The sequence below is a fragment of the Helianthus annuus genome, chromosome 8, assembly GCF_002127325.2.
Source record: "Helianthus annuus cultivar XRQ/B chromosome 8, HanXRQr2.0-SUNRISE, whole genome shotgun sequence".
Taxonomy (NCBI): domain Eukaryota; kingdom Viridiplantae; phylum Streptophyta; class Magnoliopsida; order Asterales; family Asteraceae; genus Helianthus; species Helianthus annuus.
Window position 1 is genome coordinate 38,842,299 of NC_035440.2, and position 144,179 is coordinate 38,986,477.

General features: G+C 37.9%; 3 protein-coding genes and 1 long non-coding RNA gene across 8 annotated transcripts; 1 reads left to right on the top strand and 3 right to left on the bottom strand.

The window, feature by feature from the left end:
* Positions 1–5,783: 5,783 nt before the first annotated feature.
* On the bottom strand, positions 5,784–25,657 carry LOC110872731 (auxin response factor 2A). Of its 2 annotated transcripts, none has more exons than XM_022121594.2 (13): positions 25,343–25,657; positions 13,080–13,201; positions 11,210–11,305; positions 11,039–11,089; positions 10,396–10,545; positions 9,522–9,606; positions 8,849–8,945; positions 8,624–8,779; positions 8,085–8,201; positions 7,170–7,245; positions 6,380–6,554; positions 6,172–6,278; positions 5,784–6,032 (listed from the first exon to the last, which is right to left on the bottom strand). In XM_022121594.2, exons 3-13 carry the CDS (start codon positions 11,291–11,293, stop codon positions 5,946–5,948), a joined length of 1,185 nt encoding a protein of 394 aa, XP_021977286.1. In that variant the 5' UTR covers positions 11,294–11,305; positions 13,080–13,201; positions 25,343–25,657; the 3' UTR covers positions 5,784–5,945. The 2 variants fall into 2 exon arrangements, with proteins under 2 accessions (XP_021977286.1, XP_021977285.1); XM_022121593.2 differs by having other exon boundaries at positions 11,000–11,089.
* A 4,249-nt stretch (positions 25,658–29,906) lies between these two features.
* Positions 29,907–56,567, bottom strand: LOC110872732 (auxin response factor 4). Of its 4 annotated transcripts, none has more exons than XM_022121596.2 (15): positions 56,381–56,567; positions 55,105–55,136; positions 54,953–55,013; positions 35,223–35,338; positions 35,019–35,114; positions 34,255–34,305; positions 34,005–34,154; positions 33,182–33,266; positions 32,982–33,078; positions 32,225–32,380; positions 32,014–32,142; positions 31,314–31,389; positions 30,535–30,709; positions 30,314–30,424; positions 29,907–30,157 (listed from the first exon to the last, which is right to left on the bottom strand). In XM_022121596.2, exons 5-14 carry the CDS (start codon positions 35,100–35,102, stop codon positions 30,318–30,320), a joined length of 1,110 nt encoding a protein of 369 aa, XP_021977288.1. In that variant the 5' UTR covers positions 35,103–35,114; positions 35,223–35,338; positions 54,953–55,013; positions 55,105–55,136; positions 56,381–56,567; the 3' UTR covers positions 29,907–30,157; positions 30,314–30,317. The 4 variants fall into 4 exon arrangements, with proteins under 4 accessions (XP_021977288.1, XP_021977287.1, XP_021977290.1 ...); XM_022121595.2 differs by having other exon boundaries at positions 29,907–30,161; positions 56,381–56,514; XM_022121598.2 differs by lacking the exon at positions 56,381–56,567 and adding an exon at positions 37,270–37,347 and having other exon boundaries at positions 29,907–30,161; positions 55,105–55,138.
* A 3,583-nt stretch (positions 56,568–60,150) lies between these two features.
* LOC110869916 lies at positions 60,151–60,921 on the top strand. Its single transcript, XM_022119119.1, has one exon. The coding sequence runs from the start codon at positions 60,151–60,153 to the stop codon at positions 60,919–60,921; it is 771 nt and encodes a 256-aa protein (XP_021974811.1).
* Positions 60,922–68,192: 7,271 nt separating this feature from the next.
* On the bottom strand, positions 68,193–70,781 carry LOC118481075. Its single transcript, XR_004864315.1, has 2 exons — positions 70,635–70,781; positions 68,193–69,293 (listed from the first exon to the last, which is right to left on the bottom strand). It is a non-coding gene; the product is annotated as an uncharacterized LOC118481075 (long non-coding RNA).
* Between the last annotated feature and the right edge of the window lie 73,398 nt (positions 70,782–144,179).

Sequence of the window (144,179 nt, forward strand, 5' to 3'; positions counted from 1 at the left end):
ACATAGTTGTTTGAATAAAATAGATTATAATTCGTAATTTATGTAAGATTAAAATAAGTATAAAATAGATTATAATTCGTAATTTATGTAAGATTTAAATAAGTAAAAAATATGATAATGGCGTAGGTATATAGATTAGACATTTAGGATGCATTTGGATTCTTGTTTTATACATTTTTATGCTAACTTTTTTTTTTGTTTTTTGTTTTTTTTGTTTTTTTTGTTTTTTTTGTTTTTTTTTTTTTTTTTTTTTTTTTTTTTTTTTGCAAAAGCTACGAGTGAGATTACTCAATGAAGCATCTAATTATAATGTTGAAGTTAGCAATCGAGTTAAAGTCTAGCCTGTTGAAATTAGTCAGTGAAGCATCTTGTGAAGTTTATTTATTTTTTTATTAAATAACTGAGTAATGAGTAAATTACATATTGTTCATGTCGTGAGTCAAAATTTTACTTTTGGATATCTTTTTTTAAAGATTACATTATATATGGTTTCTAAAGATTTGCTCAATCGTAAAATATTTAGTATTTTTTTAATAAACGGCAGTGTGAGGGGCATGGTTAGGTCATCAATCGACACGTAGGACCATTAATGGATTGCCACATCACCCCTTTGTCTCATCTACCATGATTCTCATGGATTAAATCATGGCAACCATGGTCCTCATTTACTTATTTAATATTTCCTTTTTTTTCACAAAAATAAATTAAAATAAGATAATAGTGGTTTGAGTCATGACCATACCCTTAGGGTAGTGGTTTTGGATGATAGATTAGAAGTAGGTGACATGACACTCATATGATCATGAGGGTCATGACCATACCCTATAGCCTTAGAAAATCAATTCAATTGTTGAAAATGACCATATCTATTGTTACCGAGAAATAAGTTGGGGGGTTGAGATCCTGTACAAACAATGCTAATTATAAGAACCGTAAGAACATATCTGAACCATTGATAATTTAATTCAAGGGTTGATATTGATTATAAATAAAACCCTTATAATTAAAAATTACTACTAACAAATTAGGGGTAATTTTGTAAAATTGCTAGTCATTTGACCATTTTCCATTAAATACAAATTCCACCAAGGTTTTTTAAACTAAAATAACTTTTATATACTTCATTATTTTTTTAAAAAAAAATATACCATAAAATCAAGTATTTTTTTATCTTTAATATGAGTACCATATTGCTATACCTTTTATGTATTTATAAAAGTGATTTTTATAAAAAGTTAACAAAAGGTGTTTTATAATTGTGTTGATAACGTGCTGATTATGTGTTAACTACAAAATAATACAAACAAACATCAAAAGTAGATATAATCAGCACATCTGGTGTGCTGATAATGGAGAACGATTGAGGATGTTGTGCTAATGTCGTTTATGTTGATAATGGAGAACGATTGAGGACGATGTGCTGATAATGAAGAACGATTAAGGATGTTATGCTAATTATATAGTGTTATGCTGATTATATTTTTTGTAATTATTTTTAATTAGTTATAAATAAATATGATCAAAAGGTCTAAATTACCCATAAACTAATTTTTTATTGATGGACACTTGTCAATTATGTGTTGGTTCTTATGGTTCTTACAAACTTAAGTGTTTGTATTTGATCCCATTCCATAAGTTGGGGTCATATGTATGATTTTCTAAAAGAATGACTATAAGTAAAATTCGACTTACAAATGTGTTATTAAATTCATGCATCCATTAAAAATTCTCTATAATATATTCAAAATCAATCATTGTTGTAAAATGTATAGTTTTTGGTAATATATAAATTAATCATTCATATCCATAAATTAATTAATATTACTAACGACAAACTCATGGTATATAAATTTAGAAAAGGTTGGATAACCTAATAACACCAGACTTATTAAAAATTAAAATTTAACCACTTATATATAAAGCTAAATGCCAAAATACTCCTTAACCACTAGAAAAAGTTGGCATAAATTAAGTTGGGTGTAGGGTTAAACATGCACACTCTTGCTTTTTTGAAGTATAATAATGTTATGTTGATGAAATTAGAATCTTATCATTTATAAGATAGGGTAGGGAAGGGAAGGGTGGGGGTGGGTTATGTCTTTAAGGGACACTTATAGGACATTTAGCCCCTTACGGGGTGTTTTTTTTGTGTCAAATGGAAGGTATTGGGGTGCAAAATAAAGTTAGTAGTTGACTTAAATCTGGGATCTTTGCCTTCAAAAATAAGGAATATGGTACATGGGGTGGTGCCTTGGTTAAATATAGTAAAACTAATTTTTATAAAAAAAGTAACTTATATTAGTTTTTTTCTTTATCTTTATTATGTTGATATGATAAAAAGTAATATTAGTTTTTTCTTTGTCTTTATTATGTTGATTTTTCTCATATTCTTAGCATTTTTTGTATTATTCATCCTATCCTAGTTTTAGTAAACAATTTCAAAGAATGATATGTGTTAACATTATAGCATTCCTAAAAAAATAGTTTTAATCAAAATTGACATGTTATTATTTTTTAAATGGGTTAATATCATAGAATAACGACATTGTTTATTTAACATTCTTGCCTTAATATCCGCTTTTACTTCAAATATATCTTTAAGATGACCAATATTTTTGGTTAGATGAGATCCGCTTAACCTTCACATACTGCCCCTACTTTAAATATATCTTTAACTTGTAATATAATATAAAATATAATAATGATGAATTTTTAATTAAACCTTAACAAAATAGATTTTTATGAACTTATTTATATTATATTTAGAGTAAAATGCCAAAATTGTCACTGATGTTTGGTCTGATTTGTCTGTTACATCCAAAATAACCTTTTTTTTTTTTTTTGTATATGGACATTTTAAGTTTTAATTTTGTTGTCATTTTCATCCAAATCACAAACCCAAATAAAGTGTATCGTTAACTCAGGGATGATTTTGACAATTTAGCTATTTATTTTTTACCATTATATAAAAAACAATAAAAATGATTATAACTATAATATATTCTACATATACACACACATTTATATATATACACACTGTGACACCCAATAATTCACGTTAACACGGTTAACACAACTCCGTTATCTCAATCATTATCTTAAACATTCACTTATGCATTGCACTTGATTAGGATTAATTAAGTGTGTCAGTTATTACACAAACACTCACATAATGGTAATTCGGAGAATTACCGAACCAAACACGAGTTTGTTCCCGAACGTTGGTGATTAAGTGAAATTATAATTCCGGAATAATTATATAAATATAAATATTGTGAATTATATGTCATTTGATACTTACGTGCATTATGGGAACTTTTATGAAATCGCGTGCTTTTACGCTTGATTACTTGGTTTCGTGTTTTATTATATTGTGAACATTTTTAGAAAAAAACAACGAATTTCGTGTTAGGTTCGTGTCGTGTCAAAAAATCACACCCCTAATCTTGATGTGTAAACGAACTGATACCGACTAGATTTCCACAGCAAAGCGCGGTGAGAAATCCACTAGTATATATTAAAAGGTGTGGCTTAATGAATGATGCAACACGTTTTAATTTTCTCCCTTCAGCTTTTAATATTTGTTAACTTACTAGGTTAGAAACCCGTATATTACACGGGGTTGTACATTAAAAACACTATAATTTAATTTTTTTTACCAAATATCTCATCACCGAAATTACATATTGTTACATGTAATAATGGTAAAATAAAAGGTATAATAATATATCATAAAATTTAAATGCCTATTTATATAGCTAGCTAAACTCATCAAGAAGCAATCTTTTATAACCCCCATGTAAAGAAAACTTTTTTATTTATAAAGTATGTTTCTAAAAGTATATCTTTAAAAAACAATTAAATAAAATTAAAAAAAGTGTAACAGTATACCTCCACGTATTTTTCAAGCACCACAATTTCATTTTTTTTAATTATTTTAGTAGTCTCAAGTATACCTATAATATTACCGAGTTAAACTATACAACTTTTGGTGTACATTTGACGAGGTTTTGTTTTTTTAAAAGGGTGTAGTTGACAAAATTATTTACCAAAATGACTTGTTTCAAAAGTATTTATCAAAATGGGTTCTTTTATAAAAAAATAAAGAAATACTAAAAAAATCCTCTAACCATCCTATCTTCTTCCTTGTTAAATCTGGGGACTCCATAGTTATCGCCACCAAATCACTACATCCTTTTGAAAAAAAAAAAAACTCTACATATGTTGTTTTTTAACAACGAATATCATGTTTATCGTAAGACTTGAACCCAAGATGTCACATTTAAGTTATCAAGATTGTAATGAACTAATGATTTTTCAACTAAGAATGTTACTACAATATTTGCATGCATCATAATACCTTGAGATACGCCTTTAAAGATATGCATAATTGAATTTAGGTAATTACAACTGATTTATTTACTTGCAGTAAATGCATTAATTAAATCTAAATGTTGACCACGTTTACAAAATACCTAAATTTTTTTGAAGAGAAAACATTTCTTACTAAAAAATTAAAAGCAATTAAATCAATCAATCAACCATCAAGTATTAATTATTAATTATTAATTATTATTATTAATCAAGAATAAATAAAAGGGTTAATAAAATGTAGGAATACTCACAACATGACACGTGACAAAAATAGTCCTAATAAATGACAAGTGACAAAAATTAAAGAAGGAAGCCTAAAAATCATCCATATGTACTTTATTCTTATTTATTAGTATAGAGATACACCTCTTGCACTTTACTTAATTTATTTCTTTTCTTTTTCTTTTACTATTTTACATTCTTACACTTTATACTTTAATAAACTTATCACGCAGCTTCTAGATTTTAATAAAGTTCACTTTTTGGATTTTCTTCTTCAGTTATACCAAGTGCCGGTATCGTATCGATGTTGATTGAATTCCCACGCAGCGCACGGGTAATTTTAGTAGTTTAAAATAAAGTGAGTTGGGTATAAACAGAGTGGATTTAAGACACCTATAAAGAGGTTCTGTTACACAAATTAATCTCGCCCGCTAAGAAGCTCGAAGAGTGGGCTTGATTCATAGAATGAACAAAAAAGGCCATACAGAGGAGAGATCAGAGATTTGAAGATGAAAACTAGCAAGCTACAAAGCCATCGTAACAACCCTCTTGCCTACGTAATCCTTACCTCCCATGGAAGCTTAGGAAATTTATCCTTTGATCAGTAACAAAACCATACCAACCATTACAGTGGCGAATCTTGAGATTTCCGACCGAGGGACGAAAGTCACCGGACCTAAAAATTTCTATAAAACCGGAGGGTTGAAAACGTATATACAAAAAAATTTATATACGAAAACTACATACTCTCCATTACTGAGCGAAAAGTTTGGGGCGTCGACCACCCCCTCCGGCTCCCACTATGTTGCGCCCATATTAACCAATAAAATCACAGATACCCTACTAACCAATAAGATCTTGCAAAATGTATTCCGCGTGAAAAATGTGTAGGTGGGTCCCCCCCCCCCCCCCCCTCTGTTTTTTTGCTTCGTAGTGTTAATTATACTAAAAAATTTTGAATTTTTTGAACTAAAAATCGGTATATGAGCCTAAACCAGTTTGAGTTGAACCCTGGTCCGGTTCAGCCAAAGAAAGTCAAACCTGGTTTCGCCCAAACTATTCGATTGAAACCAGTTTTTGAAGGGGAAACAATCGGGTTTGCCCATGCACGCACACATCTTGCACACGGTCAACATGTTTTCGATGAACCGAGTCATAAAATATCAACAAAACAAAAATGAACAAACTTCCAAGAAAACAAAGACCGATCGTTTAAAAATCCATCAAAAGCATTCTCCAAGCCATGGTCCATGAGCCATTTTATTACAAACCATAAAACAGAAGTTCACTACTTTATTAACGGAAAGAAGCCACAATGCAGAAAAGCAGCCAATCGGGTTGGATAGCGGCTAGGCGTTCTGGTTCCCTCCACAAACCTCTTTCCCCTTTGACTTGTTGGAAACCATGGTTCGATTCACAGACTTATCTTCGCCCACCTAACGCATAGAGATTGCCAAATGGACGGGTCGGTTAATGGATGCAAACAGGTTAGATGATGGAGTTGATGGATCCATCCAAAAGCAATGACAAGATTCACAAATTATATAACAATATTAACAAGCAGAGTAACAATACCTTTACATCTTCAGCCAAGTTTGTCTCATTCTGGCGCGAGGAACCACCAATGCCGCCAACAGAAAGAGTCAAGGCTAGACTTAGCGAACCATCCGATTGATTATTTTCTGTCACAACGTTTTATTAGAGTATTGTATAGAACAGAATATGAAAGGTGGTTTTATAACAAAGAACTATTTTATTCTTTGTGACAAATAGGAATGCTAACCATTGGTTCTAGACAGTGGGTTACTACGGATAACGGGCTCAAAAGGCATCGACCGCTTTCGGTTAACGGAAATAGACGATGGCATATGTGGCACATCTAAAGCTCGAGGTTGAATGTCCCACGGGCAAACTCTACGAGGAGCCAGATGACTGAATGGTGCGACATCCCATTGAACCTGCAAGATTTTTAAAATAAAATTACATATACCAGTTATTATGCGTTACTGACTTTTAAGTAATACGGAACATGTAGAACTTTTACATTTGATTCTCTGATTCTATTTTCATAAGATATTAGCATCACGAAGATTTAGATACTTCAACTAAGAACTCCAAAAAGATATGAAATTAATATACTACGGTTTAAACATAGTTGTCAATAGTGAATAGTGGACGATTGCGACAGGCTACCTATATGTTGTGTAGCGATTGCGACGAATTAGCGCCCACTATTTCATGTTTAGCGATAAAGGGTAGAAAATTGTAAAAATTAAAAACTATATTTAACACACCAATTATGTATAGAAGTGCTAAAAATACGCTTAAATAGCTAAAATACGCCATCACTAATCATCTAAATAAATTAAAATAAGTAAATAAATAAAAACATCCGCTATTAATCGCTATAGGGTTTGTAGCGACCCTTCACCTATACGCTACGCTATTCGCTATAGAGGGCGCTTCGAGTGCTATTGACAACTACGGGTTTAAAATTGTGAATTAATCTTCAACAATTGAAACATATTTCATTAATAGTTTAATACTCAAATCTGATTAGAACAATGAATTACCTTAAGGCATCGCCATTCAGAATTTGGCCACCTAGCAGGGTCAACATCTTCATTTGCAGTTATTATCCCATAAAATCTGGTGACAGTATTCACTTTAGTTTGTTAAACATTAAAAAAATGGTAAATAATATTCTCACAGATAAGAGTTGGCAATTTCGAATTTTGATCCATCTATTCTAAAGGAGTCTATAAATGGAAACGCGTCAAACGGGTTGAATAGTTGAGAATTGCCCAAACTCAATTTTGTTTGCATTTTTTTATTTCAAGGATTCATATTAGGGGCAATTTCATATACACCCCTACAAACTTGTAAAATATCATATATACCCTTGCAAAATTATAAATATCATATATACCCTTACAAAGTAGTTGAAATATGATATACACCGAATTTATTAAAAACAATTTAATAAAAGACAATTTTACCCTTTTTTTTCTATAACTTTGAAATCTCATAGATGACATTTAACTTCAAATATTATATTTACTCTTTTCTAGCTTAATTATTTAGTTTAAATATTATATATATGGAGAATACTATTGTTTACAGAAAAAATAAAAAAATAAATAAAAAAAAAATAGGTAAAAATAAATTTAAGCTTAAAATGTGTTATTATATAAAAATATGAAGTTAAAAGATGAGCATATATGAAAACTTAGAAATTAAAAAAATAAGTGTAAAATGATTATTTGTTAAATTGTTTTTAATAAATTGGGTATATTTGATATTTAACTATTTTGTAAGAGCATATATGATATTTTTCGTTTATGTTGGGTATATAAGAAAATTTTCAAGTTTGTAAGGGTATATATGAAATTAATCCTTCATATTATTATCTTTTTTTGTAACAATATTGTTTTGATTCGTCACCTACAACCCGTTTGACCCCCATACTTGAAGCAAGAAGTACCAACTTTCTCGACATATCTTCAGGGTCATCAAGCGTTTCAAAACGCATTCCGGCAGAATAGTTGACGCTTAGTGCTTCCATAACAACATGATACGGAACTATAAAAGCAGAACAACACATCCTGCAGTAAATCCATAGATTTAATAACCAATTAACCATTTGGAGCAAAGTACACGGATGGTTCCTCTGGTATACAAAAATTTTGGATTTGGTCCCTAGCCTTTCAAAAGCACACAGATGGTCCCTGTTGTTGGCACTTTGTAACGCAATTAGTCCCCAGCCAATAAATCTAAAGGTTTCGGTAGGTCCAAGTTAGGGGCTATATGCGTTACAAAATCAAACAATAGGGGCCATCCATGTACTTTTGGCAAAGTTGGGGACTAAATGCGTTACAAAGTGCAAACCATAGGGACTATTCGTGTACTTTTGGAAAGCTAGGGACCAAATTCAATATTTTGGTAAACCACTGGGACCATCCGTGTATTTTAACCATTTGTATTTTCACTGAGAAAAGTGAAACGGTGTCAGGTTAGAGAAGGTTACCTAGGATGATAGATTACGGTGAAGTAAGTTTTTGTGGTCATGGAAACAGAGGCATCAACTAGCACGCCACGTCGCATAGCAGATCCCGTTAAATCTTTAGATGCTTTTTGCATACTAACAGCTCGTTGAATGCCGATATAAATTTCGTTTCGCTCTCTGCCACAAGGAAATAAATGAAACGTTTTACGAAAACAAAGACCTTTATTAGTAGAAACACACACTTACAGTCCTCTCATGAAGATGCAAGTGTCACCCGCTTTAAGCCTTTTTGCACTTGCGAATTTATTCCAACCATTCACTAGCATATGTCTCTTTGGACTGCCTGTACTTGCAAACAGAAATGGTATTCAATTTTGGAAGCATTTAAGCTTGATGTTACAAGTCCTGAACATCTCTCCTTAGCTTGGTTTAAAAAGCGAGAGGCGCACAAAAGCGACTTGGTCTAAAACCGAGGCACGAAGCGGCGGGCTTTACGTACCCGAGGCGCAAGCTAATTATATATATTTTTTATATATCTCATAGGTTTTTAGCTTTCCCTACCCAAAATATAGATATAAGTAAGGTTTTCGTATGATTTTAGCTGCATGTACAAGCCAAAAAAACCCAAGGTACAACAGTTAGATGCATAAAAACGCCTCGGGTACGAGAGGCGTGTGCCTCAGGCCAAAAAAGACCAGAAAAATCCCAAAAAAGAGCGCCTTTTTGGCGCTTCTTGTAATTACTCTAGGTGCTAAGCGAAAAAGCCCAAGGGTGTGCGCCTTGCGCTTTTTAAAACCAAGCTCATTAGAAAGGTACTCTAGATTCTAGAACATTACTTGCAATTAAAAACCATAGATTATAACCGGATTATATAAAAAATGCTTTTTATTCACATGAATTATATAACAAAAGGCGTTACCACGATAAACATGTTGGAAACCCCATTCTGCCCCATGTAGATCCTTGGCCACCAAAGGTTGGGATGCTTGATCCTGACTCGCATCCTGCAAACATCCGTTAAAATAATGAACGATCATGGTCTTCAAAGATTACTAACGTCATTTAAAGTATTATGACAAACAGCTAGGGCTGTAAACGAACCGAACGAACACGTTAATGAACGGGTCACGAACGCTTACTGATTTCTTGTTCGTGTCATTAAGGAACATGTTCATGAACTATTCATGAACTATTCATGAAAACTTACCGAATGTAGATGAACGCAAACGAACACAAACAAATGTTCATTAACATAAATGAACACAAACGTTATATATTCATTTAAAATACAGTCTGCATTTTTCATCAGAAAGATTATGAAGAATGCGTAAAAATAAATAAATACTTAACATATATTCACTAAGAAGTTTGTCAAGCTTTAACACAAACGGAAATTGAAATGATCAAACAAGGGATGTTGGCGAAGGCGTGTAGTATAACTATGGTTTCAAATTTTAAAAACTAAAACCAAAAAAAGACAAATATAAATTAAAAAAAAAAAACTTTAAATGAACAAACACAAATGAACATAAATGAGCGAACATAGATGAACGCATTACCGAACGTTCACGAACATAAACGAATGAATCGGTCTTTGTTCATGTTCATTTGTTTAACTTATCGAACGAAATTTCTTGTTCATGTTTGTTCATTTATTAAACGAGTGAACATAAACGAACTTCCCGCCAAACGGTTCACGAACTGTTCACTGAACGTTCGGTTCGTTTACAACCCTAGACAGAGTTGTAATAGTCACAACCATTAAAGTAAGGAAATGTGACGTTAAGCCATACCAAAGGAGGAAATGTTTTTTCAACACCTAACTTGGGTAAGACACATCCCCCATGTGTGCTTGCATCTGAAACGCTCAGAATCTTCCGGAAAGAACTTGCGGGAATCTTTTGAGGAACACTTCTAACAGTTGATCCATCACCTTCTCCATTCTAGATAATCCATATTACATTGTCAATCCACAATAAAAAAATATATCCAAAAGTATGTTCCAAAATAAAATAGTAAAGTACACGGATGGTCCTTGTGGCTAACCAAAATTTTGGATTTGGTCACTAGCTTTTCAAAAGTACACGGATGGTCCTTGTGGTTTGCACTTTGTAACACATTTAGTCCCCTGCTAACAAATCTAAAGGTTTTGGTAGGTCCAAGTTAGGGACTAAATGCGTTATAAAGTGCAAACCACAGGGACCATCCATGTATTTTTCACAAAAGTTTGGGACTAAATGCGTTACAAAATGCAAACCACGAGGACCATCCGTGTACTTTTCGAAAGCTAGGGACCAAATCCAAAAATATGGTCAACCACAGGGACCATTTGTGTACTTTTCAAAAGCTAGGGACCAAATCCAAAATTTTGGTCAACCACAGAGACCATCCACGTACTTCACTCGATAAAAATACGGGGTGACGTAAATGCCTTACATCTGGAAGCAACAGAAACTTAGCATACACCTCATCTGAGTCCGGGTATGCCTGCAAAAGTTACAACTGAAAATAAGAAGACCGGTGAAGATATTACCAGATATACAAGATTAAAAAACCTAAAGTCAAAGATTAGTCAAATACAATGCATTGGTCAAAGTCAAAACATACCTTTAGCTCAACATTAACAACCTTGAAAAGAATCTTTGGAGGTAAATCATAGTTATGTATGGTTATGTCATCTTCATCCTCCATGCATGCCTCAATCTAGCAGATTATAAAAGCAACAGGCTTATTCAATAGCATTCAAAGGGCTCTGTAAACGAACCAAACGTTCAGCAAACAGTTCGTGAACCATTCAGTGGGAAGTTCGTTTGTGCTCGTTCGTTTAATATAAGAACGAAGACTCGTTTAGTTTAATGAACAAACATGAGCATCATTCATTTATGTTCGTGAATGTTCAGTGACGTGTTCGTTTATGTTCAATAGTTCATTAGTGTTTTTAGTTTTTATATTTTATTTAAATTAAATACTTCAAAATTCCGAAATATAAAATATTTAATATGCATAAGTGTTCGTTTTTCATGAACATTAGTTTGTGTTCATTTATGTTCACGCTCATGAACGTTCGTTACCTAAAATTAACAAACGAACACAAACACATTCATTTCCTTAACGAACGAACACGGACATAAAATTTCGTTGGTAAGTGTTCATGAACAGTTAGTGAACATATATATTTCCTTAACAAACGAACACGAACACGTTCGGTTCGTTTGCAGCCCTAGCCATTCATAAAAGCAACAGGTTTATTCAATAGCATATCATAGCATAATAAAGTAATTTGATGTGATGCAGAACAAAAACTAGGCGGGTCCTTTAAAAATGTTAATTATATTCACTTCAATAAGGAATTTATAGAAATTACTTCCTTCCTGCACAAATTTTATATATGATTAGAACATATTATTTTCAGAACTCCAATTACAGCAGAATTCCTCAGTTATGCAACTTTTAGAGAAATTAAAAATCAAGAGTAATAATTAAAAGTTTTAACCATTTATTGACACAATTCAGTGAAGCTTGTACATAACTACATATCAGTGGCGGGTCCAAAAATATTATTTATGGGGACAAAAAATTGGGCTGGGTAAAAATGAGGGCTGTAATCGAGCCGAGCCAGGTTGAGCTTGAACTTAAACGAGCCGCCGAGCAGGTTGAGCTTGAAAAAAATATATGTATTATTTAAAAAATATATATATATAACATAAGAACAAGAAAAAAATTACGCATACATCTATATGTATTATTTTTATTTTCTAATGTTTTAAAGGCTGAAAGACATTAAAAGTATTATATGTAAAGTTTTTGTTTATTATCTCATATTTTAATATGTTACTAATTAATTAAACTTAAAAATAAAATGTTAACACTTCAACCCCCTCCCACATACTTTTTATTTTAATACATTTAAAGTTGATATTAATCTATGTAAAATAAAATGATTCGAGTAGGCTCGCGAGCGGAGCCAGGCCTTGAGCTCGGCTCGTTTACAAATCCAACCGAGCCGAGCCGATCCGACTAGTTTACAACCGAGCTTTTTTCGAGCAAGCTTGCGAGCTTTTTGAACACCCGTAGTAAAAATTGGGTGGAGTAAAAAATAAGTTGGTCAAAAACAATCAGCAAATGGCGGATAAAATAACATGCACGTATAATGTAACAAGTGCTTCAGATGTATTTCGACTTTTCTTTTTCAACAAAACTTCCATAACTCCTAATTGAACTATAATAATAAATAAATAATAAGCATTAGACAAAGTTATTTCAACAATTTCAATAATCATTTTAACTTTGCTTAACAAACAAAACTAAACACTAAGAAACAAAAATATATAAGAAGTTGTGCAAGCTATTAAAGTGTATCGAATGTTGTCAAACACTCGAACTATAAGATTACAAATAAATTGAATAATTACACAATCCAACTATTAAATGTGTTAAATATAAAAATTATTGTGCAGATCAACAAAGAAAAACAAACCTGCTCATGGTGGCCTTGAGGGAAATAGAAAACCCTTTCACCTATCTGAGGAACTTTAACGGTGAGGCCCGCGCATTCATGCCATAGTTGATTCCAAAGATCCGCATGATCATTACCTAAAACTAAAACAAAAAATATAGTGTTAACATAGCAAATTAAATATTTATTTCTGTGTTTATGATGACGGAAGCAAAAAAGAAAAAAATGAAATTTTAATCAGAGATGACGGCCATGAACGGAAAAATCCAAGACAATATATTTCATAGTTATTTCATGAATTATTTATTTATGGTGTGATAAAAAAGAAGAAATAAGATTTTAATTTAAGATGGTGGTAGTAAATGAAAAACAAAACAAAACAAGATAGTTCATAGTTTTCTCGGGACCTGCATATATTGCTTTAGAGTTACGCACTTACACGTCAAGAAAAAATCACGAATTTAAATTCAAAGTTCAAACACATTAAAAGTACGAACACCCTCGATTACTTCAAGAAATTCACTTTATAGAACTCAGTTCGTTATGTGTTAAGCCTTAAAATGTCCTTTTCGGTTACAGATGTTTATAGAAATATATAAACAAACTGAATAAAAAATTTATGAAGAACATTGTACTAAAAAAAATGGATTCTTCAGATCTTGATACCTAGAACCAAAAAGAGAATAAAATCAATCAAACAAAAACACGAAGGACCATTGTGTCTTCCAAAAGTTTCAAACCAACAAATTTGATCAAACGATAACTTCTTTAAACATTGAAAAAGAAGCCGCAAAGAACACACACTATACCATATCAAGAAACTAGCAAAAAGAATTAAAGATAAAAAGAAAATGTTGATAAGAAAAAACGATTCACCTATGTTTTCACTCGAAGAAGCCATCTTTCTTGATGCTATGAAAATGAAAAGAAAAAATAATACGAACTCTTTCTTTACAATGTGCCTTATATATAGCCCACTACCAACTCTTTATGATGAAGTTATTACTCTCTCATCAAAGTTTGCAACAAAGTTTACGCCGGATGTCATTTTTTATTTATTGATAATTAAGATAAAAACAAATTAATGAACACGCCAATGCCCTCTCATAAAGAACTACAATATTTCATGACAAAAGTGTAAAATGTGAAACGTAATGCGGTTTAAGTGCCTCAAATCACGCATTCATCTCAAAGTGATACATGCTTTACACCATTGGCTTAAAATACATGTATTCACATGGTCCAAGATAGGACTTCGTGGAGGCGTAGGATTAGGGTTAAGGACTTTTAGAGGATATTCCAGTAAGGTCTTAGGGGTATTTTAGGGACGTAGGTTTTTTCTTATTCTTTAAGTGACTTTACCGGTGATTGACCTCTTGTGTATATGCCAGAATGAGGTTGTATGCTATTAAACATGATTTACATTATACTGTGTCACTCTGATCACTTTCTTGGTATAGGTGACTTCTTTTATCTATATTATATTTGTCTATATTCTTTGACTTGATGTGTTGGTATGCTGTTCATTTTGGAGCCGAGGGTCTCTTCTGGAAGCAGCCTCTCTATCCCCAGGGATAGAGGCAAGGTCTGTCTACATCCCACCCTCCCCAGACCCTATAAGTAGCTTTGCTATTTGTGGGATTTACTGGGTATGGTTGTTTTTTTATTACGTGAATCTAAAATAAATATATATATTTTTTAACTTTGTCATCAAATCAATAACTTTATTGTATATGTGTGTGTGAGTGCGTGTGCATACACCCGCACGCACTTTGTGTGTGCACGCAAGGTTTAAAAAAACGGAAACGAGTTTTGAGGCGTTTTCCATTCGCCTCACGAAGCCTCGAGGCGAACCGAGGCGTAAGCCCGAGGCATAATTAAAAAATAAATATAAAATTATATATCTTATAAAAATAATAATACCAACTAAATTCATCATAAAAAACACACATAAAAAGACAAATTGCTTGAAATTGACACAAAAAGTCAAAACATCAAAAACAAATATCAAAAACCCTTGAGGCGCACGTACAATATAAACCCCCTGAGGCCTCAACCGTTTTTTAAAACCATGTGTGCACGTGTAGGGTTGGGTACAAATAAGAACCACTAAAATTCTGAAAACATTTGAAGACTAAGAACCACTTCTTATCCATCGGACTACGTGAAGATTTCAATACGCCATGGCAATTTCGTAATTAACGTGAAAACACATCATGTCACAATTTAAGCATTTGATTTACTCAATTGTCAATTAATCCAATGGTGAATAATATTTCTAACGGTGTATTACCTGTGAATACAGACACTATGATTTCTAATGGTGCATCTATGGTATATTCACAATTCAATTCACTATGATTTTAATCATAGTTGTCAAAGGCAATCACGTAGGCGACCAAATAGCGCTTTCTAATCCTAGGTAAAAAAACCACGATTTTGAAATTGGAAACCATAATATACTTACTAATATTATAGAGATATATTTAGCTATATGTCTCGAAATTAAGAAAATATACTTACCGAAGTTAAACTTGTAATCAGAATTCTATTAGATTGTAATTGTGTGATTAGGGTTATATGACGTGGGTGTTTATATAGAACACCATATTACACATCTAGTCCCTACACTATAATACTTTGTCTAATACTCCCCCGCAAACTAAGCGTGGAAACGACTTTGTTTGAAAAATAAAAGCATAAAATATAAAGATAGGTCTTCATTCTTCTCCGCCTTGTTTCCGCCCGTCACACGCCACTATCACCTGTTTTTTTGTCTTGTGCAGAACTTTTCAACACTTCCCTCTGCCTCGTTACTGAGGTTTGTTCCCCTTCTTTAAAAAGCGAATATTCATGTGATTGTTCCCCTTGCCGTTCTTCTCTTGCGTTATTAAAGGAAACAACCACCGTTGTATGGTGGCGGCGGTGTTTTAGGGTTTTGTAGCAGGCTGTTTTTGCAACCCTAAACGTAGGGAGGTAAAAGTTGTGGTTGTGTAATTGTTGTTTGTTGTTGTAGATGTGAGGGCTAGGGTTTATGGTGATGGTTCTACGACGGCTAGGGTTTGGGGTGGTGGTTGTAGGTGCGGCAGCGGCTAGGGTTTGGGTTATGGCTATTGTAGGTGGTGTTTGGTGGTGGTCACAGGCAGTAGTAGAAAGGAAGAAGAAGAGAAAACTGAACGTTTGTTGTTTGTGGTGGTGGTGGTAAGGCGGCGGCGATGGCCGGTCGGCCGCCCCTCCGATGAGTTTTTTGGTGGTTGTACGCCTAAGCTCTGATACCAAGTTAAACTTGTAATTAGAATCGTATTAGATTGTAATTGTGTGATTAGGGTTATATGAGGTGGGTGTTTATATAGAACACCATATTACACATCTAGTCCCTATACTATAATACTATATCCATGGGATTTTGTTCCCTTCGCCCTTCTTCTCTCTTGTCCTCACACCAGTGAACAAATGGTGTGGTCGAAAGACGTCACCGTCACACTAATGGCACAATCCCACGTTCCTCAACGTTTTTGGCATTTTGCCTTTGAAACCACAGTTTACCTAATCAATTGAACGCTCTCTCGTACAAACTCCGTCATCTCTCCTTTTGAACACTTATTCAACCGTCAACCTGATTTCTCCTTTCTTCGCGTCTTTGGGTGTCGTTGTTTTCCTCATCTTCGTCCTTATAATCCAAACAAAATGGATTCCAGATCTACTCTGTGTATTTTTCTTGGATACAGCAAATCTCATCAGGGATATCGATGTTTCGACCCCGTCTCCGAGCGCATTTACATCGTCCGTCATGTTCGGTTCCACGAAAGCACGTTTCCGTTCTTGCCTAAGCCTATCGAACCCTCACCCGAAGCCGCCCCCAATCCTTATTTTTCCACTTACCCCACCGATTCCAACCCTCTACCAACTAAGGTGGAGCCATCACCTCAAACACCGTCACAACCAGCCTTCCCCACTAATACTACTCAACCAGCCCACACCTACTCTCGTCGGTCCACTACAAACCCAACTTCTGCTTTTGACCGTTACCATCAGTCTCCACCCACCCAAACACCCACACCAAATAACCAGACACCAACTACCAGCTCACATCCTGATCCGCCACTCACCACAACTAACCAGACGACATCTTCACAATCGCCGACCTCACAACCTGACCAGTCACTTCTTTCTGTCCACCCACCAACCCAAACTCCACCACCACCGCCTCGACCATGGCCAGCTAACCTACGACATGCACCTAAACAAACCAGACCTTACAATCTCTCTTCGTTTCACGTCTCCACCGACATTGAACCTACCTCCTTTGCCATTGCCAACCATAGTTATCAAAAGCGTGCGCTTTTGGCGCCTAGGCGTTTTTTCTGGGCGATTCCCAGTAATTGCGCTTTTGCTTCCAACCTAATTATAGCGCAGCCTAAATCCTAATGATATTTAATATTTTTCTTTATTAATTCGTAATATCCCATTTTTCTGCAGTATTTATAGGGATTTTACTAACAAATAATATCACTAAAAATCAAAATCTCGTTTAGTAATATTCAGTTTGTATTAATTCGTAAATTCCACTTTTTCTGCAGTATTTATAGGGCTTTTACTGCAGTATTTTTTTGCTTACTCTTTTATTACTTTAATGAACTATTTGTTTTCGAATATTAACATGTTGGTTTTGAGTATTTTGTTATCCGAGACTTTTTAAATGCGAGTATGAACATTTTTTGTTTTGGTTTTGAGTACTTTATTGCTTTAATGAACTTTTTTATTTTTTTATTTAAGTGCGCTTTTTTTTTCTCAGGCCCACGCTTTTTTTGCGCCTATCGCCTAGGCCCTAAGCGGAGCCTAAGCGCCTTGAGTGCGCTTCGCGCCTTTGATAACTATGTTGCCAACAACGATTCTCACTGGCATAAAGCTATGGCGGATGAATACTCGGCCCTTATCCGTAATGGTACTTGGCCTTTAGGACTTTACATGAGGTGGTGCTACAGGGGCAGAGGTGTGAGGCGCCTTGAGGCGGCAATTCTTGCACTTGGTCGGAGTTTTTAAACCATGAAACAATAGTTTTGGGTCCGGTGGGAGATGGGCAGATGGCGGAGACTCTTTTTGCAGACTTGCCGAAGTATAACATAGAATGAGAGAGTTTGTGTACCTTAAACGTATTTAAATGATAGAGGCAGAAGCAAATCACAGTTGTCAATAGCGGTCGCTATGGTCGCTATAGCGAATAGAGTAGGGTATAGGTCGAAGGTCGCTACAGGGTATGTAGCCATAAATAACGCGATTTCAGATTTTATATATATATATATATATATATATATATATATATATATATATATATATATAAATAGCGGTTAAATATAGCTATAAAATAGTTGGATTTTAGGGTTTTTTTAATATCCATGTAAACTAGCGTATATACCAGGAATATTGATATAATATACATATAAAAAAAAATTAAATTTTTTATAGCGTGTCGCTATTTATAAAATAGCGCCCGCTATTCGCTATGTAGCATATAGATAGGTACCTTGTCGCAAAATTCATTCCTAAATTAAGAAATAAAGATATTGATTAGATAATTTACCAAATTTTTCCTAATTTGGTAGTTGTTTCCTAACTGAAAACTCGAATCACATAAATCAATCTTAATTGTCATTTGCTTTTTAAATTAAACGCTATTACTTGAAATCAAAATTTAGTGATCTCCTAATTGTCAGATCAAGTCAAATTACGCAGGGGTTTAAGGTTCGAACTAAACACATTTTTTATTTCTTCTGTTTTTTTATAGAATGATAATACTTAAAATGGGTTTTATTTCAATAAGTTACGTGTATATTCTTGGGTGCTTAAGATTAACAAGTACAAAACTTTATGTAAGAATTAATTTATAAACGTTATACGAATAGGTGACGCCTCATATACGTGAAGCCCTCGCCTCGCGCCTAGCACTTCACGCTTCGGCTTTTAGGACCAAATCGCCTCTGAGAGCCTCGTGCTTTTTAAAAACAAGATGTGGTCTATTATCCAATATCATTGAATGAGATTGATGATAGTAACGAGTGGTTAACTGCTAGGATAGATGAAGAACATGTTTTTGACGATGAGGATTCGACATGAACAGTTGTAGGAGAGGCAAGTGGGGAGGGAGAGGATAGAACTTAGACGAACAAGATCTTCACAGCCTTCATCTTCAAAACGCCTTCATCTTCGAAAACTTGATTGATGAAGATTAAGAGGAATGGATGAAGCTAAAGAAGATTATGCAATTGAAGTTGACGACACCTCGAGTGCGCCTAGCGTCGTTAGATAAATATGGTGTAACCGTTGATGTAGGTCAGTTTAGACCGAACCACGTAGATTCTTGTGTCATTATTTCAGTTTTTGAGGGTCTTTGCGTGATTTGTGTTTGTGGTGTCAAGGATCATCAACAGCTGCTGTAATCAGTTTACAGCCCACTACGCCGCCGGTTAAAGTTGTTGGGTTCGTAGGCTTTATGGTAGCCGGCCCTAATTAGGGTTAGCCGGCCCTAGTTATTAGGCCCACTTAGTTAACTTGTTGACCAAGTATGAAACCCTAATCTTGTATTCTTGTTCTACAAATACCTATGATGTAATTGTAGTCTGTGTCATTCTGAAAACAGTTGTGAGCATCTAATAAAAGTAAAACCCTAGTTGCAACCCGTGGACGTAGGTCACCTTGACCGAACCACATAAATTCTCGTGTTCTTTATTTTCTGCTAGTGTGTGTGTGTGTTTGTTCCGCTTCCGCTCGAACCTACTCTGATCCGATACCCCTAACAAGTGGTATCAGAGCCAAAGGTTCAGTAAAATACACGGTTCACACGGTTATCGCAGGAGAAGGAGAGAGTTGGACGAGAGATCTTGATCTGATGTTGCTGCCGTTGCCACTGACTTGTTTACGGCCCGTACCTATTCTCTGGTTACGGTTCGTAAGGTCTAGGGTTTGCGCCGTAGGGTTTGTTGTTGCAAATTTGGTGGTTTTGGGGTGTTTGGCGATTGGGGTTTCGGTTCTTGAACCCTGGTTATTCGCTGATTTTACGCTCGGGTTTGCAAGAGAAGTCGCTGGTTCGTGTACTTCGGGTTTCTGGTTTATTGAAAGTTGCTCGGGTTTCGGTTGCTTGATTCCTTGTGGTTTTTTCTGGTTTTTCTCGTTTGCTATGGCGGAAGACGGGAAGTTCCGAATCGAGAAGTTCAACGGTACTGATTTTGCTTGGTGGAGAATGCAAATAGAGGCGTTGCTTGGTGAATGCGATTTGGATGTGGTACTGGAAGAAAAACCTGCTAGAATGGATAAAGCTGCCGAGGCAATTTGGAACTCAAAGGACAAAAAGGCAAGAGGTAAAATTACATTGGCTTTGACGAGGAGCGTTGCATTTAATATCATGAAAGAAACAACTGCTCGTGATATGTTAGAAGCGCTGTCAAATATGTATGAGAAGCCGTCTGCCGGTAATAGGGTGTTCTTGATGAGGGAACTGTTTAATATGAGAATGAACAAAGGCAGTTCAGTTGCTGATCACATTAACTAGGTCAATTCAATTTTGTCCAGGTTAGCAACTGTGGGCATGAAGTTGGATGATGACACTCAGGCTGTGGTTTTGTTATCTTCCTTACCTGATAGTTGGTCAGGATTTGTGACAACGGTCACTGAAACTGCTGGAACTGGAAATTTGAAGTTTGATCGGGTCCGGGATAGTGTTTTGGGTGAAGACGTTCGCCGGAGGAACACTAGTGGAGGATCTACTTCTGGTATGCTCAGTGTTAGCAAGGGAAGAGGTAAAAACAGAAGCAGTGGGAGTCGTGGGAAAAGCTTGTCTAAAGCTGGGACGAATGTGAGGTGCTGGAACTGTGGTGAAAAGGGGCATGTTAAAAACGAGTGTCCTGATCCTAAGAAAGAGGATGGTAAACAGCATGTAAACAGTGTTGTGTCAGATGAATCTGACGGTGACGTACTAGTTTGCTGTGAAGAGTCTATAGATTCTTGGGCTATGGATTCTGGTTCTTCGTTTCACGCCATCGTGAATCTGAAAAAAGGAGACTTTGGAAAGGTACGATTAGCTAACGGTCATGTTCTTAATGTTACGGGTATGGGAGATGTCAATCTGAAGACTCCACTGGGCACTACATGGAACTTAAAGAACGTCAGGGTAATTCCAGGTTTAACGAAGACACTTATTTCTGTTAGTCAACTGGATAAACAGGGACTAGATGTTAAGTTTGGTGGTGGGAAGTGGAAGGTGATTGATGGAAATCTTGTTGTTGCCTGTGGGAGGAGACGAGGATCGTTGTATCTAGTTGAGATACCTGTTGAGGGAGTAGCCGTCCCTGTACAACATAAAGTCTGGTTCACTGAATCTAGTAAGCGGAAGAGGGTTCAATTTGCGAACTTGAATCCTGGTGCTTTTGGGATGTCAGTTGAATATGGTCGGGGGTCTAAGTTTAAGCCAGTCAGGGGATTTGGTGATAGTGGGAGCACGGGTCGTGTTCCGGGTACAATCACAAAGAACCGTTGGGTTTTGAAGACAAAGGTTCCGACTGAAGAAAAAAGCTCTCCTGGAAATAGTTTGCAAAATGTGGAGAGTGGTATTAATTCTCGGTGTATCTCTGGAGCTGGTGGATCGTGCAAGCCGGTTGAGATAGAGAATGGGTCTAATAAGAGTGTTGGGTTAGAGCTTGTGGGAGCTTCAACTGGTCTCTCAGTTACTTGATGAGAGGTGTGGTTGCAAACTAGGTGGCTTGGATGTGACTGAAGTCTTAGCTTGTTCTTGGAACTGGAGGCTGGGAAGACTTGAACGTAAAGATTACTTAAGTTACTGGTGATGGGTTTCTTGGATGCACTTTGTGGACTATGCAAAGCCTCCGAGTGGGAGATTGTTGGGTTCGTAGGCTTTAGGGTAGCCGGCCCTAGTTAGGGGTTAGCCGGCCCTAGTTATTAGGCCCACTTAGTTAACTTGTTGATCAAGTAGGAAACCTTAATCTTGTTCTATAAATACCTATGATGTAATTGTAGTCTGTGTCATTCTGAAAACAGTTGTGAACATCTAATAAAAGTAAAACCCTAGTTGCAACCCGTGGACGTAGGTCACCTTGACCGAACCACGTAAATTCTCGTGTTCTTTATTTTCTGCTAGTGTGTGTGTGTGTGTTTGTTCCGCTTCCGCTCGAGCCTACTCTGATCCGATACCCCTAACAAAAGTTGACCAGGTCAACCTACTGTTCAACAAAAGTCAACAGCAGCCACTGTTTGACCAGAAGCCGATTACAGTGGTACCCGATCCTAACAGTATTGACTCAACTAGACACTTTTAAGGGATATGGACTTTGGGTGTATTTATGTACAAGACACCGCTAACAATAGAAATCAAAGAAAACAAGAAATTACGTTCTCATTTGCCGAAGAAGCGTTGCAGAGGGGTGGTCTTAGTGTCTAACCGACAGTAAGATACAGAGAAACCGTGTGATAGGCGAGGTGTAGTGGCGGCAATAGTTCCATAAGGTGAACGACACAACGGCTACAGTTCTTGAACAGAAGGGAACGGTGGAACTAGTTATTCTATCCTTAGGGCAAAATACAAATAGATATACATAATAGGCGAAGTTTCCTTGAGACCACTCGCTTGGGCAAAAGAAAAATGGTAAAAAAAACCACCAATTCCTTCTAAACAGCCGAAGTAAAAAAAAAACGATACACATTCCCCTAGATCTTTCTAGCACACTAGCCGGATGTCAAAGCCTAAATTGTAAACAGGCATAAGGTATGTTAAGATAACTAATTACTCATTGGCAAGTTTTCCTTTTCTAGCACATAGACAGTTGTAGAGAAAACAAATGAACTTTATAATAATAAACAAAAATGTTCATGGTATCTCAAGATTATCACTATGTGCAACCAACTACTTAGCCATAGGAACAACTTCATTCTAGCACCCTGTTGTCAACATCCCGACTACTACGACTCCTCCGGTAAACTACAACACATGCACATATTATAAACATCTGTTCAATAAACAATGTCATATTATAGTTCCAGAAGTAGTTAAATCACAACAATCTTAACTCGATTATTAATAACTTTTGAATAGAAATGCTTGATTACTAGATAAAGCATTGCCTAGCTATTACAAGGAAAGTAAATCATGTACAATCAATGAAATAAATCAATGGTAAATAATATATGATCATGTAAATCTCTGCCTTTAATTCTGTCTAATATTCCCCCGCAAGTTAAGGGCGGGGAGCGACCTGCAACTTGGATCGTAGAAAGATGAATCTTTGTGAGGATAGCGGCTTGGTAAAGACATCAGCAATCTGGTCATTGGTGGAGATAAACTTTACATTGAGCTGTCCTTGAGTTACCTGTTCACGAACAAAATGATAGTCGACTTCAACATGCTTTGTACGAGCATGAAACACAGGATTAGCTGAGAGGTAGGTGGCTCCAAGATTATCACACCACAGTGTGGGTGAGATTTTTGAGGAAGTCCCGAGCTCATGTAAAAGTGCCTTCAGCCAGAGTAGTTCTGCAACAGTATCAGCAAGAGCTTTATATTCTGATTCGGTTGAAGACCTGGACACAGTTCTTTGTTTGCGAGCGGTCCAGGAAATGAGATTCGAGCCCAGATAAACTGCAAATCCCCCCGTCGACCGACGATCGACAGGACATCCAGCCCAGTCAGAGTCAGAAAATGCGTTGATGACAGTATCCTGCCAGTGTGCATCGGTGAAGGCATGGAGTAAAGAGCTTGAGTTGTGACGAATAAGAAGACCGAGATCAGACGTGCCTTTCAGGTAACGAAGAATTCGTTTGACAGCAGACCAGTGATTCTCGGTGGGCGCATGCATGAACTGACACACTTTGTTTACCGCAAAGGCAATGTCAGGTCGGGAGAGAGTAGAGTATTGTAAGGCGCCCACGATTTGACGATACTTTGTTGGATCTGATAAAAGGGGACTGTCATCAAGTGTTAATACCTGAGAGGTGCTCATAGGAGAATTCACTGGTTTGCAGTCTGAAAGGCCAGCACGTTGTAGAATATCCAAGATGTACTTTCGTTGCGACAACAAAACATTTTTCTGATGGTGGAGAACTTCAATTCCCAAGAAGTAGTGAAGTTGGCCCAAGTCTTTTATAGCAAAAGAGGCATTTAATTGCTTAATGATACCTGAGATAGCCGAGTTGTTGCCAGTGATGATAATATCATCGACATAAACCAGAATGTAAACCAAGGTTGCACCGTGTTTGAGAATAAAGAGGGAGGGATCCGTTTTGGACCCTCGAAAACCCAGCTGCTGTAGAACAGTGGAAAGCCGATGGTATTCCTCCCTGAGGCCCGATATAACGAGCATAACAAGGTCTTTGTCCTTCATAGGTTCACCAATGTTTGCAAGAGCAGAGGCGTATTCCTGTGCTCGAGTGAGGTATTCGGTTGGTTTTTCATCTCCCTTCATCATTATTCTAAGAAGTTGGGTTTTTAAAGTGTACTCACGTGAAGAGGTGTTTGGAGCATAAGCACGTTCCAGAGAGAGCCAGACTTCTCTGGAGGTTTGACCTTGAACATGCTGGAAGGCGGCTTCAGAAATGGTGGAGGTGAGGATCATGCGGATGTGGGCATCATTCGTTATCCAGTGGGGATAACTAGGGTTGTCAGATGTGGTGGAGCCTGATGTAACAGTTTTGGCTGGGCAGGGTATGGTTCCATCTATGTAACCGTATAGGTTGTTGCAGATGAAGAAGGGTTCGATCATGGCTTTCCAATGACCATAGTTTGTGGGTGTTAGGCTGAATGCGAATTTATGGGAGTTCAAGGTTGTTTTCTCTGTTGCAGTTAGGACGGTGATGGCTGCCATGGGTGGAGTAAGGGCTGAAGAGAAGGCCGAAGGTTGGTCGGCTGCCGAATGTTGGTCGGCTGTTTAGATTAGGGTTTACTTGGCTCTGATACCAAGATAAACCGTGTATTGTTATAGATATTATTTGTGATACAAAGAAGACCTATAAATAGGAGCATTGCCTAGCTATTACAAGGAAAGTAAATCATGTACAATCAATGAAATAAATCAATGGTAAATAATATATGATCATGTAAATCTCTGCCTTTAATTCTGTCTAATATTACTAATCAAATGCATTGAATTAAACATAAATTGTTTCAATTTTAGTTGGATTTACAGTGAACAACAACTATAAGATTCATAAAGATAAAAATTAACCACTAAAACCCTAGCTGAATAATGAATTGTGGAAAAGCAATTCATGTAATCGTTGGTTACCTTGTTGTGATAAGCATGAATGGAGCGAGAATGATTTCCGGAGATGAATAGCAGGCGGACGAAAGAGGAGTACACAACTCTGGCACCATCGTTACTTTTGCAAATTCGAAGGTCAAAGGAAATTAGGGTTTAGGGTTCTTCTGCACTCGATTAATAACAGAATATGGGAAAAAGTTGACAAAAAAAAATTAACAAAACTAGAGTGGTACTGCGGTGTGGGGGACGGCCTACGGCCGGCTCGGTGCGGCGCCGTCCCATTCTTTCCGTCCTCGTTGTGACGCCCAAGCCGGGCCAAATTTCAAACAAAATGTTGTTGTAACAGTTGGTTTTCTAAAAGAATATATTTACTTTCTTTATATAAATAGTTACAATTCACCCCATTTTTCAAACCAATCCAACCCAGTCTCTCTTTTTTATAAAATTCGTCAATCTTTTTATAAAAATTTAGCCATGATGAATCCATATAATCAAAACAACCCGAACCCAGATGTCTTCTTGGTACCTGGCTACTATCCAACGATGGATCCGAGTTGGTTGGCATCGCAATTCTCTTTTCGGGTTTCCAGCAAAGCCCCAACTCAAATGAACCAAATGCGGAAGAAGATAATGACAACCGATACCACAGAAGAAGACCGTCACGTTTTGCGTAAAATGAAAGAAAATGTCTCAAAAATGAAATTCTTAGGATTTTTTTTAAGTTAAGGTTTTTTTTAAGTTATGTAATTTTTTAAGCTATCTAATGTTTCTCTTAAATTATGTAATGATTTTTTTTAAGTTAAGGATTTTTTTAAGTTAAGGCCCATCCTCCACACCCTTGGTCCATCCTTTGGAGGGGCATCCTTTTTGTGTGTTGATGTGGCAGGTGACGTGGAGGTCCATCCTTAAAGGATGGAGCTCCTCCACACCCCCATAGCCAGTGTGTGCTTTGCGACAGGTAGCAATTTTTTTTTTTTTTTTTTTTTTGCATTTCTTTGCGTAGTGCGATAGTAATTCGCGTTGGGGTATAGATGCAATGGAAAATATGTAAGACTTGGTTTCGACCACTTGTAGATTAGTATCATCTTGTAAAAAATTAATGTAGATAAGACGATAAAAAAGTAAGCAAGTTCACATCAAAATGACGATAAAAATAAGCATTAAAAGAGTTCAAGGATAGAAAAATGTAAATTGGTTAAAGAAAAAAAAATAACTTGAGTAAAGAACAGGGGGTAAAAATTAACTCTGATACTCCAACACTTTATTGCCCACACTCACATAAAGTAGCTCTTCCATACCCTACACTTTGTTAATCCGACACCTTTATAGGCCACACTCATATAAAGCCAGCGCCTTCATAGCTGACACACGTGAAAGTCAATACCTATTTGAAAAAATATTTAAGTCAATGCCAATTTTATTAATTTTCATGATCTTATCCAGTTTTTGATGATTTTCTAAAAGAGCATAAGAAAGAAGTTGGGTTGAAATGAAGATTAAGGTAGTTTCATGTAGTTAAAATGAAAACGCATTGTGTGTAATTTGTAGTTAAAAACTGTGTGAGTTGAAAAAGAAAATAAGAAAAAAAGGGTTTTGTGTTCACAAGTTGAATCGTTAAGCCCAAATAAGTCTCTTATTAAATATACCAATTCTAACCAAAATACATTCAAAATTGTATAACTTAATTGGGTTCGGAGGTTGTAAAACATATGTACAACTTAATATAACCTTTTATTGAAACAACATTGGGTTTGGAGGTTGTAAAACATATTAATGTATTTGTAAATGAGTTGCAATGACGTTGTAAATCTGTTAAATGAGTCGACATGATCGAATAAATGGATCAAACGGAAGGGATGGCTGGTCGACAATGTTAAATAGGCCAACCTAACACCTCATGTTTAGTTAAAAAAGTTAAATAGGTCAATGGAATAATATGTGTTCAACTTGAACATGTTTAGTTAAACAAGTTAAATGGGTCTTGCTAGAACACATTTTGCACAAGTTAGAATTCCGTAAAGAACAAGTAAAAATACACAAGGGACATGCTCAATCTATACCGCCAACGCAAGAAGCAATCAAGGATTTTGCCAACTCCATTAATGATCAATATAGTCGAACAACTAGTACCATATTTACTAATTACTAGCAACACAATACACAAGATATTATGGAAGGAGGATCAAGCTAGAATTAATCTTCTCAATTCACTAAAATAGTATTTTCAAAATCAGAGGATATGATCTTTCTGCTTGGCTATACAAAACTAGGCAATTCGTTTGGCATCTATTCATTTTTTAGGATAAGACACTTCAGTGGTACCAGATGTACCAGATGAAACAGAGGAAGATGTAACCTTTTTATTACATTCCATCTACTCTATCTGTGTAATACAGAAGATTCTAACCCCGTATAATAATAATAATAATAATAATAATAATAATAATAATAATAATAATAATAATCACACCAAACCTAAGAGGTCTTAGGTAACTCCCCTTTGGATCCTTCAGCAATATCCAGCACAACCTGGTTTCGTTTCCTACCTCCGGTGTACGGTAAAAAGAGACGGTTTGTGATTGGAGATTTTTTCTTTTTAATAGAAAAATATCTAAAAATAAAAGAACACTCAAAAAGATTTTATAAGGAAAAGGTAAAGCTTTTATTTCATATTGCCCTTGAGGAGTAGAAAAAGCTGTGTATCCAATACTATCAGGATGCATTTTTATTTGCCAAAATCCACTTTTACAATCAAACTTAGAAAATATCTTCTTATTTCTTGTCCAATTTATTAGACTTTCTTTATGAGGTAAAAAATATCCATCAAAAACAGTATTATCATTTAATTTTTTATAATTTATTACCATCCTAGGCTTACCTCTCTTAATTTCTGCATGTTTTCTTACCATGAATGCAGGAGAACTATGAGGGCTATGACTAGCTTTGATTAATTTTAAATCCAAGAGCTCTTTTATCTGGGAGCTAAACTCTTTCCGGTCTTCTGGATTATATCTCATAGGCTTTACTCTAATTTCTTTATCTTTGTCTTTCATTTCTAATTTTGCCTCTCTTAATTTCTGCATGTTTTCTTACCATGAATGCAGGAGAACTATGAGGGCTATGACTAGCTTTGATTAATTTTAAATCCAAGAGCTCTTTTATCTGGGAGCTAAACTCTTTCAGGTCTTCTGGATTATATCTCATAGGCTTTACTCTAATTTCTTTATCTTTGTCTTTCATTTCTAATTTTGCCATTATTTGATTTTTATTCCAAAATTGTTGAATATTCAGGAAAGAGCTTTAGATATTAATATAACATCTAACAAAGTAATGATACCATTATTGTCTAAAAAAGATATTCAAGAAAAACTACAAAAGATAAAGCCTGAAATAAGAAATACTTTAGGATGGGTACATGTTGGAGCTATCCAAATAATAATAAAATCCACATTTAAAGAAGGTATAGATACTCCTATAGAATTAGCAGTTATGGATAAGATTTGATTAATTTTAAATCCAAGAGCTCTTTTATCTGGGAGCTAAACTCTTTCCGGTCTTCTGGATTATATCTCATAGGCTTTACTCTAATTTCTTTATCTTTGTCTTTCATTTCTAATTTTGCCATTATTTGATTTTTATTCCAAAATTGTAATGGATTATCTGTATAACATTGTCTTAACTTATATTTTATATTTTCTATGTGATTATCTAGGTTTCTTAAATTTACTTGGTAATCTAATGGTTCTTCTGGATAATATTCCAAAATTGTTATACCTTTTTAATAATAATAATAATAATAATAATAATAATAATAATAATAATAATAATAATAATAATAATCATAATAATAATAATCATAATAATAATAATAATAATAATAATAATAATCATAATCATAATCATAATCATAATCATAATCATAATCATAATCATAATCATAATCATAATAATCATAATAATAATCATAATCATAATAATAATCATAATAATAATCATAATAATCATAATCATAATCATAATCATAATCATAATCATAATCATAATCATAATCATAATCATAATCATAATAATAATAATAATCATAATCATAATAATAATAATAATAATAATAATAATAATAATAATAATAATAATAATAATAATAATAATAATAATAATAATAATAATAATAATAATAATAATAATAATAATAATAATAATAATAATAATAAACATGACTCAGATTAGGTCAAACACGGATCTATCTTTATTAGAATATTTCATTAATCTACACATAGTAATGAATATATTTTGATCCTTTCATTTTAACCATTTTATTTTGCTTAGTGATAAAAAGTATATTAGAAATGGGTGACCCCGTGGGAAGTCCTCGTGTTGCAACCCCTTTTAATATATTACAAAACCATTTCATTTTTACAAGATGTAGATCCTATACAAGATCCTATGCGTAAGACGTATCAGCCATAAGAGATCAACAAAACAAGATCATTTCAAACCGATCTCAGGTCAAGATGAAATGGTTTTGTAATATTTTATTTTGCTTTTGATCAGGATCCTATACTAATCCATTACGCGTAGGAATCTTGCATAGAGTCAACGCGTTTCCCATGAACACAATCATAAAAGATCAACAAAACACGAATGTGCAAACATTCAAATCTGATAACATGTTTAAAGAAAACAAAACCAAATTGTACGAAACCATCACGAACATTTTCCAAACCATAAAACAAGAGGTACACTACTATATTAACATAAACGGGCCTAGATGCAGAAACGCCTATGAATTGCCAGAAACCCCGGATCAAACCACAAACGCATCTTGGCTCCAATGCTTGCCTGCCTACCAATAGAGGTTGCCAAATGAACGGGTCAGATAATGGGTTGAAACTGGTTCGGGTCAAAAAGGGTAACTTTTTCGATAGAAAAGGAACACAATACATGTGACAATCAGACAAGATATACAAATCATATGATTAAGTAGAGTACCAATACCTTTTTATTCATCTTCATCCACATCCATCGCATCTTGGCGCGAAGAACTACCAACTTCGGAAGTAGAGAGAGTCAACCATTGACTTTGCAAGCCACCCCATTGATTATTTTCTGTTACAAGTTTTTTTTTTTATTTTTTTTTTATTAAGAGTGTTGTATAGAACAGAAAATGATAAAGAACTATTTTACTCTTTATGACAGACTAAAATAGGAACGCTAACCACTGGTTCTTGAAAACGGGTTATTGCGGATCATGAGCTCAGAAGCCATTGACCTGTTTCGGTCAATGGAAATAGATGATTGCCTATGTGGCACAGCCAAACCTAGAGGTTGAATTTCCCACGGGGAAACCCTAGGAGGAAGCACACGACAGGATGATGAGACATCCCATTTAACCTGCAAGGTGTTTAGAAAAGTAATATAAGACTTTTTAAGTAATATAGAACATACAGAACTTTAACATTTTATTCGCCAACTAATGACTACATGTCATCTTAAAAAGATGAAATTCATATATCTATATGTCTTATTTATATTTTTTTTAATATTTTAAAGACAAAAGACAGATTAAAAGTATTATATGTATTATTTTTGTTTATTTTCCCATATTTTTATATATTAGTCTAATATTTTAAAGACCGAAAGGCATATTAAAAGTATTATACAATTTTTGTTTATTTTCCCATATTTTTATATGTTGATAATTAATTAAACTTAAAAATGTTAACACTTCAATCCCCTCCCACATTTTTATTATTTTAGTACTTCTAAAATTTTTAATCTAAATAAAACAATTTGAGCCGGCTCGCAAGCTCACGAGCCGAGCCAGACCTAGCTCGGGCTTGACTCGTTTACAAATCGAACCGAGCCGGATTGTTTACAACCGAGCTTCTTTCGAGCCAAGCTTTTTTCGTGATTTTCCGAGTGAGCTTTGAGCGAGCCGCAAACCTTTTGAACACTCCTACTTCAAACATGATTAGAACTTTGAACAATGAATTACCTTGAGGCATCGCCATTCAGAATTTGGCCACCTAGCAGGATCAATATCATCCTCTGCAGTTATCATCCCTGAAAATCTGGTGACGACATTCTTTTTAGTTTTTAGAACAGTTAAAATTCATAAATAACACTCTGATTGTTAGAGTTGGCAATTTTGATCCATTTATTTCTGAATGGGTCTATTTGGGTTATATTAAACTTAATAAAACGGGTATGGGTCAAATAGTTGAGAATTGCCCAAACTCTATTTTGTTTGCATACAACATAACCTCCTAAACCATAACATTTTATTTAAAAGCTTCAAGTTATTAATATTAGGGTAAATTACTTTTTGAGTCCCTGTGTTTTAGTGGTTTTAACTAGTTGAGCCCAAAAGCAAAAAGTTTAACGACCTGAGTCCCTATAAGCATTTTCTTTAACCATTTGAGTCCTTTTGAGTCCAAATTTTAACCTTTCGAGTCCAATTTTTTGGACTCAAATCGTTATAAAATGAACAAATTGGATTCAAATGGTTAAAGAAAATGCTTATAGGGACTCAGGTCGTTAAACTTTTTGATTTTGGACTCAAATGGTTAAAACCACTAAAACACACGGATCATATCACAATGTACACCTCAACTGGTAATATGATCCGTTACCCACGACCCGTTTGACCCCTATCTTGCCATCTCTACTCAAATCTAAAAGCAAGAAGTGACAACTTATTCGGTATATGTTCTGGGTCTTCTCCTTCATCTACAAGCATTTCAAAACGCATTCCAGGAGAATAATTAACGTTGAGTGCTTCCATGACCGTATTATAAGGAACTATAAAAGCCGAAGCACACATCCTGCAGTAAATTTGTATGTTTAATGACATACGATGAGACCATTTGCATTTGAGTGAAGTGGTGTTGGGGTAGAGAAGGTTACCGAGGATGGTAAATTACTTCGAAGTTGGTTCTCGTGTTCATTGCATAAGAGGCATGGAAAAGTACGCCATGTCGCATTGTGTTTCCGTCTACATCTGTACATACTTTTTTAATTCTAGTGGTGCGTTGAACCCCGATATATATTTCACCCGAGCCCCTGTCACAAAGAAATAAACGGTCAAAAACATTATATATACTATGAATATGCTATTTTGTCCCATCAACCAACTTTGGCCCCTCAACTTTGGCGTTAACTAATTTTAGCCCCTCAACTTTAATAATGACATGTTTAGCTCCTTAACTACAGCTTTAGCCCCTCAACTTTATAAATAAACAACTTTAGCCCCTCAAATTTAATAATGACACATTTAGCCCCTCAACTTTGGTGTTAACTAATTTTAGCCCCTCAACTTTAATAATGACATGTTTAGCTCCTTAACTACAGCTTTAGCCCCTCAACTTTATAAATAAACAACTTTAGCCCCTCAAATTTAATAATGACATGTTTAGCCCCTCAACTTTGATAATGACATGTTTAGCCCCTTAACTAAACAACTTTAGCCCCTCAGCTTTAATAATGACATGTTTAGCCGTTAACTAAAACATCAACAACTTTAACTCTCGTGATTTGCTTATTTTTATCTACGTTTCGAACCCACTACAGTTTTATATTAATAAAGACTTTTCCATTAAGACAAAATGTCGTAAGACAAGAAATATCTGGTGGGTTAAGGGGCATAAAACACACGCATACTTACAATCCTCTCATGAAAATGCAAGCATCTCCTGCTTTAAGCTTCTTAGAACTTGTAAATGGTCTCCAACCCGTCACTAGCAAGTGTCGTTTTGGATCGCCTGTACTTGCAAGTAGAATAAATAGATAGTAAAATTAAATGCATTTCAACTTCAAAAAAACTTGAATCAACTTATTCACATGAATTATATCAAAAGGCATTACCGCGATGGACATGCTGGAAAGACCAGCTTGCCCCATGTAGATCCTTGGCCACTAACCGTTGGGATGATTGATCTTTAGTCGCATCCTGCAGGCACATATATTAACAAGATAAAACATTATAAGATGTCATAGTCATTAGTCACAACCAGAGTTTTAATTAAGTTAACTTTTTTTCTGCAACTTACTGAAAACTACAGGTTATAAAGTGATTTTAGATAGGGTTGCAAACGAACCGAACGTTCAGTGAACAGTTCATGAAACCGTTCGGCGGGAAGTTCGTTTGTGTTCGTTCGTTTAATAAATGAATGAACACGAACAAGAAATTTCGTTCATATAGTTGAATGAACGAACATGAACAGAGGCCGCATTTGTTCATTTATGTTCGTGAACATTCGGTAACGTTTTCGTTTATGTTCCTTTGTGTTCAATAGTTCATTAGTGGTTTTAATTTTTATATTTTATTTAAATACTTATTAAACAAATAAAATATTTAATAAGTATCAGTGTATTATATATGTTTTGTTCATGAACGCTTGTTTGTGTTCGTTTGTTTCCATTTGTGTTCATGAGCTTTGCGTTCGTTGCCTAAAATTAACAAACGAACACGTTCATTTCCTTCACGAACGAACACAAACATAAAATCTCGTTCGGTATGTGTTCATGAACAGTTCGTGAACACGTATGTTTTCTTAACAAACGAACATGAATAAGGTCTTGTTCGTGTTCGTTCGGGTCTTTGCCGCCCAAAATTTTTAGATAAAGATAAAAGCTAATAATTTAGAAATTAAACATTAAAGTGAGATAATGTGAGATTAAGCCATACCAAAGGTGGAAATGCTTTCTCAACACATAACTTGGGTAAGCTGCATCCCCCATGCTTGCTTGTATCAGAAGTCGTCAGAATCTTCCGAAAAGAATTTGCAGGAATTTTTTGAGTAACACTTCCAGAGGTTGACCCCTCATGTTCTTCAGGCTAGATAATCCAAATTATAAAATGAATCCACACCAAAAAAAATATTAAATAAATTGTAAAAACAAATAAAAATAAAGGGTGATATATATTAATGCCTTACATCTGGAAGCAACACAATCTCAGCAAACACCTCATCAGTGTCGGGGAATGCCTGCAAAAGTTACAACTGAAAATAAGAAGATGGGCAAAGATATTGCCGGACATACAAGATTAAGCTACATAAAGTCAAAGACTAGTCAAATCTTCCTATACTAATAAACGAAAATCCTTTTTGGACACATGTCACTTTCTGGTGCCTTCTCACCCTAATTTTTCTATTAAATATTATTAGTATGAAACAATAAGTTAACTAAATCCAATTTATCCTCACCCTTAGTCCCTTACTTTTCTACTTCTCTCTCCTATTAAATAATAATAATAGAGGAAGGTTAACGTACATTACGGCTTAACGTACATCACGTACGACAGGTAATTACGCACGTTCATTTTAAAATCACGCACGTTATAACTCAAAAATCCAAAATCACGCATGTTGAAACACAATAATCACGCATATTGAAAACATTAATCACGCATGTTATAGAACAAATCACGCACGTTGTTGTACGTGAAGTACGTTAAGCCGTAATGTACGATATACTTTTTCATAATAATAATATTAGACAGCAATTTAACGAAATCTAATTTAAATTATTACATAAACATATTGGTGTAATACACGTGTTTATTCAACACGAGTAATACACGGGTTTTAATAAAGACATAACCTTTATGTTACTAAGTATAGAACAATACATTTACTCAACCTGTGTAATACACGGGATTCAAACCTAGTAACAATATATTAGTCAAAGTCAAACATACCTTTAGGTCAACATCAACAACCTTGCAAAGAATCTTTGAAGGTAAACCATAGTTGGGTATAGTTGGGTCATCTCTATCCTCCATGCATGCCTTAATCTAGCAGTTTATACAAATGTTATTAATAACATTACAAATTAATTACTCAAATCTAATTATTACATATGTTCATCACTAAAATTACGCAGATCAACCGATAAATCAAACCTGCTCGAGGCAGCCTTGAGGGAAGTAGAAAACCCTGTCTCCTATGTGAGGAATTATAACAGCAAGCCCAGCACATTCATTCCATAGTTGATTATACAAATCGACATCATCATTTACTAAAAAATTAAATAAAAAAATGGTGTTAGCATTTATTGAATGAATAATTTATTTCTGTATATAAAGTGTGAAAAAAAAAGAAAAAAATGTTTGTCATGGACGTGTTGTGAACAACCATTCCAATACAATATAAATTATAGTTTTTTCATGAATTATTTATTGTGGTGTTAATGGTGTGAAAAAAAAAACAGAAGAAAATAAGAATTTAAATAAAGATGGTGGTAGTCAACCGAAAAATCCAAATAAGATATTTTTAATGGTTCTATGCATTGCTTCAGAGTTACGGATCAAGAAAAAACATGAGTTTAACTTGAAACACATTAAAAGTATCAACTTGTTATGAATAAAATTTTAAAAATATCCCTTTTTGTTGCAAATGTTTATAGAAATATATACACAAGCTGACTGAAAATTTCCATAAGAGACTACTAAAAGGTAGATTCTTCAGATCTCAAAACGTAGAACGAAAAAAAAAAAAAAAAAAATCAACCAGACAAAAAAAACTTAGGACCATTGTATCTCCCAAAAAAATTTAAACCGACAAATTTGATCTAACAAGAACTTCTTTGAACATTGAAAAACAAGCTGCAAGGAACACACACTATGCCGTATCAAGCAATTAGCAAAATGAATGTAAGATAATTAGAAAACGTTGATAAGAAAAACGATTCACCTATGTTTTCACTCGAAGAAGCCATCTTTCTTGATGTTTAGAAAATGAAAAGCACAAATAAGATGAATAGGTAGTAGGCTGAAAGAAAACAAAGGAATACCACCACCTTGCTATTCACCTCTCTACCACTATGGGTCTTATAACTACAATTTTAATCTCAATTTATAATGAGATAATTTGTTTACTATTTCAGGGTAAGAGTGTAACATGTGATATGTAACGTAGTTGAGCCGGCCTTAAATTACGCATTTTATTTTCAAATGATACCATGCTTTACACCACTAGTTTAAAAGCCTTTATTCACATACTAGGTTACAGTCCCGTGTATTACACGGGTTGAACTATAAAAATTGTTTGTTTGTATAGCACAATAAGACAAGTAGGTGTACCTGATAATCATCTCACAAGTTTGCAATCTCTTGCTATTATACGGATTGAATTTTAATGACTTATTACATAAAATAAAATAGTGAAACAAAAAGAAAAGTTACATTTTAGCTATACAAATATAATTTTATAAGTTTACACTTCTCTCTTGAGTCATTATAACCTATCTTATTATATACGGAGTAACACTAAAAAAATTAAAATAATGATAATAAGATTGTAAGTGTTTTAAAAATAGAGTGCAAGTTATGAGGTTGTGGCAAATGAATTGTAATTAAGTTCTACTATGTATATTAATAATGATATAATAAATATGTTGATATAAATACCATAGTTATTAAAGGCGCGAAGCGCAGTCTAGGCGCATAGGCTCCGATTAGGGCCTAGGCGATAGGCGCAAAAAAAGCGTCGGCCCAAGATAAAAAAGCACACTTAAATAAAAAAATTAAAAAGTTCATTAAGGAATAAAGTACTCAAAACCAAAACAATAATGTTCATACTAGCACTTAAAAAGTCTCAGTTAACAAAATACTTAAAACCAAAATGCTCATAGCACTTAAAAAGTCTCAGATAACCAAATACTTGAAGCCAAAATGGTCAAACTCGAAAACAAAAGGTTCACTAAAGTAATAATGAGTAAAACTTGAAAGTAGAACTGAATAATCTTGATAACACGAACCGAATAATTTTGATAATTCGAACTGAATAATTTGATAATTCGAACTGAAAAATGTGATAATAAACTGATATCATCTGTTTAAACTTAAAGCCCTATAAATACTGCAGAAAAAGTGGAAATTCCCAATTAAAAAAATAAAAAGCATAAATCATTAATTACGCATGGGAAGAATTAAGTTGTGCTATTATTACCTGGGAACTATAAGCGCAGTAAATGTGAATCGCCCAGAAAAAGCACCTAGGCGCCAAAAGCGCTCGCTTTTGATAACTCTGATAAATACTATTTTAGGAAATAAGGATAATGAAAAGAGATATATCATCATAGTATAGAAAATATTACATATTTAAAAAAATTATACTATGAAGACAATATGTGTTTAAAAACATAGGACTAAGTCAAGATAACCGCTTTAAACCAACAAATTCGATCAAACACAAACTTCCTTAAACAATGAAAAAGAAGCCACAAGGAACACCCACTATACCATATCAAGCAATTAGCAACATGAATGTTAGATAATTAGAAAATGTTTATAAGAAAAACGATTCACCTATGTTTTCACTCAAAGAAGCCATCTTTCTTGATGTTCGGAAAATGAAAAACACAAATAAGATGAATACCACCACCTTGCTATTCACCTCCTCTTACCACTATGGGCCTTATATAGCACACTACGAACTCTTTGTAATAAAGTTTTTATTCATTAAATTTGCAACAAATTTTATGTTGGATATATCATTTGTTTATTACATAGTTTTCATATTTATTGAAAACTTAACATTAAAAACAAATAACCAACACACTCTAAATTATAATTACAATTTTAATTTACAATCAATTTAAAGAGATAATATATTTACTATTTCAGGATAAGAGTGTAACATGTGATATGTAGCGTAGTTGAAACGGCCCTTAAATTACGCATTTCACATTCAAATGATACATGCTTTACACCACTAGTTTAAAAGCCTTCATTCACATATTTACAAAATTACTAAGGGGTTGTTTGTTTACCTCTTAATGAGGCTCTTAATGGTTCAACCTCTTATTGGTGCAGCACTTAATGGTTCAGACTGTTTGTTTCACGAGCAGATGTCTGAATGGTTCAGACATTTGCCTCTGAATGGTTAAGATTTATACAGAGAGTCTGAATGGTTAAGACCTCTAATCTGAATTCGTCAGACATTTGCCTCTGAACGGTTAAGCATTATACAGGCTCTTAATGGTCCAGACTGGTTCAGCACTTAATGGTTCAGAGCCTCTTACTGGTTCAGCACTTAACCATTCAGATGTTGCCAAACAGCCCCTAAATTAAATGAGCATTTTTAACTGTCATATTATATCAATAACTCCAAGGTGTTGTTTTGAAACCTTGTGTTGAGCCATTAAGAGGCTCCATCAATCATTAAGAAGTGTCTTTTGAGTTAACCAAACACACTCTACCTCTGATCAATTCAGATACACCTGGCAAAAGTAACCCGTCATGTTGATTTTGGGTCTTTATGGGTCACAACAATAACGTCCTGGGTTGATTTGGGTTTAATGTACTTTCTAATGGGTCAAAATGGGCAAAATAAAAAAGATGAAAAGGCTTTAACGGGTCAGAGCGGGTCAAGAAGAGAAATAGAGCGGGTGAAACTGGGTTGCAGAGAAAGAGCGGGTGAACTTGGGTTTCTATTTCGGGTCTCTCAAGAGTGAAACTAAAATCTCGTCTTTGAAATCATCTTCTACATCGATCTTGTTGATTCCAAGATCAACTATGTTTTGCTTTCAAAATCTTCGACTCCAACTTGTTCCAAGTGGACTATTCACAGGTGCATTCTTCTACAATCATCCTTTTTCCTCCTCCATTGCTCTTATGTAATTCGTTCTTTAATTTCTTGATTGTTCTCCAATCAATTGTTCTTCTGCAATCGTTCTTCTTGGCATTCAAGGTTTAAAAGAACGGAAACGAGTTCCGAGGCGTTTTCCCTTCGCCTCACAAGGCGTAAGCCTCGAGACGAAACGAGGCGTAAGGCCGGGGCGGTATTAATAATTAATAAATATAAAAATTATATATATTATAAAAATAATAATACTAACTAATTTCATCATCAGATTCATCAAAATCATAAAGAACACTTAAAAAAGACATGAAATGCTTGAAATTGACACAAAAAGTCAAAAACATCAAAAACAACTATCAAAATCCCCTGAGGCGGCCTCAGCCCCTCTGAGGCGCATATACATTAAAAACACCATGAGGCACGCCTCAGACACGTTTTTTGGCCGTTTCGCCTCGAGGCGCGCCTTGATTTTGGTATGGCTCAGGTAATAAGTGTTCTTTAGTCGTGATTGTGGAGTGTACCAATGGAACGCCCACCAAATGTTTGATGAAAGTCTACGGAGAATTATGGAATAGAATTCATAAATTTTGGATGAAAATTGAATGTTGATATGTGAATATGGGTTGGATTGAGGACATGAAGTTAAAAACAGATCATCACTTTTTTTGACTGAAACCATGTCGACCCGAACCTATGTCACCCAACCCGACACGCTCGTTTTGCCATGTGTAATCAAGACGTTGCTTCCCTTTTGGCTAGAAATTGAGCGTCGCTAAATTGACTATAATCAAGACGTTGCTTCCCTTTTGGCTAGAAATTGAGCGACACTAAATTGACTGACGTTGCTTCCCTTCTTCGCTATTCTCACTGGAGACAAGCCGAGATCTAGGGTTCAACGTCTTCTTTACGCCATACAACTAGCACAACTCCCCTTCTGTTTCATCAATCATAATTTGGAGAGGAATAGAATTGAAATTCCAACCAGTTGTTATCAGGTTTGATTTTTTGTTGCATAACCCCTTTAAATCTAGGTTTGATTTTTTGTTTTTGTTAGATAACCTCTCTATTTGTACGGGGTAGAGGTAAGGTTGTCTACATCTTACCCTCCTCAGACCCTACCTTAGCTTTGCTATTGATGGGATTTACCGAGTATGATGATGATGATGAATTGATGATGACATAACCCCATTGAATCCGCCGTTTTTCTGCTTTACTTTTTTGTGTTAATTTAGTCTTTGATCTACTTCCGTTCAAGATGAAACAATGCAAATTAAAAAAAAAAAAAAACACTGTTTTTTGTTTATTTTTTTAACACCAAGTGTTCGATCAAGTATAAACTTGATTAGTTTTGTAAAAAACCTACTGAGCCGTGGTGATGGTATCCTTTATGTTGCATTTGTATATAAAATTCAATAAATTTATAGTGGAAATATGATTAATGGTGCAAAGATGTTAATATGAAATGAAGATGGATATACTGTTGTTACAAACATTCTTAAAAAAGCCCTTTGTAAACCGACCCAACCCGAAACCCATCCTGACCAAACACCGTTCCAACCCAAACCAAAACAACCCTTTTTTTAATCGACCTGTTTTGACCTGCCACCCGACCCACCCGTTTTGGCAGGTGTAAATTTAGAGATGTAACCTCTGAATGGAATCATTAAGAGGCTACCAAACAACCCCTAATATTTATGTTTGTGGAAAGAGGGGATTGGGTTCAAATAAGAACCCTAAAACTTTAAAAACCATTGGAGAAAATGAGAACCACCTTTAGCCTTGATAAATATTATTTTACGTGGTGGCATTTCCGTAATTAACACGGAAACGTGTTGGGTCAGCATTTGATTTACGTGTGAATACATATGAACTATGGTTTCTAATAATTTATTCACCTATGTTTACTTGTATTCCCGGATGAATAACACTATGGTAGTGTTTGGTATGCAGGAATGAGAGGTGTCAGGTGGAATGGAATGGACTATTGAGAGGGAATGAAGAAAAGAGTGTTTGGTTGGTCCATCCCTCCCCCCTGTTTTTTTTCCATTCCATTCCCCCTTCATCTTTCATTAACACCACAACCTACTACCGTTGCCACCACCCACCACCGCTGTCAACCGCCGCCGTCACCCACCATCGCCGCCACCCGCCATCGCCGTTGTCTACACCCACCTCCATCCCCGCCACCGCCGTCGACCATCGCCGTTGCCACCTCCGATCACCGCCACCACCCACCTCCGCCATCGCTATCAACCACCACCACCGCTGCCACCCACCTTCGTCGTCACCCACCACCACCACCACCGCTGTCACCACCCGTCGCCGTCTCCAATCGCCGCCGTCTCCACCCACCACCACCGTCGTCGCTACAGCTGCCACATATCACCACCCACCATCGCCGCCCATTATTGACCACCGCCATCCGATTTTATTCCTTCGTCTTTTCTCGCATACCAAACAACAAAAAGTAATGGTTCATTCCATTCTCACATGGTAACCAAACAAGACATGGAATGGTAATGATCAATTCCATTACCTCGTCCATTCCATTCCCCCGTCCATTCCATTACCCCATACCAAACAGACCCTATATCTCATGAATACGCGTTTTATGTTAGTTACAAAAACCTATGTTGTCAAACGCGGGCTAGGCGCGCGGCTAGCTCGCTCAGGCGCAACTAAGCCGCTTGGTGGAGAGTTGGGCGTAAATCTGCGTCTTTTTTTTTTAAAATGCACTCAGGCGCTCACCTAGAGTTGGGCGCAGGCGCAGAAAGCAACCCTAAACCGAAAAAAACAACCTAAAACAAGAAGAAACAACTTGAAACGTTAAATTAGAGCGGGTAGATAGTTAGGAACCTGGTTTAACAACTTCTTGAAGACTCAACAGAGGGAGGAGAAAACATGGTTACACTCTAGAGGATTGTGGCCGGCACCAGCAATGTGGTGGACTGGTGTCGGCTGCTCCTTTTTGATAGGAAACCCTAATTCAATAAAACTGATGGGCTGCCTTTTATTGGGCCAGTCTTTGTTTTAAATAACATCACTATTTTAAAGAATAGATAGATGGCCCAACTAAAGATCTTTAAATTGTTTTTCACTTTATTGTTTTAGTTTGTTACGATTACCCAAATATTTTTATAAACATCAATTATTGTTGCACATATTATAAAAAGATATCATGATTTTTTTATCATACATTCATAGTTTCATACACTGAAAATGAAAAGAAAACACGATAATAAAAAAGACTTATAACAAATATCTAATAGATTTCCCTTTTAGGTTTTTTAAAACTTGAAAAATAGTCATTACATTGTTATCTGTTAACTAGATCTTTGTTTAAATAATCATCGTTGTTCGATTGCGTAAATCCGTCTTGACAGGCTTCAATTTAGAAAAAAGAATTTCAACAATTGCGTTGCAACCGGTAAAACCAACGCTAGCTTCAATATCCGATATACCAAACCGGTTTCCACCATTAGACAAGCAAGATCATATATTCCATTCAAGTTTGCAAACCTATCATTTTTTCTTAAAGTGTGATAAAAGACCTTAAGATCACTCAAAGACACCATCTTTCTTTTGTACTAAAATCATCCAGATACTACATCCCATAAAATCATCCCAAACATAGAAAACCAATCACAAGGATTTAGACCTCAGATATTTTCAAGCAAAGTAGTTACCTCATTGAACCTATTTCCAAAATCTTGAATTTGCATATCTAAAACTGTATGAAAAATGTCAACTTCAAAATGATGTGGAATAATAATGAAATTCTTCCGATTTCTTAGATTACTATAAGTTTCCGTCATATTTAACATTGTAATATTGTTTTTTTCTGAAAAAGAATCAAATCCGTTTTGTCTTAAATCATTCAATGCTCATTTTGTTCTCTTTAACAACTTAGCCGCTTTTAATAAGTCTCGACTTTTTTAAGATGTTTTGAGAGAGCATTTGTGTGCCCTAAAACATCTTCCATCAAGTGTATATAAAAAACAAATTCAAGTTTTTTAAAGTGTGAGAATACCTTTTGCATTAGATCGCTGTGTGCAATCTCCTTCATCTTAACATAACTAAGTTTTGGGAAGTAATCTAAGCAAACTTATGATTTTTCTATGGTGAGAACCCCATTGTGTATCTCACTCATACAAGGGAAACCTCTTTGTTTAATCCTTTATAGGTCTTAATTCACCTTTAAGAACTTTTCCCACTCTCTTATTTTACCTCCTGTATCATATTTTTTTGTAACCGTATTAACAACAATGAAAAAGGTATTCATAAAAAGTTTTTAACACCGAGATGTTTTTTTCTAACAGCCACAATCACTAACTGAAGTTGATGAGCAAAGCAATGTATGTATTGTGCTTATGGATTATCTCTCAGGTTTTAAGCTTTTAAACTCTCCCCGTGTGTTGCTTGCATCATCATAACCTTACATACTTTAACAAAAAATCAAATAATCTCTATTAAAGTATGACACTTATTACTTGATATGTGCTCAACTTACTATTTGCTAATAAAGAAACAATGGCTTGTTTAAGAGTTGAAGAACATGTAACTGTCACATCAGCAATTCCAATTAAACTCTCTCTAACAACTCCGAGTTTATCAACATATTTCACTACTACAACCATTTGTTCCTTTAAAGATGTCACTAGACTCATCTACTAACAATCCAAACACATTGTCTTTAATCTTTTCGCAAATGATTTGATTTTGGTTTACTTCTTTCGCAAAGCATTCAATAATCTTTTTTTTGTATTGATGGGCATGTCAATTTATTATTATGTTTTGCATTCTCTAATGTGTGCTTATCAATATCTGGGTTATCATCACTAATCAACTTTAAAGTTGAAAAAAGGACCTTTAGAAAGAGATTCTTCCTTTTCATCGTGACCACGAAATGGTAAAAAAAATCTAACAAGAATCTACCACTACGATCAAAACTAATTTGCAATCTTCCTTCATATTGATCCCTTTGATAGACCACCTATTGCTAGTTATCACCCTAATCAAATAGATGACATAAGAGCATATCTTGTTAAAGGGTTTTTCCAACCACATGGTCATAGATTTCCATTCAAAGACTTAGACGGTAAGCCGAGACGCTTTGTTGAGAATGGTATGATGAATACATGTGGTTAGAATATAATTCTAAAGTAGACAAAGCATATTTCTTATCTTGTTACTTGTTTAAAAAAATGTTGGTGATCAAGGTGGAAGAAAGATTTTTTTTTCATCTGAAGGCTTTTGTAATTAGAGTACAAAGGGTGCCTTAGAAGACCATGCTGGGATAATTGACGGTTATCATAGTAAGGCAGAAAGGCGGGCGGTGCAAAAATGTGATAATCTCTCCAAACAAAATCGATCCATTCATGTGGCACTCAATAAGATAAGTAAAGTAAAGAAGAAAAGATTGCAAATCGGTTTCGACTAAGCGGTTCTATATATAATGCTAGATTCTTGTAAGAAAATTCTTTACCATTTCGTGGTCATGATGAATCAGAAGAATTCCTTTCTAAGGTCTTGTTTTTCAACTTTAAGGTTGATTAGTGATAATAACCCGGATATTAGTAAGCACACATTAGGGAATGCAAAAAAGAATAATAAAATGACAGCACCATCAATACAAAAAGAGATTATCGAATGTTTTATGTTTTGTAAAAAAAGTAACTAAAATCATTTACAAAGAAATTAAAGACGATGTGTTTTGAGTTGTTACTAGATAAGTCTAGTGACGTATCTTTAAAGGAACAGATGAACTGTAGCTATGAGATATGTTGATAAACTCAGAGTTGTTAAAGAATGTTTTATTGGATTTGCTCATGTGACATGTACATCATCTTCAACTCAAACAAGCCATTGTTTCTTTATTAGTAAATAACAAGTTAGAGCATAGATCTAGAAAAGTAATAAGTTTCATATTTTCATTACATAAACTTTAATAGAGCTTATTGATTTATATTATAGTTTATTTTTATTAAAACAAATAAAATAAGTGGTCAAGGTTATGATGATGAAAACAACATGCAAGGAGAGATTAATTGTTTAAAAGCTTTGATTTTGAGAGATAATCAATCAGCACATTACATATATTGCTTAGCTCATCAACTTCAGTTAGTGATTGTGGTTGTTGCCAAAAAAGATCCCAGTGTTAACACTTAACACTTTTTATGAATACCTTTCCATGGTTGTTATACAATTTCTGCTTCTTGCAAACGAAAAAAATATGATTCAGGAGGCAAAATAGAGTGTGGAAAAAGAAATTCTTAAAGGTGAAACTAGACCGGAAAAGGATTAAACCAAAAGGGTTTTCCTTGTACGAGCCGAAGATATGGTTCTCATCATAAAACAATCATAAGTTTGCTTAGATTATTCTGGAAGTTGTTGACGTATTTTGTTATGCTAAAGAAGGAGCTTGCACATAACAACCGTCTACTGCAAAATGTACTTTATCATATTTTAAAAAACTTGAATTTCTTTTTATATGCACTTGATAGAAGATGTTTTAGGCCATACAAACACTCTCTTAAAACATCTTTAAAAAAGTCAAGCCTTATTAGAAGCGGCTATGTAGATGAACGGAACAAAACAAGTATTGAATGATTTATGACAAAGCGAGGTTGATTCAATGTTGGAAGAGATGCCTTCTTTTTGTGAAAAAAAAAAAAACAATATTGCAATGTTAGATATGACGGAAAGTTATGGTGATCCAAGAAACCGAAAGAATGTCATAACTAATCGACATCATTTTGAAGTTGACATTTTTAATACGGTTTTGGATATGCAAATTCAAGAATTTCAAAAACGGTTCAACGAGGTAACTACTTTGCTAGAAGATATGTCGGGTTTAAACCCTTGTGATTGATGATCTAAGTTTGACACATCTAAGATAATGGCATTTTCTGAGATGTATCCGAATCATTTTAGCACGAAAGAAAGAGGGTGTCTTTTAGGTGATCTTAAGGTTTGTTATCACACTTTAAGAAAAGGTGATAGATTTGCAAACTTGAATGGAATATGTGACCTTGTTCGTCAAATGGTGGAAACCAGAAAATATTGTTCTTTCTTTGGTTTATCGGATATTAAAGCTAGCGTCGGTTTTACCGGTTGCAACCACAACTATTGAAAGATATTTTTCTAAAGTGAAGCTTGTCAAGACGGATTTATGCAATCAAATGAGTGATGATTATTTGAACAACGCTCTAGTTTATGTGGCCGAAAGAGAAACGTTTGATAAAGTAATAAAAAACGATGTAACTCGATTTCAAGCTTTAAAAAAACAACGAAGAGAAATCTAATAGGTATTTCTACAACTTTATTAAGTATCGTGTTCTTTTTCATTTACATGGTATGAAACTATGAATGTACGGTAAAAAAATTGGGATACCCCTAATTTTTTCTTCTAGATCCGCCAGTAGTGGTGTCATCCCATACCCATTAGACCTTTTACATACAAAAGAAAATAATTTAGCCTCTTAACTTCATTTCCTTTCTATCCTATTTGCTATGCACTTCAAGGTTCCACCGCCCGCCCCTACATCTCGTACCTACCCTATGTGCTTCGCTCTCCAAGGTTCCTTACATTCCGTCCTCGCTCTTCTACCCTCATTTCTATGTATATACATACAAGAAAGTTAAATTTTTACATGAAAAGTCCACTTCAACATACTAGAACAGAATACGACCCCGGATGCGAACGCATCCAAGCCGGACAATAAAACCAGCTCGAACAGAACATGGATCCAAATTCCAGAACCAAAAGGTCAGACTCATAACAAGGACAAGACATACAAATTTCCAACCAGAATAGAAACCCATGTAAACACTTATAACAAAGATTCAAAGTTAAACAAAGATAAAAGATCAGAAATCAAACCAGAATTCTGAAATTAAGATCAGAACCAGAACTCCCAAATCAGAAAGTTAGAAATTTAGACGTCCAACCTGACCAAATCAGACCAGAAACCCAAATAGAGCAAAAACGAGTAGCGAAGCCAGAAGTCTGACCTTGTCAAAGGTCAAACCATAGGGTAACAAAAGCTGAAAACTTAAAAAATAATTTAAGTCCAAATCAGAAACGGAAGGTCAGTCTAAAGTATGACCAAAAGTCTAAGTACAAGTTGAAACCCTGATATCAAAACTTATCAAAAGTAAAACAAGTTGGGTACAACAAGGATTAAAGGGTACCAGCTGCTCACCAAAATTCAAACCCCAGCAGGTCTGATATACAAATGCAGAACCAGAAGTGCTCAAAACAAGAAATAAACACAGACGTGATCAGATCACTGAGTGTCGGCAAGGAAAGAACGCCGTCGACTGTCCAATGTTGGACACGGCCTCACACGTCGGTGGGTGAGCGGCCGGCGATGGCGCGTCGGTGGTTTTCTGGCGATGTTTTTTTCAGGGTTACTAATTCGAGGGTGGTGAATCCGATGGTGGTGGAGGTGAGATTCAAATGTTGCTCGAAAACTGGTTTTCAAAACATACTCTGTGAGTACAACTCTCTAAACACAAAGTGGAACTCTCCCGAATGAATCATAGACTCCGATACCATATAAGAATTCGTGGTAACAATCATAAGAAAATGATTTCACATGGATCATAACACTCAGAGCTAACTAACGACGAATTCGATATAAAGAACAAAGGGAGAAAACGTGACTAAGGGGTGGAAACTATAAGAAGGTAAGAGACTAAATGCTTTATTGATTCAATAGGGATTACATTATATAGAGAATATACGAAACCCTAGGAACCTAAGCCAGGCCCGTGGGCTCACACTAATAACAATAATATATAGTCTAATAGAAACCCCATTGGGTAAACAGAAGAGATATAAGACTACATCTTTCTCATTTTAACTCATGTGTAGACTTACAATACACACACTATATATCATATAACTAAATGTCTAAATCTATCTAGATAGTGTAAATCTAAGCTACTTGGCCAGTTGCACATCAGCTTGATAATAGGAACACCTTGACATATCCTAACAAGCCTATATGGTGTAGCCTTAAGCCCACATCTTGGAACAACCGCAAATTAGAGAGGGAGTAGAATGTGAGACCGACCGGCCGTAATAGCTCATCCCAATTGTCCATTCTAGTTGATTAGGTTTAGACGGGGCTAAACCCTAATTAGCTAGTCTATATAACATTCTCCTGTACTTATAATTATCATCACTCATAAATACGAAAACCCTAGTTGCCCTCGTTGACGTAGATTGCACACTGCGGCCAAACCTCGTTTACTGCTTTTTTGTTTGTTTGTGTTCGTGTACTGCTCATTTGATCCTAAAAACTAGTATCAGAGCTTAGGAAAGCTCTTGATATGTTGCTGCTTTGTTTCAGCTTTCTACATGGTTTACAAGGTCAGTTCTTTCTAAAACCAAAGCTGGAAAGAACTACAATACAAATTCCAAAGTGGGAACAGTTGCGCACCTAGCGCTTTTTAAAATAAAAGTTGGAAAAGTGAGGGTGTTTATGCCGTTCATTAGACTGGCTCCAATGCAAAGGCCTGCATTTACTACATGCATCCTAGTCATCACTGCCACATCAGCTTTTTACCCATCCTTTCCACATGCACTCTCTCTCCTCTTTTTAACTCCAACCCATCCTTCCCACATGCATCCTCTCTCTTTAAAAATAATAGCTGTTTGGCTTTTTGTTTTTAGCTTAAAATTGATTTTTTAATGAATGGGCCCACCCTCTCTCTCTCTGCACTTGGCTGCACTTCCCCACATACATGCCCCTCATTTTATTCTTCACTCCACTCCATCCTTCCCAAGTGCACCATGTCAACTCATCAAATGCACCCCCCCCCCCCCACCCAACATGCGCGTTGGAGCCAGTCTTATAACATTCAATACTAACTAGAAACACAAGCATGTGTGTACCGCACTCAAACACACACACAGTGAGAGTAGCTTTACATCAGGTTCTATGTAAGCAGCATAAAACTTTGTATCAATAATCACATCCTTGGGGCAGATCCAAATATTCACTACAATACCAATTCCTCTTTAACTTTTAGCACGTGAGCTGGATGTTGTAAATGAGACTGGTATGGAAAGAAAGGAAATCTGAATTGTATTAATTGTATTGTATATTTACAAATGAAGAGGGTCCCTCTATTTATAGGGGAAGGAGGGACCAATAAGAAAATATTAATTACATGTAGGGACACCTATAATTACATGTAGAGACACCTAGTTAACACATAGGTCCTTCAACTATTTACAACTAACACTCCTCCTCAAGTTGGAGCATAGATGTTAATCATGCCCAACTTGTTACATATGAAGTCTATTTGTGGCTTCCGGAGTGGTTTCGTGAAGATATCTGCTAGTTGGAATTCCGTCCTAACATGGATTGGCTGAATCGACGGAGGATCCTTTTGAGTACCGACTATCCGATCTCTGATTAGGTGACAATCAACCTCAATATGTTTAGTTCTCTCATGGAATACTTGATTTTTGGCTATATGTATAGCTGATTGATTATCACAGTACAATCGCATCAAGTCTTCAGAGATAACTCCAAGTTCTCTAAGAAGACGACGAACCCATATCATCTCCGATGTAACATCTGCCATAGCTCTGTACTCTGATTCAGCACTTGATCTGGATACGGTGTGTTGTTTCTTACTCTTCCAGGACACAAGGTTTCCGCCAACGAAAACACAATACCCAGTGGTGGATCGACGGGAAATAGGACAGCCTGCCCAATCTGCATCTGAGAATCCAGATATACGTCCGTCTCCATCTTCTGTGAAAGCACCCACACGACAATGACCCTGATCAGAATATAAGATCCCCAGGCCTGGTGAGGTTTTGAGATATCTTAAGACACGGAGAGCAGCATCCCAGTGTCCTGTGTACGGAGTGGCCATGAACTGACTTAGGACACTGACGACAAAGGAAATATCTGGTCGTGTAACTGTCAAATAATTAAGCTTTCCAACTAATCGTCTGTATCGTTCGGGATCCTTCATTAGATTTCCATCCTCTGGAAGAAGCTTCCTTGTAGGAAGCATAGGACTGTCAACCGGTTTGCATCCCAGTAAGCCACACTCAGTTAACATATCAAGGACATACTTTCGTTGACAGAGAAGTATTCCTTGTGGGGAACGAGATACTTCTATGCCAAGGAAGTATCGTAGCCGACCTAAATCACTAATTTGAAACTGAGACTGAAGGAACTGTTTGAGCTTGGTAATTCCATCTTCATCATCCCCTGTAACTATGATATCATCCACATAAACAACTAAGATGATCCTTCGACCCTGATGATGTCTGAAGAATACAGAGTGATCGTATGTACTACGAACCATTCCAAATTCTTCCATGACACTAGAAAACCGACCAAACCATGCTCTGGGAGATTGTTTAAGACCATATAAAGAGCGACGCAGTTTGCATACTTTGGATGCCTCCTCCTTAACAATGAACCCTGGTGGCTGCTCCATATAAACCTCCTCCTCAAGAACACCATTAAGGAAGGCGTTCTTGACATCAAGCTGGTGGAGCGGCCAATGATGAATGGCAGCAAGAGCAATACAAATACGCACGGAGGGCATTTTGGCCACCGGAGAGAAAGTCTCGTCATAATCAATACCATAAGCTTGAGAGTAGCCTTTAGCTACCAAACGAGCTTTCAGACGATGTAGAGAACCGTCAGGGTTAAGTTTAACCGTGAAGACCCAACGACAACCAACAACACGCTTTCCTGGCGGAAGCGTTACAAGATCCCATGTATGATTAGTCCTTAAAGCCCCAAGCTCTTCTTCCATAGCTTGACGCCATCCTGGGTGATCGAGAGCTGTCATCACATTTTTGGGAATCGGATAGGAATCAAGTGAAGTGGTGAAGGCATGAGACTCCGTGGATAGGTGAGCATAAGCAACATAATCCTGGATGGGATAACGGGTGGTATGTCTAGGTTCTTTTCGAAAGGCAATAGGTATATCAGGATATGGTGCACCTGGAGGATCATAGGCAACAGTTTCTGGTAATGGTGAAACAGGTTCAGTGTTAGGTGGTGGAACAGTGGACGTACCAGATGTAGAGGCTGGTTGTGAATCAAGAGTCTCTGTTGTTGATTTCTTACCTCGCCTAGCATATGTGAAGAGTAATGGTGGAGGATCTGTCGGTGGCCCCGAATCTGCAGAGGTTGGAACTGTGGTGTCTGAGACCGGAGGGGTAGACGGAACAGAGGACAAAGGAACAACAGGGATGAAAGGAGATTCGGGAAGATCCGGTTCTGGAAATGGATCTGACACAGGAGTAGAGGATGTAGGAAAGAAGGGACATTCCTCATGAAAAGTAACGTCCGAACTAGTAAAGTAACGACGAAGAGAAGGACTATAACACCGATAACCTTTCTGGACACGTGAGTAACCTACAAAGATACAACGAATGGCTCTGGCATCAAGTTTAGGGGTTCCTGGACGATGATCATGAACATATGCAACACATCCAAATATTTTGGGTGGAAGTGGAAACATAGTTCCTTTGGGAAAAAGGATAGAAAATGGGGTTTGACCATGAATGACGGGTGAGGGCATACGGTTAATAAGATAAGCGGCAGTAAGGACAGCGTCTCCCCAGAAACGATGAGGAACATGAGAATGAATCATGAGAGTGCGAGTGATGTCTAATAAGTGTCTGTTCTTGCGTTCAGCGACACCATTTTGTTGTGGTGTGTAAACGCAAGACGACTCGTGAATAATGCCATTAGTTTTTAAGTAAGAAGAAAAGTCGGTCGACAAATATTCTTTTGCATTGTCTGTACGCAAGGTTTTAATTGAGGTTTGAAATTGAGTTTTAACGTAAGCATGGAATTCACGAAATATTGAATATATTTCAGCACGAGATTTCAATAGATAAACCCAAGTAGCACGCGAATAATCATCAATAAAGGTGATAAAATATTGAAAACCCAAAGTCGATTTTGTGGGACATGGGCCCCAGACATCAGAATGCAAAAGTTCAAACAATGTACTGACTCGATTAGACACTCTAGGGGGATAGGGACGCCTGGTATGTTTACCAAGTTGACATGACTCGCAATGAAAATCAAATGAAGATGGAAAATCCGGTCTCATTTGCCTCAGAACCGCTGCAGAAGGGTGGCCTAGCCGGTAGTGAGCCTCCCTGATACTGGAATCACATATGTTGGCTTTAGGGTGTGATGGTAAAGACATACGGTAGAGGCCTCCTGATTCAAAACCTATGCCAATCAGCCGGTTCGTCCCTAGTTCCTGAAAAATGCAGTGAGTAGGATAAAAGGTTACGGAGCAGTTATTTTGTTTGGTAATTTGACTTACCGAACAAAGGTTATCAGGGAATTTAGGAACCAACAAGACAGAAGAAAGGTTTAGGTCTTTCGAATTACTAACGGATCCAATGCCACGGACTGGGCATGAGGATCCATCAGCAAGACGAACTGGTGGGTGAGAACCAGTACGTAGGCTAGAAAGAAGATCCTGAATCCCAGTCATGTGATGAGTAGCTCCAGAATCAATAATCCAGGATAAGTCAAGATAAGAAAGTATACCTGAATTGACCAAGCTGGCTTGTGGGCTAGGAGCAGGTGACTGTGAGGCCAACAGTTGTTGAAGTCTACTGAGATCCTCCTCGCTCAACGTGTAGGTAGTACCAGTAGTTGGGTTAGAACACGCACCAGTAGGAGAAGACTCACCAGTAGAAGCTAGTCGAGCTTTTGGTTGAGATCCAGGAGCACGGTTTGGGCAATTATGCTTTGTATGTCCTGGCAGCTTGCAATAATGGCAGTTGTTCGGGCAGTTGTACCTTGCATGTCCTGGTTCATGACACAAGTGACAGACAAGATTACCACCATGTCCCCCAGTGCCTCGTCCAGTGCCTTTCTTCATATAAGAACTTTGCCCTGTACCCTTACTGACCAAGGCAGACACATCGGTTGGAGATGCGTCCGGACCATACATTTCGCGCAATAGGTGATATGTGGATGCCACAGATGAAATAGCGGTAGAGTTACTTAGCAATAATGGACGTGCACTTGCATACTTAGGTGATAAACCAGCAATAAACATCATGACGTCCATTTTGGTGTTACGCTCCTCCTGAACCTTTAAATCGGCAGTAGGTGGGAAAAGAGCTCGTAACTCATCTTGAAGCTTTGAGAAACGAGTAAAGTAATCGGTAAAGGTGGAGTCACCTTGTTCCGCCCGGGTGAAGGCTTGAACAACAGAATAGGCATGGGACAAAGATTCCTTAGCTGAGAAGGACGAAGACAGGTGGTCCCACATTGCCTTTACTGTAGGGAAGTTTTGAGCGATAGTGAGGATTTGTGGCTCCATGGAATTCCATAGAGCCATTTGTATCCCACTATCGTCGATACGCCATTCCCGAGGAGTTGGATCAGGGGGTGGTTTTGTTAGATGGTCTTCTTTGTCCACACTAGCAAGGCCTTTTTGGACAAAGAGGCTCCAGGAACTCCAGTTGCTCGAGTCTAGCTTAACAGGAATACGTAAAACGGAGGCATAGTTGATAATGCCTGGAGCAATTTGGTTCTCATTCTTCTTATCATCTCCCATTTTTTTTTTAAACGAAAAGCTGAACTGGATTACGGACACGCGAAACGAGGCAGAAACGAAAAAGTTCTCGGATCGAAAAATTAACCTGACGAGATGGACGGGGAGGTAATTCCGACCAGACTGGCAAAAAACGGCGGCCGGAGAGGCGGCGACGCGCCGTCACGCGCGGCGCGTGGATGAGGGCGGCGGAAGGGGCGGCGGCGCGTGGGGGCGCGTGGAGCGGCGGACGTCGGCGATTTTTGAGGGGTTTTGTAGATCGGGCAATTGCGAACACGATGGTGGTGGTGGTGTATGTTAACTCGCCGGAAAAAGGAACGGATCTGAAAAAGTAGGTGACGGGTTGTGGTGGTTTTGGGTGTTTGAACAGATCTGGAACGGGTTTTTAGGACGGAACTGGTGGTGACCGGAAATGGTATGAAAGAGAATCCGTTTCTGATGTGGAAGGTCAGACTGAGCTGCAACCACAGAGCATACTACGAATTCTCTAAACTGAGAGACGGAAATGGTCACCCGAATGAGGATATTCTTGAGCTAAACTACCTTTAGCTCTGATACCATGTAAATGAGACTGGTATGGAAAGAAAGGAAATCTGAATTGTATTAATTGTATTGTATATTTACAAATGAAGAGGGTCCCTCTATTTATAGGGGAAGGAGGGACCAATAAGAAAATATTAATTACATGTAGGGACACCTATAATTACATGTAGAGACACCTAGTTAACACATAGGTCCTTCAACTATTTACAACTAACAGATGTCAAAACCATAGTCACCTAATTCGCTCCGGTTCAGATACGCGGTTCGCTAGATGGGACGAATTCGGTACGGAGGGAGTAGGTTCATTTCGATACGATCCGATACAGTGTAGAAATGTAAACTAGTAAAGATAGTGGGGGTTAAATGTTTAAATAAACAAGCTAATCTTACACTTTCTATGAAAAAAATTACAGGTTTTAGGGACTAAATGTAAACTAGTGAAAGATAGAGGGGTTAAATGTTGAAATACCTAAACTTATTTAAACCTAAAAAGCCTAAAACACAAAGTTACGCAGCCGCATGTTCTTCATTGTTTTCGGCAGAAAGCAGCAATTGACACCCTAAATTCGCAAATTCGTACCGAATTGGTTCGTATACGTATTATGTATGGTACGAAACGTACCAGTTCGAAATTCGCAGGTTTTCCAGCGAATCTGGTAACTATGGTCAAAACCTAAATTGTAAACAACCATAAGGTATGTAACTAATTACTCATTGGCAAGTTCTATTTTTCCAGCACAGAGACAAGTTACTATATAATCATAACCGCACCAGAAAATATAAGCACCAAAATTAAAATAAAAATGCATGCTATCTCAAGATCATCCCAATGTGCAATTAAATACTTAATAATAATAATAATAATAATAATAATAATAATAATAATAATAATAATAATAATAATAATAAAAGCATTTCTTACTTTAGCTAGAGGATCAACTTCATTGTAGCACTCTGCTGTTGGCAAATCCCAACTATGAAATCTGCCAAATACAATATTAAAAACACCTAGTCAATAAACAATGTAATATTTCAGGTAGCCAATTTCCAGAAGTACTAATCAAAAAGTCAAACCTTGACCAAACAGAATCCCATCTTCCATGACCCTAAAAACCAAGAACAAACAAAAAGGGTCACTTAAATAAGTTAAATCATAGTTGTCGATAGCGAATAGCGACAGCTATTTTATAAATAGCGATTACACTAGAAAAAGAATCTTGAAAATTTTTATATGTATACTATATCAAAATACCTTGGTATATATGCTATTTTACATGTATATTTAACAAAAACCTATAAATCCAGCTATTTTATAGCTATATCTAATTGCTATTTACATCAAAAAAAAAAAAACAATCGCTATCATCGCTATGACCTATATAGCGACACTACGTCGCATGGCTACATAGCGCTATAGCGGTCGCTATAGCCGCTATTAACAATTATGAGTTAAATCAAAACTATATAACTCTATCATCAACAACTTTGCTGTAACCTTGTGAGGAAAAAAAACCCTAAACCTCTTATCAGTATATATTATTTAATATGAATGCTTGACTGCTAATAAATCCCTACAATTCCCTTGTAATCATAAAAAAAAAGATAAAATTTGTTCCCTTGACTGCATGGATAAATACCGGGAGCATGCTATTCATTGTAAGGAGCTCCCTGGTTTCAAATATCGGCACGACTGGGTGAGAGATGTCTTGGGGGACATCTTGAGGAGAGCGGGGATTTCTGCCAAGAAGGAGGCCCCTGTGAATTTCCTTACAGATCCGATGGAAGGGAGATCTACATTGAGACCAGCGGATCTGCTCGTTTTTGGCTGGGCGGGAGGGAAACATGCTTGTGTGGATCTCACAGGAGTCTCCCCCTTAGCTGGTTTAAGGGAAAGCGGATTTGTAGCAGGACAGGCTATAAGGAAAGCGGAATCTAAAAAGGTGGATAAACACGCTAAAGCATGTGCTGATAACCAACATGCATTTGTCCCCTTCACCTTCGACACCTTTGGCTCCCTAGCTCCAGAAGCTATCCGTTTGTTGACTAGGGTCCAAAAGATTGTCCACAGCAGTTGCTCATCAACAGGGGGCAGGGGTTTGTCTTTAATAGGCTAGGGTTTGTTATTCAGAAAGGGGTAGCGGCGCAGCTTGTTGCTCGCTTACCTGCGATATTGATGTAACTCGGCCAGTTGTTTATATATAAATAATTAACTACTAAATAAATACGACTTGCAAGTTGTGACAGGGTATGAGTCAAGAACTACCATTTCAACTCAAAAGAACATCATAAAAATCGAAACTTTAATGTTGTATAACAACTGAATAACAAATTATTGAAAAGAAATTCATGCCTTGGATGAATTACAGGCCGGTGAAAGAGTATCGAAGTATTTTGGCGCCGCTTAACCATCGTAATCTTTCGAACAATTTGCTTTGAAGATTGTAGTTTGTGATCTATGAGAAACTAGCCATCGCCATCGCCCCCATAGTATCGACGTTTCAGTTTTGGTGGTTTGTTGAATGGAGTCTGTAGAACGGGGGGATTGATGATGGGGATATCGATGTTAATGATTAGTGGGCTGATTTGGTATTGGGCTCAGGCCCATCATCCTGTATTCTCTTAGGGGTGTTTGGAACTTTTAAATGGTTAAGTGCTGAATTAGTAAGAGTTCTGAACCATTAAGAGCTCCATTAAAAGGTAAACAAACAACCTCTTATTCTTATAAAGAGCTAATTATTCGGATGGTTCTCAGGGGCCGTTCGGACGGCATTTTGCGCGAATTAGTCGTTTAATCATTAATACCGATATACGTAGAATTGTTGATAGATCTGTCGGGTTGACCACCCCGTCATGACCGATAGCTCCGTATCAAGTCAAACGACGAATTGATATTATGTGATTCTCTAGCGTTGATTATAGCCTTGTTGTTAATATATAGTTCATAGGCCTTGCAACCCTATGAATCTGAAAACTTGATGCTTGAAATTTAGTAGGGAAAATGTCACAGAAATGTAACCAACTTTGTTCATTGTTCCAATTAAGTCATCCAAACTTTTTATGTCTCTTTAAAATAACTAAACTTTAATTTAGTGTTCTAATGATGTGTGATTACCAGGTCATCAGGTTACTATATTTTTTATATAATTTTCTTTTCTTTTAATGAATAAGATTGTTTTTGATTGTTAAAATAATAATAACAATAATAAGATAAAATATAATGGTTAGATGTATAAGTCGTATGTTTCTTTTAAACTTAATTGTATGTTTGACCTTGAAGACACCCAACACCATTGCTCCAACCCTCCATCTGTAAGCAATCGCTTTTTTTTTAATAAAATGTAAAAATGTGAAGTTAAATAATAACAAGAAGTAATGAATAAATGTCGGAAATTAATATGAAGTGAAAAGGATTATTGGGTGAGTGGTATATTGGTGATTAAAGTTACTGAAACCTGACACATCATCATAGTAACCTGGTAACTTGCTAATTACATAGTATTAGAATATCAAATTAAACTTCAATGATTTTAGGAAGACAAAAAAGGTTTTAGTGACTTAATTGGAACAATTGACAAACTTGATTATATTTCTATAAAGTTACCCTAATTTAATATATAAATAAACCTATGGGAAGATGATTTGTGTCGAAGGTTTTGAGAAAACGTTTGCGACCAGAGAATTGACCCTTAGATTTTAATAAGGAAATTGATTTGACTTTCTTAAAATATATGAATGATTTTGACATGTGAATTCATAACAAGAAAGCTTTTCCTTAAACAATTTGATTATAATTTGAATAAGTGAACTCACCAACCTATTTGTGTTGACACTTGATTTTTACGTGTTCTTCAGGTACATGAGTTCGGCTCGGGATTTTGGCTTGTCTTGTGGTTGTTGATGCAATTTATTAATAAATAATGTGTGGGACAACTTTTAGAAATTATTTGGGACCGTCTGTATTAAGGTCCATAAGGGATCAAACAACTAAATTATGTGGTGTTTACGTTTAAAAATTTAAATGTTATGTTTTAATTAAGTCACATGGCCGATCTCACTTCGTCATTCTAAGTCGGCCCTACTACTATTGCCAGTCAAGTTGGCCCACATTACACGAATACGAGTAACGGATGAATTGATGACGATGACACGATTGTTTCTCCCTTAGTCTTTGAGATTGGACAATCATCAGGGACAACACTAGTAGTTGATAAGCCAGCCAGAGGTATGCCTATCATTGGAGAATCATTTGGAGTAGCACCGGTGGTGGACGCCACTGTTGTCACAGCTCGACCATTAGAGCCATTGGTAGTCCCACCCACTTTCGCTATTGAGCCTATGTTTGAGATATTTCTGCCTGTCATATCCGAGTCGTCTGTTCTACAGTCTGAGTCGCGAATTTCCACTACTCCTTTACTAGTTTATACTCATCGTAGGAAGAGGATCCGACCCACCGGAGACATTGCATCGACATCGAGAGCCATTGCTGAGCCTGCTTTGAAGAAGCAGAAGGGAGTTTGGGTTGACCGATGTTCTCATTGTGATCGTCAGATCGCTATCTTGCATGGAGACTTAGAGATGACCAAGGGAAAGGTTCAAGACCTTGAAGGCCAGATAGATATGTATGAGGAGATTCGTGAGTTATATGACAGTGCTATGCGTCAGATGCACTGGAAGATTGTAGAGCTAGAGGAGCTGGTTAGGCATCTTTTGGAGTTTTTGGGATTTAAGTTATGGATTGTTGTTATGTTTTGTTTTTGTATCTTTTTGTAACCCATTTTAGGCTTGCGTGTCAGCTAGATATTTTAGTAGGAAATTAAGTGAACTTGTTTAATGGTGTTTGAATGTATTCACACCAAATTTTGTTAGTCTTTTGTGAACTACGAACAAGTGATGTAATTTCCATGATAAGATATAATATGATGGGTTTTTGGTTAAATTCTTTAATTGTTATGTGGTTGTGATTACATATGTATTGTTTAATCCACACGCATTGAGTGATTAAATTATTTGAATATTGTCTTACGTTGTTATTATTACAATAACAAAAACGTCAATATGCCACCAAAAGCGAGACAGGGTCCCACTATCGACGGTACCGGATTACCGACCACCCCAAAGGAGTTGGCACAGTTAATTGCTCAGCATGTTAACACTGCTCTGGAATAGCGTGAAGCTGACCATATTGCAGGGTAGGGCATGGGTGTGGTACTAATGCGTACGGTTTTGGTGGAGCACCGATTGGAACCCCTCTAGGTAGAGTAATGATCGGAAAACTTTTAGTAGTTTCTTATGTTATGATATAATCTAAGAGTAATCTTGATTTTTCATTAACCTAGTGGACAGTGCACGGATGTACGTACAAAACATTCCAGGGTTGTAACCCAAGATCATTTATCGGACCTGAAGGACCCCTTGATATCGTTAGATGGATTGAGAAGATGGAATCTGTAATGGAATCAGCGGTTGTGTAGCTGATCAGAGGGTTAGATATGTTTCATGTTCATTTCTTGACGAAGCTTTTTCTTGGTGGAACGCTCAAATTTAAATTTTGGGAGAAGACGTTGCCTATGGTCTTACCTGGAACGAACTGAAAGAGATGTTTCTTAAGGAATACTACCCACATAGTGAGTTACAGAAGATTGAGACGGATTTCTGGAATCTCACCATGGAAGGTTTGAATGTTAGGAGCTTATACGACCCAATTTAATGATCTTGCTAGATTGGTTACTCGAATGGTCACTCCTGATTATGTTAAGATTGAGAGGTATATTTTGGGGATTGGCGCCACAGATTCGCAACATGGTTACATCAACGAAACCTACTACCTATTTGGAAGCTACTGCACTGGCAAAATCATTGATGGATGATGTCGTTCACAAAACTGGTCTTAACAAGAAGAAGAAGACTGGAAAGTCATCAGCGAAAGTCAATGCAGAGAGAAAATCCGAGTGACCGGAACGTTCTGAGCATAAGTCTAAGGATTCGACAAAGAAAAAGTTGGAGAGTTCGAGGAAGGATTCTGATGAGAAACGTGAGAAGAAATGAGGTTCTGGTAAATCATTTGTGGCTAACACCAGTGGTTAAAGGAAAGATGTGAACAAGGATGATAAGAGTGGCTCGATGAAGAGAACTCAGGGTGATGACCGAATGAAATGCACCAGATGCGGACGATCTGGGCATGTGGCTCGTGAGTGCTTTGCTAACAACACATTGGATGGAGTCAAGCTGGAAGGATTCTTTAAATGCGGAGAACAGGGACACTTCAAGCGGAACTGTCCCAAGATGAAAGGTCAGAATGCTAGAGGAAGAGCATTTGACCTGAATGCTGGGAAAGCTCGTGATGATCCTACAGTTGTTACCGGTATGTTCTTAATCAATAACCATTATGCGTTCGTGCAATTTGATACTGGAGCTGACTTGAGTTTTGTTTCGAAAAACTTTGAACCATTTCTGTGTTCTCAAGCAAGTAAGCCAGATAAAAAGTACTCAATAGAATTAGCAAATGGTAAATTAATAGAAACCAGTGAAGTCATGCATGGTTGTAGTATTCGGTTGAACGATCATAGTTTTAGTATTGATTTGTTACTAGTGGAGCTGGGTAGTTTCAATGTAGTGGTTGGGATGGACTGGCTATCCAAGAATAAAGCTGAGATTATTTGTCCGGAGAAACTAGTGCGGATACCCCGCTCTGGCGGTGAAGCAATAGTGATTCATGGAGATCGAAAAAGTTTGAAATCGAGAATCATTAGTGTTATGAACAAGCATAAGATGTTGCGCAAGGGTTATCTTGCATTCTTGGTAAACATGGTGGATACGAAGATTGAAGGAAGAAAGGTTGGAGAAATTCATGTAGTTCGTGAGTATCCAGAAGTTTTCCCTGCCCCCTGCTAGACAAATCGAGTTTAGAATTGATCGTGTTCTTGGTGCGGCACCAATTACAAAATCTCCTTATAGATTAACACCCTCGAAGATGAAAGAACTGTCGAATCAGATTCAGGAGCTTTTCATTATATATTATGTTACATGTAATAATATATATAAACAATATTATTTTATTATTATGTATCCTTTTAGTATAACGTTTATTTAAAGTAAATAAAATTAATTTTATTGGAATATCATATATCATATTTGTTATTTTTATTAATCGTTGCCATACATGTTTAATTAATGATTGTATTATAAGATTAAAATCTAAGTTAACGGTTTACATATGACGAATAAAATAGTTTCATAATTAATAATTAATGATTAATTTATTATGTCACTAACAGGTAAATAGGAAATTATTGATAATATTAAATTAGGATTAAGTTATCCATTCGTACTGTATAACACATTTCTTTATTTAGAGCCATAAAAAGATTTTGACAATACAAAAATGTTCGGTGAAATATTACAATAACATATGTCCAATTTTACATTCATTAATTGTGTAGTAAATTTGAGGAGGGTACAATTGGATGCCTAAGAGAACTTTTGGTGTGTAATGTATAATTTACTTTGTCCCACATTGGTGGTTAAAGCCAATATATTCGTAGAGCATGCCACTATAAATAGAGAAGTCTCCTTATTTATGAGTTTTTTTTGGGCTAAGTCGAGTTTGAATTTTATTAGTCTTTTACACCTCTTAAAATCGGCTTGATTGTAAACGAGCTGAGTCGGCTTGCCTTGTAAACAAGCGGAGCTGAATTTTGGCTTGGCCTAGTGTAACACCCCGAAAATTTTCGTTCAATTACGCGACGACACATGTCCAATCCTCCAACTAATCCCGACTATGTGGAGGGAGGAACCTCCAACTAATCTTGACTATGTGGAAGGAGGAAGGAACCACGTTGTACGTTCACTGAAACATGTCCCGTATTACCGACTGATCCCGACTCTGGGAAGGAGAGGGACTATTATTGTGCGTTAACTGAAACGCGTCCCGGATATCCAACTAATCCCCACTGTAAGGAAGGATAGGGACTCATATTGCATATACCGATAATTGGTTCAACCAAGGGGTCAAATGTGCAAATATTATATTCTGAAAGTCCTTACAGACCGCAAGGCATATTGGCTTACGGTCCGTAAGGTATTTAAATAATTGCGCGCCAGGAGGTCTTACGGACCGCAAAGCAACTTGGTTTATGGTCCGTAACGATGTTGTGCTAAACTAAGACTTCTACCGCCTTAGGTCTTTACGGACCGTAAGGTTTGAGGCTTACGGTCCGTAAGCGATCTGCAGACAGCAGAAAACAACTGGCTGCTGTTGCTGCTGTTCTGCCACCTTGTGGCATCTCTTGCCGCCTCTCCTTCTCTCCTTCCACTTCCTAGGACACTTGGCTCTTGGCTCTTGGTAGGGACTTCTGGAACCACTTGGCACACCCTCATATCTCCTCCTTGGCTATAAATAGCAATCCTCCTCTATGTTCATATTCACACCTTCATTCTTACTCTAAAACACTCTTGGAGCTCCCCTCTGGATAAGAGGACTCCCACTCTCAGTTATCTTCTACTCTAACACTTCCAAGTAAGTGTTTCTACTAGTTCTTTTATATTTAGTTTAGTTATTTTAAGTTTAAAGTCAAACAATTGACTTTCTGTTTGACTTTAGCTTCTGAAGAAATTGGTCAAGTCAAAGTTCAATCCGAACCTTCCTACGTGATCGTAATAACGATGGTATGATCCCTCTGTGATCATACCCTCGGATCATCACGTTTACTAGTCGAATTGATGAGCCAAACATGCTATGTAAAAGTCAAAGTTTTGTTAAAACTTCATAAATGGTGTAAATGGTTTTTATAACTTATAACTCAGTTGTTTTGACATATATACAAATTATACAACTTACATAAACTGTTATTAGCATGCCCAACTCGTCCAATTCAGTTTAGAACCTCAATCTATATCAAAAGTCAAACAGTTTGACTTCTGCTTTGACTTTTGATTCTGACCTGTTTGGTCAACGTTAAGACCTGTTTTAAACTTGTTTTGAGACCATATTATTGCTGAGTATAACTCTCTGAAGTTATACCACATGGTCATTCCATTTGATGGGTTAATGGCAAGTCTTATTAATATTGTTAAAAATGACCACAGTGCCCTTATGTGGTCGTAATAGCTAATTAAATGGTTTTAATCTAAACCAAGCAACAATTTAACTTTAGGACAGAATATACATCAACTAAAAATATGTTTTTAATATTTGGACTTGTCGTAGACCCATCTGACCTTCCGAACCCGCCTTTATGTACATAACTAGTTATGAGAACCTAGTTCGCATGAACTAGGCGTAACGGGTTAAAACCTCTCAAAAACTTTAAAAAAACAACATGTTGGTCTAATAATCCTTTATCCAACGAGTCATTGCACTCGGATAGGTATAAACCACATTCTATCCAGTCTACGCTTAATCTAGCGAAACCGAATCTATTCTTAAGTAACGAGTCATGTCAAAGGAACTAACATATGACCCGTATACATTCTAAACAGATAACTAATTATGTTCATTCCAGACTATAGAACCCCCCCCCCCCCCCCCCCGATAATCGGACTTGAGTTACAAATACCTTGACTTACGGCTTTTGCTAAATTAAAACCGTTATCGGTTGGAAGCTAGCAAAAAGATAAATACTCTTAACTTATTTTGTTTTAAAACTTGGGGTATGGTGAATACGCCACTTGGAGCGAGTATTATATAAATGAGTCGTGTGATTGCTTATAAATATAAGAACCCGGTTTAATCCGTATTGTTTGATAACTGGAACAATTGGGGGTTAATGGTACCGTGTCCGGGCGTCCGACTCACGAACTATTATGGCCATACGGAATAACATGCTGGGGTAAGCATACCGACTGTAAGACGCGTTATTCAACTTTGGTGTGTACCTTAATCATTATAGCACTGAATATGATCGGCTCTGATCCGTGGTTCCCATTGTATGACAAGTATTGTAAATTTGGTGAGAAGATAAAATCCCAAGAAATATTAAATAATTTCCTACGAGTTTTCTCTATGTATAAAATTCTTTTTGAAAAACTATTTTCAAAATGAGCCAGTTAATTGTATTTACCAGCGAAAACTGACGTATTTTCAAAAGATTAAACTGCAGGTACCGAACCTTGATATTAGGCTTGGAATCCGGGTCGGCAATGATAAAGGCTACGAAATTTGCAACTCCTAGCTTAAGGCCTATGATGTCTAAAGCTCTTTTTATTAGATCCTGCATGTGGGCTTGTACTTGAACACTTGTATAAATTTTATATATTTAAGCTTTGATTAATTTTACTCAATACTATTTTACTCAATACTTCAGCTGCATTATAAATTGTGATACCATTACCCAATCGTCACGCTTAAACCCTACCCTTCCGGGCCCACTGAAAATCAGGGCACGGCTTGTGAGTTGGCTTGAATTATTTTATTATATATATTAACTTTTTTTTTATATATTTTTCCTCAAATCTCTTGTATTTACAAACATAGTTTTTAATTACAAACTATAAAACATCAAGAAAAAATAACTTTCCTTCCGGCCTTCCCGATATACTAACATACGTTTATTCCATATTAGTTTCATGAATGACTTCGTAATGGTTTGTGTATTGTTTAACTGTTCCCGTCATTTTTATCACATTAAAAACCTATTTAATAAAATACAATTCTAAATTTATAAACTGATAAGAAATTAATAAGAAATTGAATTGTAAAATTTTGGAAGCAATCCTCATTTCATCATTCCATACAATAATATACAGTCCATGTGTAACTGATGCAATAATACACATTCATGTGTAACTAATAAAACAGTTATGGTGGGAGTTATGTATATGAGTATATCTGATTTTATAACACTCCCCCTCAGATATACATTACTATTCATTATACACAAATTAACAACATACGTCAGGATGATGTTAAATCGGTACTTCAGGACCTATGACATAAACTGATACTGCTGGACCAGTTATGCTGCCTCGTTAAAAACCTTACTAAGAAAACCCAATGGGACAAAACTTAGTCAAGGAAAAGAGTACAGCGTGTATAATGCTCCCCCTCAATTTAACTAACGTCTTTCAATCCTCGAAGCTCGATCCTTTGTGATAAATACTCAAAACTGCTTCTAGGTAGTGATTTTATGAAAAGGTCAGCTAGGTTTTCACTTGACTTGATCTGACGAATATCAAGTTCTCCTTCTTTTTGTAGGTCATACGTTGAGAAGAACTTTGGTGAAATGTGCTTTGTTCTGTCGCCTTTGATGTAGCCTTCTTTTATTTGAGCTATGCAGGCAGCGTTGTCTTCATAGATAATCGTCGGGTCCTTCTTGACTTTTTCCAAACTGCATGCTTCTTGTATATGATTGATCACTGATCTCAACCACACGCATTCTCGACCAGCATCATACAATGCTATCAATTCGGCATGATTTGATGATGTTGCTATAAGTGTTTTCTTAGTTGACTTCCAAGAAATTGTTGTGCCACCGTATGTGAATACATAACCTGTCTAAGATTTTGCTTTGTGAGGGTCCGATAGATATTCAGCATCAGCATACCCAACCAGCTGTGACTTTTGATCTTTCTGATAGAAAAGACCTAAGTCTTGTGTCCCGCAAATATACCGGAATATATGTTTTACACCATTCCAGTGTCTACGTGTTGGATTCGAACTGTATCTCGCTAGTACATGAACTGCAAATGCAATGTCAGGTCTTGTGTTATTTGCGAGATACATAAGGGCACCGATCACGCTTAAGTACGGTACTTCCGGACCAAGTACTTATTCGCCTTCTTCTTGAGGGCGATAAGGATCCTTGTGTGGATCTAGCGGTCGAACAACCATAGATACGCTAAACGGATGTGCTTTATCCATATTGAAACGTACTAACATCTTCTGGGTGTAGATTGATTGATAGACAAATGTGCCATTGCACAGATACTCAAATTGTAGTCCAATGCATAATTTTGTCATACCAAGATCTTTCATTTCAAATTCCTTTTTTTAACAACTGAGCAGCTTTCTCTATCTCTTCAGGAGATCCGATGATGTTGATATCATCAACATAGACTGCTATTATAGTGAAATTTAAGAGTGTTCTTTTTATAAGAACACATGGACATTAGACTTGTGTCCTTCCTTTTCGAGATATTCACTAAGTCGATTGTACCACATACGACCAGATTGTTTGAGACCATATAAAGATCTTTGGAGCTTTATAGAACACATTTCTCGAGGTGTTGATTTTAATGCTTCGGGCAATTTTTAATCCTTTAGGGATTTTCATGTAGATGTCATTTTCAAGTGTCTCGTATAAGTAAGCGGTAACGACATCCATTAGTCTCATATGAAGTCCTTCAGAGATTGTGAGGCCGATTAGGAACCTAAGGGTTATCACATCCACTACAGGGGAATACGTTTCCTCATAATCAACTCCTGGGATTTGGGAAAACCCTTGTGCTACAAGTCGAGCCTTATATCTCACAATCTCATTCTTTTCATTTCTCTTTATTGCAAACACCCATTTATAACCTACTGGTTTGACGTCTATGGGTGTTCGGACTACAGGTCCGAAAACATGTCGCTTTTCAAGCGAATTTAATTCGGCATTTATGGCTTCTTGCCATCTTGGCCAATCATTTCTGTGTATGCTCCCTTCCAAAGTTTTAGGTACGTAATCATTTTCATTGATTACATCCGTTGCTATAGCATATGCAAATATATCATCAACACGCGTTTTATTCCGGTTCCACATTGTACTGTCTTGTACATAACTAATAGATATCTCATTTTCATTCGGTACCGGTGTTTCTTCTGAAACTTCATTTTCCTCTGGATTCATAATTGTCTCTTTGGGACATTTACCTCTACTTGGGTTTCATTTATAACCTTTTGTGAGTTTTCACCAACTGCATTACTTTGCTCTTTTCGTTTCCGTGGGTTTTTGTCTTTGGAACCGATTGGTCTCCCACGCATTCATTGCATAGTAATCGCTCTTGGGATTACTTCAATTCGAGCAGGTGTATTTGATGCTGGTACATGTGACTTTGTCACTCTATTCGTGTCTGTGAATGCATCTGGTAATTCATTCGCTATTCTTTGCAAATGTATAATCTTTTGGACTTCATATTCACATTGACCACTTCAGGGGTCGAGATTTAATAGCGATGATGCATTCCACGTTATTTCTTGTGTTACCAGTCTTTCTTTGTCCTTATCTCCCCCTAAGACTGGGAACATCGTTTCATCAAAATGACAGTCAGCATGCCGTGCTGTAAACATGTCTCTCATCATTGGTTCTAAATATTTAATAATGGACGGGGAGTTAAACCAATATAGATACCCAGTCTTCTTTGGGGTCCCATTGTAGTACATTGTGGTGGCAGTATTGGTACGTATACCGCACAACCAAAAATTCTAAGGTGGGACAAACTTGGTTCTCGTCCGGAGACCAGTTGCAATGGGGAGTATTCATGATCAACAATTGGTCTCAATCTAATTAGTGCAGCGGCATGCAAAATAGCATGGCCCCATTCAGAAGATGGTAGTTTACATCTCATTAAAAGTGGTCTCATCATTATGCTACCAAGGTGACCTAGACGGTCATGCCAGATATTAAATGTATCTTTATCTATTAGCTTTTGGTTACTCACCATGTATGATTCGATAGAATTGATATTAGTACAATATAATCCAGAGGATAAGGCTTCTAATTGTTCGACAATTGTTTCTTGGCCATTTTTGTTTGAAGTAATTTGAAGATATTCAATATTATTTTCAGATATTGTTTTTAGGTGGTAACCGTTTTTCCGAATATCTTTAAAGCTAAGTAAATTTCTTTTGGATTTACTAGAAAATAATGCATTATCAATAGTTAATTGGGTGCCCGAAGATAATGTTATGTGTGCTCTGCCGGAGCCTTTGATAAGGTTACTGACACCAGATATAGTACCAATCGGTGTCTCTACCGGAGACAATTCAGAGAAAAATTTCATATCTTTGAGAATAGTGTTAGTACTACCGCTATCTACCAGACATTCATCACCAATAATAGCTCTACTGGAGCTAGTATACATATTTCTTCAGAAAATAAAAATAAATAAAAGTTAATGCAAAGAAGTAAAATGAAACTTTGCAAGAGTTTCAAACCAAATCAAGTACAAAGGTCACATGCATAAAGTAAAGCATAAAAAGGTACATTAAAACATTGCAAGAGTTTCAAACCAAATCAAGTACAAAGGTCACATGCATAAAGTAAAGCATAAAAAGGTACATTAAATATGTTTAAACATCACGAACATTTTCAATAAAATCACATGCATCCAAGTGAACGTCTGGTATCATGGCTGGAGGTGCATCCTCATTCAGATTGGTTTCAACATTCTTTCCTTTTTCTTTCATCATACTTTGATATGCCTCAACGAGGTGTTTAGGGGTGCGACATGTGCGGACCAATGATTTGACATCCCACATCTATAACAAATGTTGCCTTGGTTCCCGCTACTTTTCCCTTTTGAAGGTTGCCCCGTATTATGTCGACTCGATTCACCACCGCTATTTTTAGTGTTCTGAGACTCTCGATGCCATGTGTAACCCCGTCCTCGACCACGACCACGACCTCTGCTGGGGCCGCGGCCTCTACCTCTACCTCGTCCGCTTTGAGAATTGGCCACATTCGCTTCAGGGAATGGGCTTGCACCGGCGGGTCGCGATTGATGGTTTTCTAGTAGGAGCTTGTTGTTTTGCTCCGTGACCAGAAGACATGATATCAATTCAGAATATTTAGTAAATTTACGTTCCTAGTATTGCTACGACAGGAGCGTATTTGAGGCATGGAACGTTGAGAAAGTTTTTTTTTCAAGCATGTCTTCATCGGTTATTTTTTCACCACATAATTTTAACTCAGAGGTAATGCGGAACAATGCAGAATTATACTCACTGACAGTCTTAAAATCCTGTAGTCGTAAATGAAGCCATTCATAGCGGGCTTTGGGGAGTAAGACCAACTTCTGGTGGTCAAAACGTTCTTTGATATTTGTCCATAGTTCAAGAAGGTCCTCAATAGCTAGATATTCCCGCTTTAGATCTTCGTGAAGATGATGGCGGAGGAATATCTTAGCTTTCGCTTTATCTTGAGACGAAGTTTGATTATCATCAATAATCGTGTCCCCCAAATTATTTTCCGTCAAATGGATTTTAGCATCAAGAGTCCATGGGAGGTAGTTGTTACCCGAGACGTCAAGTGCGGTGAAGTCAAGCTTTGATAAATTTGACATTTTATCTATAAATGAAAGAATCAAGGATTTAAACTTGAGCCGCAATATAAAAAATATATACATATTGTAGGAGAACTTCAGGTTGTCTATAAGTAGAATTTCGGGTTCCATACATTAGGCCGTTGTTATATAATAATAACATTAATTTTCTAATATAATTATTTTGGTAGGTATTTCATATATTTAAATATGTTTTTTTATATGTAACGTTAAATGAAATTGGTTTTTCTATTTAATAATTAAATCTAAAAACAAATGCATTACAGCTGGACTTTGGAAACATACATATCATTTTAATGTTCACTTTCTCCAATTTATTTCGTGCATGTTTGGCTTAGCTTATTTTCAACTTTTGAAAAGTCCTTTTGCCCAAAATAAGTGAGGAATTCCTGACTTTTGGCAAATCCCTCTCACATAAGAAGAAAAGCCAAACACTTTCAAAATTCCTTTTATCCTTCAAAAGTCCTTTTACCCTAAAAAAATAAGAAACCCCAAACACCCATCTGCAACTTTGCATCAACAAACAACATTTCACTTTTCAAACATTTTAGTTCTTATCTCACCATCCATTCCTCTTCTCTATTTCATCAGATGTGTTGCGAATCGAAGCAATATTCAACATATGGGTGCATTTTAGGGCATAAAAAAAGGAAACGGTTGAACCCTGAATCTCGGAATCGTCGAACCGCCCAAAAAGACAAATCCCACCATTTCCGATCCGACCACCGGCCCCTGTTCTGGGTCGTCTGGCCTGCCGGCTTAGCTGCAGAAGTGGTTCAACACCCTGAACCGGGCCGTTTGACATGGCGGTTGCCGGCCAATTATTAAAGGATAAAGGAAAAAAAACGCCGATACATGGTTTGAATATCGAGTTGAACGTCGGTGTTGCGCATTCGCTGGTTTACCATTGAGTGTATTCTCCAGAGGAAAGTTTTTAGTAAGTTTTTTTTTTCTTTTTTTTTTTTTGTGTCTGGCGGTAGTGACCACGTTTGTGTTTGCAAAAAAAATCTGGTGGAGTTGTATATCGATTCTTTAATTTTGTATCGATTCTTAATATTTGTTTTGTAAGTACGAATTCAAGGAATATCCTAATGTTTTCTAAAGTCCAAAGAAAAAACCTACTTCTTGTGTTCCAAAGGGCCAGATTGAAAAACAAAAATATCCAATTTGAAAATACCGTTAAAAAACTTGTTGGTATACCACCGAAGTAGCAGAGGAAAGAAAAAAAATTCTTTTCTTGGTACCAGTAAATTCGAAATCTGTGATTTTTCTTTGGATACACATATGTATACTATAATAAAAATAAGAGGAAAACATAATACAGTGTGAGATATGATGGTGTGTACCAGGATGTGATGAATGGAAAATGTTTTGAATTGCAAATCAAGTATGGATGATTCTGTGGTGGTCACTGGCATAAAACAACTGCAAATTTGTTAGTGGAGAGCAACTCGTGCTGATAACGTGATAAGAAATTAATAGGAAATTGAATTGTAAAATTTTGGAAGCAATCCTCATTTCATCATTCCATACAATAATATACAGTCCATGTGTAACTGATGCAATAATACACATTCATGTGTAACTAATAAAACGGTTATGGTGGGAGTTATGTATATGAGTATATCTGATTTTATAACATAAACATAATTCTAAACGTAAATTTGTATAATAATGGCATTGACCCATTCACATATATAATTTTTCAGATAAACTAATTTATCAATAGAATTAACTAAAAATAAGCACAATGATAGTTTTTAGAAAAAGAAATCGTGGTAAACTTTAAAATTCTTCCCGATAGTTTTCACTTTAGGTACAATCATCATACCAGTTTTCAAAACCTTAATATCCTTTGGCTGTTTCTAATTATCTATTCAATGATATGTAATATAACATAAGTGGTGTTCGGTTCTTACCCATATGGGTTGTGTTTTGTTATATGACAACACACTAGCATAGTTAATCATGTGGTTTCCGCCCATAAGTTATATTATAAAGTGTTTGTTGTTGTTATCAACTAGATGGGTTGTATTTTATGGCACCTAGTGGTTGTACAAAGAAGAAGTTTCAAAGATTGTCACACATCAGTAGTTGTTCAAGAAATAACTGAAATTGGTTGCTTATAAATTAATAACCCCTATCGATTATTTATCGTCACTTTTGACATATTTAGCCTTATTAGTTGGCCTTTTGGTCTAAAGATGTATTTATTTATTTGTTTTTAGTTACACATTTAATTATTTATATTTATTTAAACTAATGGTGTTGGCCCAAGTTAAATTTTTTACTTAAACAAAATTTGATTTATGTTATACTTAAACTGTACTTCATACATTTCACTATGAAATCGGCAAAACCCAACCTTTATGTTTATGTTTTGTAATATTTTATAACCTTTACAACTAACGTCATCTAAAAACTCAGTTAAGTTACCTCACATGCTTTGCATGTGAGGGTACTATGGTCTTTTATAACACAAATGTTGATTTGTGCGAAATGTTATTATGTATATAGTAAAATATATATTTTTTTTTTTGCAAAAACATTATTATTTGTTAATAATTATATGTTTATATATATAAACATATATAAAAAATAGTTTTAAATTTATTTTACAAAAATTCTGATTTTAATATTTTTCTAAAGTAAATAATAATGACAAGATAAATTACTTTTTATATAAAGTATAAATACAACACAATTTTTTTTTTTTAAATAAAGTTATTGTACTATCCGGAATATTTTTATAATTATAACGGATGTTTTAAACTACTCAAACTAAAAGTTATTTTTATGTATATGTAAGTATGTGTTTATAAAAACAGAATATTAGACAAATTTATATCGATAACAGAAACTAATAAATTAATTTGGCGTTTAAAAAATCTTTAATAAACTTCAGTAAACAAATTCTAAATATATAATATATAAATAATACTAATACAAATGCAATAGGAAATAATAGAATATTTTAAACTGCATATATATTTTTAATATTGCATTTGTATTATTTATATATTATATATTTAGAATTTGTTTACTGAAGTTTATTAAATATTTTTTTAAACACCAAATTAATTTATTAGTTTCTGTTATCGATATGAATTTGTCTAATATTTTGTTTTTATAAACACATACTTACATATACATGAAAAATACCTTTTAGTTTGAGTATTTTAAAACTTCCGTTATAATTATAAAAATATTTCGGATATTACAATAACTTTATTTTAAAAGAATTTGTATTTTATGTATACTTTATATAAAAAATAATTTATCTTGTCATTATTATTTACTTTATAAAAATATTAAAATCAAAATTTTATAAAATAAATTTAAAACTAATTTTTTTATATATATAAGTATATAATTATTAACAAATAATAATGTTTTTGCAAAAAAAAAATATTTTACTATATATATAATAACATTTATTTTTTGCAAAAATCAACATTTATATTATAAATAATCTTTTTGCAAATATCAACCTTTATGTAATCAAAGACAATAGTACCCTCACATGCAAAGCATGTGAGGTAACTTAACTGAGTTTTTGGACGACATTAGTTGTAAAGGTTATAGAACGTTACAAAACATGAACATAAAGGTTGGGTTTTGCCGATATCATAGTGAAAGGTATGAAGTGCAGTTTAGGTATAACATAAAGGTTGATTTATGCAATTTAGTCTTTTACTTATTAATTGAAAATAGAACCGACCTAGTGTTCATAAATCATAACTAATTAACCAAAACCGAAATAATCGAAACCGGTCGTTTTTTAAAAACCTTAACATGAAATTTTGTTTTGGTTATGGTTCAAACCCGAACCGAACCATCACATGCACAACCCTAAAATCACCAACTTAAGTGTTATGTATTTCGTCGTCTCGTGAGGACACCCCACTCACTCGTAACATGTATAAGATATGTAGTGTTTTAAAATTTGAATAAGATATTTAGTGTTTTAAAATTTGAATCGTTTGATCTACTAGTTTTTCATAACAAAACTAATTAAAAAGATTAAAAATGATAACCAGATTGGATAAGGCCAAACGGTTGTGGTATACCGTCCCATCCCATATATGCAGGACGGCCCCTCTTACACCTCCGCAAAGGCGACATGGGGGAGCGCTATCCTTTCCTCCGCTAGACAATACGTGAGTGCCAAAGAGAGGTGGATGGGGCTAATGAGATAGTGGTGGAGTAGTTGGGGAAAAACTTGGTGTTCCTTATGACCCAGGTTCGACTCTCACTCTCCCCATTATTTTCTGCGGCATCTAGGTGAAGGGCGAATACGGGGGCCCGGTTCGTGTTGGATGGGAAGCGAGGTTTTACCAATTATTCCACTGTCGTGCCTTCGGGCAGGTGCAGGTCGGGTTTCCGCGCATCTGGGAGAGCCAAGGGGCTGGCGGCGGTCGGGTAGTCGGCCTTGGCCATAGCGCCTGGTGTCACGATGATTAGCACGTTGTTTCTTACCGTTCAAAAAAAGAGAGGTGGGTGGGACCTTTAATATCTTAACCAATCCATATCCTTTTTATTTTAATTTCCTTTTTCTTTTCTTTTTTGAAATAGTTAAAGGGGGCTTTAAAGGGGGTGTTATCCTACACCGTACAAGTTAATAGTAGAACTCCTCGCTTTTGTGGTACATACGTGACGTTGCAGTGGCATGATAAAGCCTCTAAGATTTTATCCCACACCACCCAGCCAAACAACTACACGTATCAGCATACATGATTTTCGAGTCACATCAGCCGTTACCTCCTTTTTTGAGCTTCACCTTGTTCCTTCTTAAAAGGGTCCACTGTCCACTCATACGGTGTAAGGCTATGATGATGAAGTATCGTATACCTTTGATTTGTATGTCCATTCATGGACCTAGCCTTTGGTCAGAGGGGGGAGTGGACGTCCGCACACATTGAAAAAAAAAATTAGTGTATATTTTATACAAAAAAATCCGATTGCACCCTTTGAAAATATGGTTAAACACCTCATACACACCCCCATCAAATAATTTCTAGTCCGTCGTCAACGGTGTCTTTAGCTCAAACTGAGCTTACCAAAGGTGACCCATTTCCCAAGTTCTAAATTTCAAATGATTTCTTTGCATAAATATTCGGTTTACATACATTTTTATCGGATACAAAAGAATAAGTGTTTCGATCCATTTTTACGTGAGTCCATGGTCATTAACAAACCAATATCGTGGCCATGCACCTTGCATAATCATACATATTTCGAGAGCCCAAAGAAACACGTGTATGTCGCATTTCTTGTATTGATATGGATCTGAGAATATATATATTTGAGAGTTAATATTCACACACCCCTTCTCTCTATCTCTCTATACATACATAGATATATATATATATAGAGAGATAGAGTGAAAAAGGATGTAGAAATAAGATGTAGAGATGTGAGAATAGTGGAAACTATATATATATATATAGGGAGCCGCTAGAATAAAAACCACCTCGAGTTGTAAGAACCGCAAGAACTACACCCCACGGGTGGGCGTTCACCACGATTTTTTTTTACAACTAGATGTGTAAATTATAAACACAGCCGTAAAAAAAAAATTTAAAACGCCGCGGTCGGGGGGTAGTTTTTTACACCATAAGTTTGGTGAAAAAAAAAGAAAAAAGAAAAAAAAATTAAAAATACCAAACTTGTGGTGTAAAAAACTACCCCCTCGGCCGCGGCGTTTAATTTTTTTTTTTTACGGCTGTGTTTATAATTTACACATCTAGTTGTAAAAAAAAAATCGTGGTGAACGCCCACCCGTGGGTTGTAGTTCTCGCGGTTCTTACAACTCGAGGTGGTTCTCATTCTAGCAGCCCCCTATATATAGGGAGCCGCTAGATGATGCCAACTCATATACGTCAATTCCCCCACTTGTGTCCTAGTGGTAGGAGGTTTGAGTTTTCTAATGAAGACTCAAGTTTAATTCCCACTTGTGTCATATTGGGGTGTATATAGACAATGAAAGATTTGGACTAGGCCTTGTGTGAGGTTGTCAGTTTGATTCTTGAGCCCAGCCGGGTTTTCGTCCCACCGTGTGTTACGCAAGAGAGTTATGCTCTTGTGGTGGCACAACAACTGTCAAGTGGCAGCCGATGGTATGGTTTCTCGGAGAAACGTCCAAAAAGGCCAAACTTTGAAGCCAGCGTGGGCCCGGTTAACATAACATAGCATGGTCAAAGTAGGGCAGTACGAGGTTCTCCAAGTTAAAGAGTGTGATAACCTTATATATGAAATTGACCGTTTAAGAAAAAAAAAAAAAACTCATATACGTCATGCATACTCTCCGCTAGTGCCTTGAACAACGATGTACTATTGTGGCCCAACGAAAACTTAATGATTATGAATTGTGTTTGGTTGTAAACCATTTCAAGTATCAAATTCTTGACAGCGTGTCTTTCATTTTCAGAAACGTTTCTTTCATTTTCAGAAAAAAAATTGTCATATCAATTCGTACCTTCTTAATCATACATATCTTCGGCTAGTTGTTATCAAATTTCACATAAAGTTGCATGTAACTTCACCATCTACTTTTTCAAATTTCAATATAATTGAGCACTTAATAAAAACACGTGTATCCACTACATGACATAACATTTTCATCCATCACTAAAAAGACATTAGAGATATTTATAAATAAAAACATGTGCTTTTAAGGCCGGTCGGAGTGGTGTCGACAAAGTGGGATCAGCAAGCTGGCAAGGTGGGGTGTGGCTTTGCCACTCTTGCCGAGAGAGATGGATGAGGAAGGTTACACTTGGAGTGGGGCTAGCCTTTTAGAAGAGGGAGGAGGGGGAGGGGGGATGTTAAGAAAAATAAATATTTCATTTATTTAAACCCTTAATTTTTTCACCACAACCAACTTCTTCCCTACTCCTTAATTTTCTTTCACCACAACCTTCTTCACTACTCTTCTACTCTCATATATTCTAGCTATCAAGCAAAACAGAAAAAAGAAAAAAAAAACGAGTAAATTACGAAAGAGTAAAGTCTAGGAGGTGTAAACGAAATTCACTATATGACAACACGGTAAATGACAAAGGTGTAAAGTACAAGGTCGTAAACAAAGTTGACTAAATGACAAATCATTAAAGCACAAGGGGTGCAAGTGTAATTGATGTGTGTAAAATGCAACATATAAATTATATCAAATGAGACATAAAACTAACCCTTTTAAGTACTAATGTTGGAAAAAGTGTGTTTTTGTCTTCCTTTTGTATTTTCAGGATTAAATGAGCTCAAATTAACAAAAGAAACAAAAAGACAGCTAAATCTAGCATAAATACAAGAAAAGGAACAAAAGTGGAAAATAATCACTATCTCTCCCTCGAATGCGCCCAGCCAGATATTCTAGGAGAAATGCTCCTTGACGAGTTATTTCAACTAGAAAATCTAATTTTAAATTGGTTAAAAGAGCTTAGGAAGGATTTCATTAATCCATCCCAAGACGACGACCATGAAGAAATGTTGGGGTCGCATTCCAACAACCTCGTTGCTCCCAAAAATACCTTCAGTTCTAGCGAAGACTTGGACGATAGTCGTCCCTGTGCCGATTGTGCCGTGAAGGACTCCCCATCGACTTCGTTCGGTGCATACATAGACCTGAGCGATTCGGCATATACCTTCTTTAACGAGAACCCGGGAAAGGGTTGGACTTGTCTACCTAGAATAAAAATAGGAATTACCTTCACCGACAACCTCTTGCGTTCTCGCCTTAGTCTAGGACAATTAAGGTATCTTAGGCACTTTGAGGTTGTTCCAACTAGTAAGTAACCACCCGATACAATTAAGTTCCTTAAAAAAATTAGACAAACTCCATAATTAGCCTCTCGACACGGGGCCGTGTCCAGCCAACACGCCCCCGTGCCTACCAAAAGATTCCCTTCTGACCTTTACGTCAGAATACGGACAAACTGTGTCAGAATTCTATCTGCACACGGGGCCGTGCCCATTGGACACGGGGCCGTGTCCAGGATGCTGTCGGTTTCTATAAATGCAGCCAAGAATTCTGCACATTTGGACCATCTTGGGACAGAGATTTAAAGGAATCTTCTCTCAACTATCCTAAGTATGTTCTAAAAGAAGGTTCCAACAAACCATCTTGTCCTTTCCTCTTTTAACCATTTCCTTCTTCTTCATCTTTCTCCAAGAACCTCCATTAAAGTTTGAAATTTCAAGCTTTGTGGTGAGAATCATTGAGTTTTGTTTAAGGAATCTTGTTAAAAATAATTTGTATAACATTGTTTTAAGTTACTAATGTTTAAGAAGACCCCACAAGTTCATAAAATAACTTAAAACTTCAAGTTTCCTTGTTTCAAAACTCTGCAGAAAGACGAACACGGGGCCGTGCTCAATGAGCACGGGGCCGTGTCCAGATTACTGTTTCAGCAAATAAACTATTTTCAGTTTATTTTTCGTAGAAGTCGAGTGAAAACCGCGAGACATCTTCCGTGCATTCATCAAACAGTCGAAGAGGAAGGAGGCCCTCCATTGAAGCTACACTTGTACACTATGTCATAGCATTAAGGGAGACTCTCGACGAAATGATGTCAGTAGAGGAGGTCCTAATCGACCGTATCAACGATCTTACGGTGGGACTTGAGAGTAGCTTCCAAGAAATTAACCTCTTGCACCAGAGGTTAAATATTCTTGTAACACCCCCGATGGAACCGGTCCTTCCTCAAGAGGATTGGAACCTAGCGCTTGAAGTTAACAACCATACCGAGTGGGATGACATTCCAGCAGAACCTCCCATGGAGCATCAACAAGAGATCCCGGTGGAAGTCGCAACTCCTCAAACTAACGCTAACGAGCCCTCTTTTCTCCTCCCAAGGGAGGTGGAGGAGTGGCTCGCCGACATGTGAGGAAACCACACCCGGAAGAAGGAGTTCTATAAAGCCACATCCAACCAAGACTACTAGCTTCTTGGAAATTTTGCAAATTAAAATAACTTGTAGGCTAGAACTCCATGGTTTCATGCTTCTTGTGTTTTCTTATCTAGCTTAATATTATAAGACTATGTATCTCTCTATGGTTTTAATGGAATGATGGTTTTAAGGTTTGAATGGGTCATAATAAATAAAACACACTCATGGTGGTCAAGGATGACAAGGGAAACGAGAAACATGGCCCCATGCACAAAAACAAGGCCACCCGACAACAATTTCTCCATTACAGTAAGTTCAGCACGGGCCGTGCCCAGCCAACACGGCCCCGTGCTGAACACCCTGCAGACAAATGCCCAGTTCAGGTAACTGGACACGGGCCATGTTCACCGAAGACGCCCCCGTGTCCAGGCTTCTGTTTCTTTTCTTTAATTATTGTTACTGGCACCTGAACACGGGGCCGTGCCCGGTCCCCACGGGGACGTGTCCAGACTGCCAGTAACATAAATTTTTGCTTTTAACATCATGTTACACATTCAATCAACCTAAGAATTTATTTTTGGGACACATTGAGGACAATGTGTAATTTAAGTGGGGGGGGGGGATACTAAAACCTTGAATTTTGCAAGTCCTAATAACAAGCCTTACACAAAACTCTATTGGAACCGCTAATCACCCCAAATTTTTTCAAAAATTTTCATTTTTTTTACTTGCCTAAAGTTTAAGTTGGGAATTCTAAGACTAACGAGGTTATATTTTTACAAGTTTACAACTGATAGCGTCGTGATAAAAAGAACCAACATAAGAAAATTATGAAACAGCATGACAAGCTTAGTTAAAATTCGATTATATATACTTGATCACATAAAAACCCATTCCCACAAAAGTGAGTTTTGAGCCTTTATTAAGCATACAAATATACATCTTTACGCTAAATGCTCATTTTTCGTTTCTTGTGTGAATAGCCGCTTGGTTCTTACAACTCTAGAACTTGCCACGACAATTCATTCCCGGTCCTTACTAACTTAAACCCAAGTAAGTAAATGATGGAGGCATTAGGACTAACCCTTTTTCGTTCAACACCATTATTTTTATTTTTCTTTTCACCTACCAAAAAACTCCCCCTAGTTAGCCCCTTTGAGCCTAAACCTTTTCGTTTCTTAACCCAAAACCCTTTTTACCCACCAAAAACCTTTTTTTATTTTTACCCTTTATTTTAGTAACAAGCTCGGTTTTCGTGTGACTAAAAAAAATTATATTTACAATGAAGTTAGAAATAAACAAACTCAAACAAAAGCTTGTTTGAAGAAATACTTCATTAAAAATAAAAAGTCGCAAAAACAAAATGTTTTACGAAAACCGACGCTTTTTACGACTTTCGCCCTTTTCTACTAACCACTAACCCAACTACCCATCTTTAGCCCAAGCCTAACCCTTCACCCAAAAAGTCCTCTTGATATTTACAAAGGTATAAAGTTAAAAAGGAGGAGGATTGATTGCTTGGCAAGCTTATGGTAGGAATAAGTTCGAAGCCGCTCTCGAGTGATTCACTAAAAATACACCTTCGGCCGAGTGTGAGTGATTTCTCCCGTGAGGTATGTGAACTTGTATATAAATGGAATTTTAGAAAGGTATGTTATGCCTTAATAAATAATTTACCTTATGAAAAGTTTTTAATAAATCATGACGAATAGGATTGTAAATAAATAAAAATAAAACCCAATAAAGATCTTGGATTCCCGACACTCTATGACAAGCCAAAACCTTCTCTTCTACCCATTCCATTTGTGAGTGTAAGCCACATATTAAAGAGTTTTGCTTGAGGGCAAGCAAAAGTTCAAGTGTGGGGATATTTGATGTGTGTAAAATGCAACATATAAATTACATCAAATGAGGCACAAAACTAACCCTTTTTAAGTACTAATGTTGGAAAAAGTGTGTTTTTGTCTTCCTTTTGTATTTTCAGGATTAAATGAGCTCAAATTAACAAAAGAAGCAAAAAGACAGCTAAATCTAGCATAAATACAAGAAAAGGAACAAAAGTGGATTGCCAGACCCCTCAACAGCATCCTCCCAAGCAAAACAGAGAAGACAGAAGACTGAACACGCCCCGTGCTCAGCGAGCACGGGGCCGTGCCCAAGAAGCAGCAGAAAAGACAAACCTGTAGAAGCTTCTATTGCTCACCACGGGGCCGTGCCCAGTGAACATGGGGGCGTGCCCAAAGTACTGCAGGCGCATTAATTGTAATTGCGAATTACAATTAATGAAGAGAGATAGTGTCAGACTGGCACGGGGCCGTGCCCAGGCCTCTGTTCAGCCTATAAATAGGAGTGCTTGGATTCATTGCAACTCATCCCTTGGCACACCACCTCTCTCACACTTCATCCACCACCCACCACCATCACAACACCATCATCCATTGTCCATCATAGAGTGTGTGAGTCGTCTCGGGATCCAAGATTGATCGTAAGAGTTCTTGACAATCAAGGCCATGTTTGCCTAAGTCTCTTACATCACTTGGTGAAGACAAGTGTTTAGTATAATACTTTTTATTTTTAATCTTTTGCACTTTTTATTTGGTTTTGAATTAATGACTTTAATAACTAGTTTCTTATGTTGAAGGTGACTTTTCCTTATCGTTTGTCCGTGGTGTCTTGGCATTATTTTACTATCTATATAAAATAAAAGATTTTCACCATTCATATCTCCACGGTCTATATGGAGGTATGCTGGCTACCTGGTCGGGGGTTAAGGGAACGGTTTGGTAAGGGTCTTGCCCTTGTTCAACGTTTAGAAGTCCTGCAAGGGACCTGGGTCAAATTTAGTAGGATCTCCTTCAATACCCAAAGGTATTGGATGGCGGGGATCCAAACTCTTTGACCCCCTCATAAGTAAACTACTATTAATACTATAACCCGACTATTTAGGACTGTATCCCTGCTGACTCAGACTACTTAGTCGAGGGTAACGTCACCTCCAAAAGAGGGGCCTACCATAATTTGCATTAATAACTTAATTCATTATTTTTCAATAATCCGACCCTTTAGGATTGTATCATTGCTGACTCAAACTACTGGGTTGAGGGTAAAGTCGCCTTCAAAAGAGGGGCCAACTACAATAACTAAGATAATCTCTTAAACAAGTGCAAAAGTGCGAAAATAATCAAAGGTTATACTAATACACGAGTCGGATCCAAGTGATTCATCTTGTCTATCTGTTTTTATTTTTATTTTATTTTTCAGCATTTAGTTAGTTTTATTTTCTTAGTTTAAAATTCTTTTTCTAACATTTTGATTTGATTAGACGTTGAGGATAAACCGGTACTAAAAGCTCTTGTGTCCTTGGACGACCTCGGTATCTTACCAATACTATACTACGTCCACGATGGGTGCACTTGCCCATATGTGTGTTTAGTGTTAGTAAATATCGTGTTTTATAAATTTAAAACTTGGCTAAAAAGTGTAAAAAGGGCTTAAAATATACATCCAAATTATAACACACTTCACGCACATCAGTAATAAACACACTAAATGACAAAAAAACACTATTAATGATTTCATTTTTGTATATATAGTAAAGTAATTTGTATATATAATAATTTTCAACTAATTTAACTTTTTCAACTAATTTTCAAGGGATTAAAAGTCCTAATAATAGAACATGTGCAATCCAGAAGGGTGAGCACCTATACATCGAGTTTTCTGTCTAAGAATTAATGCTTGTACAAATCCATAATCGGACCCGTCACACTTTTCTCGGAATTCTCGGCGTGAGTGCTCACTTATACGCTAAAACGTGTCTTCATTAAATATCATAAGGGCATAAATCCTCCCAATTTTTTTAGAAATATTCAAACCTTTGAGTTCAATAAAAATAATCAAATAGGATAATGGAGGGTCATGGCATGTAGAAAGAACAAAAGTTATGCATAGATTTCACACTTTACCATATTCCATTGATTTACATGTGAGAATTTTGAGCATTAAAAGAGCATTGATCATACATACTTAATTACATGCTTATTCATTTGAAATAGAGAGTAAATTCATGCATTGTTAGAAGTTGTGTGATTTTATACATTTCCAATGCCATGATCAAGGTAAAGATTGCGTGAAAAGAATTGAGGCACTTAGTATTTTCACACATCATTTACCCATCAATTCCACCTAAATTCAATTACCATAAAAATATCTACTTAGAGCATTCACATCCCTTACACCAAATCTACCCTCTAATTACACTAAAAACTAGGCATGTAAATGAACTGAACGTTCATGAACTGTTCGTGAACTTGTTCGGCGGGAAGTTCGTTTATTTAATAAACGAACGAACATGAACACATTTTTTTGTTCATTTAATTAAATGAACGAGCATGAACACACACTTTGTTCGTTCATTTATGTTTGTTCGTTTATGTCCATTTCAATTTAAATACATAAGTAGTTATATTTATATAAATATTAAACATAAAAGGAACTTTATAACTACTTATATAAATATAACTAATTGTTAATTGGCCTTCTAGTAATAAAATGGGTTTTCCAATGGAATTTATCATAGTTAATCATTATATAAAAAAGTACTTTACGTTCGTTATGTTTAGTCAATTATGTTCATTTGTGTTCATTCATGTTTGTTCAATTATGTTCAGTTGTGTTGTTTAGTGTTTGTTACGTTATGTTCATTTAAGTTTGTTTGTTTATGTTCGTGAACTATTCATTTAGGTTTTAAACGAACAAACATAAATGAACACGAACATGCTTATTTTCTTAACAAACAAACACGGACAATAAAATGTGTTCGATTATACGTTCATGTTCGTGTTCGTTTAAAGTTAAATAAACAAACTTGAACATGCCTCTGTCCGTGTTCGTTCGGTTCATTTATAGGCCTACTAAAACTACATTTTCTCTCTTATTTCAGTTCTACCTAAATTCACTTTCAATAAAAAATACTTGGTTTTTATCTTAAGCTATACTATACACGATAGGTTCTCTGTACGTTGTGTGTATTTAGCTTAAATAAAAATCATTTTCATAAATTTAAAACTAGATTATCGTGCTTTCAACTTATTAAGTTAATGCACTTAAGTGTGCTCGATATTACTAAGACTAATATACCTAATTCACACGACATAAAGTTTTTTGCGCCGTTGTCGAGGATACGGTTTATTCCATAATAGAAAAGTGGGGTTTGAATCTGTTTTGACCTAGGTCAAAAATCAGAACCCAAACTTGCATCTCCCATGCTTCTGCTTCCCGACCTCGTCCACCACCACTTCAAACCATCATTTTCCTCCGAATTTTTTCGAGAATCTTCATCTCCAGGTATTTACTACTTGTCTTTTTCACTTTGTGCTTGAGATTGTTGTTCAAATTTGTCAGATTTCTCATGTTTCGGGTTATAACACATTTCTTGCTAAAACCTATAGTTTGAAACCATAAATCAACATGATTTCAAGATATAACTTGTATGAAAATGGTTAGGGTACTAGTAGAAACAAAATGTGTAAAGAAAACTTAAAAACTCTTACGGGAAACTGACAGTTTTAACCATTACTATTTATACAAATCAACATCGTCTTGAGAATTGTCTAAAGCTATACTATACACAATGGGTTCTCTGCCCCTTGTGTGTATTTAGTTTATTAAAAAATCATTTTTATAAACTTAAAATTAGATAATCGTTCTTTCAAGTTATTAAGTCAACGCGCTTAAGTGTGCTCAATATTACTAGAACTAATTGTCACACCCCGATATTTCCACGTATTACCAGTGGGCCCGGTGGGGAGTATCGTGACGTAGTTGATATCATTATAGTCAAACAACACAATTTAAAATGCACAACGGAAGCAAAAGATAGATTCATTTCAACTTGAATAAATTGTAATATTAAGTATCACAAGATAGTTGAAATAGATCCACAGGCGGATCAAATAAAAAGGAAAACTGTTCAACAGACTTTGACATCTAGAGCTTGCGAGACTTGATTATTGATGCCTGGAGTAGCCAGCCTATTACGTATAGTACCTGCACTTAGCCTTTTTTGGAAAATACGTCAGTTTACACTGGTAAATACAACTTAACTGACTCATTTTGAAAAGAGTTTGAAAATTAGTTTGAATGCCCTTAGGCAAAAATATATTTTATAACTTGGGACATTTATTTAAAAATAATCATGTATACAGTTTTACTTATTTGTCGTCCATCAGGGCTGGTTTGTAGGGCCGGTCTAGATTAACTGACACGCCACAGGTATAATACCCACAAGGTTAATTCCTTTAAGTGGGCTACCAGTTTTTACATAATGCAGCTGTCAGGTGTACGCCTACACCCCCTGCTTAGGTCGTGGCCATTTCTTGAATGATGCCAAGGATATCCGGGACATGGTCATTTAACCCCCAAAGGCCATACACCAAATAATACATATCAAACGGGTCATGTAAATACATTAATCACAATCTGATTTAAATGACTACACACACCCGACCAAGCGGTACTTTTATAGTACCGTATCCCAAGCCTGTATTAGGAAAATAAGTTAAGAGTATTTACCTGAGCAAAGTATAAATCAAATACAGCAAGTGCACGTAGCTTTTACTGGGCTCCTAATCTGGAACGAAGGTTTTTAATAACCTATTAGAATCATAACGGGTCTTTAATTAAGCCTAGACTTAGACCAGTTAGTTTTAAAAGGAAGATACGGTTCAAACGCATGATAAAGCGAAGACCGGTTTAGAATGTGGTTTTGACCCGACAAGCTTGTATGCTTGTTTAATATGGGTAACTTAAACACTTCTGGATTTTGAGACAAAAACGATATGGTTTGACCCGTTTCGGCTAATATATGCAAACTAGTTACATAAGCCGATCCGAACGCGAAATGTGTGTAACGAGTAACCATAAGAGTCGTATACAAGTTTCCTAAGTTACTATGCCTTAAATATGTTGTGACATCAGTAAGATATCTTCTATTATGCCCCAAATGAATTTAAACTCAAGTTACGCCCCATAGGGGTATTTTGGTCATTTTAAGGGTTATAAAAGAGTTTAAATATTAACCTGAATTGCAGGTCTGATATAATCAATAAAAATACTTAGTTTAATAAGTTATAACAGTAGGGTATTACCTATATGTGAAATTTATCATTTATAACTAAACTATGCACCTTAGGGGCATTTTGGTAATTTCACATAGGCTTAAAAAGTCAAAACTGGAAACCTGAGTTTAAAAATTTTTCTTACTGTTAAAATATAAAAATTTACTGAATATATCAGTAGGCATAACCCCCTTATATGTTTAAAAATAGTTTTAATACATACTATGCGTTAAAACGCTTAAAAAGGCGATTTGGAGCCATTTCCGGGTTTTCAAAGGAAAGCTGATATTTTTATTATTCCAGAAGGCTCAAAATATTTTATTTATCATATTAGACCAGTAGAAAAAGGTTTGGTATCAAAAGGATTTGTAAAACTCATTTTATAGCCTAAAAGGGGTAAAACGGACAACTACCGAATTAAGCTTAGAACTCTAGGTTATGCTCAGCCTAAAAATAAATAAAAATCTCCAAAAATCCCAAAATATTATCTTACATTAGTAGGTAAAAAGTTTGGTATCAAAAATTGGGTTTAGATAGGCTATATGCTAATTATGCCGTTTAATTACTAAAAAGCTTTCCATTTACGCTAATGAGCATAACTCCTATTCTAGACCTCAAACTGATGTCAAATTTTAGGGACAAGTTTATAAATCAGTAGTGAAGGTTTCTATTCTTTCACTTTTTCAAAAATCACATTTTAAGGTGAAAAGGGCATAATAGTCAACATTTAGGCATTTAACAGAAATATGCATATGAATCGGATAACTAATGAACCAAGTTGTATAATCTCAGAGTGTTATACTTATAGGTAACTTGGTCCTATTAAAGCTCTAAGGCATTTCTAAACTATGCACAAACGGGTCAGAACTGAAAGTCAAGGCAAAAGTCAAACTATGCGACTTTCGGTTCCGAACCGAGCCTAAACTGAAAATTATCGAGTTGAACATGTTTAGACATGTTCTTACATTATTTACCAAGTTATATTAATGAAAAAACAGGTTGCATAGCTTCTACATTGCTAATTATGCATTAATTTGAAATTAAGCTTCCTGTTGACTTTTTAAGATCAAGTTTGACCCGACAATTGACCTAGATAGAGTGGGAATCAGAGGGTGCCCTTTTAAGGGTTTATTGCCCACATAATTACCAACTCATAGATACTTTAAATTTGAAGTTTGACTGGACAAATTAAGATTAATGACGAAGTCAAATCTTAATTACGACGGTTTGACTTTTTGGTTTAAAAACTAATTAAAAGAACTAAACAAGGATTAGAACTCTTACTTAAGGTCCTTGCTATCTTTTCTACACTTCTGAATCTTCTCCCAAGTCAGCTACCTCCAGAAACCAAGTTGTGAAGGTTTTGAATGCAAGTGTCCAAGTCTTGCAACAAATGGGTTCTTATATAGGAGTTCTTGATGCCTTTAGATCCTTACAAACAAGTCTACAAGTGTTATAGGATCATTCCAAGTGTCCCTAGGCCATAACAAACCATCAAACAAGCCCCTGGTATCAAAATCAAGCTCCCTAAGTCGGTTCTGATAACTGAGCTTCTCCTACTTCTGCCCAACAAATAGGCGTTCTGCATTTCCTACCATATAATGCCTCAAAAGGCGCAACCTGAATGCTTGTATGGTAGCTATTGTTATAGGAGAACTCGATTAATGGCAGGTGGTTATCCCAACTACCACCTAGGTCAATCACACATGCACGAAGCTTGTCTTCCAAAGTTTGGATGGTACGCTCACTCTGTCCGTCCGTCCGTCTGAGGATGGTAAGCCGTACTAAAATTTAAGCGCGTGCCCAAAGACTGTTGGAAACTTTTCCAAAAATGTGATGTGTATCTGGTATCTCTGTCCGAGATAATAGATACTGGTACGCCATGAAGAGCTACAATCTTATCTACGTACAATTGGGCTAACATGTCGGAGCTATAAGTCTCCTTAATGGGTAGGAAATGTGCTGACTTAGTCAGTCTATCAACTATCACCCAAATAGTGTCATTTCCTTTCTTTGTCTTTGGCAACTTGGTGATGAAATCCATTGTTACCATTTCCCACTTCTAAGTGGGAATTTCAGGCTGTTGTAGCAAACCTGACGGCGTCTGATGTTCAGCTTTGACTTGTGCACACGTCAAACATTTAGCTACATAAGCAGCTATAGACTTCTTCAAGCCTATCCACCAATAATTCGCCTTCAGATCCTGGTACATCTTATCAGCTCCAGGATGAACGGAATATTTAGAACTGTGGGCTTCCTGAAGGATAACATCCCGAAGTCCTCCATAAACTGGAACCCATATTCGTCCATTTAACCTCAGGATTCCGTCCTTGCCACAGGATAACTGTTCTTCAGTTACTCATAGCTTTTCATCAGGATAGTTAGCTTCCAAAACAGCTTCCTTCTGCGCAGCTAACAACCTTTCATTCAGACTATTCCTTAATTCAATGCTCTTGGCATCGATTCTTATGGGCTTCACCCTTTCTTTCCTACTTAAGGCATCGACAACTACATTCGCCTTGCCTGGATGGTATCTTATCTCACAGTCATAATCATTTAAAGTTTCCATCCATTGTCGCTGCCTCATGTTCAGGTCCTTCTGATTGAACAAGTGTTGAAGGCTCTTGTGATCTGAATAGATCACGCACTTAGTTCCGTACAAGTAGTGCCTCCATAGTTTTAGTGCAAATACAACGGCACCCAACTCCAAGTCGTGGGTGGTGTAGTTCTTCTCGTGCACCTTTAACTGCCGAGAAGCATAGGCAATGACCTTTCCTTTCTGCATAAGCACACATCCCATCCCGGTGTGTGATGCATCACAATATACTACAAACTCATCAATTCCATCAGGCAATGTCAATACGGGAGCATTACTCAATTTCTGCTTCAAAATATCGAAGGATTCTTGCTGCTTAGGCCCCCAGTCAAACTTGCTATTCTTGCGAGTGAGTAGAGTCAGGGGTGTTGCAATTCTTGAGAAGTTTTCGATAAATCGCCTGTAGTATCCTGCCAGTCCTAGAAAGCTGTGAATCTCCGTAGGCGTCTTCGGCTCTTGCCAGTTCATAATAGCTTCAATCTTAGCGGGATCTACTTGGATACCACGCTCACTAACAACATGTCCAAGGAATTGGACTTCACGAAGCCAAAATTCACACTTTGAAAATTTGGCATAGAGCTTTTCCTGGTGAAGCAGTTTCAGAATGCAACGGAGGTGCTTCTCGTGGTCAGCTTGACTCTTCGAGTAAATGAGAATGTCATCGATGAAGACGATGACAAATTTATCTAGATAGGGCTTGCAGACGCGATTCATGAGATCCATGAATGCAACAGGTGCATTAGTGAGCCCAAAAGGCATCACTAGGAACTCGTAATGACCATAACGAGTCCTAAATGCAGTCTTGTGCACATCCTCATCCTTAACCTTCAATTCATGATAGCCTGACCTCAAATCGATCTTAGAAAAGTAGCTTGCTCCTTGTAGCTGATCGAACAGATCGTCGATCCTGGGCAAAGGATACCTATTCTTGATAGTGACCTTATTAAGCTCACGGTAATCAATGCATAAACGCATTGATCCGTCCTTCTTATTGACAAACAAGATTGGCGCTCCCCATGGGGACGAATTAGGTCTTATGAAACCTTTGGCTAGCAAATCATCTAGCTGCGTCCTTAATTCCTTCATCTCTGTTGGTGCCAACCTATAAGGTGCTCTCGCAACAGGTGCTACTCCGGGGATGATGTCAATTTTGAATTCTACTTGTCTATCTGGTGGCAAACCAGGTAGTTCCTCAGGGAATGGCAAGTATTTGACTAGATACAAAGTAGTTACAACATTCAAATTCAAATGGTTTTGGAGGGAGACTCGGTTGTCACCGAGTTAGGTTTAATATGCCCCTGCAAGATGGACGAACGCGAGAGAAGACCAATCTTGTATGTGAGAAGCTGAAATCGTTGGCGTAGTAATGGCTTTGTAAGAGCATCCGCAAGTTGATCATCACCGGCAATGTAAGTAACCCGTATAGTACCGTCACGAACCTTCTCACGAACAAAGTGAAAATCTAAGGCAAGGTGCTTCATTCGGGAGCGAAATACCGGATTTGCCGAGTAGTGGGTGGCGCTTAGATTATCACAATAGATTGCTGGAGTGACTGTAGATTTGTAACCAAGTTCGAACATGAGGGATATGAGCCATTGCATTTCAGTTGTTGTGGAAGCAACTGCTCGAAACTCGGCTTCTGTGGATGAACGGACGAGTGTAGGTTGACGTTTAGAGCTCCATGAAATCGGATTTGAGCCAAGGTAAAAATATAACCAGTGGTACTTCGGTAAGAGGGACGGTCACCAGCCCAGTCAGCATTAGTAAAGGCATGAAGCTGTAACAGAGAGTTGCGTTTGAAGAAAATCCCATGATGTAAAGTACCATGTTGGTACCGAAGTAATCTCTTCAAAGCTTCCCAATGAGTGGTTGTTGGTTTATGCATAAATTGTGAAAGCTTGTTAACTGAGAAGGCAATATCTAGACGTGTTAAGGCCAAATATTGGAGAGCACCGACAAGTGCACGGTAATCGGTAGGAGAGGGTAGAGGGTCGCCACCCAATACAGTGATAGTAGAGGAACCATCACCGATGATGAGATCCTCGGTACCATCGTAAGGAGTATGCATGGAGAGCGCATTGAGGTCGTTTGTGATGTGGTGAGAAGCACCACTGTCCTTCAACCATGATAGATCCGAATCCATATTATTGTGCATTGCCATCATGTGTGCCTGTGGTTTGTTTTGGGTGTTGGAGCGAGTATATGTAGGAGGAGATATAGTAGGGTGAGTTTTCTTAAATTTTGGGCAAGAGGTTAATGAATGGCCCTTAAGGAAGCACCATTGTTGGTTTGGAGCAGAAGTAGGAGTGGGTAGGATACCGGGGCTATTGTTTGGTGAGCGGGAAGACCATGGTTTGAAAGATTGGCGACTATGGGCAGCAAAAGCGGTCACCGGTTGATGAATGGTGGCGGGGTCAGGGGTGGTTTGGGATAAGGAAAGTTCATGATTGATAAGTTTTTCATGTAGGTCATGGAAGGAGATCGGATTGTCACGAGCATGGATAGATTCGATCACAAGTTTGTAGGCTTTTTGATCCAATCCATTGAGGACGATGTCAGTGACATCTTCGGGATCCATGAGTTTGTTGAGAATGGCGAGTTCATCGACTAAGATTTTGATGGTTTGCATAAAAGTGGTGATGGATTGATCGTTGGATTTGGTAGATTTCTTTAGGCGATGAATGAGTTGTTTGATGTGGCCTCCAGAGGGAGAGGCGTATGTGGATACCAATATTTTGAAAGCTTCAAGAGATGTTTTAGCATTGGTTATAAGAGAAACGATTTCGGCCGAAATGTGACACCTGTGTCACCGCGACCATCAAACAAATACCAAGCCGATGAAATATTGTATTTCATACTTGGGATCTTGTATAAATATGTGTATGTTTTGCACATATCAATTAGTGTTCAATTTCAAACTCTACATTGCTTTCTAGAGCATTATACGCAAACTGGTGCGTAAACGTACTCAGTTTAATGCGACAAATACTCCGGAACATCAACATATACTCAACATACCTTAAATAACCTTTACATAACTTAGAAATAAGTGTTGAAGGCTTTGGTATGGCAAAAACAAGTTAATTCGCTTACAGGGACTAAACTTGACAAACGACGAAAGTATGCCAATTTGAACTGTAACGAACATTCCGGAACATGTCCATAAGTTAAACATACCCTAAATATCCTTTACATAGCTTAGAAATAGGCTTTGAGGTGTTTGGTATGCTAAAACAAACTTTTGGATCATTCAGGGGCTAAAAGTGTCAAAAAGTGCACAAGTTTGCACTTTCGCGCATAACTTACGTTCTGAATACATCCGGACATCCAAAAATTTATGTAAGCATCCTAAAATTATGCCTTAGTGTTTGGCATAAGAAAAATCCATTCGTCGCGTCATTTGGATCATCTTTCGCGCTTATGCGCACTCCGTCGTAATTAAGCGAACATCGCGATCGTACTGCCAAACGAACCAACATCCGGAACATTTTTGAGCATGTTTCATGTCCACAATGTTTAGGCATCCTTTTAGGGCCTTAAAGTTGGCTTTACGGGCCTTAGAAGTGTCGAAAATGGCTTAAATACGCAACAGGGACCAAAACTGTCATTTTTCAAAGTATATGCAGATCAGACGGGCTCAGGCGGCCCGCCTGAGTTTTTGCATATCCTGACGCGGGCCGCGTGGGACTGTCAGACAGATTCAATGTATGCATTTAATGCAGTTGGCCTTTCGTTCGATCAAGAGGCAATGCCCTTTCACCCAATCAAGAGCCAAGGGGCATTTTCTGACTTACCACAACATTTCGACAAGTGTACGCACGAGATCGCGGCACGATATTCGATAAACGATCCTAACGGTTCCACTTTTCCTATAAATACCCCCCCTTTGTTCCAAAACCCACACAATCTGATCTTAAGGCTCTAAGTTGGAACCATTGTTTCATACCTGAGCCATTTTGGTCTAGATTAGCATTCGGGGACCCTCCGTAAGTCTTCTTTCGTTCTTTTATTCGCTTTTCGAGTCCGAAAGTCAACGTTTTGTTGACTTTCTGCATTAACCAGCTTATGGTCGATGCGAAGTTCATGGAACTTCATAACGTGAGCGTGATCACGATGGTTATAGTCCGTAGTGACTATATCTACTGATCACCACGTTATCTAGGCTCAGTGACGAGTCGTAGTTTCGGCCAAAATGTGCATTCTTGCATATTTTGTAACCAAACTACTCGTGGGCATCAAAGCCGTTTGTTTTGATGTCAAACCTGTTTTCAAACTTAGTTAAGCATGTTCTAACATGCTTAGCTCGTCACTTTTAGTTTAGTGCTTATATAGGGTCGTAAGGTAAGCGATCTAAACCATCGCTTATACTTTCGAACCCGACCCTTTTGGTCGATCATTAGGATCCGACCAAACACATTAGGTGACCATAGCTATAACCTTCCGAGGTTATACCTTGTGGTCGCTATGTTAGGCGTTCCGAACGCGTTCTACGCGAGCGACGCGTTAGGGTAGCATAAGCTACCTAAACGGGTCGTGATGGACCGTAAGCACTTAGGTTAAGTTTCATTTTAGTATGTAGGCTTTGTTAAACCATATTACACGAGTCTCCATACTCGTTTGGTTTACGAACCCGCGTACTATCCGATCCTTCCGATTTGGTCCGGTATATTAACATAGCTACCTATTAGGTGCCGTTTGATATCCCGTGATCTTTAGCATTATCTGGTTATTATACAAGAACTCCAAAGCAATCTCAGGTGAGTACATTGAACCCCATCTTTTACATGTTTTCGAGGAGTCAATGTGAGTACATTGAACCCCTCTTTTACTGTTTTCCAAACTGTTTTGGGGTGAAACACATGTGCCTACTTGCTACTTTTATGCTTTCCGGTTTTCACATCATATACTACTATGTTCGATAGTACATATATAGTACATGATTTCATTGTGTTTATGCTATGTATGCCCATTGTGTGCGTACTTAGTACATTGCTTTACATCACATTTCATGCTACGTACGCCCATTGTGTGCATACGTAGTACATTGTTTCACATTGCATATCTGTTGCATATGCTCATCCAGCATATGAACACAGTATATTACATTTTGAACCGTTGTACTCTACAATACATTTCATGCTACGTACGCCCATTGTGTGCATACGTAGTACATTGTTTCACATTGCATATCTGTTGCATATGCTCATCCAGCATATGAACACATTATTCTACATTTTGAACCGTTGTACTCTACAATACATTTCATGCTACGTAAGCCCATTGTGTGCATACGTAGTACATTGTTTCACATTGCATATCTGTTGCATATGCTCATCCAGCATATGAACACATTACACTACATTTTGAACCGTTTGTAACCATTGAACCGTGTAAACCAGTTGTATCCGTTGACATGACTTACAGTTGACAATAGACATTTGACTATACATAAACATTTCTACCGTTGTTAAACATTTCATCTTGATGGTTTGGTTTGAGTAAGTGATTAAGTAACGAGGCGTGTGTAATATGATACAAGCATGGTGGATACGCCGCTGGTACTTCCTATATATAAGTGTTTGTATGGTATTACATATCGTAGCGTTATTTGAATCATTTCAATTTGAGACATAGAACATTTTATACAAATAACACGCTTTTCACAAGACATTGATTTACAACAACAAATCTTATACAAACTCTTTTTACATGGTTATTCAGTTAACCATGCATTGTTCTCTTATTTATACATATCATTTGATCTTACCGTTTTTCAAATGATTTACAAGACAAAGCAAAATACGAGGTTCATGACTAAACATTTTCTCAAACTCAAGTCATGAATTCCGTTTTCACAAAACCAATGTATCTCACAGGCATTTTTATGCTGACGTACCTATTTTCACATGTGTTTTCAGGAGATGATGCATAGGACTTATCAAGACATACTTAGGCGAACCTGTGCCTTAGTGACTTAAAACGAGACAGGAACTAGTTAAATTGTGTTATGTATTCTTTTGTTCTTGTTTAAAGAAATGTAAACTTTCATGCTTGATTAATGAAACGAAACTTTGATTGCCATGGATTTGAAACAATTGATTCTGTTACAACACTCCCCGACGTTTCCGCCACGTTTTGTATGTTCTACGTGGTCGGGGTGTGACAGAAAAGATGGTATCAGAGCCAATGGTTATAGGGAATTAGGTTATTAGTAATGCTTTGACCTAGTCTATAACCTTCCTAGGACCCTAACGCGAGTTCACTTGCGTTTAGTCATAAAACAATACCGTCACCTATCCTTAGGCGACGACCACAACAAGAACATAAATTTCAAAACCGCCTTGAAAACTAATCATCTGTTCTAGGATGATTGATTACTAGGTTTTGAACCCTTTGTTATAAGGTTTTGAACCCCTTTGAATTTTCAAAACTCTCGTCAAAGTTTTGGGTCCTAAATAGTGTGAACACGTGCGAACTGGAAGAGTGAATGCCTGTACCCTGGGTTTTCTGTCTAAGGTTAGAGTGTTCGTACAAATCCACATAATCGGACCAGTCACTCTTACCTGGGAACTCTTGGGGTGAGTGTCCACTTATAGGTGAGCATGTCTTCGCGATACACTATGAGGATCTATTTGCTTTGATTCAGCCTTGGTGTTGTTTGTTTGCTTCATGATTCAAACAAGTGACCATCAACCGTGATTATGGTCAGTGATTGTAACATCCTATTCTTACCCAATACCGTTTTATTTGTTTCCTTTCATGTTTTCCTCTTCTAGAATGCCTCCTCGACGCGAACACCAGATAGCAACTGCCGAGCTGGCAGAAATCATTGCGCAGCAGATGGCTGCTCAATTCCCAAACCTCTTTGCTCAATGGAACCAAACCAACAACAACAATGGTACATGCAATTTCAAGAACTTTAACTCGGCTAAACCACTCAAGTTTAGTGGTTATGAGGGAGCAACTAGGCTTCTTCAATGGTTCGAGAGCATCGAGAATACCTTTCGCCACGTGCAGTGTCCGGAAAATCGCAAGATCGAGTTTTCTTCGAGTGTGTTTCAGAAGAGGGCTTTTACATGGTGGAACGGGGTAATGAGAGACCGTGGTGCAGATGTTGCTCTAGCACAAACATGGGCTGAACTGAGAGCTCTTATGATGAGAGAGTTTTGTCCTCGTCATGAACAACGAGCGTTGGAGAAGGAGTTTGATGATTTTAAACAAGATAGTGGCGAACACAGGGCATATACTGATAGGTTTGAGGAGTTGAGTCTACTTTGCCCGACTATGGTCGCCCCACTCGACAAGGCTATCGAAAGATACATCGACGGCCTGCCTGACTCAGTACAAGACATTGTCACTGGTAGCAACCCTACCACACTCCGTCAAGCCATTGAGCTATCTGCAACCTTGACTGAATCGCAGATCAGAAAGCATAAACTTTTCCGAAAAGGTGACAAGAAACCGGTCGGGAAATCGAACCCAATCGAGGAATCAAAGACCATGGATGAACAGACTGAATCCCCTAAGAATTCAAAGAAGCGGAAGGCTTCTCAGAACTTCGCCGTGGTCGCTCACAATGGTCAAGCCGTCCCCAACCAACCAGCTCAACCCCCTGCTAGAAAACCATACAATGGAACTGCACCCTTGTGCAACCAATGTAGCCTCCATCATCACGCCAATGTACAGTGCCGCAAATGCCAAACTTGTGGGCTTATAGGCCACACAGCAAGAGTCTGCCCAGCTGCAGCTGCGCCAAACCAAGCTGGCAACAATCCTGCTCAAGGTCGTTTTCTACCAGGCTCTTGTTTCAACTGTGGCGAGATGGGTCATTTCCGAAGAAATTGCCCAAAGCTTGCTAATGCAAATCCAGCACAGGGATAAGCATCTGACTGACTAGAAGACAACATCGTTTAGAAATAATCACGTCTTATGTATTATTTTCTTTTGTTGTCAAGGTCCAAGAAACCGTTGTTATCGTTGTTTATAAATAAATCTTTTATTTGCATTGCAATGTATTTCTGTGGTCGCATGTATAAACGACATATCCCTTACAATACCGACAATCAAGGGACCGTACTCCTTAAAGAACAAACTACCCCCAAAATTCTCCCATTCTATAATCGCTTGCGTCTTCCACAAAATTCCTAAGTACCTGTTTATTCTAAGGAAACGAAGTACAAAGCGCAGGTTACAACACAAGACGAATACCCAAAGTACCACTATAAATCCTTAATAGGGTACCTAAGGACTTCCCGTAAGTCTTTAATTGTTGTATACCTTAATTCGAATGTGGTGATTCCTTGAAATCAAAAATCGAATTTTGGGAGATCTTTCTATCTTCTCAGATAGATCCCAGTGAACATTGAGACCCGTCGATTGGTTTCCATATACGTATTCAATCAATAACAAGTTAAAAACAAATTATGATCAAGTTAAACAAGTATGTGACTTTGTGCTTATGTGTTCCCTTATGTGTTGTTGTGTGATCCAAATTATGTTATCCAAATCCTCGTAGAATCTTACATATCCTTGTACAAGAGATTCATAGTAGGATACCCAAAGGTATTACTTAAAATCCTCAATGGACTTCTATGTTATAGTTAAGTCCTTTGGATTATAAAGTACTACTTCATAATTAGACCCTTGAGTGGTCTAGTTAAACAGATTCATCCAAAAATCTGGATAAGGATATCATGTGATGATATAGCTGAAAGGACTCCTTGGTGGCCTAACTAAGAAGATCCCCTGTCGATCTAATTAAAAGGAACCGATGGAAGTCTAGTCACCCTCGTCACAAGTTTGATATCCTTCCCCAAAACATTACAAAACAAACTGTGCGGACTGTGCAAGGGATTACGTAATTATGGATGCATACATAATTATGGAATTTAGTGCACAGAAATCACAGCAAGTTCTGTCATGTGTCTAGAGTTAACCCTATTCATTTCCAACTCTGATGAAACAACCGTTGAAAATGATTCCGTTTAGTTCATTTTCGTTTCTGAAGATTTATCCATTGAGGAAATGAATATCCGTTGTGAAATCCTTCATTTCCAACTCTGAGGAAGCAACCGTTGAAGATGACTCTGTTAGTTCATTTTCGTTTCTGAAGATTTATCCGTTGAGGAAATGAACATCCGTTGTGTAATCCTTCATTTCCAACTCTGAGGAAGCAACCGTTGAAAATGACTCCGTCTGTTTATTTTCGTTTCTGAAGATTTATCCGTTGAGGAAATGAATATCCGTTGTGAAATCCTTCATTTCCAACTCTGAGGAAGCAACCGTTGAAGATGACTCTGTTAGTTCATTTTCGTTTCTGACGATTTGTCCATTGAGGAAATGAATATCCGTTGTAAAATCCTTCATTTCCAACTCTGAGGAAGCAACCGTTGAAGATGACTCCGTTAGTTCATTTTCGTTTCTGACGATTTGTCCATTGAGGAAATGAACATCCGTTTGCTTATTCCGTCATTTCCATTTCTGAAGAATACTCGTTGAGGAAAATGACTCCGTCTGTTCATATTCGTTTCTGAGGAATGACCGTTAAGGAAATGACAGGATATTGCCTTGCATATCGCTGGTGGTTATTTGGCAAAGTCACAAATAGACTCATACGAATAAATTTCGGGACGAAATTTCCTAAAGTAGGGGAGACTGTGACACCTGTGTCACCGCGACCATCAAACAAATACCAAGCCGATGAAATATTGTATTTCGTACTTGGGATCTTGTATAAATATGTGTATGTTTTGCACATATCAATTAGTGTTCAATTTCAAACTCTACATTGCTTTCTAGAGCATTATACGCAAACTGGTGCGTAAACGTACTCAGTTTAATGCGACAAATACTCCGGAACATCAACATATACTCAACATACCTTAAATAACCTTTACATAACTTAGAAATAAGTGTTGAAGGCTTTGGTATGGCAAAAACAAGTTAATTCGCTTATAGGGACTAAACTTGACAAACGGCGAAAGTATGCCAATTTGAACTGTAACGAACATTCCGGAACATGTCCATAAGTTAAACATACCCTAAATATCCTTTACATAGCTTAGAAATAGGCTTTGAGGTGTTTGGTATGCTAAAACAAACTTTTGGATCATTCAGGGGCTAAAAGTGTCAAAAAGTGCACAAGTTTGCACTTTCGCGCATAACTTACGTTCTGAATACATCCGGACATCCGAAAATTTATGTAAGCATCCTAATATTATGCCTTAGTGTTTGGCATAAGAAAAATCCATTCGTCGCGTCATTTGGATCATCTTTCGCGCTTATGCGCATTCCGTCGTAATTAAGCGAACATCGCGATCGTACGGCCAAACGAACCAACATCCGGAACATTTTTGAGCATGTTTCATGTCCACAATGTTTAGGCATCATTTTAGGGCCTTAAAGTTGGCTTTACGGGCCTTAGAAGTGTCGAAAATGGCTTAAATACGCAACAGGGACCAAAACTGTCATTTTTCAAAGTATATGCAGATCAGACGGGCTCAGGCGGCCCGCCTGAGTTTTTGCATATCCTGACGCGGGCCGCGTGGGACTGTCAGACAGATTCAATGTATGCATTTAATGCAGTTGGCCTTTCGTTCGATCAAGAGGCAATGCCCTTTCACCCAATCAAGAGCCAAGGGGCATTTTCTGACTTACCACAACATTTCGACAAGTGTACGCACGAGATCGCGGCACGATATTCGATAAACGATCCTAACGGTTCCACTTTTCCTATAAATACCCCCCCTTTGTTCCAAAACCCACACAATCTGATCTTAAGGCTCTAAGTTGGAACCATTGTTTCATACCTGAGCCATTTTGGTCTAGATTAGCATTCGGGGACCCTCCGTAAGTCTTCTTTCGTTCTTTTATTCGCTTTTCGAGTCCGAAAGTCAACGTTTTGTTGACTTTCTGCATTAACCAGCTTATGGTCGATGCGAAGTTCATGGAACTTCATAACGTGAGCGTGATCACGATGGTTATAGTCCGTAGTGACTATATCTACTGATCACCACGTTATCTAGGCTCAGTGACGAGTCGTAGTTTCGGCCAAAATGTGCATTCTTGCATATTTTGTAACCAAACTACTCGTGGGCATCAAAGCCGTTTGTTTTGATGTCAAACCTGTTTTCAAACTTAGTTAAGCATGTTCTAACATGCTTAGCTCGTCACTTTTAGTTTAGTGCTTATATAGGGTCGTAAGGTAAGCGATCTAAACCATCGCTTATACTTTCGAACCCGACCCTTTTGGTCGATCATTAGGATCCGACCAAACACATTAGGTGACCATAGCTATAACCTTCCGAGGTTATACCTTGTGGTCGCTATGTTAGGCGTTCCGAACGCGTTCTACGCGAGCGACGCGTTAGGGTAGCATAAGCTACCTAAACGGGTCGTGATGGACCGTAAGCACTTAGGTTAAGTTTCATTTTAGTATGTAGGCTTTGTTAAACCATATTACACGAGTCTCCATACTCGTTTGGTTTACGAACCCGCGTACTATCCGATCCTTCCGATTTGGTCCGGTATATTAACATAGCTACCTATTAGGTGCCGTTTGATATCCCGTGATCTTTAGCATTATCTGGTTATTATACAAGAACTCCAAAGCAATCTCAGGTGAGTACATTGAACCCCATCTTTTACATGTTTTCGAGGAGTCAATGTGAGTACATTGAACCCCTCTTTTACTGTTTTCCAAACTGTTTTGGGGTGAAACACATGTGCCTACTTGCTACTTTTATGCTTTCCGGTTTTCACATCATATACTACTATGTTCGATAGTACATATATAGTACATGATTTCATTGTGTTTATGCTATGTATGCCCATTGTGTGCGTACTTAGTACATTGCTTTACATCACATTTCATGCTACGTACGCCCATTGTGTGCATACGTAGTACATTGTTTCACATTGCATATCTGTTGCATATGCTCATCCAGCATATGAACACAGTATATTACATTTTGGACCGTTGTACTCGACAATACATTTCATGCTACGTACGCCCATTGTGTGCATACGTAGTACATTGTTTCACATTGCATATCTGTTGCATATGCTCATCCAGCATATGAACACATTATTCTACATTTTGAACCGTTGTACTCTACAATACATTTCATGCTACGTAAGCCCATTGTGTGCATACGTAGTACATTGTTTCACATTGCATATCTGTTGCATATGCTCATCCAGCATATGAACACATTACACTACATTTTGAACCGTTTGTATCCATTGAACCGTGTAAACCAGTTGTATCCGTTGACATGACTTACAGTTGACAATAGACATTTGACTATACATAAACATTTCTACCGTTGTTAAACATTTCATCTTGATGGTTTGGTTTGAGTAAGTGATTAAGTAACGAGGCGTGTGTAATATGATACAAGCATGGTGGATACGCCACTGGTACTTCCTATATATAAGTGTTTGTATGGTATTACATATCGTAGCGTTATTTGAATCATTTCAATTTGAGACATAGAACATTTTATACAAATAACACGCTTTTCACAAGACATTGATTTACAACAACAAATCTTATACAAACTCTTTTTACATGGTTATTCAGTTAACCATGCATTGTTCTCTTATTTATACATATCATTTGTTCTTACCGTTTTTCAAATGATTTACAAGACAAAGCAAAATACGAGGTTCATGACTAAACATTTTCTCAAACTCAAGTCATGAATTCCGTTTTCACAAAACCAATGTATCTCACAGGCATTTTTATGCTGACGTACCTATTTTCACATGTGTTTTCAGGAGATGATGCATAGGACTTATCAAGACATACTTAGGCGGACCTGTGCCTTAGTGACTTAAAACGAGACAGGAACTAGTTAAATTGTGTTATGTATTCTTTGGTTCTTGTTTAAAGAAATGTAAACTTTCATGCTTGATTAATGAAACGAAACTTTGATTGCCATGGATTTGAAACAATTGATTCTGTTACAACACTCCCCGACGATTCCGCCACGTTTTGTATGTTCTACGTGGTCGGGGTGTGACAGAAAAGATGGTATCAGAGCCAATGGTTATAGGGAATTAGGTTATTAGTAATGCTTTGACCTAGTCTATAACCTTCCTAGGACCCTAACGCGAGTTCACTTGCGTTTAGTCATAAAACAATACCGTCACCTATCCTTAGGCGACGACCACAACAAGAACATAAATTTCAAAACCGCCTTGAAAACTAATCATCTGTTCTAGGATGATTGATTACTAGGTTTTGAACCCTTTGTTATAAGGTTTTGAACCCCTTTGAATTTTCAAAACTCTCGTCAAAGTTTTGGGTCCTAAATAGTGTGAACACGTGCGAACTGGAAGAGTGAATGCCTGTACCCTGGGTTTTCTGTCTAAGGTTAGAGTGTTCGTACAAATCCACATAATCGGACCAGTCACTCTTACCTGGGAACTCTTGGGGTGAGTGTCCACTTATAGGTGAGCATGTCTTCGCGATACACTATGAGGATCTATTTGCTTTGATTCAGCCTTGGTGTTGTTTGTTTGCTTCATGATTCAAACAAGTGACCATCAACCGTGATTATGGTCAGTGATTGTAACATCCTATTCTTACCCAATACCGTTTTATTTGTTTCCTTTCATGTTTTCCTCTTCTAGAATGCCTCCTCGACGCGAACACCAGATAGCAACTGCCGAGCTGGCAGAAATCATTGCGCAGCAGATGGCTGCTCAATTCCCAAACCTCTTTGCTCAATGGAACCAAACCAACAACAACAATGGTACATGCAATTTCAAGAACTTTAACTCGGCTAAACCACTCAAGTTTAGTGGTTATGAGGGAGCAACTGGGCTTCTTCAATGGTTCGAGAGCATCGAGAATACCTTTCGCCACGTGCAGTGTCCGGAAAATCGCAAGATCGAGTTTTCTTCGAGTGTGTTTCAGAAGAGGGCTCTTACATGGTGGAACGGGGTAATGAGAGACCGTGGTGCAGATGTTGCTCTAGCACAAACATGGGCTGAACTGAGAGCTCTTATGATGAGAGAGTTTTGTCCTCGTCATGAACAACGAGCGTTGGAGAAGGAGTTTGATGATTTGAAACAAGATAGTGGCGAACACAGGGCATATACTGATAGGTTTGAGGAGTTGAGTCTACTTTGCCCGACTATGGTCGCCCCACTCGACAAGGCTATCGAAAGATACATCGACGGCCTGCCTGACTCAGTACAAGACATTGTCACTGGTAGCAACCCTACCACACTCCGTCAAGCCATTGAGCTATCTGCAACCTTGACTGAATCGCAGATCAGAAAGCATAAACTTTTCCGAAAAGGTGACAAGAAACCGGTCGGGAAATCGAACCCAATCGAGGAATCAAAGACCATGGATGAACAGACTGAATCCCCTAAGAATTCAAAGAAGCGGAAGGCTTCTCAGAACTTCGCCGTGGTCGCTCACAATGGTCAAGCCGTCCCCAACCAACCAGCTCAACCCCCTGCTAGAAAACCATACAATGGAACTGCACCCTTGTGCAACCAATGTAGCCTCCATCATCACGCCAATGTACAGTGCCGCAAATGCCAAACTTGTGGGCTTATAGGCCACACAGCAAGAGTCTGCCCAGCTGCAGCTGCGCCAAACCAAGCTGGCAACAATCCTGCTCAAGGTCGTTTTCTACCAGGCTCTTGTTTCAACTGTGGCGAGATGGGTCATTTCCGAAGAAATTGCCCAAAGCTTGCTAATACAAATCCAGCACAGGGATAAGCATCTGACTGACTAGAAGACAACATCGTTTAGAAATAATCACGTCTTATGTATTATTTTCTTTTGTTGTCAAGGTCCAAGAAACCGTTGTTATCGTTGTTTATAAATAAATCTTTTATTTGCATTGCAATATATTTCTGTGGTCGCATGTATAAACGACATATCCCTTACAATACCGACAATCAAGGGACCGTATTCCTTAAAGAACAAACTACCCCCAAAATTCTCCCATTCTATAATCGCTTGCGTCTTCCACAAAATTCCTAAGTACCCGTTTATTCTAAGGAAACGAAGTACAAAGCGCAGGTTACAACACAAGACGAATACCCAAAGTACCACTATAAATCCTTAATAGGGTACCTAAGGACTTCCCGTAAGTCTTTAATTGTTGTATACCTTAATTCGAATGTGGTGATTTCTTGAAATCAAAAATCGAATTTTGGGAGATCTTTCTATCTTCTCAGATAGATCCCAGTGAACATTGAGACCCGTCGATTGGTTTCCATATCCGTATTCAATCAATAACAAGTTAAAAACAAATTATGATCAAGTTAAACAAGTATGTGACTTTGTGCTTATGTGTTCCCTTATGTGTTGTTGTGTGATCCAAATTATGTTATCCAAATCCTCGTAGAATCTTACATATCCTTGTACAAGAGATTCATAGTAGGATACCCAAAGGTATTACTTAAAATCCTCAATGGACTTCTATGTTATAGTTAAGTCCTTTGGATTATAAAGTACTACTTCATAATTAGACCCTTGAGTGGTCTAGTTAAACAGATTCATCCAAAAATCTGGATAAGGATATCATGTGATGATATAGCTGAAAGGACTCCTTGGTGGCCTAACTAAGAAGATCCCCTGTCGATCTAATTAAAAGGAACCGATGGAAGTCTAGTCACCCTCATCACAAGTTTGATATCCTTCCCCAAAACATTACAAAACAAACTGTGCGGACTGTGCAAGGGATTACGTAATTATGGATGCATACATAATTATGGAATTTAGTGCACAGAAATCACAGCAAGTTCTGTCATGTGTCTAGAGTTAACCCTATTCATTTCCAACTCCGATGAAACAACCGTTGAAAATGATTCCGTTTAGTTCATTTTCGTTTCTGAAGATTTATCCATTGAGGAAATGAATATCCGTTGTGAAATCCTTCATTTCCAACTCTGAGGAAGCAACCGTTGAAGATGACTCTGTTAGTTCATTTTCGTTTCTGAAGATTTATCCGTTGAGGAAATGAACATCCGTTGTGTAATCCTTCATTTCCAACTCTGAGGAAGCAACCGTTGAAAATGACTCCGTCTGTTCATTTTCGTTTCTGAAGATTTATCCGTTGAGGAAATGAATATCCGTTGTGAAATCCTTCATTTCCAACTCTGAGGAAGCAACCGTTGAAGATGACTCTGTTAGTTCATTTTCGTTTCTGACGATTTGTCCATTGAGGAAATGAATATCCGTTGTGAAATCCTTCATTTCCAACTCTGAGGAAGCAACCGTTGAAGATGACTCCGTTAGTTCATTTTCGTTTCTGATGATTTGTCCATTGAGGAAATGAACATCCGTTTGCTTATTCCGTCATTTCCATTTCTGAAGAATACTCGTTGAGGAAAATGACTCCGTCTGTTCATATTCGTTTCTGAGGAATGACCGTTAAGGAAATGACAGGATATTGCGTTGCATATCGCTGGTGGTTATTTGGCAAAGTCACAAATAGACTCCTACGAATAAATTTCGGGACGAAATTTCCTAAAGTAGGGGAGACTGTGACACCTGTGTCACCGCGACCATCAAACAAATACCAAGCCAATGAAATATTGTATTTCATACTTGGGATCTTGTATAAATATGTGTATGTTTTGCACATATCAATTAGTGTTCAATTTCAAACTCTACATTGCTTTCTAGAGCATTATACGCAAACTGGTGCGTAAACGTACTCAGTTTAATGCGACAAATACTCCGGAACATCAACATATACTCAACATACCTTAAATAACCTTTACATAACTTAGAAATAAGTGTTGAAGGCTTTGGTATGGCAAAAACAAGTTAATTCGCTTACAGGGACTAAACTTGACAAACGGCGAAAGTATGCCAATTTGAACTGTAACGAACATTCCGGAACATGTCCATAAGTTAAACATACCCTAAATATCCTTTACATAGCTTAGAAATAGGCTTTGAGGTGTTTGGTATGCTAAAACAAACTTTTGGATCATTCAGGGGCTAAAAGTGTCAAAAAGTGCACAAGTTTGCACTTTCGCGCATAACTTACGTTCTGAATACATCCGGACATCCAAAAATTTATGTAAGCATCCTAATATTATGCCTTATTGTTTGGCATAAGAAAAATCCATTCGTCGCGTCATTTGGATCATCTTTCGCGCTTATGCGCATTCCGTCGTAATTAAGCGAACATCGCGATCGTACGGCCAAACGAACCAACATCCGGAACATTTTTGAGCATGTTTCATGTCCACAATGTTTAGGCATCATTTTAGGGCCTTAAAGTTGGCTTTACGGGCCTTAGAAGTGTCGAAAATGGCTTAAATACGCAACAGGGACCAAAACTGTCATTTTTCAAAGTATATGCAGATCAGACGGGCTCAGGCGGCCCGCCTGAGTTTTTGCATATCCTGACGCGGGCCGCGTGGGACTGTCAGACAGATTCAATGTATGCATTTAATGCAGTTGGCCTTTCGTTCGATCAAGAGGCAATGCCCTTTCACCCAATCAAGAGCCAAGGGGCATTTTCTGACTTACCACAACATTTCGACAAGTGTACGCACGAGATCGCGGCACGATATTCGATAAACGATCCTAACGGTTCCACTTTTCCTATAAATACCCTCCCTTTGTTCCAAAACCCACACAATCTGATCTTAAGGCTCTAAGTTGGAACCATTGTTTCATACCTGAGCCATTTTGGTCTAGATTAGCATTCGGGGACCCTCCGTAAGTCTTCTTTCGTTCTTTTATTCGCTTTTCGAGTCCGAAAGTCAACGTTTTGTTGACTTTCTGCATTAACCAGCTTATGGTCGATGCGAAGTTCATGGAACTTCATAACGTGAGCGTGATCACGATGGTTATAGTCCGTAGTGACTATACCTACTGATCACCACGTTATCTAGGCTCAGTGACGAGTCGTAGTTTCGGCCAAAATGTGCATTCTTGCATATTTTGTAACCAAACTACTCGTGGGCATCAAAGCCGTTTGTTTTGATGTCAAACCTGTTTTCAAACTTAGTTAAGCATGTTCTAACATGTTTAGCTCGTCACTTTTAGTTTAGTGCTTATATAGGGTCGTAAGGTAAGCGATCTAAACCATCGCTTATACTTTCGAACCCGACCCTTTTGGTCGATCATTAGGATCCGACCAAACACATTAGGTGACCATAGCTATAACCTTCCGAGGTTATACCTTGTGGTCGCTATGTTAGGCGTTCCGAACGCGTTCTACGCGAGCGACGCGTTAGGGTAGCATAAGCTACCTAAACGGGTCGTGATGGACCGTAAGCACTTAGGTTAAGTTTCATTTTAGTATGTAGGCTTTGTTAAACCATATTACACGAGTCTCCATACTCGTTTGGTTTACGAACCCGCGTACTATCCGATCCTTCCGATTTGGTCCGGTATATTAACATAGCTACCTATTAGGTGCCGTTTGATATCCCGTGATCTTTAGCATTATCTGGTTATTATACAAGAACTCCAAAGCAATCTCAGGTGAGTACATTGAACCCCATCTTTTACATGTTTTCGAGGAGTCAATGTGAGTACATTGAACCCCTCTTTTACTGTTTTCCAAACTGTTTTGGGGTGAAACACATGTGCCTACTTGCTACTTTTATGCTTTCCGGTTTTCACATCATATACTACTATGTTCGATAGTACATATATAGTACATGATTTCATTGTGTTTATGCTATGTATGCCCATTGTGTGCGTACTTAGTACATTGCTTTACATCACATTTCATGCTACGTACGCCCATTGTGTGCATACGTAGTACATTGTTTCACACTGCATATCTGTTGCATATGCTCATCCAGCATATGAACACAGTATATTACATTTTGAACCGTTGTACTCTACAATACATTTCATGCTACGTACGCCCATTGTGTGCATACGTAGTACATTGTTTCACATTGCATATCTGTTGCATATGCTCATCCAGCATATGAACACATTATTCTACATTTTGAACCGTTGTACTCTACAATACATTTCATGCTACGTAAGCCCATTGTGTGCATATGTAGTACATTGTTTCACATTGCATATCTGTTGCATATGCTCATCCAGCATATGAACACATTACACTACATTTTGAACCGTTTGTAACCATTGAACCGTGTAAACCAGTTGTATCCGTTGACATGACTTACAGTTGACAATAGACATTTGACTATACATAAACATTTCTACCGTTGTTAAACATTTCATCTTGATGGTTTGGTTTGAGTAAGTGATTAAGTAACGAGGCGTGTGTAATATGATACAAGCATGGTGGATACGCCGCTGGTACTTCCTATATATAAGTGTTTGTATGGTATTACATATCGTAGCGTTATTTGAATCATTTCAATTTGAGACATAGAACATTTTATACAAATAACACGCTTTTCACAAGACATTGATTTACAACAACAAATCTTATACAAACTCTTTTTACATGGTTATTCAGTTAACCATGCATTGTTCTCTTATTTATACATATCATTTGATCTTACCGTTTTTCAAATGATTTACAAGACAAAGCAAAATACGAGGTTCATGACTAAACATTTTCTCAAACTCAAGTCATGAATTCCGTTTTCACAAAACCAATGTATCTCACAGGCATTTTTATGCTGACGTACCTATTTTCACATGTGTTTTCAGGAGATGATGCATAGGACTTATCAAGACATACTTAGGCGGACCTGTGCCTTAGTGACTTAAAACGAGACAGGAACTAGTTAAATTGTGTTATGTATTCTTTGGTTCTTGTTTAAAGAAATGTAAACTTTCATGCTTGATTAATGAAACGAAACTTTGATTGCCATGGATTTGAAACAATTGATTCTGTTACAACACTCCCCGACGTTTCTGCCACGTTTTGTATGTTCTACGTGGTCAGGGTGTGACACGAAAGGCTACCGACAATGGCCCCAAATAAGAGTCGATCTTGGCGGTACCAGGTGTCGTAGTCGACATGTGGAGTGGTGGAACCATCAGAATTTTTGGTTGGGGGTGGACCAAGGTGAGACCCGTCAATGAATTTATAGAGATCTAAACCTTGAAGAATAGCTTCTGGTTGGGTTTTCCAACTTAGATAGTTGGTGGAGGTTAGTTTAAGGGAGGATGGAAATGATGGTTTGAGGTGTGGCGGGTGTGGTAGGGACTGGGGTGGCAACCGCATTGGTGGGGTTGGACATGATGGGAAAGAAGGAAGGGAAAATCGAAGGAGGGATGTGAGAAATTAAGGTTTGTGAAACCTGGCTCTGATACCATATGAAAGTATCAATTGTTATTCATTTCATTGATATGCATGGTTAATATATACATTGAATGAGCTAAAGACTAGGAATGTAAGTGCTAGAAATTAGGAACTAAATTAGCTAGGTATTTGACTAGATACAAAGTAGTTACAACATTCAAATTCAAATGGTTTTGGAGGGAGACTCGGTTGTCACCGAGTTGGGTTTAATACTATTTAGCTACTTGCTAAGGGTTTTGGTTTTTTCTGAACGGTGAGAATCTTTAACTTGTTGTTAGAGAGATCTCACACCCTCCTAAACAGAGGGCCCTAACCCTACTCTGGCTAGACTATGTTGTCTTAACCGGTGATGACGTAGGTAGCTCAAGCTTAATAAACTAACTATAAAAGCAAATATAGCTTAAAGGGTTAAAGGGTTCAGGAGGACGGACAACTGTGGTGAACAATAAAAAGCATAGGACAGTGACATGTCCCATCACATTTTATGTGTGACTCCTTCACTCAGCCGCAAAAGCACACATGTGAAGAGAAGCACTCTTTTATCCGCACGTTAAAGCCTTCAACCCTCCAAAACGGGCAACCCCCTCTCTGCATACCCGGATCACTTAGTCAAAGGTTTCCCATTTGAGAATATCCTTCTCTATAAATGACCACTCCTGGTCATTTGACAAAACATTCCAAAATCTCTGACTCTCTCTCTCTCTAGAATTTGCACATTGCATAGTCTATTCTTCACATTCAATACAACTATCACATTGCATGCATAGAATTTGGGTTGAGTCATCCTCGGCCTTGAATTCCAAGCAATCGATAAGAGAAGTGATGCAACCCTACGTATTGCATACGTAGGGGGACCCGTAACCTGCTTTAGGCAAAACGAGACCTGTGAAGCCTTTTGCCTAACTAGTCTCTCCACTATACTTGGTCTCGTATTTGTTGTAACAACAACCGGGTTCACGCTGACGTCAGAGTTTGGCTAACGGCGTTTCCCGAGAAACTATACCACCCACTGCCAGTGGCAGAGGCTTGCGCCGCCACAAGAGAGTACATCTTTGGCGTAACGCACGGTGGACTAAAACCGATGTGTTTGGGTGATGAATAATGTTTGCTTTCTTGGCTGGCAAAAAAAAATAATAATCAAAATTTAATACTTTTCACCGGTTTACAAATAATGTGATTGGCTATCATAAATCGTTAAAAAAAGAAAATTTAATTTATAACATTTTTATTTGTTATTCTTCCATTAACAAACCAAAGAGGCTAACTTACTAACAAGGAGCTAGTAGTGGACACTACAACAACAACGTTTAGAAAATTCATGTGTATTCACTTTTACTAATTCCAAACATTTCCACCACAAACCGTAGTCAATCCTCAATTATTCCAACCACATACACATATAAGTGCGTTTCATCAAAGTATGTACATAATAACCAATCCCCACTCACTTGGTTATTGCATCATTGATTTAAGCAAATATTTTATAAAATTTATTATAAGTGGGATTCCAACCCATATTAGTTAATGGGTTCGAGGTTCAAACCTAGAGTCCTAGACAAGACTGATTAAAGGTATATCCACTTAGGCTGTATGGTATGTATGGTATGGGGTGCTATTTAAGTGCCGCGAGTACAATAGCGGGCAATAACGGATCAAAAGTGGTGGGCCATGTGGATTTGACCATTGTCAAACGGTAACTTTTATAAAAAAATTAATTTCATTTTTTAATTTAATATGTATATAAATACAAACGTACTCTTATTTTATTTCACTTTCAGTCTCTCTATACTCTCAACCACTTTATATTCTTAAACTCTCGTTATTTTCAGTGGCACGTCGTTGATCCGAGGTGAAGGATATTGCGTTGGTCACGAGTTGGGTTGATACGGTCGATTTAGGATTACGCCCACATTCTATGAACATGTGGGTGAAAATGTTCGTGGAAGAAATCAATTTTTAGGAAGGTTTATGCACCTACGAGTAAAGTGTTACATTTTGAGATGTGCTATGCCACTGCGTTGAAGTGCGAGGAGGGTGTGCTCGAGGATGAAGCGCTTGCCGCGGCAAAAAGACGAGTACCAAGCACTGTATCAAAAGTTGTTTGATAACATTGCGGCTTGGATGATTTGACAAACCGGCTTGGATAACTATGTCGTACTTTTAGTTTTAATAATTAAAAGAGTTAATTACTGTTTTCGTCCATGTGGTTTGTCAAAAATCACTATTTCAGTCCATTAGTTTAAAAATTGCAATTTCAGTCCCTGTGGTTTCACTTTCGTAACCATTTCAATCCATTTATTCTGTTAGTACAGGGACTGAAATGGTTACGAGGTGGACTAAAATGGTTACGAAAGTGAAACCACATGAACTGAAATCACAATTTTTAAACTAATGGATTGAAATAGTGATTTTTGACAAATCACATGGACGAAAACAGAAATTAACTCTAATTAAAATATTAGTAGTTTAAGTTTCCAATACTCTAGTATTTAAATCTTATTTTTTAATGTATTTTTTTATTTAGTTTAAATGTCATCCTTTTATTTAAATGTTATGTTTTTATTTTTTTATTTAAACGTTAGTAATATAAAAAACAAAAAAATAAAATTGATTAAGTAATGATTGAGGGGGCTTTATTCCATACCATGGCTTTATTGGCACGGGGAATAAAGCCTTTTGGTTGATGTGGCGCTGAGGTGGCACAATGAAGGCTCCAAAGGCTCCATTCCATACCATGCAATCTTAGAGGAGATTTCCAAGGTTCAAACATGGATAAGGCCAATTAATTTAGGATTATTAATATAATAGAGCAGGAACAAGTGTTGCCATTAAAAAAAGTTAATGGGTCCAAGTATGTACGTAAGGGCAATTCTAAACCACTAATAAGTATTTAATACAAAAAAAATTTAACTTTTCTTTCTTTTTTTATCGCCAACTTCAATTAAAAAAGAGAACACTACCAAGACGCTGGACCCAAAACAAAACATCAAAAGGAAAAGTTACCCCAATATTTTCAATTTTTGTTTCTAAACAAGAGCCTATTTATAATTTAAAGGAAGCTAAACGCCTTAAGACTATGGGTATGTGGCGGGGTTGGGTAAAAACGTCCAAGTTATCACCCTGGGTGGACTTGGGTTTGGGCGTGGCCCCTTAGGCGGGAGTTTCAGCCCGGGTGTTGGGCATTCCTAACGGTCCTACGTGGCCGGCTCTTATTGGATGGTTGGCTAGGCTATGTTTAAATTTTAAAATGTAACCGTTTGGCCAAGCCAACGGTTCAGCAAAGTCGCTATTAAAATCCAACCCCACCGCCTGTCCCCATCGCTACCCCAACCCAAGTCACTCCACCTACCCGAACCGCTACCCACACACACTGACACACTTGATCGATGGCCTCTTGGACGCACGAGGAAGAGCTAGCCCTTGTCACGAGCGTCGTGGACGCGATGAAGGGCCGCCAACCCGGTGAGACCCGTTACTTGCCGGAAGCTTTCGCTAGCTACCGGCACAACGTGGGAAACGACCGGCACAATTTAAACGCGTGCCAACACAAGTGGCGCGAGCTACGACCGAAGCTCGATCGTTTTAAAACCTACTACGACAGCGTCCTGGGCGGTGATATAAGTCACGAAGACCGGGTGGCGGTGGCCAACATCGAGTTCCGGGGCAAGGAGCGGAAGCCGTTTGACAAGCTCGCACTTTTCGAAATCTACCTAACGCTTTAGGCTTTTTTTTATTTTTTTTTATTTTGTAATCCTTTTTTTTGTAGAATTATAATTTTTAGGAAATTTTAATAATACTTTTAGGCTTTTTTTTTTTTTTTTTAATTTTGTGTGTATTTTTTAATTTTAGGTTTTTTTTTTAATTTGGGGGTGACATGGCCAACCCACGCGGGCTAGCCACGCCCCGCCATACCCCACGGACACGTCATTCACTAGCGGAGAGCTCGAACTCCACGTGTCAACCCATGCCCCAAACCCCCACCCCACCATACCCCACGGTCTAATATCCTCCGTAACCTTTATGACTGAGAACAAGCTGTGGGAAAAAAAAACTGCTTCATTTCTTGTATTTCAAAATACACTAACACCCTGTAATTGTTGATGCAACAAACACGAGACCAAAGATGGTAGCTGAGTCGGTTAAGCAAAAAGGTTGAAGGGTTCAACCTTGCCTAACGCAGGTCGCGGGGCCCCCCCACGTTTGCAAAACGTGGAAGGAGGTTCACTAGTATGTAATTGTTGTTTGCTGAGAGTTCTTTCTCCGAGACGTGCTTGAATCCAGAAGTGAAAGCAAACAAAATGTGTGTGGTGGATGTGATAAGAAGTAACTTGATAGTGAGCAAGTACTCCATGAATGACCAGAAATGAGGGAATCTCAACTGATCGAAGAATGTCTTTTAGGGTGAATGAGCTGTCTTCTTATAGGGGAAGACATCTCCTCAAATGGTATGTACAAGACTAGTAGAACCTGTTTGCAGTGGAGGGTTTCCCCTTTTGGGGTTGAAGGCTTTTGTCCCCTGGATAATAGCATGTATTGTTCAGACCTGCTTTGCTTTTGCGAGCGTGGGTTGGTGAAGTGAGCTCGGATGTGATTGATTACTGTTCCCTCCTCGCTTTTCCCATTTCACAGCTTTTCAACCATTGAACCGTTTAACCCTTTAAGCACTTGCATGTTTAGTCACTTTATTTAGTCTTGGGCTACCCCCGTCATCAGCCCCCCAAGTCAGAGGCTTTTGGGTAGTATACTCAAAGACTTCTGACTTTTATGCATGTGTGTTATTGCTTGAAGGTTTCAATGGCTCGTTGCTTGATGGGTTGAAAGGTTGAAGGCAGTTAATATTTGAATTTGAATTTTAAATGATTGACAGTTGATTTGATTGATGTATGGCAGTAGATAGGGTGGCGGTTTTGCAGAAGACTTTAATTACTTTATTGCCCCTATATTAATTCGTTTTATATTTTTCTTTGCTGCCGTTTCATTTTGCATCAAGTGTTTCCTGCAAATCTTTCCCCTTTTCTTTCAAGGTTAGTGTTTGTTCATCCTTTGCTTTACTTTTGTTTCATAATTTTCTTGCAAAAATAGGTGCCCTTAAGGATTTAGCGAGATCCTTTTCCCGGTTAACCCAAGAGGAAGTAGAGTTGTTTTGTAAAGATTATGGCATTGGGGCTGAATTTACACCTACTGCTCCTGCGTGTGACGCTTCGATTGATAAATGTCCGGCTGGTTTCATCGCCCTTTATTGCCGTCACTTTGAATTTTCAAACCTTCGTTATCCGTTTTCTCTGTTTGTTTTGAATTTGTTAGAGTATTACCGGGTTTCCTTTGGTCAGATTCATCCGAAGGGCATGGCTAGGGTTTTACACTTCGAGGTTTTGTGCCGTGCCCTCGGATATGATCCCTCTTTGTTGTTATTCCGTCGTTTTTTCCGACTCGCCAAGAATGGCGATTGTTTACTTTTGAAGCGTCTAAGGTTGATTCTGGCCTTATTTCATCGATGGTTACCACGCTTGGAACTTGGAAGAATCATTTTTTCTGGGTTTCGGACACTATTGTTCCGTTTAAAACTGTGTGGCGTCACCCGGATGCTGTTCTCAATGAACCGGAACCCCTTGAGTCTGATTTAAACGATGCTTTTCTGCAATGTATTCGTAAATGCCCTGCGAGGGTTCGTCCCTTTCCTGAGCATTTGCTGGTTCTATTAGGGGTTAGTAAGTTGTGGGAAAAAGCCGATCGGGATCCGGTTCTGATGAGAGATGGCACGGGTATGCATTTTTGTTTTTGTTTTTCTTTTATTTTTCAAATTTTTGTCTCATGTTTTGTCCGTTTGTTCTTTTCAGTTATGTCTGCCTTGGATTTCATCAAGAGTGATGACACTTCGGACGTTGTGTTTGAGGATGCTCCATCTGTTCCGGGTTAGAATGTTGTTGTTAGGACTGTTGAGCAAAGGTTTGAGAGTGGTGGTTATGTTAGTGTGTCGACTGTGAAAGGTTTCTCTAAGCCTCTTGCTCCCAAGGCTTCAACTCGACGATCTACTCGTCGTTTGAAAGCTGCTCCTCAATCCACCTCTACTGAACCGGTGGAATTGAGTGATGATATCGAAGAGTCTGAGGACCAAGGTGTTGAGGCGGGTTCCGAAAGGGAAGGGAAGTTAGTTGTTCGTGACAAAAAGGATTCGGCCAGGAAGGTTGCTGCTACACCTGTTCAAGGTTCTTCGAGTATGGACGTTGAAGGGTTGAATCCTGATGCCGTTTATGTGCCAAGCTGGTCGGTGAAGGTTGATGATAGCTTTAAAGATGCTTCTGTCTGTGAAGAGGCCCTTAGTCATATTGCTCCTCCTTCGGTTCATAAGACTATCTCTGAGATGGACGATGATGTGATGCTATCCCAGATGATTCTTAGTACTTGCAACCTTGCAGCCATGCTTCCTCAGGGGGTTGCTCGTTTTCGCCAGAGGATGCGAGAGTATGAAGACTTTTTCTAAAAAGAAAGATAAAATGAAGTCTTCAATGGCGTCAATGAGAAAGGAGATCAGCAGCTTTGCTGAGAAGGAGGAGGCTTGGTCTAAGAAGGTTGAAGGCTTATCCAGGCAGCATGAAATTGAAATGACTGACTTTAAGAAGAACTTCGAGGCTGATCGGTTGAAGCTAAAGGCGGACAGGGAGGCTTTGTCTGTTGCTCAGAAAGCCTTTGATAAGGAGAAAAAGAGTTTGAAGGCTTCAGTGTCTCGTGCCACTAGCGATAACCAGTGGTTGATTGAGCAGGGTTTTCAACAGGTTGTCACTTACCTACTTCACTCTACTGAGTTTAACTCTGCTCTTGGTGAAGTGTATACAAAATTGCTCAACTAGGGAAAACACCAAGGTCTTGTTGCTGGTTATAAACTGCATGAAGCTGGGCATGCTCTGGAAAAGTCTCCCTTATTTCGCCCGGATTCTTCTGATGTATTCAAGAGCTCAGTTGAACAAATGGAGAGGCTAACCTATCCCTATGTTCATCAGGTTTCCTCTTGCTTTGGTAAGCCTTTATCTGTTTTACAGGATATGAAACCTGAGGGTCTGAATGAAAAGGTGTGTGCTGAGGTTTTGGGCTCCCTCTTCAAGAAGAGATCTTATTCCGGAGATAGTGATGATACCCTTTCCAGCCTGCCTGATGCTTCAAAGGATGTTGGTTTAGAGACCTCCGCGGTTGGTGGTGGTGATGGCGCTAAGGCCAAGAAGTCTAAGAAAGCCAAGAAGTCCAAAGCTGAAGGTTCCAAGCCTTCTGCCATCTGACATTTATTCGTAGCTTTCTTAGCAAAACACTTTATGTCTGTAATGTTTTAAACAATATTAGGTTTTCAGGAACCCTTAAGGTTCCTGTTGGTGGTTTGTTGGGCCTGTATGGCCATTTGAACAATAGTTTCTCTTGCAAGTTACTAGAACTTGCTTTAACTCTTTTCTGAAGGTCTCTTATGACCTTCCTAGTTATGGTATGATGGTTATTATGTTACTTGTGTTATGTTTGTTTACTTGCTTTGCTTGATTTGTTCAGTAGGCTCTTAACCCTTCGAGCCTTTTGGTTAGCTGCTTTTGGGTTGAAGCCTTCGACGTTTCGAGCTTATTATCTGGGTGGCTTGAAGCCTTGATAGCTTTTGGTTTGGTTTGCATGTTTTATTGGTGGGCCTGCTTATTTTCCCTTTGTCAATTATCATTTTTTCTTAGCCTTGTCTTTTGTTGAGTTTACTTTGTCTTTTGTTTTTTACACTTTAAAGGGTTCAGTGCTGCAGACACTTAGCCTTAGTGTTTATGAACAAGAAGACGTAGTATCTATCCTTTTCATTATTATTATTTTTTTTGTGATTTACTTGATTTCGTAAGCCTATTTGTTGATTGCATTTCTAAGACTTAAGGAACGATTGGTGTAGGCTGTTCAAACTTGCCTATGAGACATTGTTATTTTCGCTTAATAAGTCTCATGGAGTTGTATTGATTTAGGAACTCACCCCTTATATAGGTTCATTCAACCCTTGAACCTATTGAGCGATATGGTCTGGGAGCTCATCCCCTTACATGGCCCTTGCCATGGAGTTTTTTGCTAGGTTCTCAACCTGATATTAGGATAGAAAGACAAGTTTGATAAATCAACTTCATTCATTCAAGCAGTACCTGCTTTTTACAAAAGGTTTTCATTTTGATACAAACCAAACTTTTTTGTCTAAACATAGAATTTTCTCAGGGTTTTTCCGTTCCAATGTCTTGTAAGCCTTTTGCCTTCTGAGTCTGCTAGCTTGCAGGATCCGCCCTTGTGTGCTTCGAGGATGGTATATGGACCTTCCCATTTTGGGCCCAGCTTCCCTTGATTTTCCTTTTTGCTAGCTTCGTTGTTTCTGAGGACTAGATCCCCTGGTTTGAATCGTTCATTCTTAACCTTCTTGTTGTAGTAGGCTTCCATCTTTTGTTTGTATTTGGCTTCTTGTATTGCCGCTTGATCTCGGGCTTCCTCTAGGAGTTGTAAATTCAACATGGTCTCTTGTTGATTTACTTCGGGATCCATGTTGACAATTCGTTGGGTTACAACTCCTATTTCAGCAGGGATTACGGCCTCGGATCCAAATACCAAGCTGTAAGGTGTTTTCTTGTGACTTGCTTTTTCGGTTGTTCTAATTGCCCATAAAACGCTAGGCAATTCTTCGAGCCAATTGCTTTCATATCTTCCCAATCTTGTTTTGATGCCTTCCACAATGCTTCTGTTGGTCCTTTCGACCTGGCCGTTTGACTGCGGGTAAGCCACTGAGCTAAAGATCTGGTTGATCCTGTATTCCTTGCACCAAAGGCTGAAAGGTTTCTCGGCAAATTGCTTTCCATTATCGGTGACAATTACCCCCGGCAACCCATAGCGGCAGATGATATTTTGCCAAACGAAGTCTATGACTTGTTTTCCTGTGATCTTGGCAAGGGGTTTAACCTCTGGCCACTTGCTGAAGTAGTCGATTGCTACCAATAAGAACTTTACTCCCCCTTTGCTTGGAGGGAATGGCCCAACAATGTCCATTCCCCATTTATGGAATGGCCATGCCGAGGTTATTGGAATAAGGTCATGTTTGGGACTTCTTGGAATTGGGGCATGAATTTGACAGGCATCACATTTCTTCAGTTGTTCAATGGTGTCACGATGCATCGACGGCCAGAAATATCCAAGGTTCATGAGCTTTGCAACCATCGACCTAGCTCCAAAATGAGCTCCACATATTCCTTCATGTACTTCCTTAATCAAATACTTGCTTTGTTCGGGACCCACACATCTTAGCAAGGGTGCAAGGTAACCTTTCTTGTAGAGGGTTTCTCCTTGCAACACATATTGTCTTGCTTTGATTTTAACCCTTTCGGCTTCTATTTGATCATTGGGTAGTTCATAATCTTGGAGGAATTTTTTGATGGGAGTCATCCAATTTGGATCTTCCTCGGTGACTACATCTTGTACTTCCAATTCATCAATCGATGGGGCCTTCAACACTTCAACCAACACCTTTTTCGTGAGGTGGGCGAATGTGAGGGATGCCAATTTGCTCAAGGCATCGGCCTTTTTGTTTTGGGACCTTGGAATTTGTTTAATGCTGCATGTTTGGAAGGTGTTCATTAACTCCTTGGACTTCTCTTTGTATCTTCTCATGTTGGGTTCTTTAGCGATATAGCTGTCGTTAACTTGGCTTGAGACTAGTAATGAATCTGTGAACACTTCAAGCTTCTGGACTTTCATTTCTTTGGCCAGTCTTAAACCAACGATCAATGCCTCGTATTCAGCCTCGTTATTGGTGGTCTGAAAATTAAAACGGAGAGCATATGTGAATTCTAGCCCTTCAGGGTTGATTAGAACTAAACCAGCTCCTGACCCTTCAACGCTTGAAGCCCCATCAGTGAATAATTTCCAGGCTTCAGGGTTGGAGGGTTCAGCGGTTGTGGTGTTTACTTCGTCAATTGTTTGGCTTGGGACTTCAGCCAGGAAGTCAGCCAGAACCTGAGCTTTAATGGCTTTTCGTGGGACATAGGTGATGTTATGTTCACCTAGTTCCACTGCCCATTTTGCTAGCCTTCCCGAGTTCTCGGGTTTTTCAAGCACATTCTTGACAGGTTGATCAGTGACCACTTGTATAGGATGTGCTTGGAAGTATCTCCTAAGCCTTCTAGCTGTTTGAACCAGAGCTAGGGCAAGTTTTTCGAGGGGAGGGTATTTGGTTTCAGCTAATTTTAGAGTTTTGCTAAAAAAATAAACGGGTACCTGAGCCTTGTCTCTTTCAATGGTGAGAACTGCACTGATGGCTTCGTCGGCAATTGAAAGGTACACCGATATTACCTCCCCAGTTTCTGGTGCTGCAATATCTGGTAGGGTAGCTAAGTGCTGCTTCATTTGATTGAAAGCTTCTTCAGCTTCATCGGTCCATTTGAAATCCTTCTTGTCTGAGCAGTTCTTGAGCGTTTTGTAGAAGGGTAGAGATCTTTCGGCCAATTTTGAGGTAAAACGCTTCAAGGCTGCAAGCTTCCCATTTAAGCTTTCAACCTCCTTCTTGGTTCTTGGTGGTTTAGCTTCGAGGACGGCTTTTACTTTGTTAGGGTTGGCCTTGATGCTTTGCTTTCCGACGATGTGACCCAAGAATTTTCCTTCCTCGAATCCGAACGAGCATTTCTCCGGATTGAGCTTCATGTTGACCTTTCTGAGGTTCTTGAAAGTTTCTTGAATATCGTCAAGCATTTGGTGTTCCGTTTTGCTTTTAATCACCAAGTCATCAACGTACGCCTCCATGTTTTTGCCAATTTGGTTTTCGAAGGCCTTGTCAACGAGTCGCTGATAGGTGGCACCTGCATTTTTGAGGCCAAAAGGCATCTTTTGATAACAAAAGATACCTTTGTCCGTGTGAAAAGCTGTCTTTTCTTCATCCTCCTTCTTCATGAGGATTTGGTGATAACCTTTGTATGCATCAAGAAAGCATTTAAACGAATATCCTGTGAGGGAATCGACTTTGAGATCGATTTCCGGCAGTGGGTAACAATCTTTGGGACAAGCTTTGTTAAGATCTTTAAAATCTATGCACATTCTCCAAGAGTTGTCGGGTTTCTTGACCATGACCGGGTTTGCAACCCATGATTGGTACTTGACTTCTCGGAGAATGCCGGCCGACACAAGTTTTTCAACCTCTTGGCAAGCTGCCAGGCTTCTTTCGGGCGCCAGGCTTCTTTTCTTTTGGACCACCGGTTTGACATCCGGTGGTATTCTTAACTCGTGTTCGGCAATGTTCCGGGGGATCCCAGTCATGTCTTCAGGACACCAAGCGAATACATCACTGTGATGTTTTAGCAGCTTTTCAAGGTATGAAAGGGTCTCCTGGGAAAGGTTTGGGTTGACCCTTATTCGTTGCTCAGGGTATTAGGGTTTATGACCAACCCTTGCCTGTCTTCTTCACTGTTTGAGCTTTCACCCTCAATCATGTAAGCTTCCTGCGAGGGTTGAAGGGTTGCTATCCCTCTTTCAGTAGGGAATTTGACTGTGCCATGGCCAACAGACACTGCCATGTAAAATGCACATTGTCCGGGCCTCCCTATGATTACGTCATAACTTGAGGGGATGTTGATAACCACAAAGGTTAATGATCGGGTTCTCTCTTTCGATCCTTCGCTGAAACGAACATCAAGGGTTAGCTGCCCCAGAGGCTTGAGGGTTATATCGGCGATACCTTTTATGGAGGTTCCGGAAGGTTGAAGCCTTGAACGTTCTTCATTGCTTAAACGGTTGAAGAACTTTTCGAACATGATTTCAGTGGCTGTCCCAGTATCTATGTATGCTTTACATGTTTGTAGTGTTCCCACGGTGGCTTCTACCACAAGGGGACTGGGAAGTGGATCCTTCCTCGTTGGGGGGAAGCAGACACACTGAAGCTCACAGGCTTCCAACCGCTGCTTCTTGTGAGGAACCTTTTCATCAGAGTATACCATATTGACTTCCTTTCCCTTGCCTTCAGCCATCTTGTCTCGAACTCCTTTTACCAAATGGGCGAGTTCTCCTGACTTAACAGCCTCTTCAATTCTCTTTTTTAGTTGAAGCAATCGTTGGTGTGATGTCCCTTTTCTTCATGAAACTCACAGAATTGCGTGGAGTTCTCATTTTTTCTGCTTTTGGGGAGAGGCCTGGGAGGTCTAAAGTTTTGTTTGACTTCTTCTGTTGCCAGGATTTCTTGAGGGGTTTTGGTGAGGGGAGTGAAACTCATGCCTTTGTCTCTGCTTGAAGGGTTCCGACCTTCAGCCCTTTGAGAGTCTGAACCCTTTGGGCGCCTGTCATAGGAGTTGAAGTTTCCCCTCTTTCTGGCTGGACTATTGCTTCGCCAGCCAGACCCTCTTTTCCTTTGTTCCTTGATGTCTACAGCTTCCTCTCCCCGAATGTGGGCTTCGGCCCTTTCAAGGGCTTCTTCCAAGGTTTTGGGCAGAGATTTGTTGAAATCTCGTGTGAGGTATTTAGAGGTTATGGCATTCATAAAGCCAGCCACTCTCATTTTCTCGTCAGCCCCTACATAGGTCAGACCTTCCTTCTTGTATCGTTCAATGAATGCTCGAAGACTTTCATCCTCACGTTGTTTTATCTGGAAGATTACTGTTGCGTCCTTGACATATCGCCTTTGTTGGGAGAAGTTTGCCAGAAAACCCCTGCTGAGATCGTCAAAGCTTCGAATGCTTTGAGCAGGTAGGTCGTTGAACCAGATTCTGGCGGATCCAACAAGAGTCTGCATGAACATTAGGCAACATTCAGCATTTGACCATTTTTCTATTCGAGCAGCACCAGTGAAGATCTGGAGGTGGTCCTCGGGATCTTCAGTCCCATCATACGTTCTGATGTGGGTTGGCATCTTGATTTTTGATTGAAAATCATAATCGGCTATCTGCCTTGAGAAGCATGAAAGGTTGCTTGGCTTATAGGGTTTAGCCAAGTCCTCTTCAGGCCTTGTATCCACATTGTTACTATTGCCATGATTCTCCTGAGTGGCTAGCACTTGATTAATGAAGTGTTGCCACGGGAAGTTGGCCATCATCTGGGTCATCATATTGGGCATGAGGTGGAAGCCTTGAAGGCTTCCTGGACCAACTGAGCAGTTTATTGCAAGAGAGGTGCTAGTAACAGCACTTCGTGCTAAAGGGAGCACGGACAGAGCCTGCTCCCATGTGGTTGTTACAGAAGCTGGATAGCTTGTCACTGGGGACTGTAGGAGCTGGTCAAGTGTTAGCTCATGTCCCAGAGGAGCACCACTAGTAATTGGTTGGGAAGAGAGGATAGGATGTACCGTAGGATTTGTCATAGTGGATAGATAAGGGTGAGGGTTTGAAGGGTTACTGGGACCAGCCTCACTTCTTGTGGTAAAAGGTGGTAGGGGTGGTCCGGGAGACAGCGTTGGCTCAGGTTCGTCATAATCTAAACGAATCCTTATGCCCTTTTCCCTTTCTTTACTCACATGTTGGTTAAGAAGTGACCTTAACTCGAGGAAATTATTAGCGACCCCCTCGGGGGTAAGTTCGACACGCGCCGGGGTGTCAGATACACCGACATTGGGGGATGGAGCCCAGGATCTGGATGGGGTTGGTGTGTTGAAGGTAAGGAACTCGGGTGTGCTCCCCGGAGTCGAGAAAGGTGTTGTTATAGTCGTATGAGCTTGGCCACCACCCGGGGTGGAAGTGTTAGGGATCTGGTTCACTTCTCCCGGAGATCCACTTTCTGACATGGTGACTTTGAGTGAAGAGAGCTACACTACTAGGTCTTTTTTGAGAAGAAATAGCGGCGTAGCCCCACGGTGGGCGCCAACTTGTTGATGCAACAAACACGAGACCAAAGATGGTAGCTGAGTCGGTTAAGCAAAAAGGTTGAAGGGTTCAACCTTGCCTAACGCAGGTCGCGGGGTCCCCCCACGTTTGCAAAACGTGGAAGGAGGTTCACTAGTATGTAATTGTTGTTTGCTGAGAGTTCTTTCTCCGAGACGTGCTTGAATCCAGAAGTGAAAGCAAACAGAATGTGTGTGGTGGATGTGATAAGAAGTAACTTGAGAGTGAGCAAGTACTCCACGAATGACCAGAAATGAGAGAATCTCAACTGATCGAAGAATGTCTTTTAGGGTGAATGAGCTGTCTTCTTATAGGGGAAGACATCTCCTCAAATGGTATGTACAAGACTAGTAGAACCTGTTTGCAGTGGAGGGTTTCCCCTTTTGGGGTTGAAGGCTTTTGTCCCCTGGATAATAGCATGTATTGTTCAGACCTGCTTTGCTTTTGCGAGCGTGGGTTGGTGAAGTGAGCTCGGATGTGATTGATTACTGTTCCCTCCTCGCTTTTCCCATTTCACAGCTTTTCAACCATTGAACCGTTTAACCCTTTAAGCACTTGTATGTTTAGTCACTTTATTTAGTCTTGGACTACCCCCGTCATCAGTAATAATGATGCATTAGAGAACTTTGCTCTTATTTTTATCCAAATGGGCTTAATAGTGAAGAGTCAACAAAAAATTAACTAATATACTAATTCACTAAAGAGTCAACAAAAATTTAACTAATATGCTAAAACACACCTATTGGTGCTATTATGCATGTTTGGATTTGATGTCTTATACGTCACTTGTTCAAATTCCACGACCCTAACAACCAATAACAAAAGAAAAGGGTTACTTAAATCACAACAATATAACTCTTTTATCATTAACAACTCTGGTGTAACACGTGAGAGAAAAAATATAGAAAAGGAATGCACCTATATAATATAGTTTTGAATGGAAATGCTTGATTGCTACTGTAATTGCATTAATAACTTAGAATCAAGACAGTCAGAAAATAGGCTAGAAAATTGCCAAAAAAGAATTGGTTTCCTGCCATAACATCTTAACGGTTGCTTCCCCATGATCTCATTGGTTGATAGGTATTGACAGGTCCACGAGTGTACGGGTAGTGGGTTCTTATTGTTACCAAACAAATTGCTTTAATTTTGATAGATTATAAGTTATGAACTAGCATTTTAACTCCAACGAAATAAATTTATCTATCAAAGTCTCGAAAACCGGATCTTGCATAAGGCGAATTCTATGTTTAGCCTTATTTAAGTGGAGAATCCAAAAACAAAGCTTGTAATCGTGCACGAGATGTGTATATTAACGTTGTGCTCAATTCTAATAACAATCAGACAGAGTTTCGTTATACCTAGCCCTTTGTAAACCTAGCCCTCCTTTACAAAGCAACCCAAATGAGAGATCTCTAAAGTTCTCTCCCATAGCGCATTGACATAATCTATTTATAGAGTTTGTCATGCGTAGGACTGTTAACGAACTGAAAGTTCAACAAACAGTTCGTGAAACGTTCGGCGAGAAGTTCATTTATGTTCGTTCGTTTGTTATATGAACGAACACGAACAATAAATTTCATTCGTTAAGCTAAACAAACGAACATGAACAAAGAATGCATTCGTTCATTTATGTTCGTGAACATTCGATAAGGCGTTCAATTATGTTCGTGAATGTGAATGTTCGGTAATATGTTCATTTATGTTCGCTCGTGTTTATTCGTTTAAAGGTTTTTATATGCTATATTTTTATTTTTATTTTATTGGTTTTATTTTTTTTAAATTTTGAAACTTTAGTTATACTATATATGTTTGTTTGTACTTGTTTGTGTGCATGAACATTCGGTTATTTTCATGTATGTTCATGAACATTTATTTGTTTTCTTGTGTCTCTTTGCTTGGTTTACATTTGGTAATGTTCGTGAACAGTTTATGAACACATTTATTTCTTTAACGAATGAACACGAACAAAAAATCTCGTTCGGTAAGCGTTCGTGAACAGTTCAGTGTTCGTTCGGTTCGTTTACAGCCCCAGTCACTTATGCACATCATGTACAATACGCATGACTTCATGCCTGACGCATGACTTCATGCCTAGCGCATGAGTCATGCGCTACAATACGTACATATCTCTCTATCTCACTAAAACTTTGTCCCAAAAATATGTAGGACTCAAACCCTATACAAGATTTCTAAGCTATGGCCACACAGAAGATGTACTAACAATCTACTTTTTGACAATGAACATCCATAAAGATCGAAATTAGACTCCTCACATGTGGCTCGATGCTGCTTAAACCCGTACGGTAAATAACAACAACAGGTTACTGAACAACCATTCATGTAGTAAGTGGTTATCTTGTTCTAATATATGTGCATGAAGTGTAAATGATTTTCGAAGATGAATAATAGGGTGACGGAAGAGGATGGAAGACATTTGTCACCAATTAACCATGTCTAGATTTCTAACAATCTGTTCTTGCAAATCAGAAGGTGATAGTTTGGGATCTATGAAAAAATTAAGGATGAATCAAATGAAATTAGGGTTCTTTTGCTTTGAAGCAATACTCAAAAGAAACATTTTTTTTTTTAAAAGAGAACTTCATTAGAAACCCGCCAACCCGAAAACCGGGCCGACCAACAAAACAAGAAACTTACATATTCACAAATTTACACCAATCAGCCCAAGCTAGCAATCCTTTCTTACATCTATATTTAAACCAAACAAAACTAACCGACCGAACTTCGCAGAAAAGCTCTTCCACGCTACACCTCTTGTTATTGAACCGGATGTCGTTCCTTGATTTCCATACCAGCCAACAAGCTGTGTAAAAGACCCCTTGAACCGCCTTTTTCTCCGACTCCGATCTATGGCAGGAGTTGTGAACTTCAGCCAAATCTCTAAAGAAAAACACCAAAAACCTATACACCCGACACCAGAGACAGATCTTCGACCACAACTTTAACACGAACGGACACGAAGAAAATAAGTGAGAAACCGAATCTGAACCATCGCTACAAAAACAGCATTCGGAGTTATCTACCATAACCCCTCTTCTAGAAAGAGCCTCCACAGTAGGGATCCGATCTAGCTCTGCCCGCCACATGAAAACATTGCATTTTATCGGGACCCAAGAGCACCAATCCGGCACATATCGGTTACTAAAATCCTTCGACCCATCAATTACTTTTTAACCGCAGCCACAGAAAAGGAATCTGAGCCAGCCCCCATCATAAAAAGGCGGGTTGAAATGGAAATTGAGGGGAGTTTGATGTGGGCACATGCTCCCTCACGGCACATGCTCCCTCCCGCAACGTGCAAGAGAACTCTCTTTGACCCGGTCAAAGCCAAGGCTTCGCACCATGCGGAGGACCCTCTTGGTCCTCACACGACGCGCGGGGGAGCCCTGGCAAACCGGTTTCATTTACGTCACGTCCACGTCAGACAGGGGGCTTTAAGGTCCATTCCCTTAACTTGCAGGGTGTGGGATAAAGTCCCCCTATTAAACAAAATTAAAAAAAAAAAAGATTTCATTGGTTGAAAAGAGGCGGGCCCCACCTGCACCCCCCTTTTCTTCCGTTAACACAATGGGGAGAGACCCATGGCGCCCCCTGTTACATTTCCCGGTATGGGTGGTGACGCCCCTCCGGCACTATCGATGGTGAGGTGTCAGGGGTGGTGCCCTCAACACCCTCCGGGCTAAGAAGATAAAAGAAAAGAAGGGAAGTTGGGAGATAAATTCTGTGATTTCAAATTGGAAAGAAGTGGAGAGAATAGAAGATAAATGAGAGGAAATGAAAGGAGAGGGAGAGTAAAGGAAAAAAGAGTCTTTCTCTTCTCTCCTTAAGTAAACTCGGGAATAATGATGGAATTCTTCAATGTTATGTAACGAGAACTTGGTTGGTATTGGTACGGTTCGTTAACATACCAACACTCGCTATAGCAACATAAGGAGAAAACCCAAAAAGTAAATTCATTATCTGCCAAAAGGGTTTTGAGATGTATTTTAATCGATCGAAAACCATAAAACGAATTGTGGTACTCGTACAGATAACACCAATACTTGTACGATTTTGGTTAGAACCAGCGCGGTTGCGGAATGTTGATACAAAAAATATTCCCCTTTGAATACAAATCCATTTTAAGTATAAAAATTATAACAAAATGTCGAGGATGAAATTACATACAACTGCACATTCGAATTTTTTTTAGCTAATGGATGGAAGTTATTGTAGAAAAATCTAATTAAATAAAAATTGGGTTGTTCTATTTCCACACCCCTATAATCTTATTTTCACATCCCTATTTGTATACGGGCCGTATAGAATATTTATGCGCAGAGTTTAATGCGGTGGAATGTTTTTTTTGTTGTTATATGTATACGAGACGTATAGTTATATACGGGCCATATACATATTTGCATAATTTTGTTTCGAAGGTTTGATAAGGGTTTTTAGTTTTGAAATCTGTATACGGGCCGTATAATGCTATACGGCCCGTATAGCCCGTATAGAAAATTTTATTTTTTGTTGCAATCGGGAAACCGTTTAATAAATTTTGTAAATTTTAAAATAGTGTTGTATATATCGGATTACGTTACGAGTTTGTAGTTAAACGTATTTATTATGTTTAATAAGTTTCCACTTTGTAAAACGATAAATATATATAGAAAAGTTAATTTTTTGTTGCAATCGGGAAACCGTTTAATAAGTTTTGTAAATTTTAAAATAGTGTTGTATATATCATATTATGTTACTACGAGTTTGTAGTTAAACGTATTTATTATTTTTAATAAGTTTTCACTTTGTAAAACGATAAATATGTATGTATAGAAAAGTTAATTTTTTGTTGCAATTGGGAAACCGTTTAATAAATTTGTAAATTTTAAAATAGTATTGTATATGTCGGATTATGTTACGAGTTTGTAGTTAAATGTATTTATAATGTTTACTAAGTTTCCACTTTGTAAAACGATAAATATGTGATATGATTATGATAAACTACGACAACAATTATTAAACAAACAACTTAACATCTAAACATAAGATTAATGTTTAGAATGTTTTACATCTAAAACAAACAAAAAGATAAATTTTTACAATGTTTCAAATGTAAAATAACAAAAAAAAAAAATACAATAAGCAGCTACGGCGGTAGTGATGGTGGTGGTGCAGCGCCAGCTCGTGGAGGTAGGGACGCGCCAGAATGCATAGCCACAATCGCCTCGACCATCAACTGTACATCCCCTCTCACTGCAGCTAAATCCCCTCTGACTGCAGCTACATCCGACTCGACCTGATCGAATCTCGACTCGACCTGAACGAGTCTCTCCTCCACCTGAACGACTCTCTCATCCACCCCCGGTGGAGGCATCACACGCTGTCTCACGCTCCGTCGAACGTACGGGCGATCACCCTGTAAATCCTCTGCAGGCGACAGTATGATCGACCCCCTCACGTACCCCGCTTCCCTCTCCGTCGCCCCCTCTCCGTCGCCCTCACCTCCCTCTCCCTCGCCTCCCTCGCCATCGCCTCCCTCCCCATCGCCTCCCTGTCCAATGGGTCCCTCACCCACACCATACGCCCAAACCAGCCGCCCTCCCTCGACCTCGCGAGCCAAACCCATCGATTGGGCTGTGTCCCTCCCAACCCTGTCAAGCTGGAGTGTCAGGGTCATACCACTTGCCACCTGCGGGGACAAGAGGCGAAAGAAATGCTTCGCCAGACGGGTGACGAAGGCCCCACAGCTGATGTGGGTAGAGGTACGCTTAAAAGCGTACTCGGCGAGATATGCGGCCAACCTGTACGCCAAGTTGCCCCCCCCGGTCGGTAAGTAAGTCGTGCAAGTAGAATAGGTCATTTTGTGTGACCCATTCCCTGCTATCATGACGACCGGCGATCGTCACGGTGATACACCGATGTAGGTATCGGTGTAACGGGTCGTAAAGATCAGTTGCCCGTGCCTTCGGGGATCGCTGATTCGGTTTCGCGAACTCCCCAAACCCAATAGTGCGCCACCAAGGCCACAACACGTCACTGGACGTGCTGATGTGCGCATCAAAAAATGCCTGGGACACTGAGTACTCCTGTGAGTACAGACCCATGGCAACGACGAACTGAGGAAGTGTCATCCTCTAAGGCTTGCCGCAAATTGTAAAAGCTACGGTGTCTGTCGTCAAAAAATGCTGAAAACCCCCACCCCGGGTGTCCGTAAATGTAAAAGTAGATAAAAACTCTAAACTAATCTCCCTGTGGGCCCGCTCTGCGGCGGCATCAAATAAGCGGTCCCACGAGGAGTTAGCTGGCATGTGCTCCCGGACCCGACCGATCGCTCCAATATCGGTCAAAAACGGAATATCAATGGTCCAAGGCGCATCCAGCACCATCTCTCGTAATCTGCCTAAAACCCTATAGACAGCCGTACCTCGGGGGATATCTCTAATAAACTGCCCCGTCTCAGTAAAATCGGCCATATTATCCTCCTCCTGTCCACGTCCACGTCCCCGTCCGCGTCCACGGCCCCGAACCTGACCCCGGCCTCTACGGGCCGCACCAGCTGCTGATGATTAGCGTTAATGTATTATACGACTACTGTTCTTGTATACGAACATATTGTACATATCATATACGCTCTGTACACATCAAGTATAGGTTTCGTATACTCACGTGTTATACATCTCGTACACGATCCGTAAACATGAAGTATACGACCGTACGCGCAAGCATTATACGCACGTATACGGTACGTACACCTCAGATATACGTTTCCCTATACGCACGTATTATACATCGTGGATATGCAAAAAATATAACATATTGGGAATAAAATATAAGTTCATACGATCATATACAACGTTTACAATCGTATACAGCTTGAACATTCAACCAGTATACGACCGTATATATCGTATACGATCATATACTGGTTGAATATTCAAACATTATATGAGCGTACATAGTGTATACGATTGTATACAGTTTGAATATTCAACAGCTATACGAGCGTATATAGTGTATACGATCGTATAACGTTTGAATATTCAAGTGTATACGATCGTATAAATTGTATACGACCGTATACACTTGAATAATCAGTTACAATTTTTAGTTTCAATTTTTTTTTTTCAAATTCAATTATACAATCGTAATCGTTACGCCTATCTATGCTATTCGATCCTTTACTATACAAGACCATAATCTAACATGTTTTAGAATTTGAAAGTTTACTATACGAAAATGTACCGTATAGGAAGAATGAGAAGAAAACGCCAAAAACGCCGAAGAACGCTATCCAAGAACGATCCGAGAGAAAACCGAGAGAATTTTTGGTGGAATGTTGAGGCCGTATGGTGGAAATGAGGTCGTATAAAGCTTATACGATCTTTTTTCCGATGTATACGGGCCGTATAAATGTATAGGACCCGTATACAATAATTTAATGTTTTTTAATTCAGTCGTATACTTCATATACGATCACAGTATACGAGACATATACGTTTATACGGCCCGTATACAATTGAGTATTTTTCATTTTTCTTAAATTACTATATGCGGAAGTGACGAAGATATGATCGGTATGTGTTAACGTTGATTCGTTTAAACATTTTTTCAAGTTCAATTTCAACAAGTTGCCAAAACATTTATATAATGTGTATGTTCATCATTACAAATTGTCAAAACATGCAAATTGATTTGTTTAAACGTTTTTTCAAGTTCAATTTCAACAAGTTGCGAAAACATTTATATAATGTGTATGTTCATCATTACAAATTGTCAAAACATGCAAATAACATTTTATATTCATAGGGCACCTAAATCCACGTAATCCCTGGTCCTGTATTCATCAACGATCCTATTATATTTGTCAATACGTTCCTTGTAATAGTGATACCAACTTTCTGCTGGCGTATTCCGTGTCGGTTGTCGCCAGTATCCTGATGGGGTTGGCATTGGATATTCCCCTTCTAATCTGACGTGAATAAAATGGTTCCTGTGTACATGTACAAGCGCGACTGTTCGATGCGAAATACTTTCTTGGGTTATTCTGAACGTGGGAACAAATGAAGCACAACCAAGGTCACTTAATAAGAGACAAACGACATTCCACGGGTTTGCTATCAGAAGCCCCGTGAAAGGCATTTGTAGCCACTTATGTTCAGGTGCTCTGTTTATACCAGTCCAAACTAATGACTCCAGAACATGTTGATACTCAGGTCCATTTATCTTTTTCCATAATTCGTGGAACCGGTTGCACTCATCATGAAGCTGCTCCCGTATGAACGACCACTCCCACTCTTTAAGCAATAAGCCGACCGCTATAGATCGAAACCCACAATTACCATCACCCTGCACATTTTGTATGTGACTGAGGTGTGGATAGAAGCAAGGTGGAATGAACTTTTGGAAGTGCATGAACATATTAACTAGTCCGACAGGCAGCAAAGGTAAGTCTGGTTGCTCTTCCTTTGATTTTGCGACCTTCTTTTTCGTTTTCGAATTCTTAGCGCCTTTTGCAATCTCGCCGAAGAACATAGGTGTTTCAGCACAATAACTTTGTGACTCGACAAACGAGCTGTGCCTGGTAGGTTCGATGATTGACTCTTGTGTACCAAACCCAACGGGTGAATCACTATACTCGTCATGGGTTGTAAAAAAGTTGTGTCTTGAAGGCTCCGTAAATGAATCATCCTTCCTTTGTTGCTGAGCTTTTAAAGTTGGACGACCCCGTGTGTTTTTTTGCACAACTGGTTGTTTGAGCTTCGTCTTATTGAGTTATACCAACTCCTTCATCTTTTGAAGCAGGTTTTTCTTGACTTCTCTCGGCTGGGCACTTAAATGTTGTTTGAGAAGCACAAGTTCGCCGTCTAAGTCGAAAGAGTCCACCTCGCTCGGTTTCAGTATGAAGACCAAATTTAACTTTCTCCAAAAGGGTCTATCATCTCCAACGGGATCATTTGACCATAGAAACATATCAACAAACAACATAAAATGTCAATAAGATTTTGCGTGATGAAATGCTATGATTATAAAATGTGGTCGGTCGAATAATGTATTACCATTCGTTGTATACGGTTCCAACCGACACTCGCACGGCAACCCACAACTTGTATACAAACGGCACGCGCATGTACCGTTAGATAACTTTAATTTTTCTATTTCATTTACTTCGGCGGTGACGGGTGGTCCGTAGGACAACCCTTAAAAGGTTTAATATTATGCACATTCCATGTTTATTACGGTTAATTGCTTGAACTTGGTAACCACTAGATGTTTGGATTTGCAAGTGTTAAAGTGCTCATGATGCGGGTTTTAGGGAGCATAGATGGACGCTAGAAGTTGGCGGAATCAAAAGTTGAAGAAATGGTGATCGGAAGAAGAAACAAGAAAAAGAAGGATGTTAGCCGCCGTAGCCTACGGCCCCTGCCGTAGGTTACAGCCCTCCATGGATCAAAAAGTTACTGCCGTACGGCAGTGTATTCAAGCCGTAAGGAAATGTTGCTCGCCGTAAGCTACGGTGAGCGCCGTAGCTTACGGCGCTATGTTGACCAAGTTTGACTGCTGGGTGCCGTAAGCTACGGCAGGCGGCGTAGCTTACGGCGCCGTCTGGGCTGAACATGTAAGTTATGGCATTAATTGCCTTTTTGATGATGTTTTATGGTCCTATCATGGGCAATTCGGTTACACTTCACTCTAGAGACGAAATTGGCTGCACTTGGAGAGTTTTAGAGAGCTTGAAACAATTCTAATCATTTTGTTTGAGTGTTTTGAATCTGTAGGATCGTGTCTCGACCCGAACGAGTCGTTCAGAGGAGTTTTCGTCAATTACAGGTGCGGAAAACAAGTAATCAACATAGAAACAGCTAGTAAATCACTTTAAACACCTTTCTCTATTGAATAATGACAGTTTACAATCAAATCTCGATCCGACAGCACTTCGGTACGAGTTACAAGATCTGGTTCTTGGTTTCGCTTGAGGGACTGCTATATATAGGCTGAAGGTTTCGCTTATAGGTGCATGTACACATGAGCGAAACCTCATGTGTACATACAAGCGAAATCCCTAGCTTGACACACAAGCGTAACCTCGTGTCCATTCAAGCGAAACTAGCTATCTAAACACATATACTCTTCAGTTTTCTCGAAAAACGCACCCTGATCTAACACTCTAAGTCTAAGACTCGATACAAACGAAGTCGACAGATGCATGCACTAACAGACTCCCCCTCAGATGTTGACGAGTCTTAAGTGTCGAGTCTTCGCATCTTCAGTCTTGATCTGTCTCTGGGCTTCTCTCCCTTCAATCTTTTCACACAAGTCTTCAGACTCCCCCTTGCGATATGCTGGCATTTCTTCAGATCATCAGCATCATCAGCTTTAGGATCGTTGTCTGGCTTTCCGTCTAACAGCTTCTCATCTTATTCTGCAAAAACTCTACCTCAAAATAAATTTCTCTCACATACATATTTCAAATATAAACTTGCACTAACACAGACTCTACTTCAAAACAAACACAAATTTTTATGAACCACTTGAAAGGTTAGATTATGAAAACATTTAATTTCAAACATACACTCCCCCTCAAATATTGCTCATCATGTTTAGCACTTGAAATTTTGAAAATTTTGCTTTTTAATACCAGTTGTCAAAAATCTTTTTGAATTTTCTGAAAGTTTATGCTAAAACACACTGAAAATCTTTTTGGATTTTGAAATAAAGAAACATGTAATGCAGTAAAAAAATATTTACTAACAATATTTTTGTGAGTTCGTGTAAGAGGATCATATCAGTTTTTGAGACAAATCACCAACACCGTTAAGCTTCATTTCATTTTAAGTTCTAAACAATTTACCTAGATTATCAGTATATTGGTCCACTTTAGATTTTCACACAAATTTCGATCGAGTTGAGATACGATATTAGTGTTTTAGAAACTTAAAACTTAATTGTGTATCACTCCACTCGAATATATTCCTGTATCCAAATCCTAATATTCAGTCTTACAGGTGAATATACCACAAATGATATCTGTAAAGGGGTTATGTGCGAGGGCCGTGAGAGCTCAGGTCGATACTTCCGTATACGCAGAGAGATGACGGCTTCGACTTTAGGTGGGTCCCCTTTAGAGGATCTTTTGATTACTGTTGGTGCACTTACGTCTGTCGACTACGTCTTTCATCGAGTCTTAATGCTGTATAGGTTAGATGTGATACAAAGTCCTAGAAATGTGAGATTGTATAAGGTTGGTTCTTGTGTTACTAGCCTAGGTTCGCTCATAGGTCTAGTCTAGGTTCGCTTTTGTGTCTAGTTTGCTATAGGTTCGCTTATTTGGTGCTTGAATGGTTCACTTATATGGAACAAGTGTAGGTTCGCTTATATGGTTGTCCGTATAAGCGAACCCAGTCGGTCTATATATAGTAGATGTTTGAGCGAACCTAAGAACACATAGTTACGGTGTATTTGTTCCGGCATGCTGCCGAAGTGCTGTCAGACATTGTAATTGCGCAATTGATCAATAATACAACAAGTTTAAAGTGAATCCAGCTAAGATAGCACCAAATCATTAGTTTCCGCCTCTTGATTTGGATAGGAATTTCTCTGATCGACTCAAACAAGGCCGAACGCGATCCTACAAGTGGTATCAGAGCTCAGGAGGAGGAGTTCTTGTCATTTTAGCTCGATTTCATCTAGTTTTCTACACTTTCTTCACTTTTTCAAAAATTTTCACAATAAAACCGGCTCAAAATCACACACTGCACTCGGAATCATGGACTAATAAACCCTTGAACTTTTCAGATCTAAAATCAACCTAGAAGTTAAGATTTTAGGTGATTCGCTCATACGAACTTGTTCGAAAATTGACGTCAGCAGATTAGTTGGTTCGCTTTTAGTGACAGATTTTGATAGATTCGCTCCAGTTTTTGAATAAGGTTCGCTCCAACGACATCAGATTGGTCCGCTCCAAATTGATTGGTCCGCTTATCTGGTCAAATCGACTGGTCCGTTTATCTGGTTAATTCATTGGTCCGCTCATTGGTTATTTCACCTGGTTCGCTCATTTGTCAGCCTATCTGGTCCGCTCATTGATCAGTTAATCTGGTTCGCTCATTGGTCAGATCATCTGGTCCGCTTATTGTGACAGTGATAGATTCGCTTATACGACACCTGGTTGATTCGCTTTTCTGGACAAATTGTTGTTTCGCTTTTGTGACAGCTTCGCTTATTTGAACAGTTTGACATAAGTTTGAAGATTTTTGTGAATTTTGAACAATTTGAACAATGGATACTGAATTCTATAACGCTTTTGCAACCCCGACCTCGATTACTCAGAATGCTTTGATGGACAATGAAACCGGAACGTCTCAAAGACCGCCTAAACTCATGGATATTGATGATTATAACGTGTGGTCTGAACGGTTTGGAAATTGGGTCGAAGCTTATCATCTAGATGCGTGGGAACACACTGAAGAGCCATATGTTAAGCCCACAAAGAACAATGTTGTGAATGGTACTCCGTTAACACTTAGGGAGATGAGTACTGTAGACAAAAAGAAATATCGAGATGAGAAATTGATGGTGAGTCTGCTTCAGCAAGTGATAAAAGAAGATATCTTGATACTGCTTCAACATGATGGAACCGCATATTCAATTTGGACAGAATTGGAAGCAAAGTTTACTGGAAGTGACGATATGCTTAGGAATAAGATGTCTCTCATCAAAAAGGAATTTGACTTATTTCGGGGATTGAAAAATGAAAGTACCAAGCAAATAATTGATAGATATTGTAACTTGGTGAGAAATATGTCAAAGCTTGGAGTTAAGAAAGATACTGATGAATTGATTGAAAAACTTGCAGATGCGCTACCATATGAAACATGGGGAACATTTCTGATGATGCTGCGGTCAAACAGAACAGATTATAAGAATATGACACTGGGAGATTTCATAAAGCATCTTGAAGCTCAAGAGATGGAGCAAAGGAAGATTGCGAGAATGAAGAATTACGATGGAGAACAGGATATCAGTCTGTATTACAAGAGTGGTGTTACTGATTCAACAAAATATTCTCCAAAGATCGAAACTGCTTACAGTGTTAAAGATTCTCCTGAGAAGAAGTCGTCCCAAGGATCAAGTAGCAGCACAAGATTTTCATCATACGATCCAAATATTTCTGCAACAAAGAACGGAAAAAGACTTCAATGTAACATTGTATTAAATCTTGAAAGTGATCAGGATTATTCTGAAGAAGTTGCTAAGAATCAAATGTCTTTGTTGGGAATGATCTTAGAGTCATATAGTTGTTTTGTGGCCGGGAAGATCGGTAATCCAATGCTCACGAAAGAGGATTACGACCAAATTGATGCTGAGGAAATGGAATTAATGGACATAAAATGGTGCATGGCTAGTGTGATGAGACGAGCTGAAAAGTTTAAACAAATTACAGGCCGAGATGATTTTCGTGATGCAAACGTTTCAACTTTGGGTTTTGATAAATCTAAAGTTACGTGTTTTCGTTGCAGGGAGAAGGGGCATTTCAAGAGGGAGTGCAAAAATCGTGAAGCTACTGGAGCCCAGAATCCTTTCGGAAACAACGAGTATCACAAAAAGGCGATTTATCATCAAATCACACCACCAGCACAGAATCAGGCACAATCGGCTCATGGGAGAGATGTAGTTGATAATTCAAAAAGAGCATGTGTGGTTAGTCAAGGCAAATATGATAATTTTACCTGGGAAAAGTATCTTCCAAAAGACAGTAAGGTGTACTTTGTTGAACAAGATGATGAGAAATTGGCTGAAGGTTTTAGTTGGGATGATTTTTGTCCAGATCAAGATTTCATGGCCAAAGAGATGTCCAAAACTACTTCAAAGGCTTTCTTTGCTAATGCTTATGATTTGAAATGTGCAGAGAGGTGCAGAAAAGTCATGGAAGCTGCTGAAGCAAGACGGAAAAAGCTCGAAGAAGAGAAAGAAGAGGGAGAGCGATTAAAAGCTGAAGCTAAAGTTGAGAAAAGGAGAAGAGCTGAATTCTTACAACCATACAGGACCGTCAACGAGGTTCCTGAATTTGAAGTGAAAATTGATGCAGAACAAGTTGAAGTTTCTGAAAAGTGCATGAACTGTGATTCGTTAATCAAACAAAACAACGAGTTATTGCACAATATTCATAAATTGAAAGAATCATATGATACGATGAACAGAGAGATCAACAAGTATACAGATTCGAGTGGTGAACAAGCTGAGGCAATGAATACATTGAAGATTGCGTACCTGAGACAGCTTGATGATGCTAATTTTCATATTAAGAAGTGTGCAGATCTAGAGTTGGAGTTAGCAACGCAAAAGATAGAAACTGAGAAAGTTAAAAAGTTATTAGATAGCTACTCATGTTCTTCTTTTGTTGTTGACAGGATTTATCCAGTCGTGGAGAATTTGAAGACGTTTGAGGAAGTGAAGACGTCTAAAAAAGAGAAATCTGTGACAAAAGATGAAGAAAAAATGAAAACTTCTGGTAAGAAATCAAGTGTGGTCTATAACAGATGTCCGCCCCCGGTCGAAAATGGATATTCACCTCGAAATCCAAATTTCGAAAGAGTCAATAAGGCAATTAATTTACAATGGGAGTCTGGGCCATCGGATAACTTGCCAGAAAGTATTGATGTCACGTATACGTCATCAGACACTGATCATGAGTCAAAGTTGATAAAAAGTGTGGTCGATCAAGTGTTAGATAAAGATGACAGTGAGGAGTCAAAACCGGAGTCCAAACCCGAGTCAAAGTCTGGGTCAAATACGTCAAAGCCGACAAATAAAAAGGACAAACGGGTTTATGATAAAGAGTTTTTACTTTCGAAATCTAATTTGAATGATGAATCAGTCAAAGTGGCATATACTTTGAAAGGTTCTGACAAATTATATTCAGATGAAAGTTTTCCAATAAGAAGTGTCAGACTTGAAATGATTCAAAAGGTTTTCAAAATAACAGAAATTAATATTTCTGAAATAAATGATTTAAATCTCAATGGAAAACCTAAATCATACACTTCAAGAGATCAACAAAGAATCAACAAGAAAATGGGTTACAATTGTGGTTATAGTTTCCGACAGAAACCAAACCATAATCGTAATTTCAAATAGAAAGGTCTTGGTTTTGTCCCACCGAAAAACTATAAAAATGAGAAAATGTATAAACCAAAAACTATGTTTGTTTCAGGGAAAACGTCAGAGGCTGAAAAAGAACAATCATTCAGAAAGCAGACAAATCAGGAATTCCTTGCCAAGAAGCAAGAAGAACTAAAGAAGAATGAAGTTCCGAAGAAGATTGAAAAGAGAACCTGTTTTCAGTGCAAGATTGCTGGTCATGTGGCAAAGGATTGTCCGAAGACTTTCAAGCCAAAACAGGAAATCTCTGGTAAAATGAAAGAGAAGATTGTCGAGAAGACTGAACTGTCAACCCGGAAGTTTACTGGCTTTGAAAATTCAACTTTTGAGAAAGGAGAATGTTCAAAGAGTGCTTCAAGAAGAAAAAATAATGTGCCAAATCAAAAATGGGTTGTGAAAGGTTCAGGTAATAGTTCTGGTGATGAATCTGATTCCATAAAATCAGAGGAGCCACGCGTTGACAAAAAGGTTGAAAAGAAAGTTCCGATAGTGGACGATGTGAATTTTCCGCCACTGAATGCTAAAAATTACAAATCCAAAATCGGAAAAGTTGAAATTTCAAATCAATTTTATTCTGACAAGAAGAAATTTGATGTTGAAAAAACTTTCAATGGAAATGTAAAACATATTTTTGGACAAATGGTCAACGGTAAGGCCAAAAGCATCAAAGATTTTTATGCTTCCAAAGAACGTATTTACAAGCCTGTTGAAAGAAAAGATGAAGAAGATGTTGTTACACCCAAGGAAGGTCAGGCTTGGGTGGATATATTTTTCAAAGAATAAAAACCTGACTTGCCGGAGATCCCAAGTTGGTATCGTGGATCATGAATTGGCATCCTTCTAAATCTGTGTTTGAGGTTTTGCAGAACTTGCCGGAACTCCCAGGTTTGTAAGCGAGGAGTAGGAATCGGCACCTTGAGAATTCAACCAAAAGATGGTAATTGGTTGAAAAACAGGTTTGAAATGCTTAATTGCAAAACCTACAAGTGGTTGTATGATTGTGGTTGGTATAAGTGGTTCAAAATGAGAACCAGTTGCTTCTATAAGTGGTTAAATCAAGGTCACTAAATTGAACTTGAGTTAACTATTATTCAGAAGATTGGTAAAACAATGTGATGATTTTGCCCCAATTTTACAAAAGGTAAAAACAACTAAACTTATTTTCCTGAAAAACCATTCTGATTAAAACAAACTTAAGTGTTTTGAATTCATTATGGGAAAATAGTTTGTTGTGAGGGGGAGTTCTGATTGTTTAAGCCAAACGGATGGAGAATTGAAGTGTTTCGATATCAGTTGTCATGTTCTGTACAGTTTGTTTTCTATTTTCATTAGATGTATTTGAATTTTAGGGGGAGTAAGAAATTTTAGAAAATCCAAAAACATCAGAAAATTTGAAAAAGCCAAAAACATGATAAAACTGAAAAATGAGTTTTTGTTGCATAAAAGAGGAAATGATAGTACATCAGTGGACTATCACAACACGCTAAAGAATTGTAAAGTCAAAATGTGATAAACAATCTTACTGCGGATGTGTCAGTAGGTTTTCGCACATTTAGTAAATTGAAACGAGATATAAACCTAAATTCGAACTTGCTTAATTCGTGGGTAACTATTCTTGAATATATGGGTAACCCCCGAAATCTTGTTTGATAGGTCCCGTATTCTGAGATACCAGGTCTTTATACTCAGTGATATCTGGGGTATTATCCCGGGACTTCTGTTGTATGGAAGTACTGACCTAGTCCCCGGATAATACTTTCTGCAAAAAGCTTTGAAATATAAGCTAGCCCTCAGCAATCTGATTAAACAATAAAATTGATAATATTTGCTGTTGTAATAAAAGATCCTCTAAAGGGGACCCACCAAAAGTCGAAGCCGTCATCTCTCTGCGTATACGGAAGTATCGACCTGAGCTCTCACGACCCTCGCACATTACCCCTTTACAGATATCAGCTGTGGTATACTCACCTGTAAGACTGAATATTGGGATCTGGATACAGGAGTATATTCAAGTGGAGTGATACACAGTTAAGTTTTAGTTTCTAAAACATTAATATCGTATCTCGAATCAATTGAAATCTGTGTGAAAATTTAAGTGGACAAACATACTGACAATCTAGGTAAATTGTTTAGAACTTAAAATGTAATCAAGCTTAACGGTGTTGGTGATATGTTTCATAACTGATATGATCCTCTTGCACAACTCACAAAAATATTGTCTGTAAATAGTTGTTTTCTGCATTTACTTCTGAAAATCCAAAAAGATTTTTGGTGTGTTTTAGCATAAATTTTGAAAAATCAAAAAGATTTTCGACAACTGGTGTTGAGATACTGATTTTCGAAATTCAAAGTGCTAAACTTGAAGAACTGGTTTGGGAAGAGTGTATGTGAAGCTGGTAAATTTATTTGATAAGAGCCAGTAAAAGATCTTGAATGTAAAATCATTAATATAGTTTCTGGTACAAGTTTCTAAAAAGTTTGAAGGTTTAATCTTTTAATAGAAACTTATGGTTGGGTAGAGATTGTGCAGGACTTAAGCCAGGTGACGATTATGTGCTGAAGTGCCAGGTCACGATCTAATAACCTGTGAAAATTGAATTCCAGACTACGATCCCAGCTGTTTGAGAGGGGGAGTCTGAAGACACCGTGTCAACATTCGAGAGAGAGGAGTTTGTTGATGATGAAGAAAGAGAACGGGGATTCTTGAATTGAAAGATATATCAGATAAAGATTGAAGATTGACGCTTTGTGAAGACTCGAAGACTCCATGAAGACTCCGTCAACATCCGAGGGGGAGTCTGTTGGTGCACTTACGTCTGTCGACTACGTCTTTCATCGAGTCTTAATGCTGTATAGGTTAGATGTGATACAAAGTCCTAGAAATGTGAGATTGTATAAGGTTGGTTCTTGTGTTACTAGCCTAGGTTCGCTCATAGGTCTAGTCTAGGTTCGCTTTTGTGTCTTGTTTGCTATAGGTTCGCTTATTTGGTGCTTGAATGGTTCGCTTATATGGAACAAGTGTAGGTTCGCTTATATGGTTGTCCGTATAAGCGAACCCAGTCGGTCTATATATAGTAGATGTTTGAGCGAACCTAAGAACACATAGTTACGGTGTATTTGTTCCGGCATGCTGCCGAAGTGCTGTCAGACATTGTAATTGCGCAATTGATCAATAATACAGCAAGTTTAAAGTGAATCCAGCTAAGATAGCACCAAATCATTAGTTTCCGCCTCTTGATTTGGATAGGAATTTCTCTGATCGACTCAAACAGGGCCGAACGCGATCCTACAATTACAACAGCAGCGACTATCAATTTTATTGTTTCATCTGCTTGCTGAGGGCGATGCTATGTTTCAAGCATTTTGGGAAAAGCATTATCCGGGGACTAGGTCAGTACTTCCATACAGCAGAAGTCCCGGGATAATACCCCAGATATCACTGAGTATAACGACCTAGTATCTCAGAATATGGGACCTTTCAAACAAGATTTCGGGGGTTACCCATATATCCAAGAATAGTTACCCACGAATCAAGCAAGTTTGAATTAGGTTTATATCTCGTTTCAATTTACTAAGTGTGCGAAAACCTACTGACACATCCGCAGTAAGATCGTTTATCACTTTTTTACTTTACATTTCTTTAGCGTGTTGTGATAGTCCACTGATGTACTATCATTTCCTCTTTTTACAACAAAACTCATTTTTGGATTTTATCATGTTTTTGTCTTTTTCAAATTTTCTAATGTTTATGGATTTTCTGAAAATTTTCTACTCCCCCTAAAATGCAAACACATTAACGAAAATTGAAAACAAACTGTACAAAAACATGACAACCGATATCAAATCACATCTCTTCGCCATTCACTTGGCATAAACAATCAGAACTCCCCCTATCAACAAACTATTTTCTCATTTAGATTTCAAAACACTTAAGTTTGTTTTAATCAAAATGATTTTTCCGGAAAATAAGTTTGATTGATTTTATCACTTGTAGGAATATCAATGCTAAGTTCGGGGATGTGGTTCATCATCTTGTCCCTCAATCACTTGTAGGAAAATGCAAGTACAAATTAATGTCCTTGATTTACCATATTCACAAGTTATGCACAATCAAATCTTCTAACCACTTGTAACCAAACATAAACAAACCTTTTTTACCGTTTGCATGATTGACATTACCGTAGAAAATTCCTCAAGAAAGATGCCGATACCTGCTCCTCGCTTACCAACCTGGAAGCTTCGGCATAGCCCTTCAACCTGTAATATTTTTGTTGGTGCAGTTGTCTGTCGACTACATCTTAGTTCGAGTCTTACGGCAGAGCTAATTGTATAGGAATAGGAGAGTGAGAAAGTTTGTATAGAATTAAAGTAATTGGACCGCTCATTAGTCCATTTAGGTTTAGGACCGCTTTTAGTGCATGATGATGGACCGCTTATGTGGTCATCATAGTGAACCGCTTATATGGTAGTCATGTGGATCGCTCATATGGACATGTCCATATGAGCGGCCCATAACTTCTATATAAGTGGTCCTAATGAGCGATCCATATAGTTCCAGAGTACGTATGTGTGTGTAAAAAGGCGAAGCTCTGTCCGTTTGTCTCCACATTCTTGTAACTTGTTAGCGGATCAATAAAGGAGACAGTTAAATAGTGAAATCAAGCTTTACAAAGACTAATTCAATGAATTCCGCCTCTGAACTAGTCTAAGTGCTCTTCTGATCGACTCATCGGGTCAGCAAACGATCCTACATGTGGTATCAGAGCTCAGGAGGAAGAGTTCTTGCTGTTTAGCTCGATTTTCACTCGATATTCTTACTTCTACACCTTCTTATCTGATTCGAAAAGATTTCACGGTCAAAAATCATTCAAAATCTCAGGGATTGTGCGCAATAGTACTGTGACAAACCCTGGAAAGTTTCAAATCAAAACTCGAAGTTTAAGTGGGTTAAAATTGGAATTGATTGTGGACCGTTCGTTCGAATGACCTTGGACCGCTAATTCGGACAGTTCTGAACCGCTCATTCATACATTGTTGAACCGCTTATCCGGACGGATCTAGAACCGTTTATTCGGTCGAAGTGTTCTTGGACCGCCCATTCAGACATCTTTGGATCGCTAATCTGTACATCAGGAACCGCTTATCCGATTGGTTGACTTGGACCGCTCCAAAAGGATATTAGTTAAACCGCTCGAACGAACAATCACTTCTGGACCGCTTATTTGAACAGTTGGAACCGCTCGAACGAACATTTGAAACTGCTCATCCGAACAACTTGGAACCGCTCGAACGAACAAGCTCAAACCGCTCGAACGAACAAGCTCAGACCGCTCGAACGAACAGCTTGGACCGCTAATTCAAACAGTCTGGATCGCTCATACAAACGGTTGAATTCGCTTATTTGGACACAACCGGGCCGCTTATTTGGATTAGTGATTTGAACCGCTTATTGGACAGTTTGTTTGGACCGCTTATTCGACAAACTTGTCTGGACCGCTTATTTGATTGAGTAATCTGGATCGTTCTTTCGGTAGATTGAGTTTCGGTCTGCTCATTCAGTTCGCTGATTTGGACATCCGCGTATCCGAACAGTATTTTTGGAAACATGAAAAGAATTCCGATATTTCCAGATCTCGGAAGTGATGTTGATACGGATGATGAAGAAGAGTATCTCAACAAATGCAGAAAAAGCACTGATCCTAACAGTTTTAATTTTTTCTATGCAGACAAAGTTGAGATGCTGAATCAAAAGAAGATTGCTCGGTTGCAGAGAGAGCTTGATGCAGCAAAGTCACTGGCTGATGAAAAGGTGAAAACTGAAGCTGTAGAAAAAGTAGTGGAGAAAATTGTTGAAGTCGAGAAACTAGTGGAAGTTGAAAAAATAGTTGAAAAAGTAATTGAAGTTGCTAAGCCTTGCGAAAAGTGCTTCGAATCTTGCAAAGAATGTGATGAGAAAGACAAAAGATTTGCTGAGTTAAAGAAAGCTGAAGGACAGAAAACAGAAAAAGAATCTGTGAAGAATGACTCTTCAAGTTCTGCCTCAGTGTGTTTCGAATGTGACAACTTGAAGACCGACAATGACAAACTTGTCAAAGATGCGGAGAGTTTGGCACTGGAGATCGAGAAGTTGAGAAATGAGAAACAGACTGATGATAAACAGATTCGTATTCTGAAGGAAAATAGTGCGAAGTTGAAAGCTGATAATGACAAACTGTTGGATGGTTTGAGCAGTTTGACTTCAGAAAACAAAGTTTTGATAGAAAATATAAATGGTTTTGAAAACAAACAGAAATCATCAGAAAATGAAGATTTCTGGATAAAATTGGAAAACAAAAATCTGAAAACAAATGAATCAAAGCTTCAGGAACAGATAAAAGTTCTGACGAATGAAAAGTCTGTTCTTGAAATTTTGAAAAATGAAAATGAAAATTCAATCAAGTCTCATCTTGAGAGAATATCTAAGCTTGAGGAAGAAGCTAAGAATTCGAGGATCAAGATAGATGAACTTGAAAAGAAGTTGATCGGTTTTGTGACTTCACCTGACAAGCTGAATATTCCTTGTCCAAAACCAATCAACTCAGTTCCAATAAGTGACAATGTCACAAACTTTGACTCTGTCAAAGTTGAAGATTGTGATGAGACACCTGATGATGAAAATATTAAAAAAGAAAAACAAAAATTGTTTTTAAATTTGAAAGAAAAATTTCAGAAAGCTGTTCTACAATCGACTGAAAAAGGTGAATGTTCTAAACAGAAACCTTTGAAGAAGAAAGTGGAACAGAAACAAAAAGATAATAAAAGTTCATCGGGTCGATCGTCCAATCAAAAGAAAAAATTAGAAAAAGTAAAAAATGAAAATTCTAAAATTGTTGGTAATAAGTGGTGCAGGTCGGACCACAGTGCGTCAAAGCTAAATCCAGCAAATTGGAGGAGAGAATATCACCAGGCCAAACAATGTTACGACTTAAATGTTTGGTACAACGATGGTGATAGGTACGATAACAGGGTATGCTACAGCTGCGGCTATCAAGGGCATATTGCTGTTAACTGCCAGTATT

What these genes read in the sequence shown, in the direction of transcription:
- LOC110872731 (XM_022121593.2), bottom strand. Translation starts at nt 11,293, where the DNA reads ATGGAGGATGAAGATGACATAACCATACATAACTATGATTTACCTCCA. An exon ending in TTGTTAATGTTGAGCTAAAG is followed by an intron (nt 11,090 to 11,209) that starts GTATGTTTTGAC and finishes TAACTTTTGCAG; the next exon opens with GCATACCCGGACTCAGATGA. An exon ending in ACCGTAATCTATCATCCTAG is followed by an intron (nt 8,202 to 8,623) that starts GTAACCTTCTCT and finishes GATTTACTGCAG; the next exon opens with GATGTGTTGTTCTGCTTTTA.
- LOC110872732 (XM_022121596.2), bottom strand. Translation starts at nt 35,102, where the DNA reads ATGGAGGATAGAGATGACCCAACTATACCCAACTATGGTTTACCTTCA. An exon ending in TTGTTGATGTTGACCTAAAG is followed by an intron (nt 34,306 to 35,018) that starts GTATGTTTGACT and finishes TAACTTTTGCAG; the next exon opens with GCATTCCCCGACACTGATGA. An exon ending in GAAGTAATTTACCATCCTCG is followed by an intron (nt 32,143 to 32,224) that starts GTAACCTTCTCT and finishes AATTTACTGCAG; the next exon opens with GATGTGTGCTTCGGCTTTTA.
- LOC110869916 (XM_022119119.1), top strand. Translation starts at nt 60,151, where the DNA reads ATGAAGAGAACTCAGGGTGATGACCGAATGAAATGCACCAGATGCGGA.